The sequence below is a fragment of the Drosophila subobscura genome, chromosome O (genome assembly GCF_008121235.1).
Source record: "Drosophila subobscura isolate 14011-0131.10 chromosome O, UCBerk_Dsub_1.0, whole genome shotgun sequence".
NCBI classification, from domain to species: domain Eukaryota; kingdom Metazoa; phylum Arthropoda; class Insecta; order Diptera; family Drosophilidae; genus Drosophila; species Drosophila subobscura.
The window spans coordinates 9,389,300-9,531,281 of NC_048533.1; the positions used below are offsets into that span (position 1 = coordinate 9,389,300).

Here is a 141,982-nt window from a genome sequence, read left to right on the forward strand (position 1 = left end):
TAACAATCTGTAAAATAAATTTAGCTCTTTCATTTCAAGACATTTTTCATCCACTTAGAACTGATTTTGGATCACATTTTTATCTGGCATTTCCATCTCACTTATGGCTGATCCCCCGGCACTGCCTGCTGCCTGTTTCTTTGAATCATCACAGAATGGATCGCATAATTTAAATGACTTTTGCATACTTGAAATCTTGACAAGCCATAAATATTTATTGTATATTTTCCTATTTCATTTTTACGACTTTGCACTCGTTTCCACTTGGCACACACATTGTGTGCTGTGCCCCATTTATAAATAATCTAGAGAGATGATAGGTTTTAAATGAATGCACAATGGTGGCGGCTCATCTGGCGATTCCGTTGCGGGACCCCCTCAAGTATCTCATAGATGTGCTGCTGCTGCTGCCGCCAGTATCTTATGCTGATTTTATTCCATTTGCCCGACAGGCCATCCCCATCCCCATACCCATCGATGTCTTTCACGACCCTCATCATAACTCTGAGTCGTAGTTTATTGTGTTCGATTCGTTTCGTGTTCGCAGTTCGTTTTGTTTGTTTCCACAAAATTAAATGCAAACAGACTTCGTACAACTTTGTGTGGCAGGCAGGCGCGAGGGTAGGGGCGGGGCGGGGCGCCACATATGCGTGATGCGATCGAATGTCAAGAAGTTCGGACCGAATCGGTTCTCTTCCGTTCTGCTGGGAACTAAAAGCCAAATAAACAAAACGGGCCAAGAGCTGCGCTGTGCTGCGCGGCATTGAAATATTTACAATGCACAAGAAGAAATTTCAAACGATTTTTGTGCTAAAATATTTGAACCCGATTCGGGCAGGGGAACTAAAAACCAAACCAAGACGAGTAATTCAATTAAATTGGAAACATTTTAAGAGCTTTTCGGGACAGAGGAGTGGAGTGGCCCAACGGAATGATTTCCGTTGGTCGCCTGCCAGCCTCGTCCACATCCACCCCCCAAAGGCCCACCGACTTTTATCTATTAAAATATACAAATTGCTTTAGTGTGGTGCTCTCTGCTCTGTGGCGGGGCTGTGCCCCACTGTTAGTGTTTTGTGGGCAAAAGGATGGTGGAGGGCGTTGCCTCTTGTCACCCTTGTCACTTCACACGGTCGGCTGAACATTATAAAGGGGGAGTGTTGCAAGGTGGAGCAGTGCCGTGCCGTGCCCCGTGCACGAGCATCTACGTACCATGCGTCGTCGTAGTCTTTGACATTTTTAAATTGATTTTTTCACCGTCCAACGACGAAAGCCACATCAGCTCAGGTGTATCCGTTCACACGCCATCTAATTAGTTTTTGTGTGCCGTCCCAGGCGGGGGATATTCCATCCGTACGGAGCCAGTCCGTTGGGAGGGGGGACTGAGGCTGAGGGAATGAACCCCACAAATTGGCTTAATCAGCGCGCATTTTTCATTTACAAAATAATTGCTTCTAATTCGAGGCGCGTGTAATTAAAAGTTGCTTCAACCTTAAATGACTTTTCATTGATCGATTCGCATTCGCAGTCTCTGGTGACTGGGTGTGACCGGAGCCTGTCTACAAATTGCAAATTGATTTTTATCGATTTCTCATAATCAGAATCAGAATTATTATTGCCCCATGGCTCCGGGGGTACGTACTCGTACTCGTACTCGCACTCGCACTCGCACCATGTACAGAACACAAAATATCACTCGCCTCGTTATTGCTCACGTCTCGGAGTGGAGTGGAGTGGAGTGCGGCAGTCAGGCCGCCAGTTTCTTGTCTCGAATTGAAAGTTGATTTTACAATTTGATAAGCGTGCGCAAATTACATGAGAGACCTGCCCCGGGGACCGAAGCACCCCAGGCCCCACACCGCATGCCCACAGACATTGATGTGTTGGCATACGCCTATAAATTTCTTGATTATCAGTCGCTTTTTTAATGAATTTGGAGAGGCCACTGCCGCAGCGGCAGCGGCAACTGCCACAACGGCCGCGCCCCATTCAAGTTGTTGAATACGAGTATCTCTCCGTTTTTTTTGTGTCTCTACGTACAGTGCAACATTGTTTGTTAATGCCATATCTCTCCTGATGGGCTCCGACACGCACAGGCAGCAGATAGACAACTTGGGATGGGCCACTGCCGTTGCCGTTGCTGTTGCCGTTGAAGTTGCCTCTTCCGCCCATCTTTATGTGCAGTTTGCATGTGAAGTCAGGGCCTCGCTCCGCCTTGGCTCCAAGGAAGATATAGTCATAGCCAAGAATTAAGAGTTATTAAAAGGTCTTGGCATTTAGCTCAAAGCAATTAAACGTTGGAAGATAATTGGAAAGTTGCCTGTAAAGTTGCTCCATGGCCGAAAATGTTGAGTATAATTTGTAGCAGCGGGAATATCGATTAGCTATTCCTTTTGGGAGTCTCAAAAGAGATTCGTTCCATTCCTTATCATAAGATGGCATACATTAAAATCTTCCCAAGTGTTCCCCAGCTTTCCTTCTAATTCTTTGTATTCCTTTGTGTTCCTTGTATTTATCATTAACCCACTCATTTTTTTGTGCAGCTCTGAGCTTGAAATCTGCTTTGAAAGCGGGTTATGTGTCCCTTATAGGGTCGTTAGCCCCCATTTGAAGCTCTTACCGTTTGCTTTGTTGCTGCTGCTGTCGCTGTCGCCATAGGCCTGCCTTGTCCTTTGTTCCATCGATGGATGGCATTGATATTGATAGCATCCACTCCACTCCGGCTGCGAGCCGATCCCAAGTAGTCCAGGCTTACTTCCTCTCCAGTGCACAGCGCTGCGAGCCTGGTTGCCCTTTTCATGAGTGACAACCCTCTCTCCTTGGGCATAAGTCCCTTCTAATTGCTTGCGTAACCTGAGGCGACCATGGCTCCCTGGTTCCGTTCCATTCCTGTTCATATTTCCAAGTCGTGCTCAATAAAAAAATACAAAAATATTTTCTGTGTTGGTCTCGAGCAAATATTCGCATTAATACAAAGAAATATAAAAAATGAAAAATATAAAAAACGTGCCCTGGGTCCCCAGACATTTGGCAAAGAGATTTCTACAGCAACAACTCACAATGCATGTGCGAATCGTTTCGGGGTTTGGGGTATAACTATAGGGACTGGCACTGGGACTTGAACTGCGATTGGGATTGGGAATGGGCTTCGGATAGTAGTAGTAGGTAGACCCTCGCTCGTGGCTTCGTGTTCAGCAATGAATGCATGCCACTTATGGTACGAGTTTGTCGCCATTCATTTCGTTTGAGAGTTTGAGCTTTGAGTGGAGTTCAAGCGAGGGCGAGGGCGAGGGCGAGACAGGAAACGCGACTTCAACTTCAAACTTGGCCCGAAAGAGGCGCCATGATGCATGATTGAGCATGATTGAGGACTCTGTCTTGCTGCGACATGGAAATTGCACAGCACACACTCAGAAATGTGTACAAGCGTGTGTGTGTATCTGTGTGTCGGGTTGTGCCAGTCTCATGAATGGCTTCGTTTATTTTCAACACGTTACTCAAACAATGTTTTTGGTTTATTTAAATTTCTTTCTTATGGCAACAAGGAAAGCCATGCAAATGCCGTCTGCTTGTATAAGTCGGAATCCCAATGCCCCCGCACCCCCGCACAGCACCACTATATATACGGCCCAGACCATTGCCACTGGAGGAAGCCCTCGCGCGTTGAGTAAACATTTGAATTTTACATTAAAGTCCGGGGCATAACATTCGCATTCTTTTTCTGCTCTTTCTGCCAGCCTGTTTTTTACATTTTTTCCCTCTCATTATTTAAACAAAACGGCGGCACTGTGCAGGGCAAACAATTCGCTGCGGCCCCCCGCCATATCAACAGGGTTCCCTGCCCCCGCCGCCACGCCATGTGGCCAATCCCTCCCCCTGTTTACTCTTTAAAGCGCCAATGCCACTGGGACTGCGACTGGGACTGCGACTGGGACGGCGGCTGGAAAAGCGGATGCACAATGCAGCAGGCGGGAGGGAGGCCAGCCCAAAAGATAAAGATACAAAAACGCAATGAAGTTGGCGGTTTTTCGGATGCGGATTCGGGTTCGGGTTCGGCTTTGGGGTCTGGTGTTGGGGTTGGGGTTGGGGTCTGGGGATATCTGGCCCTGGCCTGCATCGAGTTCAAATTGTATGCCAAATGCAAACAGAAATTCGAAATTTAAAACATTTTTTCCCCTCCATCCAGCAACAACAACAACACCGCAGTCGTTGTAGGAGGGAAGTGTGTGTGTGTGTGTGGGTGTGCGTGAGGTTTTGGCAAACACAGGAACTTTGGCTTTACTGTTATAGCAGAATGGAATTTTATTTGCGCACGGTATCGGCAAACAAAAGTTGCAAAAACGGATGGAGGGAGAGCGCAAAGAGTGAGTGAGAGAGGGAGGAAGGGGAGTCACAAACCGAACAAGATTTCACGGAGCCAGCGCTCGGCCCTTTTCTTGTCTTTTGTCAGAGGAACATTTGACAAACGATAAGCGCTTGGGTTTGGGATTGAGTTCGAGTTTGAATTTTGTCTGGGGAGTGGAACTCCCCCCCGTAACGGGGCCTGGCCTGGGCCCTGGGCGTCGCCAGTGCGCGTAGCAGCTGATTCCGATTTGTATCTAATTGTATGCAAACATTGGACTGACTGACAGACAGAGAGACAGACGCAGAGTGGATGAAGGGAAGGGGAGACAGAGCGAGAGAGAGAGTCACATATGCGGGCGATTTGTATGAGATTCAATTTTATGCATGAAGTTGATGGATTACTTATGAGTAAGTATGAATGCCTACCGGGGTTGATTGCTAGCCGATGCGGAAGAATAACAGATTGAATGGGATAATCATAATGACCCTTGCGACCACAGGGAGTTTCTTTTCTTTTTTTTTTGTGTAACGTGAAGTCATCAACTCTTGCAGGGATATTGTGTACAATCATAGATGACTGAACATTTTGTTGCCACTATATGAAAAACCATTAGATCGTCGACGGTGGAACTATCCCTTGCGTGGATATCCAAGGATCTTTTGCAGTGGAACGAACCGCTAATCGATGGAAGATCAGTCAAGTGTGACAGTTTTTGATTATTTCCCAGCGATGCATATATTCAGATATTCTAGAAAGATTTATGTTCACACAAACAGTTATTAAAGTGTAATATGATCATTCGAATACTGTCGTTGCCTTGCTACCCTCAATACTCTTGCTTCCTCCGCGTTCTAAATAGTTTTGGTTGAGGGAAATATTGGCAATGCTTGGAAATTTTTGTATCAAAAATTAGTATCCTTAACTTGGCTGCGAAACCATCTACAAAGTGAATTTCCCATTCATTCCTTCTATTTATAATTAATGCTCCAATTATATTTTCTCAAACCTCAACGTAAACTTTCCGTAAGTACACGTCAGATCTTTTCTAATCGCATTTTAATGGTGCTGGATGACCTTAAGCGGGCCTCCTGTCTCTCTAATTGGCCATTTGAAAATAGATAATATTATGTCATCCCATCCAACCCCATACCCCCACCTCCCACACTCACACACGACATACATACAATATAATAACTACATGCGAGTCTACATGGTTGAATATTCTGTGGCTTAGTCACAGGTAATCAGGCCATTCATTATCCAAGCCCCGACGTCAGGCTATATAATTACAAAACCCAACAAAAGCCACAATGCCTTTCAATTATAGAACCTCCCACAGCCCACACCAGTCGGCTCTTCCACGTTAGACACCCTAAGCCATCCGGCCAACCCAACCCAACCACCCATCAAAGTTTCCTGCCATTTTTGCATTATTTATCAGATCGACCTGCCTGACTCTTATTTTTGCTATAATTTGCACAATCATCTACTGCTCCTCCTCCTCCTTGCCTTTCCAGATGGAACTTTCGGAACATGGAGGAGTGTGTACACAAGTTAAATGAGTTTCTATTTTAGCGGGGCATGAAAATTACAGAGGGCCCAGCCGTGGGCTTGTAATTAAGCGCCTGTCCAGGACACGTCAATCAGTCCTAGAGTCCCACAGTCCTAGAGGGCAGTTCATGGGTGAATCGGTGACCGGCAGCCGGTCCTTTTCCCAGGCCGGTGACCCATCGGCCCTCTGCTGGGGGTTGGATGAGCGCTTACGTGTCCATTTGGCCAGGGGCATAAATAAATACTCAAACGAGGTCATTAAGCAATTTAATATTTTAAGAAACTCAACTGATAATAATCGAACCACATCGATGTCGCTGCCAGAGGGGAGAAACGAAAAAACAGAAACGCAAAACCCAAACTCAAAGCGAAAACCAAAACTCTGTCCCATGTCTCGGGTAGGCTCGTTGTCAGCTTTTGGCCTTACCTTGCCATATCTGTTGAGCGTTTCAGCATTTGCTTTTGCTTTTGCTTTTGGTTTTGGGGACTTTTGCGGTTGCCACTCTCTGTGGGATTGGGTTACGCTTTCAGTGGCACGGAGCGCTCAAGTTAAAGTGAATTTTTTATGACATTTGCACGAAATATTAAGGTGTAATGGGTATTAAGCTGCAAACACGGAGTGGAAAGCTGACAACGCTCCCCAACCGCAGCCAGACGGACAAACGTACTACAAGTGCGGCTTAGTGACACGTACTCGGATCTGCCTCTGCAGGGGAAGAGTCAGAGCAAAGCACTGTCAGCTCATCACAGACAGAGGCAGAGGGGCAGCACCAGCAGCACCAGCAGCAGCAGCAGCAGAGTCGGGCGTAATCTTACACGCACCAAATAGCAAAGTCATATACATGCTCCAGTCCAGACCCACCTCCGGCACCAGCTTCATCTCCAGCTCCACAGCTCTAGAGCACGGACGCCCAGAGCTCTGCCATGCAGTGGATGTGGCGTGGTGTGGGTTTCTTGCGCACACTGGTTGGAGATATATTTGTATCTTCATCGATAAATTCCTCATCCCTGCTGGTTCGCTTATTCTCTTCAGGCAACCCAATCTCTCAATAGACATCATTGTCGTATCTTTTCATCAATCAACCACTAGCACAATCTTACACAACAATAACCATCGTCTCACAGTTCGAGGAAAAATATCAGGCAGTTCCATCAGCAAATTTAAATTTTCGCTACGCTGATTCTCTGTTGCGGAGTCCTCTTTCAAGGTGATTATCAAATATCTGTGCATGTTCTTCCATTGTCTGGAGGGGTCCTCTCTGCACAGGGACAATCAGATGAAACCCTAATCAGCTCATTAGGCACAGATCTGCGACTTGCACTTTCTGCCAATCTACGTGGATCGATCTCTGCTCAAAGCCCTGGGAGAATTTCAAAGAGCCGCGCTGCTACCTAGATTTCCACGAGTTTTTCTCGGTTTATTTGACTGGACATTTGCCTGTTTTCCATTTCCATGACAATGCCACACTGTGACCTCAAAATGTTTGTCAGTCGCAAGGCCCAGACCCCGGACACGGCGCACAGACGGACGGATGGACGGAAAGAACAAACAACAAATAGTAATGGCAATAGCGCAAACAGCATGTGCTGTGTGTGTGCTGTGTGTGTGTGTGTGTGTGTTTTTGTGTGGCATATGCAAGTGTCAGTATCTTCTGCCCTGCCCCCTGGAGTGGCATGTGTGTGGTGGTAATTAAAAACAACAACTGTCGAGGCAGCGAGGCACAGTCAACCTGTATTTTTATTTTTATATGCCACAGCGGGTACAAGGCGGGGCGGACACACACACACAAACACAATTGTTATGTTCTCTCTTGGATGTACGTGTTTTTTCTCTCCTTGGACTTAATTACACGGATTAAATATTATACGGCTTTAATGCCCCTTGGCAGTAGGTAACCATAGCCAAGCCCAAGGCAGTAAAAACCAGCGTCTGTCTGGAAGTCTATCTTTGTCTCTCTTTCCCCAACAGATGGGTGTTTGTTTCTCTCTCTGAATCAGCCTTATCTACTGAGCCATAGGCGCAAATTGCAGTTTTATAATGGTTCCGCCCCCGTCCAAAAAGTCAGCCAAAGCAAACCTCTTATTTGGCTTTCGAGCTGCTTTTTGTTAGATCTCTTAATTGCTGAGACTGGCTGCAATTTGGTTTTATTATGCGATATGTTCATATACGTGTACATCCAGCCATCCATCTTTAGTTTGGGTTATTGTGGGTACATTTTGGCCATTACAAGCGGATTGTAAGGAAACCGGCGACGAAAGCGTCGCGGGGCATAAAGACATACAGCACGACGGTTAAAAATGTTTGCCATGCCAAAAATGTCTTTGGATAATTGTCTCTCGATATGGTCGTGCAGTTGAAGTGAAAATTGTCTGGTCTGTGTCCGTCTGTTTGCGTCTATAAGGCATGTTGCTCATGGCACTACCACGGCGTCCCATTGCCGCCCATTTGTCGTGTTTGCTTTCAGATAAGCGCCAAATTCGTATAATTAGAGGCGTCATATGTTGCCGCAAATTGCATTAGCAATGCCTGAAGAAACTGCCATGTGGGGGCTGTCAAGTAGACGACTAGGAAAGTACTCTACCATCACTCAAAATAATTAGAAGAAACATTCAGCAAATGCAATCCAATTGGCATTTTCTTGGGCATCATGTCGCAGAAATTGAAACATTTTTAATAGATAACTTTCGTTTGCAAAGGAAAAGACTTTTTGTGCCTTTTGTTTTTCCAAAGAAATAAAGTTAATTATTATATTTTGATTAAATATGCAAAAGGGAATCAATCCCCGAGTGCAGTGTATCGAAATTAATTACCCAACTGACATTCATGGCAAAACTACAAATTGGAATAGTTTAATTCATCCACTTCCCAGCTGGCAGTATTTTTGTCCAGCTCCCAAACTTAGACACCTCTCAAAGAGTCGAACAACGCCCATTTCCGGACCATAACCCATAACGAATACTCGCACATAAATATTCATTCGTTCGGCGATTCCCAACAAATTTTAATGACTTGCACTCTACACGAAAAAATCGGATTATTATGAGTGTAGCCGTATGGGAGGAGGCACAGAGACACAGGGACACAGTCAGTTCCAATTAATGCCCGTGCACATGCTCGGGCGTGATTATTTATGGGCATAATTAAACAAACATTTACGAAGCGGCTGGCACCACTCCGCTCATATCGGAGACCCACTCGACCAGTCGCCCACTCCTATCGGCGGGAATAATGTGTAGATATAGAGACCGAAGGGCCTCCATGGGCAGGCATCATCAGCGTATTTTTGGCATTTAATTGAAGTTCATTAATCAAAACTGCGGCAGCAGTAAGAGGTTGGAGCTGAAGCCCTGGCAAATGATTGGACTACAGAATTGTTTGCCATTTCCAATGATTATGAGGGGGGAGGGTGGTGGCGGCACGGATCGGTGGAGTCATGACATTTCGTTCCACCCACTGGCAATCAAAGTTTTTCCATACCATTGTATGCTTGGTTTTATTTTCAGCATTTTTCTTTTGCTGCTTATTTGCCGGGGTTTTGCTCCTTGGCTTTTCCACGTTTCTGGCCTTATCGCTTTACAACAATCATCAGCTTTGAGCCTTATTTATATCATTATGAAGCCAACTTCTTTGTTTTCTTTGCTTTGGTTTTATTTTTACTGCCGTAAATATCAAGTCATTTGCTGCTCCGTCGAGCCTCATTTACTTCTCGTATCGCTCTACGTGAACAAAACATAATTTGGTTTACCCTTCCCCTTCTTCTGGTTGAAGGTTTTTACGTCTCTGTGTTTGAGGGACCAGAATAGAACATGTATTCGTTTTATGTCCCTGTGTCTGTTAATTGCTCAGCTTGTAATTTCAGCATTTTCCGCATCTCAAATGCCACAAAAATACCCAGAAACGAATACAATAAAATTGTGTATCAGATTGGTTATCATTATTTTTATTTGGCTGGTTCTCTCTCTCTCTGTCTGAGTTCCCTATTGGCTTTGGATATGCAGATTCGGTCGCCAAGATACCTTTTTGAAAGCAGTTTTGTCGAGAATTTGATGTCAAGCTGTTTGGGTTGGGTTCAGTTGGTTATTTATGAAATGGTTGGAGGCTTGTAAGATGAGACAGTTGTTTGACATTTCTTGAGCCATAAAAATCTACTTGAATTGGTTGACATTTTGCCTGTGCTTTTGTGTTCCATGAACCAACTAATGGAAGTTCTTGGCACAGGTTTTCCTCTTCCATTTATAAATATTCTATAATTTTCCTTTGTTCCACACACACGCACACACACACACACACACACACTCGCTGCTGTAGTTGTACCCGTCCATCTTCATCCCCCCCAAAACTTTATCAATTTAAAACTTCCCCACTGCAGAGTCAGCCCCCAGCTCCGGCTCTAGGACCGCCGCCCATTAAGTGCAGTGCCCAGTCCCCAGTCCCCGTTGGGCGTTTACCCGTCTGACGTCCATTAATGTTTGGGAAGTGGAAAGGCTGTGGATGTGGCTGTCGCTGTGGCTGTGGCTGTTCTGCTGCTGTGGGGGCACCACTTTTGGGGTAGAGCAAGCAGCGAGCGTTGGCCGACGACCTCCAACTGTGACGGCAAAGTCCATTCAATGCATTCGCTTGATTATCGGCCTGGTACGACGGGTATAATCAGAGCCACGAAACGACATCATCGCCGTTCCTGCTGCCGGCTGTCGGCTACCCCGAATGCCCCGCCCCGCCTTCCCGTGGACTGTAACTGAACGTTTGAAGTTCTTGGAAACATGTTTTTGCACTTATGCGAGTGTACGAGTGCCCAGAGATGCCATCTCCTCTCATCTCCCATCTGTAACTACGAAAGTGAGCGATTGTCAAATGAAATTAGCTGCATCCATGATGCATATATACAAGGCCATCACATCAGCTCATTGCCTCCCCATCTTGCTCGTTGCGTTTCGTTTCGTTTCGTTTCGTTTCATTCTTCCTGCGTGTCCGTAGCCATGGCTCTGGCTGTGCATGGATGCTACATGTGTCTGTGGCTTATGTTATGGGATGATGTCTTGTCTCTGGCTTGCTTTTATGGCTCTGCTGATGCTGCGAGTGTGTGTTGTATGTGCCGCAAATGTCAATTGGCCACCGGTCTGCTCTGGCCTGCCCCCTTCAAACTATCTATGGATGCTCTCTGCTGGCTGGTCTGCTGGTATTTGCCATTTTCCCATCATCATCATCAGCCACAGCACGTGTCAATGTGGAGGCGTTCCTGTCTGGGGATGGATACTTTTTGTCGACGTTCAGATAAAATTAATTGCAAATAAATGCGAGAATCCTCCTGCCGTGCCGTGTCAGCCCCATTTCGCAACGATGCGCGCAGATACTCTTTCTTGGGCATCCACGTATCCGTCGCAAGATGCCAGCGACTAGATAAAGTTGCCGCACAACCTGGCTGGCATCGGGCAGCGTCGTACCATAAATAGAGATGGATCCATGAGCATGAGCATGAGCACTCTGTGCCACACAAAGGCCATAGAGGTGGATGTGGATGGGGATGTGGATGTGGCAGGTTCTGGGTGGCAGAGAGTGCGGGTGCGGGTGCGGTGGCGCAGAGCAGTGCTGGCAAACATTTATTTGAAGCGTCAAACTCGTTTGTCTTATCAGATTATTTATACATATGCGGATCTTTTACTTCCAAGATATACTCTTACTAGTTGGGTAGGGAACAAATAACTGAATATTTGCACAGAGAAGCTTAAGAATAGTTTCAATTAGCTATGGATATAAAGTGGCACAACTTCTAAACTACCCACTAAAAATCAAATGTACGCTAGTGGAAAAATCTTTAAACTTCAGCAAAACCAACTTCATTTATTTTTAAAGATTTTCTAAAACACTTTTAGCTGCCTTTTCATTAAATATTTGCTTAAAGATTGAAATTTTCGTATCCTAAACGATGTATGGAAAGGAATCTAAAGAGTTAACCAAGATCCTTCCGATCTTTCATCTTAAGATACATCCCTTTTGCGTCTCCGAAAGTGTATCTCAATGTCGGCTTAATTATTTTTTTTTTGCTTGGTTTTCGCTTTGTTGTTTTTGTTGTTGCTTACAGTTGCACGACAACGACGTCGACGATGACACGACAAGCTGCTGCGCTGACGTTGTCGTAGTTGCTGTGGTTGTTGTTGTTGTTGTTGGAGTATCTTTAGCTATATTTGTTGTATCTTTTATTGTTGTAGCGCGCCAACGCTGTTAGTCATGCGCCGGGGCCAGCCGCAGTCGCCTAACTTGGTTTTTTTCAACGGGTGATGGGGAGAAGGGGCAGTCGGCCAGCCAGCCAGCCAGCCAGCCATTCATTGCATGCTCTCGCAGTGGCAATCGCAGTCCCCTGGCCGCGATATGCCCGCATGTACCCCAGGGCGCGCTCGACTCATTCATACAGGTAGCCCCATCCGCAGCAGCACCATTTGTGCCCCCGTCTCCAAGCCACAGCCCCTTCCCCCAGTCCCCGCTGCTGCTGTTGTAGTCATTATCATTTTGTCGTCATCAGCGACGTCGGCGCAAATGAAACATAAAATGAAACGCCCCTTAATAGCCGACGTCTCCGTCCGTCTCCGGGACAGAGTCAGATACAGGGGATGGGGACGGGGACGGGGACGTGGACGGGCACTAGCCGGCCGGCCTTATGCGTATCTCAGAGATACACAGGCACGATGGTGCTGGTGCTGCTGCTGCTGCTGGTGTATGGGAGGGGAGGGAATAGTTACCGTAACCGTATCTGTATCTGAGAGTGGCCGCTGTTTGCTTTTTAGCACAAGTCTGTTTCTTGTTTCTTGTTGCTTTTTGCTTTTTCCTTTTCGTGTCGGATTTTATTTCTGTTTGCACTGCGCCAAAACCGCAACTGTGGCAACTGTGCTAGCGTAATCTTCTCTAGAGACAGATACGGGCACAGATACAGATACGCAGAGACAGAGGCCCATAAGTGCGCTGCGTATCTGTATCTGTATCTGCTGCGCTGCGTATCCGTATCTGGCTGCGGCGTGACATTTGTGCCACATTTTGTGTGCTTCTTTGTGCTGCTTGCACAACTTTGTATCTGCATCCGTCAAATGCAGCTGACGGCCACTAATCCGCAGATGCGAGTCTACGAGTCTGCCTCCTCGCTCTTTGAGTCTTTTAATTAAAACAAATTTCATATTATTTACGCCTGGCGTTATAATTTAATTAATCAGCCTTAATTAAAACCCAATTAGCTTTTAATTGCATTGTGTGTGTGCGTGTGTGTGTGTGTGTGTGTGTGGCATGCGCAGGTAAAATTCCTCTTAGTCCTCGCCTTATTCCTTATCATCCTCTCACTCCGCGGCCTCGCTTTAATATGAAAATATGTTGCGTCAGAGGCGGCCGATCCTTGCCAGCCTTCAACGTCGCTTCCACCACTTTGTGGCGTTATTTATGATTCCTCATCCTTGCAGGACCCATTCCCACTCTCGCCCTTACTCCACATTTGGCCCTTCCTTTGACGCTTTCAGGGTGGTTCCGAGCTCTCTGCCATTGATAATAAATTGTATTATTGGATTTGCTTGTTGCCTTTTGTGCCACGACAACAAAAACCAGGACGAGTGACAGGCATGGGGATGGGACAGCGACGGCGACGGCGACAGCGACAGCGAAGGGGGCGACGATGAAGGACAACATTTGGTCAGGACTCATTGGCCCCGGGACCCTTTGGTGGGCGTTGAAGCCCATCATTCGATGAGGGTTGTCCAGGGGCTTCGTTTCCCCATCCCATGCCCCAGTCCTAGGCGCACAAATCCTGCCAATCAGACCGACCATAAGTGCTGTTTGCTGTCCACACACTAATTGATTAATATTGGCGGCACAAATTAAATATTGATGCTGCGTGGAATGGGCACACAGACACTGCTATTGTTGCATATTAATTTGTAATAATGTTTTGGGCTCTTTTCCCCCATCGCGACAGACAGACAGACGTTCGGCTGTGAGGAGGAAACTTTGTTGGCAAATCAAAATGTTGTCAAACATTATTAAATATTAATTATAATTGATTAAAGTGAAATTAAAGCGACGCATTTGCAACAGAGGAAAGCACGAATTAATCTTTCCCGCATCATCAATCATCAATCATCAATCACCAATCATCTGCAGCTAAAAATAAAATCTCGACTACAAATCACTCTTCATGAAATATTCTTCCAGGTAAATGAACATTTTCTCGAGTGGCTTTAAGTTTACTTAGAATTTCGAGTTTAATACTTCATTAAACAGTGTTCGATGGATTTTATAAATATATAATATAAAGCCTACATATGTATAATCTCCCCAGTTCTTTTCTTACACCTAAATCAACGTGAAGCTTCGGGCCATTATTTACCGCTCGCTGGATCCGATCTACAGCTCTGCCCTTGGGAGGGGAAGGCCTATCAATGGGATGACTCTCCGCTAACGGGAGCCTCCTCTTCGACTCTGATTTGCTCTAGTTTCCATTTATCTTCTCTTTTGTGCCACAAAATGGAGCAAGTAACTGGAGAGCACCACATGATGGAGCAGTTGTGACTAAGCGCCTCAACTGGGTTACAATAATTAGCTGCAGCCCCCCCTCCGGCCACCCCCAGGGCACCAATTTTAGGTGAAAATTCAAGTTGCATCTGTATTTGTGTCTGCTCTGATGTTTTGGTTCTATCCTTTCGGGTGTGACGACCTCAAACAATGTAATTCCATCATTTATACCAATTTCGCCCATTTATCCGCAAACAGTTTCCAGCAAAAAAAGGAAGGCAGGCAGGCAGGCACCCAACACAATGGGTTGGACGCCGGGCAGGACTGGGCTTGGTTCGAAAATCGTCTCTGGACTGCCTCTGGTTGTGGATGTGGAAGGGGCAGGGGGGAATGGGGTGAACGGTGGATGTGGATGCATTGTGTGCAGCTTGTTTCCGTTGCCTGGCCCCGCAATTGCCGTTGTCTGAGTTGTTGCATTTTATGCGAACGTGCGTTACGTTCTGCTTACAAAACGGATTAAAAGGTTACACAAGAGCGTGCAGCAGCCGTCAATTCAGTCGTCAGAGAAGGGAGGAGGAGGAGGAGGAGACAACACGAATGCCATACCCATATAGCCATAGCCGTACCCACGGATATAGCAAGCCATATAGACTCGTATGCACTCGGATAGACACAAATGCAGTCACTTTATTTGCAACCAGTCTCGAGTTTCTGCCTCTGCCTCTGCCTATGGCTATGGCTGTGTCTCTGCGACTGTGGCAGCACGCACATGTTGGTCACGTTATGCACATGGATGGCAGTGGATGTGCCCCACTCGTAGAGACGACACTTCAGTTTGCGGCTCTTGCGGTTTCTTATCTCTCACGACATTGCTCCAGTTGCCGGCAACGTTAGCAATTTCTTTATGACATTTTCCTGTCATTTCTCTGCACAACTTTTGCCGCCGCATCGGACGGCGACGCAGCCGCAGACGTTGAAATAATAATCATAAAAAAAAGGAAGGCAGCATTAAAAACACGCAATGACCAAGTGAAATCCATTAAGCCAGGGCCCCCCACTGGGGCCTCTCCGTCTGCATAATTAATTTATTATGCAGCCTCAGAAGCGCAGCTCCAGCTCCATCTCCGTCTTAGGGCTGGGGCCAAAGGTCAATCAAGTGTTTTGTCCGGCAATTAGTCGACACCCGAGTCTGTGACAGCATTTTCCTTTAGCTTCACTCCATCTCCCGCTCTCCCGCTCCCTCGTTATATTTATTTTCATTTTCATTTCCCAGAGATTACTCGTGTTGACATTGCACTCGGCTGTGGGCACCGCAAATGCCGCCTGCCGCATTTAATTGATAATTCTTGTTCTGTCGATAAAGAAAACTGTAGGCGAGCCCCCACCCGTCCAACTATGTTTTATTTATAGTTTATGGACAGGGCATGGCAGGGCTGGGCCTTGGGGCTGCTCTCCCGCTCTGATAGTCGTAGATTTAGCGAACAAACCACTCGAACAGCCGACCCCGAAACTGAAATTGTTTCCCCTTCTTATCGCTCACGTCATATATTTTCACGTGAAGAGGATTATGGGTTCGGAACATGCAATCTACGGACTCTGTTATTAACCAGCGACTGCGTTGCCATAGATCTTTCATCCAAGATTCTTTTGATTGTGTTCCCCCGCAAAGTTACTTTCGTGTCTGGGCATTCTTTTTACGAGTCCATCTATGCCAAGTTTGTGTCTTTTATGTGCCTCCTAAAGATTCACATTGTATTTTACAGCTTAGATGCTGCTTTGAAATACATTTCCATTTTAAAGACTCTTTTCTTTAATCTTTTAATATCCCCAAGAATTTCAAAGTGAATTCACATGCTCAGAGATTGTATTTTACACTTGAAACTCCCTTCAAGGCAGATACATTCTGGCGTGCATATCTTTTATCTCTTCGAGTCTTGAAATACTCAGATACATTTCCAAACAGGCAGATACATACATAGATAGTTACAGGCATGTCAAGTCATATCTTGCTTGTCTCTCGTGGGGGAACTTTCGAGGTGTAAATGTCTTTCACGTTTGGGGCTCCGGCTCTGGGCCATCTTGAGGCTATCAATTACCGTGGTCTGGGCCCAGCACGAACACGTGACTCGTTTTCCTCTGGCTTAGCTGTTTAATTTGTGCCACCCCCTGCCACACTTTGACCTTGACAGAAACACACACACACACACACACTCGTGTACTCGTCTTCGATAGAAGGAGCAACAGCGCTTAAGCAGCGCCATGCACAAGTAATTTATGTGCTACTTAATTCTGATGAAATAATTCCTATAGATATAACAACACTTAATTTCGCACATTAAATACGCCATAATATCGGGCCATGGGGGGGCCTAGGGGTAGCCATGGGTGCCTCGAGGGAGACGGAAACGTAGACCCCTCGGATGGCTTGTCATTCATCAGCGCCGCCGCGCAGACCGAAATGAAAATGAAAATGAGGCGAAAAAAGAAAAACAGAGCAAGAAGGCAGCCAGCCAGCCAGTCAGCCCCCATAACACACACACACACACACACACACACACACACACACACACACACACACACACACACACACACACACACACACACAGAACTTAATGGTTCATGCGAAAAGCTTAACGCACATTTGGGGCGTTGGCAGAATATCCACATAAAAAGAGTAGAAACACTCGGGGATACAAAAATAGGTACGAGTGGAAAAGAGTTTTAAGGAGAAACTTGGGGTATGATAAATCAGGCATAAAAAGGTGGTTCATGCCACTTAAAAGTTTAAATTTTTCCTCACATTTTCCAGAGTTTTCACAAGTTTGCCTCTTGGCGTAGCTATTCAACTGGACGCTAGTGTTTTGCCCACAAATAAGACGACGCGTCGGATATGCGGCCATTATAATAAATGTGAATTTAACAAAATTATGCGTGTAACTAAAATGTGCCATGCTGGCAGCAACAGACTGAGCGACCCAAGCCCATGCCCCTGCCCAAGGCAGAGATACAGATACGGCAAACAGCAACAGCAACAGCAACAGCTACAGATGGAGGTTGGGTATAGTATATCAGCTGCTTTATGTTTTAAATATCTTCATTGTGTGTGCATAACGAATGTGCTGCTGGCTGGGCCTGATTTTGAGCTGGGAGCTTATGGACATCCGACGAAGGGCAGACGCAGACTCTGCCAGACTCATGCCTGGGAATGAGTCTGTGGAGTGGATGCGGACTGCGGACTGTGGACTGGAGCGGAGTGGAATGAGGCGGGAAAGAGTGTGTGCCAAGTGGAAATAAAGTAATTTAAATATGATGGCAGCATAAAAAAGGCCGCCAGCTTTGAATTACTGCAATGGGCAGGGCACACAGCGGAGAGCAATGCGGACAAGGACTCTTGCACAATGGCAGCAATTGTTGAGGAAGTACTAGAGACCCGCTCCGATCCAGATAGGTCACAGTTGATTGAATGCCGTTGCTGCTGCTGCCAAATCAGGTAGTTTTCACACGAAATATTTATGTGTTTCTTAGTAGCGGAGATCCGAGGGAAATTGTGGCTTAGGTAGAGCAAAGCGAATGTGTCGCGCGCACTCGTACTCCGGCAGATACGCAGATGCGATAAGGTCATCATTGTTGCATTGTCTCGAGCTTGGGCGGAGGCTCTCCTAAGCATTATCAATCACCTGTGTGTGGCACTGCCACTGGCCATGCCCATGCCCCTGGCTGTGGCTGTGGCAATGCATCCATCCGATCCGCCAGGTAGCCGCAGCTGAAACTGAAACTGAAACAGAGCCACAGCCACAGCAGCAGCAGCAGCAGTCAGGCGGCAGGAATGATGCATGGCATTTTATTTCTCTTTCCTTTGTATTAAATCTGCCGCTACTGTGTTGTTTTTTTTTTCTCTTCTGTGTTTTTCGGTTTGGTCTCGTTCCGCTTCCCTGTCGTATCTTGAAAATGACTTTGTCTGCGGCATTTTTATGGCTTTTGAAAATTACTCATGAAAAACTTTTGACCAAAATACACACAAAAACAGAGAGACAGACAGCCAGACAGACAGACAGATAGACTGTCGAAAATGTTTGAAATTGTTTTTCATGGCAACATCGGGGCGATTAAAGTATCTTGAAGATACTGCGCTGTGCGCTGTGCGCTGTGAGAACGCAGACGTGTGATAAATACATCCGCATTACAAGTAAGTATCTGCCAGATACAGCCCCAGAGCCACAGAGCCACGAACTGAGAAGATGGAAAGTTGCAATAGACAAGGACTAAGACTCCATTTGGGGGCCGCGACGGGCAGTACAGGACCTGCACAGGAAGCCACGGAATCCACGGTCCAACTGGACTAAGAACTTTTTCCCAACGAAATCATTTACTTGGCGTGACTAATTGCCCCAGCGAAATCGAACAAAGCCAAAGGGAATAGATGGCAAAAAACAAAACAAAGCGAAAGAAAACCAAACTGAACGCAGCTGGATAAAATACGAGTCTCTGCCAGATACAGACACAGCAGCAGCGGAAACATAAATGACAAAAGATGAATGACTTTCAGTTCGGCTTATCCCTTGCTGCGTCTTAGAGCTGCTCTCAAGTCCAAAGCCCCAGCCAAAGGCTAATGACAAATTAAGCGCACTGCAATTAAGAAAAAACGAAGCCAAAGCCCCAAGAAAGAACCGTCTGGCGCTGAGTGCTTTCCATCTGTATCTGTGTCTGTATCTGTATCTTTCCTATCTACATCTGCACTGTGCAGTTTCTATCTCCATCTGCGGCTCTGTGCAGCTTCCATTTGTGTCTCCCTCTCCCAGGCGCTGCGTAGCTCCATCCCATCTGTATTTGTACGAATATCTGCATCTTCAGCTGTGACTGTGACTCTCTGGCTGGGTGGTGTGGGGTGTGTCCCATTGCTTATACCAAGCAATTCTTTAGCAGAATTTATTTTCGCACGCATTTGTCACAAATACCCCGGGCCAGGCCAGGCCAAGACATAGCACAGACGGCGACGACGACGACGACGACGACAGCCCACGTTCCTGTCTCGTCGAATGCTTGGCGGCTGCTTAGTTATCAGCGGCAGCAAAGATGAAATGAAATTGTGCTAAACTACAAACAAGATTCGCCTCGAAAGCTTGTGTGTGGGCTGCTGCCAGAGACACTCGCACTCGCAGTGGCAGTGGCATCCTCAGCAGTAGGAGGACAAGGAGGAGAAGGTGGTGGAGGAGGTGGTGGCCTGGCTGGTCACAGCGGATGCCCGTCGCAGCCGTCGCTGCCGTCGCACGCCCACACATGGCTTTCTTTCTTTCTGTCTTTGTCCCGGGCTCTGGCTACATTTCGGACAGGCAACAACATTTGCCGCCGCCACAAATCATTTTCAAGTGCCAAACACACAAAAACAAAGAACAAAAACACTGCAAAATAATGAAAAACAGCAAACAGCAAACGGAAAACAGAAAACAGAAAGCCAAACCGATCCGATCCGATCCACACCCCCCAGCGAGAGGAGAGCTTGGCCTCCCGCACCAGGCAGGCACACGCAACATTCTGCCAGATAAAGATACAAACTCATGTAACCCGTATACAATTTTGTGCAATTGTAAAATGTGCCAGCAAGGCTTAGACGTAACTAAAATTCTTGACTACTTGCTGGTAGAGCTTGGACAGAAGCAGATCCCACAAAATGATAAACTGGAGTACAAAGAAAAATGCTGTTAAAAACGATGAACAACCTGGAAACCGTTTTGCTGTTTAGGCATGCTGAAGCTTCCCTTTAATGTCTAAACATGTGAGCAACGAGTCAGCTATAATCCTAATAAAATAAATGTGTATCAGACCATACCAGAATCAATTACGTTAGCAGCACATGTGAGTCATTGACAGAGCTGTCGGATATTCTGGCAAACAGCAATTGAAACTTGCCCAGAAAGTGGGTCAAGGAAATAAGTTCAAAAGGCTCTCCACCATTGCAGGCAGTACGAAACTAATTGACAATCGACTTATTTGCTGTCCCAAAAACATTTCTTTAATTGAACTTTTAGCAAAGGAAAAAAAACAATTTCTGAAGGCAGAAATTAAATCATTTTGCAGAGCAAACTTCTCACAAAAGTGAAACCAATCAAAGTTGAATTCATTATCTATTTTTTCTTTACCTACAAATAATTTTTGATTGATGGTTTTCACGAATATTGTATGCGAAATTTCCAATAAATGTTTTTAGCTACAAAGGAAACTTTAATTTGCGATGATGTATGATTTAATAAATTACTCATCATTGATAAATTGCATTAGTAAAAATCGTTTATCCTCGAACACAAATTATTATTCCGCCGAAACAAAATGTTAATTTTTCAATCAAAAGACTTCAAATGCCTCCAATCAATTAAGTCCTCAATGTCGTGTGCAAAAGCAAACCAATTATTTGCAATCAATAAAAATTGCTCATATTGCGCCTGTCCAGTCCATGAGAATTAAATAAAACGCATTTAATAAGTGTTGAAAGGCTGCAAACAACACCCCAGCAGCAGCTCCCTCCCCCCACAGCTTTGGGCATGTGGATTTACAAAATACTTTCAAAATATTTGCATATATGCAAGCATATCATGAAACGAAAATTGTATAATTTTACATTTAAATGCGCTTAAGCCAGCTTTTAATGAAATGTAAGCCACACACAGACGGAGGCAGACAGAAAATCCGGGGAGTTCGCTTTCGATTTGGGGCTTTGGGCTTTGGGCTTGGGTTCGGTGTTGGACTTGGAATTGGGTTTCACCTTCGGCATGCGTGTCGCAGACGGACGTAGACCTTCCCAAAGCGTTGGCAAGGCAAAAAAATCGAACGCAAATGATTTATAATTAAATATTTTATGATTATCAAGAAAGAAACCGCGAATGGGGTCTACAAAAATCCAAGCAATTAACACAAAATAGACAGAAACGAAAATCATTTTAGGCGACGTTGCACAAAATTTATGCTCAGCATAAAATTAAATAATTTTGTGCTTTTTCAGCCATATTTTGCTTTCCGTTTTCTGCTTAATTATAAAACATTTTCAGCGTATAATTAAAGAAGGTCTTTGCGCCGCCGTCAGCTAATATAAATTATCAACAAAGTGCAGCCAAGTTGTTAATTTCATTTAGCACCCATTAAAAATACAAAAACATTTTAAATAAAATATAATTGAAAATGGAAATAAAAACAATAAATGCATGCGCGACAAATTATGGCCGCAGAGAGATATGTACCCCCCGTCCCCCCTCCTGAAAATGTCGCGAAAGCCTGAAAATTAATAAAACACCGAAGGGGGAGGGGAACAGAAAAACACACACAAAAATGTATATATAAATTCCAGTTCAGGCGAGTTCGTTTCATTAGTTTTCCTCAGCAATTACCTTCGTCATGCCCGAACAATTTACAAAGATACGAAACGGAAAAAAAACTCACAAAAAAAAATAATTATAAACGGTACAGGGGAGGATTGCGACTAGAGGATACCTTGGATTCATAGCAATAGGGGGATATGTTGGGTAGAATTTTATTTATTTAATTTTGAATATTCTTATAATATGCTCGGGTATCCGATTCTAATGATTTTTAGGGAATTGTTTTAAGTTTCTGGAAGATTACAGTCTGGAACACCATTACGGGTATGTCCCTCTCCCATTGCCAGGTATTATCATAATGATTTTTAACGTAAAGCGGCACAAATATTTGCGCTCGGATACGAATAAAGAAAACTCGGACTTCAACTTGGTCTGGGGCAATTGGCAGAGGGAATGGAATTGGAATTGGAATTGGAAGTTGACTCTCCCTGCACGAGTGTGTCTCTGGGTCTCTGTATCTGGCCTACCTGGCAAAAGCATTCATTCGGGTGTACTCGTATTTGTGTGTTGATTTTGAAATTTGTATTCAAGCGTTAATTGGCTTTGCTCATTAGCGCGTTTTCTTTAATGCTATTAACTTTATTTGCTGTTTATTTTATTAGTAATGCGGCGTTGTATTTCCTGCCTAAGGTTGCTCTCCCCTCGACACACACTAATGCGATTGTTATGCCCTCCATGTCTATCGCATGATTGATAAGCGCAGCTGTCCAGCTGTCCACCGACCACGGCCCCAAAAGCTGACTCTGTCGCTGACTCCCCAAGCGGCCCATGTCCAAAGTGTCCAGAATTTCAAGTGGCGCGGACACAGCCTTAGTCACTGGCCAAAAATGGAAAAATTGTGTCAAAACAACTGAAATCAATGTGGGGCACTCTCCATTTCTCGGTGCCTCGCAGTGGCCCATGCAAAAAGGCCTTTTTCGGATTCAGGGCAACCTTCATTGGCTCTCAATTGCCGCCTTCAATTAGAATCAATCAACTGTCGAACGAATACATTGTACACACATTGAACAACATTTTAAGTGCTTTCTATGTGAATCTTTAAATGGATGTCAGAGAACTGCAATTGATTTTCGCCTTGGCCATTGAACTGAGGCTGGGCAAGGAGCAAACGCAGTCATAAATATGGCAATTATGGCTCTGAAATCAACCATTTTCTATGGCAATGGTTAAAGTGATAAATTTATGTATTTATTGAATGTCTTCTAGCCACTCACAGGATGATGAAACCCACAGATTTCTCACTCAAAGCGTTACTGAGATAGATGCTGCAACTCCCAGATCTCGCACAGAGAACACAGAGGGGGGAAAAAAGAGACAAATGTTGCTGCTGTTGTAGTTGCATGTCGAAAGTAATAATTTTATATATGGCACGACAAACACACTTATCGGCGACATGCGTGTCTCTCGCGTCCCCCTTCCCAGCACAACGGATGTGATGTGAAGTGTGTGTGTGTGTGTGTGGTGTGTGTGTGTGTTCCTTTTGAAGTGCACAGCATGTTAAATTCGTAAAATTCATTAAGATTCCGTTGCCGATGCCAACCAGCAACGACAACCACGATGTCGAAAAGTGCCAAGAGCAGAGCCAACAAGCAGCCAAACGACGACGACGACGGCGACGGCGACCCACAAGACCAGAGATGCCAGCGGAGCTCTCGCGCTCTCGGAGTGTTTGCCTTGGCTGTTGGTCGTGCTACGTAAAAAGCATTTGAAACAAACTCAATTATGCCCGGTGCATTGCACACAGGCAACATTCAGCATTCAGCATCGCCATCACCATCAGCACCATCCAACTATGGCAGAGCAGAGTCTACCCTTCCCATCCCATCCCATCGCATCCCTCGGACTCAGCTTCAGCTTCAACTTCAACTTCAACTTCAGTTTCAACTTCCACTTCACGTGCACGCGGCTCTGAAATCTCTGAATTAAATGTAACGACAACAGCGACGTCTGCCTGTGCCTCGTCGCCCTGTGACTGAGAGACTGTGACTAAAATGCGGTCACATTGTTTGGCCTCAACCCCGGGACCATTGCCCGCAACCGAAACCGAAACTTTGGCCGAGCGCCCGCATATGTCACACTATTTTGCATTTAACGAAACCTTAAACCAACTCGAGACCCCGCTCTCAGGCTCAGTCGCCAGTCTCCCGTCTCCCGTCTCCAGTCTCCAGTCTCATTCTCAGGCTCGAAGCAACCCTCAGCGTAAAGTTTGCTCTAATGAGCAGCGGCCCACACACTCCAGCAGAGATTTCATTTCAACTTCAACTTCAACTGCCTGCCTTGCCTTCACTTCCCTTCCCTGTAACACCATTTGACAGTCAATTTTACCTGCTAACAAGATGGGAAAGACTGCCAGCAAGGGGTCGAACTTGTGATACCTTTTGGTATACAAACAACTCTGATGAAAGCCAGCAGGATTGTTAGCTACTTCTGCAGCCTAAGGATGATGGATGAGTGAAGAGATGAGTGGGACTTCCATGGCTCCCAAGCGATCCCAAAACACCCTCTGCCATGGGTACAACAAGCATTTCCTGAACTGGATGCCAAGACTCCTCTTTTGATACCCATTCCCCAAGTGATTTCTAGCGTATCTCATAAATTCCAATTCGTTTGATTTATAAAAATGAACAACGCCCCGAAAAATAACGCGAGGAAACCTAATAAATATTCATGTTCAGCCCAGTCCCAGTCCCGGTCCCAGTACCGTCGACTGCCAACTATTGATTAAAAATTGAATTAAAAAGGCAACTGCCGGCAGCTACAAAAGTTGCATGTACTTCCCAGAGATTCGATTCCAATTTGCAGACGCAGACGCAGAGCCAGAGCCAGAGCCTTAATGGCTTTTTATGCCCCCGAAAGGAAGGGAAACAAAGGAAAAGTAGTATAGAAAATGTCCAGGCAAAGAGCCAGACGTGCACTTGACTGCTGACTCAGGCAAAGGGGGCCACACTTGGCCATAAATTAAGAGTAATTAAAATATTTAAAGGTTTTGCATTGTCAGTGTGAGGAGCGGGAGGGCTTTCCGTTTATGACCTTAAATAAACATTGCCAAATATCCCTCACAGCCCAAAAGGGGTGTACTGAAACTATAAGCCCCTTATCAGCCCCTTGGGAAAATGTGTCATAAAAATGAAAAATAAAAGTTGCGACTTAACTTGCCCCAGCACCAGCACCAGACCCCCCCGTTCCCCAGGCAGACACTCACCCACACAGAGAAACACTTTTTCCGCTGCTCGTGATAAGCCGCGCCGACGAGGCTGTTCAAATGAAATTTTAATGCAAATAGCTCAAGTGGTCAGACCCTCTGGGAGCTGTGTTCCTGCATAAATCATTGCGACTCCACGGATAGGATAGGCCTTCCTACAGGCCTCCTGCTTCGTGACCCAAAAGCTGAGGCACGAAAACTTTTATTTATGGAAAGCAACCTTCAAACTGTAAGCGACGCAAAGGGAGTGGCGCAGAGGGAGGATGGAGAGGACACAGTCCAGAGAAACTAAGCCGCATTAATTTTCATTAAAAGGGCTTAAATGTCGCGCCATGTTACTCTGCTTGTTTTATTTAATATTTTTTATAATTAGCCACCAGACGGTGACGGGAATCATGATTAATGAAAGGCCCGAAAAGGCATTAACAACAAACTGCAAGCAGCCTCAGTTACAGTCACAAAACTAAAGCTAGAGTAAAGTTAAGCACTTTAATTAATAAAACACTCAACACAAAAAAAATTGACTACTTGACTGCCAGCAAAACACGAACAAAAATACAATAATAAAAACAAAAAAAACCCAAAAAAAAAAGTGAAAAAAAAGCCTCATGATGAGGAGGGCGCACAATGGCTCTCCACAGTCTGAAGTGGGCTTTTGCAATCTTTACGATGCCCACTAAATGATATTGACAAAAGTGTTCGAGTGGTAACGAAACGAAAGAAAGACAAAAAAACCACACACAAAACATCGAAGCAACAATTATAAGGCCTCAAGTGTCTGGCACAATCATCATCACCGCTCATGACAGACAGAAAAATGAAAACATTTATAGATTTCCCTCAATGCGATGCGTAATCAACGGGAAAGGAGCGGAGTACGGGGTTCGCTCGTTCCCTCGTTCCCTCGAATTCGATTCAGTGTTTATGTGTTCCCAGAATTTATTGCACTTGGCAAATAATCAGGTCCTGTCCGTCGGGCATCTGGCGGGCACTAAACATTACGATTATGGCCATGAGGCGGCGAGAGTGACAAAACATCGCCCGAATTATTTTTGTATTTTATAGAGGGTCCATATTTAACCCCCGCGACATATATGGTCTTGTTTTGTGGCGGGATTTTACACTTGTCGGGCAGCTCTAAAGATTGCCAGACTTCCAAAAAGAAAGACACTTTCAAGTGGCACTCGTGATAATTAATCTCAAAGTGGTCCCTAGCCTCAAGGATCTGTAGCAGGTGCTAATCATATAAATGTATTTATAGATCCCAGTAGGTCTGAGGTCATGCAGGTCACTTATAGGCAGAGAGTTACCCGTAGATGTGGATTATTGTCTTCATATTTCTGCAAGTTTATCTTTTTTTGTTGCATTCAAAAACTCAAATAAGTCACCTAAAAATTAGCATTTATGAGCTGAGGCTGGGGCTGGGGCTGAGCTATTTCGTTGGTTTTTGTTCTCGGAAATGTGTGTGGGAACTTTGGCTCTGTCGTGATCAGCGCAGAAGAAACAATCGACTCAGCGTTACCTTGTGGATTCCCCACTCCAGAGGCCAGTCGCTGGCCGGGTGATTACTGCCCACGCCTTTGCGGCTATCAATCGAAATGGTGACGTGCCCCAGTCCCAGTTCCACTTCGGGCCCCCACTCAGCCAAAGAGTGGAAGCGGCACAGAGAGAGAGAGGTAACACTTGACCAGTTATCAGCGTCATAAATCCCTAAACAATCCACTTGAAACTGAAATGCCCCAACCCGAACCCCACGAAATCGAAATGTTGCCACCGCCATCGCCGCTGACTTTCCTAAGTAAAATAAATGAGTTAAAAAGCCCAAAAAAAACACACACAACAGCGATAAGCGACTGGAAATACTCGCTCGTACTAGGCACTATAATAAACGAGCCCCAGCCAGCCTGCCAGCCGAGTGGCTGAAGCGGAGGTGGCGGCGGCAAGGGAAGTCCCTCTGCTTAATCACACTTAAGCGCAATTGCGGCTTTTGACCGATATTACGAGCCACTCAACTAAGTTGCCGCCACTCACCTAGACGACAGCCCCGGCGACGATTACGAGCTGCGAGCTGCGACAACAGCAGCACTAGCTTCAGATAGTACCCTATGTAGGGGCATTATAATTGTGAAATAAGTCCACATTTTAAACTATTTTTAACATCATTTTACAGTAGAAGAAACAGTTAACAAAGTGAAGTATCTCCCCTTCTAAATGTTCCCTAAAATAAGAGTATTTAAAGCCTCGACTCTGACTCCCTTTCTGCTGCGCTTTGTTTCTAATTTTGTATACTTTTTGTTGCTGATTTGTTGTACTGTGTAATCAGTAATTAATTAAGATACTTTTCCACTGATACGTTTGGACAGGCGGGTGAGCCAATTTTGAAAATTTTGTTGTCGGCGGGGGCCCGATCGCAACGAGTCCGAGGGCGTCGTATCAGATTTGGGAGCCGACTTAATTGTATTTGCTTGTCCGACGTCAGATGGATTTGGGTTTTTGAGCAATTTACTTTGCTTTTACCTTGATCGCTCGTAAGTAATGCCTAGATTTATGGGCCAGCCTCTGGGGCTGCTGCCAGCTCATGATCTGATTATAAATTCCCATTCCCCCGGCACTGGCAATTGTCTCGAGTATCGATATCTAATCGGACGGGTTGACATCGTTGCTGGGGCACCCCGTATCGGTTAAGTCAGCGCTGCGTCGCCTAATTTATAGACTCTATATTTCTTCATTGCCTTTAATTAGTCAGAAATAGTATAAATAATCGCTTATAAAACGAGATCCTAATCGGCCTAGCCCAACGCTCGTTCCATCGTTCGTTTGTTCAGCTGCAACAAAGTCGCTTCGAGTCCACTCCAGACGCTGCTGGGGATCGGATCATAATCATGATGATGGCTACGTTGATGGTGATGCGATCGTGACTGCAATCGCCCCTTACGGCTATCGATATCAACCGCGCATTGCCCTGGGCCCATTGCACACTGTCCGCACTGCGGAACCCAAATCAGATGACCGACCAGGCTTTTGTGCTTAATCACCCGACTCGCGGATCCGCGGACTCGCGGACTCCCGAACCCACCGACTGCCGTCGTAAGGGGGGAGGCGCCTTTGATGTGGCCGTTGGGGCCGCCTTGGGTTAATTGCGGCCAGCTCATTGGGTGGCAAATCAATTAAAGAACTACAACAGCAAAATATTATAACCAGCGTCGGTCGGCCCTGCACAGAGGGCTACCAAGTGGAACCTCTTCCCGCTTGGTGGCATTTACGTATATTGCAGCTAAGCATTTATCACTTTTGCATTAGAGTTCCTTCCACTTACAGCTGACATTATTTGTTGTGCCATTTCCTATAAATAACAAATGGAATTCCCAATAAAACACCCTTCAAGGTTTGCCGTGCAATGCGTCTGGAAGTGCTTTCATAATGGAGCATGCAATCAGCATTTATACTTCACTTGAAGTCGTATATACTTCAGCTTATCATCAATTGGTGGGCAATTTGCAGTGGCACTGTACTCTACTTTTGACTACATCATGTCCGTACTTTGGACCTACTTCTAGTTTGTATCCTGCTTAGATAAGCCTCTGTGGCACCCTCCCCTGATGACCTTTTAGTTCCCCCTTTTCCATGCCAAAAGCAACTCCATCACAAAGTCATTATCGTCAAACGAAAAGTGAGCAAGCCCAAAAAAGTCGCGGCTTTACAGCGGACCACATTAAATGATTTTTATTAATGATTATGAATATGCATACATTAAACCGACTGACTTTTGGGTTGCCATGCCTCAGACTATGCCCCAGACACCGCCGACCCAGACCCAAAGCCTCGAGCCCAAAATCGGTTGCGGCTTCCATTGGCCCACAATGTGAGACTGGCGCGCGCATAATGATTAGGCCAAAGGTAGTAGTAGCAGACTTTGGACAGAAAACAGGGGAAACAATACCAAAATAAATGACCGAAAAATTCATTTTTGAAACTCAAATCGAAACGCAGCTTCGAGGTGCGAGTGCTTTAGCCCCCGACAGAGAGTCTGAGTGGAGCTCTTTGTATGCCTGGGCACGCAGCCGCCTGACGAGGCGACAACTCGAAAACTTAATTAAAACAAACGTTTGCCAGCCAAATTAGCATAACAAAAGACCCAAGTCAGTCACTCAGTCAAGTCAGACAGACATTCTGGCAGTCTGTCAGTCCAGTCCATCCCATCAAGTCTGGCAGTTTGTCAGTCACCCATCCAAGGCGGTGGGGGGAGGCTTTTGGCTGCCAGGAAAAGGTTTCTGCTTGGACTTTTGATATTTTACGCTGCTTTGGTTTAGAGAATTTGCATTCCACCATATAGATTTACTTACGCTTGGCATGCGTAATTTGATTGCCTTAGAGCCGGTCCACAGTCCCCCAGAGGCCTCCCGAGGCTGCGACGGAAATTGCAATTAGTCGTTAGAAAAATGCCATAAATTAGATTACCAAACGAAATGCGTTGCAAACTTTTGTGCCGATTATCGCCCAGCCAACGTACCTACTATATGTATGGACAATCAAATATAACATTTGGGTAACTGTAGCATTGGTGAGGCCCGAACAATGAGGCCATAATTTAAGGCATTATGGTCCGAAATCCGCCAGCGCCCCGAGTGGAGTCGAGCAATTCCGAAAACGTTTTTGTAATTTAATAAATTATTTATGTACTCGTTTCATTCGCTTCAGCTACAGCTACAGCTACAGCCGCTGCCTCTGGCCTCAGTTCAACGTATCATTTTTATTATTATACGTATTATATTGTGTATTTTTGTTGCTCTCTGATTTGATTTGATTTGATTTTGTTGTTGTGATAATGCAATTCCTAAAAATATGTTCGCATTCATTAGAGCTTGATTGTTGTGTGCGGTGCGGTGCGTATGGGATTGAAATTCATTCATTTCGAAATTAAGTCTAAAATTTGTGTGTGTTTTCGCTTTGCCCAGAAACAAGTTCGCCGGAGGAGAGGCAGAGGCAGAGGCAGAGGGATGGCAGTGGAAGGCCTTTCAAAGAACGCTAAACAAAAGCCTCTTTTTTATGTGCGAGTCGTCGGCGCGGCGATAAAGGCGCACAATAAACTTGCCACATAAAGCATTCATAATTTAATTATATAGACCCCACACATACAGCCGCACAGACGGATGCGGACACGGACAGCGAGAGGCTAGTTCTTTAGAAAATCTCAGCTTTAATTTGGTGTAATAAGTGAGCAATGGAATGGGATATACTCGCTCGCTCCTACATTGTGTTTACATATCTCCGAGCTATGGTAAAGTAATTGTAGAGTACGAAAGGTGAAACAATGGTTGGGGTCTATTTCCATGGCAGCCAGCCTCCACTGGTCTGTAGATCTATTCAAGATACCATTTCAAGTATATTTTGTGGGAACAATGGATTAGCTGGAGAAAAAAACACGCAGACTGAAAAGAAAGATCTTTAGTGAGAGATTTAAGATTGACAGGGAAATAAGATTGAACATCCTCCATAGCTAAGGGAATTCTTTGAAGAGCATTGCTTCTATATCTTGAAAATAATGCTGCTGATTACCCTTTCAGCTGGGGGAACCTCCAAACACGGTATCATATATGGGAGGGCGATATCCGAACTGCTTTACGTGACTTGCTACGGACGCGACCCTCTCCAGATAGATACTGTATCTGGTATCTGCAGAGAAACCACAGATCGGCAACCAAATCACAAGGTTTCCCCCTCCTATCTCGGCATTCCGCTGCGCCCTATCTTTCGTTTGCGGTCACTTCGGATCAGCGCAAAATTCAAACCCACCCAACGTCACGTCAGAGCCACTCGACGCTTCCCACTCACGTGCTCTTCAAGTCCCGCTCTTGAAGAGGGTTTCTTCTTTTTTTCTGGTGCTTTTTGCATATGAGGCAAATATTTATTTATAAATTGGATCGGTCTGCGAGTGACGTGTGTGCTAATGCCAGTGGATGGAATTTATTACCTTTTTTGTGGGGTGCCAATCGATTAGATGGAGTTCCACCCATCTCGAGGGAGTGCTGGCTGGAAGCGCGAACGTCATGCGATTTTATTAACGCACTTAAGCGATCCGATCCGATTCGATTCGATTCGGGGCAAAGCGATGCGGAGCGGAGCGGAGCGAAGCGAACCCAATTGCAGGCAGACGTGCGATTTTTGGTGGATTTCTGTGAAAGTCACAAGGCGGCAATAAAATGTTTTTACAAATGAAACGGGAAATATTTACATATGTATAGAGAAATTCCTGGCAGAGGGCCACACACAATCGAATCAATTGTGGAGCGGAGTGGGGAGGGGAAACGGCGAATGCCGTAATATTTGTTCATTGCAAAATCAATTAACGATTTCAAGCAAATTGATATTAACGAGTTCTCGAAGCAACAACTGAAATAAAAAAATCCAAATGTATTGCAATCGAACGATTCGGATAATATAAAACTGGAAAAACATGAGAGAGCCAGCCGCGGGGACGATACGATGCCATAAACACGATACGATGCCTGGGGTTTGGGGGGGGAGCAGCCAAGTCACGCAAGTGCCCGTGTCCGTGCCCCTCCGCTCCCATGTGGCCATAACCATAACCAAATTCATCCAACACCAATGGAAACCGCACCGAACCCCGTTAATAATAGCTAAAATGTTTTTAATTAAGTGCAAATGCCAGATTAACGATTACAAGAAAAACACGTTCCATTAAAATCAAATCAAATGCACAACAAACTAATGACACATTGCCAGACTCTGACTCTGTCGCTGACACAAAATTGGTTTCAGTTTGTGTTTGCATTTGGATTTGGAATTGGAATTGGAATTTTCCTTGGAAGTGTAAATTTTGCATTCAAGCGAAACGAACCGCAGCAAGGCATAGGAGAAGAGTCAGTCGAACGACTCTCTGGGAATCGTGACAAGATGATGCTAATCCGATAGCTATCGGAATCACTCCTCGGATCGTGTTGTAATTGTTGACGCTGAACGAACTTGATTTGATTAACGTTGTTTTCTTCGTTTTAGCCACATTTTCTTCGACTGATTCGAGAGCAAGTCAAGCTCAAATCGAAAGAGATCTTTCGACTGGAATATCAAGTAATGGAATTACAGACATGAGGATGGGATAGGAAATTCAATCAGCCATGAAATGCTGTGGAATTTGTTGGCGGTTTTGCCTTCCTTTTGTCAAAGAGATGTCAAACGCCAGATATTGTAAATATTTTATATTACTTTTATGATATTTATAGGAGTTTCTAGAGTTCAAAAGAAACTCTTAAGAAATCTTCTTTGACTATTTCCAATTCAATAACAATTCTTTTCGACAGAACGCTTGAGTACAACTCCGTAATTTAATTCCCTTCCATAAGAACTGTGGCAGCGAGCGATCGTTCCTATGAATACTGATGAAGACATAAATCGCCATACGATCGGTTCGCCCTAATGAAGAATACTTACTGGGAATTCTCGTTTGACACATCGTTCCACTGGCAGCCATAAAAATAACAGGCAATGACTGTGGCATTGCCATAAAAATTGTTGACATGAATTTCTACGATTTGTATTTACGTCCGAACATCCACCGTATAAATCATCTTATAATAGCCTGTCCTCAATAAATTAAATACATTTTAAAGCGGATTATCAGATTAAGTTGTGGGGAGGGAAAGGCCCGAGACAACATGTAGGCACGAACTGTGGAACAGAAATAGGGGAAAGCCAGTCCCAGTTGAGTCAGTGAACGAACCAAGATAATAAGGGAGATCTAGATCTAGATCTGTTGCGGGTTACAGGATCATTGTTACCAAGAGAGATGGAAAAGGAAAAGTACCAACGAGACCTTGGAGAATCAGTGAGAAAACTGAGTGATCCAATAAGATTGTCTGGGTTGTAGAAACGCTCCATGGCTTGACCATCTGGTGGGCATTGTACGGTCAATCAGCAATCGATTCAGCACCCGTCCACGATGTGTTCCCTAATTACCGAAATCCGGCGCCGTGAAGCTCTGAAGCGTTACGCAGTCCGTCAGCTGCTTCTGAAAGAAATCTTAATTAACGCATAAACAATTTACGCTTATCTCATTGTGTTCCTTCATTTCTTTTTTGTGTTGCCCATGACGACGCGAACAGTCCATCCATCCATCTAGCTGTCTCTCTGGACAGGTCGCTCTGGGCTCGGGGTCGTACTCGTACCTTAGGCAGTCATTAAGGTGGCTTAATTTCTTGGGACTCGCTGTTTTTTTTTTTGTTTGAGCTGAGGGAAACCCATTCATAAGTGATTAACGTTGCCAAAGTGCAATTAACATGGCAAACAAGGGCAGCAAAAGGCTTCCCTCCGAGACCTCACAGGGCCTCGTATAATTTTCCATTTCCCGCTGCACTCTATCGGGCATGATAATCAAAAAACAAAAAACTGAAACTTCATGTAGCCATAAAAAACGGAATATAATAATACTCGTAATACTTGTGCCCACATCTAGCTGTGTGCTTAATTTTTCTTTCTTTTTTCCATTTTCCACGTCCCCCCTCTCTCCTCTCCTATTTTTCCACTATTCGAATTTGGCCATATAAACATTTTTGTGACGCTCGGTAATTACACTGAAAAACTCATTTGACGGGTCGCCCATTCACTGTGCGAGAGTGTATCTGTGTGCAATAAATCTCTCGATGTGTATACAACGATGTGTGTGTGTGTGTGTTTGTGTGTGGCTGGGCCAACGCACAGCTAAATTGTATCTCATAGATACGACTGGGATGCCTCCGCTGTGCGGCGCTCTTTATCTCAATTTTTATGCCTCTTGTGGCACAACAGGCGGCAGGCGGCAGGCAGCAGGCATCAGCGGCAGACAGCTTAGCTGGGGATTGTACTGGATCGGTTCGGTTCGGTTCGGTTCGCTGAGGCTCGGATCTGTTTAAGCTGCCCCGCAGGCAGGAGAGGAACCACCATTAAGTGGAATGCCTAGCCTGCAATCATTACTCATCCGTGCGCGTTCGTTCCTCTAGGGTTTCCTTACCGATTCGGATTCGGATTCGGATTCCGATTCGGCTATTGTCAATGGCAAGACAATGAGCAAACATCCAGATACAGATGCAAACACACACAAATGTGAGAAAGTATCTCTAAGTATATGCTACAATTTATGGCTTCCTACACACACACACACTCGGATAGGTGGCCCCAAAAAAATGTATATGGCAAGTCATAAATGCCTCAACCTCATGGACACTGTTTCAGCCACAGACACACAAAGATACAGATACTTTTGTTGTCATGGCAGCCATAAAAAAGAAGACAGAAAAGATACAAAAATCGAATGACACATCGCCCAATAAACATAAATTATAATTTATTTAACTTTTGCACTTTGTTTCATTGAATCTCGAATCCGAAAAACTCATTTGTTTGTTATTTTTCGGGTTTTCGCTTTTGAAAAATATTCAAGTGAAGGAAAAACATTTTCATTGCTTTGTTGCCTCGCCTCATTAAAAGACGTGCCCCGGCAACTATTTCAAATATTTTAATTATTTCCCCGTCATATAAAATATACGTTTCTGTGCTGATTCCCCAATCCAAATCGTTTTCGTGGGCGTTTCACGTTCTTTTCGGTTCTTTTTTAAAGCGTTTTTAATTGCCTCGCCTGAGACCAATTGACGTCCGTCTGTTTTTATGTCGGTGAATGGAAATGTAGAATGTAGAATGGGGAATGGGGAATGGAATGGGGGAAGGGTTAACAACTTGCCCCATCATCATCTGGCCCCCTTTTTGGCTGATTGTGAAAAGCACTTGGGTTTTAGTGTTGAGTTCTGTTCGGTTTCGCTTGAATTATGAACGCTGGCAATTCACAACTGAAACATGAGACCCGTGGAGGGCACACAATATGTTTCCCAAGAGGGGTTAGAAGGCGGAAGAGTCTGGGATGGTAGGAGGTCCAGTGGTAGGATGGCTGCTCATTGCACAATGACAAATTCGTCGGATAATATTTCCCATAGAGAATCTGTTGCTAATTGTGCTGCCATCGAGCAAAAAATAACTAAATGGAAAGGGTTGTTATTATTATACAAAAATATATATGCTTTTATGCACGCAGGAAAACATATTACGCAAGGGATCGGAACCCTTTTCAACCCTTTTTTAAAACGTTGAAATTTGTTTACTTAGGAACTAAAAAATGTTTCAATAAGAATGGAACTAACTCTTCGAATATTATATTAACCAGACAAGTTTGTTCGAAGCAATCTAAAGGTAATTAAGGAATTGTGAACACATTGGAATATATTCCATAAAAACCTTATCGCAGAGTTGTCTCTGGGACAATGATCCCACATATCCCATACAAAATACCATTTTACAAACAATTGTTTTTCCAACTCATAAATAAAACTTTATGGAAGGGCATTTCCTGGCTGAAACCCCTTTTACGAAAAAAGCGCCATATTATTCCCCTCCCCCTTGTAGAAGTAAAACTCATTTGATGTTATTCAAGTTTTTTTCAAATTAATATTCAATTAATTTGCATTTTTATTGTGTTCGGTTCAGTTGTTCTTTGGGGTTTTGTTTTATTATTTTCTTACTCATGCAGCCCAGTATTACTCGTATTTATATTTCCATTATATCAATAATATGCTACAAATTTATTCCATTTCTACCACTTTACATACTCATATATGAATACGCATTAAATGTATTTTGAAATATATTTTTTGTAAGTGTATTTCCATTCTACATAAGGAATTTACAAGAAACTTGTTTGGCTTCAATCGGAACAGAATTGTATGTGTTGGGGATTGAACTCGTACATACAAATGTAGAAAAAATATTACATTTAATGCAAATGTTCAGCTAACAGAATATGTAACAAAAAAAATGTGGGTAATTATCAAAGTGGATTCTATTTTTACAAAATACAAATTACGGTGCAGAACAATTATGAATAAAACTACTATCACATTGAAATATATATGAGAATATATATATGTATGTATGGTTTTGTCTGTGAAATAATTATAATTTATTATTAAATACATATCTACACACGCAAAGCGAAAACCGAAACAGTTTTTTTACCCAAAATTGCTCACTAATGTAACAAAATTCTTTCCACAACATTTTAGTTTTATTTCTCATCTGAGTATTTGCGAACAATTAAATGAAAAATCTGTTTTGTGGCCTTGGCAGTTTCGTTTCTTAGCCTAAATCCTACCCATTATTAGCAGCTGTCTGAAGAGCACAAGCAAAAAAAATAAAAAACATTCACAAGAGGATTTCCAGTAAATTAAGAAATATCTTTGTGTTAAATATTTAATTTCTTTCACAGCAGATTTGATAATAATTCATAGTTTTTTTTTGTTTTTTTTTTTCATTTTCGTTTTAATAGATTTCTATCTTGTTGGCATTTTTCATGCTCGATAAGTTTTTTGTTAATTCAGCGCTCGAACTGCTGGAAATAATTTTCTCGTTTGGTTTTCGGTATGCAATCCACCGCTCCATGCCATCGCGTATACCGGATGGATTGCACATGTGTCTATACATACTCGTACTACCCGTAAATATATATTTTTATTTCATTATTTATATAATTTGCTGATGGCCTAGTTAGTGGTTATGCTGCGGCATAGGCGTAGTCGGTATAGTGTTTATTATACCCGTATGTATGGTATATTTTACGTACTATTTGGATCGTCTATATCAATTTGTTTAGCTGGCTAATTTTCGCTTTTGCTTGTTGTTTGTTGTAAGTCACAATATGGTTGGCTAATGCAAGTTTACGTGTATCTTATGTGTGCCTATCTATATCGTAGGTATGCATGTATGTATGATAGGTATGAATGTATGTATTTATCATCGACTATTTAGGTCTGTTCGTGTCGGCCCAGTTTTGAGTGGAGTTTAATTGCCCAAGCCAGAGCCAAAAGCCCATCCACAGACACAGACACTATGAATTTGCTTCCTCTATAACTACATTTCTGTTTCTCTCTTTAGCTCTTTGTACACTTGTCTCTATCTCTATCTCTAGCTGTATCTGTGTCTGTGCATCTGCAACTTTGGCTTGTACATTTGGCTTGCCATCTGACATCTAATTTTAACTTGTTTCCATTGTTTTTTTATTAGTGTTTTGTTGGTTTTTGTTGTGCCTAATAGTTTACTTTGTAGTACAATTTTTATACTTTTTATACAGTACGACTCAGGGCTGTAAGGCAGTGGGAATTCGGATACTCTTGACGCTGTGAAAATTAAGAAAACGGTAGAGAGCGATAAATCAGGGAAATTAAGGGAATAAATTTACTTTTATAGCTTTTATCGAATGCTTGACTAATTGCTTCCATATACATACATTTATTAGAGAATTTTTGCATTTTTCAAATGATTAATTTATGTAAATGTTTCATCATACGGAATAGTTTCTGTTTGTGTTTTATTTTTTAATTCAAATACCTAAATGTCTGCCGATATATGTACGTATCTGTATCTGTACAGCCCCTGATGAACCCTAATGATGTATGGTTTTTCCTGACACTTAGCCCTGAACCGCACTGTACCCTCTACTCCATGTAACTCCACCTCCTCCTCCTCCACCTCCTCTTAGTAGTTGTATACCCCACTGCACTTAGGCAGCTGTAAGCGTTAATGCTTTTTAATTGTTTGTTGTGTGAGTGTTTTTATTTTTTTCGTATTTTTATTTCTTTTGTGGATATTTTGTACGCTAGCTAACTAGTTTTACACGTTGTCATGTATGTTTGTTGGCCAAGTTTGTTGCTTGTCCAAGTCTAAAGTTTGTAGTTCAAGTTGCTGTTGCTTTTTGTTTCATTATAATGTGTGTTTCATAGGCCTTTTCGAAAGCTTTTTGACCTTCCTGGCTGATCTCTCTCGCTGTCTCTCCTTCTCTCTGTACAATCTTGGCCAATTGGCAGGCAGTTTAAGTGATTTGACTTTGGTTTAGCAATGAACAAGATTTTTTTGTTTAACTACTCGCACTTTTGGGCCAGCCAAAAGTGTTGGTTTCTCATTTAATTTTACTGCAATTGTCTGAAATGTTGGGAAAACATGGTCGAGGGCATCTCGATCATTTGGTAGTACGCGTACAAACAGTTTGAATTTGAGAGTTTGAGCCTAATGTTTGAAAGGGAAAATTTTGATTTTAATTATTTTAAAATTAAAAAAAGTACCGAGTAGTCTGTTGTCTAGTTGTAGCAGTTGTAAAATAGCCTAAGAAGCAATCCAACTTTGACTCTATTTTGTTCTTGACTTTCCTGTAAAGCTTTGTCCGAAATACCCGCCATTTTTATCTGTTGACTAAAAGAATTCTCAGATAATGAAAAATGATGGATCTAGTCGTTGCATGAACCAGCTCAAATCTCAATACAGTACCGCATATAGTTTTTAGGCTTGCAACCTCTAAAAATATTTATTCCCACCATAATTGGAAATTAGAAATCTATGACAAATCGCTCTTGACATCATCTCCCAGCCTCTGACTCAGCTCAAAATTAAACTTAACTAAGCCTGACCAAAAAAAAAAGATTTCTATTTTGTCTGGCTAATTATTTATAGTTTTTGTTAAGCTGTTTTTGGGGCTTGGCTTTTGAATACTCGTATAGCCATACACAATAATTTGAATAATTTTATAATCTGCCATAGTGAGGGAGACAGCAAGAGAGAAAGGGTGTCAGGCAGAGAAGGAAAGACACACAGAGACACAGAGAGAGAGAGAGGTCAATTAAGTGCCATTAATTTGCCTTTTTAATTAATAATTTATATTTGTAATTTATTTAAAGCCGCTTTTTAAATCGCTAGACATGCTAGGAATTTACATACACATAAATATGTACACATATATTTCTCCCCCCACTGACTAAGCTGTCCATCTCATTCTGTGGACATGCAATCTATCGCTCTGTCTCTTTCACTGAGTGTGTCTGTTTATTCATGCATATAAATTATGCTAATTAGTTACAGCTACCGCCTGACAATATATAACATACGTACACACATACATACATACATATATCTGTATATATCTGTATCTGTTTTCGCCTTTATCTGATCTGCTATATTTTTTAATTAAAGCTTATTAAAAACTGTCGCTCTCTTCCATCTCTGTCTCTATTTCTGGCATAAATATTTATTAACCTTTATGCGCACTTAATTTATGACTTTTAGAGCGGGGTTTCGGTTGAGGGGCAATTACCAAAGGCCTAGAAAATATTTAAATGAATTTTTTTCGCCATCAAAATGTTTTAATTATGTCAGAAATGATGTAGTCGCAGATTGAAGTTGACCCAAAAAAAGGAAAAAGAGTAAAACGTGTGGAAAGAGGAGAGCAAAATGTTACCCAAGAAAGCCATTTGGAAGACGAAGCTCTTGATGCTCTTGCAAGCCCATCGTTTATATTTTAGATACTGCTAAGAATACGATGTGGTCATCCAAGTTACAGGTCAAACTTTGCTTAGGTTTGTATTAACATTTAATGCTAAAGTTTCTTCAGTTGGGTTTGAATATCTTACGGAAATATAACAATTTTGCATTTATTCTCCCATAAAACCTAATAACTTTCTGGTAGTGTATTGAAAAGTAACAAAGATAACAAGTTAACCGGTTGCCTAGGTCGGTGTGTGCCTCTCTCTTTCTCTTCCCACCTCTTTTGAGTCAGAGCTGAAGTTTCCCCCTCGCCCCGTCCACTTTCATAAGGCCATTGAGTCTGTCTCCCCCTCCCTCTTAGGCATGAGCTGGTGCCTTCCTCACGCTCCCACCCGCTCCGCACTTTTCTGAATCTCTGCTGGGGGTTCTCCCCACCTCTCTCCCTCGCACTCCTGACTCCACGTCTGTATCCGAGTCTGGCTCTCCGTCTGGTCGTCGTGGGGTCTCGTCTCTCCCCTCTTCGCTCTCCGCTGACTCGTAAATATCAACTTTATGACCAGCCTCAATGCGAGTGTCCTCAACTGTTGCCCCTATCCCACTTCTCCTCTCCTCGCCCATCAGCGCACGACCAGAGCTTTGCTGGCTGCCACTTAACTCCCCCGGCACGCCCCCACACACAGACAATGTTTGGGTTAGACAGCTTCCGATGTCGCGGCTTCTCTTTAGTTTCTTTCGTTTCTTTTTTCTTGTATTTTGTGTCTTGGGGCCGTTTCCACTTTGTTTTGTGTTACGTTTTTTGCTCTCTTTACTTCTCTTCTTCTTCGACTTCTTTTTTGCTGGACTTTGCTTAATGCGCTTTGCGTCATTTCATTTTGAGCAATTTTCGTTATTTTCGAGAGTGTGGTTGTGTGAGTGTTCGTGTGCATTCTCGTGCTTAAAAATAAACTAACTGTAAGCGCTCTCCCTCTCACATCAAACCCTCCTCTCTCTGACTCTTACGGTGCAAGCTTTTGGGGCATTTTTGCTGTTTCTGCCGCTGTAGGTATTTCTGTATTTTTATGCCTTTTATTTGCATGTTTTTTCTGTGTTTCACTTTGCTTTTTGTTTGCTTTCTGCTGGTTCCATTATTGGGTTTATTTATCCGTTGATGACTTTTAAATGGCAGCTGCTCTCCCGAATAAAAAAACAAAGAAATAATACGACTAAATAAACTCAATTAGAGAAGAAAACCTTTTAGTTGACCTATGCACGACGTAACTGTCCCCCGGTCCGGTAACATCTGCGAATGTCATTCATTTCAGGAGGGACAAAGGGGTGAGGAAACTTTGTACAGAGGTTTTTCATGGAGTAGAACTACCACAAAATGGAACTCTATTTTCTATCGCTCTATGAAATTCTCAAAGAATAACAATTGTTCTTAGAGTGGAGGCTCTGTTAGTTAATGAATGTATTAGGAATTCACTCGAAAAGTTCCTATCGTACTTATCTTAATCCCACAAAGCTCTCCTTCTTTCTCTGTTTCCTTTCTCTTACGTACATATGTAGATTCCTGAGCTTATTCCAATTTGGGCAAATAAAAAGCAAAAGCACTCGAGTTCAAGCACAACACTTGAGGGTTCCGACCCGGGTGTCTGGTCATTATCTTTTGATGCCCACACATGGCACACACTGGGAACCGAAGCCGTAGCCGTAGCCATAGCCACAGCCACAGCCATAATCATAATCAAATCCCATCCAAGTGCAGCCTCAATTTAGCTCACTAATGCCACACAATCCAGACGAGCACCACCTGACTGTCCGTCCAGCCACGGGAAGAGGAAAGACGGGAGAGCGACGCGAGAATGACGACAATGGGCGATGACCTCGCCAGTTGTGTGTGGGGACGGGGGCACTCACTCAATCAATCGCTCAATGGCATGCAAACGATTGCAAAGGGAGGGAGAGACGCAGCAGCAGCAACAGATGATGATGGAAATAAATGAAAGCAAAAGAAGAAGGCGGTCTTTTGGGCATCGAAGATGAGAATACCCTGGGAGAGATTTGATTCCCCTGGGATATATGTACATACATATTAACCCAAACTGGGATCAAGTATTTCCCCAAGGAGATTCCCATAAGAAAGAGTTTTTACCATTGTTACTATGGGAACTTATAATACTCTCTGATTTGATGTAGATTAAATTTCCCTGAACTATGTATACAGTTTCAGCTGTTGATTCCGTAGAATTCGGAAATGCTTCGCGATACCCTCTGTATGGCATGAGCATGCGACAGCACGGCAGACGATCTGTAGTATATTTTAATTACGTTCGGTGGAATTTCTTCTAATCTATGGGGCAATTTAATATGAATTGAATAAATGAATAGAGATGGCAATCGGCATGCGAGTGGGATGGCACCACCATTCAGGAAATCTGGCGCTGCTTTCTACGCTTAAGAGAGTTCGACTGTGGCTGCGAGTGCGAATGCGACAGCGGCGGACGAGGCCAGTCAGTTCCTGCTTTAGTCTCTCTCGCTATCTCTCTGCTTGGAATGGAATGGACTTGGACTCGTTTCGGAGATCTAGGGCAGGCCACAGTGGGATGAGTCAGTCTGCGGTCGGCCGGGTCGTTTTGTTTTGTTTCGTTCGTTCAATGGGAAACGGATGTCGTTTATTTTTTTTGTTCCCCAAAAAAATAAAACACTCTTTAAATTAATTTGCTGATTGCTGGCTGGAAATCCTCACGAGGGTTTCGTTTCGCTTTCCTATGAATAAATTAAGCGATTATGTACTTCCCGGAACTGCTTTTCTCTGAGAGAAACAAAACACAAAAGGTTTTTCAGCCTGTAATCAATAATCCCCGCGGGGACCTTCCAGGCCCAAAGCCCGATAACATCTTGAACATTTCCTGTCGCCCCACCAGCAAAACTTTTGCTTCAGGGCATTAGTTTTTCCTTTAGAACGGGAGAATGGGGCCCACCGTGCGATGGCATAATCAGGAAAAGAGAGCAAAGGAGACAAATGAAGAATGCCGTTGGAATAAGACCCCTGTCTCCCTGTCCCTCTTTTTGTCTGTTGTTCAAAGGTCTTCCATCAATGACAATAATCAATCACAGAGCCACACCGAAATAATAAAAGAGAAAGAGCGAACCAAAGCAAAGCTGAAAATCAAATTAAGTGACTGACAAGGGGAGAATAACCACCCAAAAAAGGGGGAAGGGGAGTGCAAGTGTGAAAATTGAGCCACAAAAGCCGACGGCAATTAAGTGTGCGAAAGACGTGGATGGCAGCAGTCAAAGCATCTTCCTCTCCCTCATGGGAATTGAATTGAAAGTTCGGATCGAAAACTGATGCGGAAAAGGGGATATTTCTACTTTCAATACACAAATGAACGACGAAACAGAGGAACATCGAAGTTGATTATTGAAATCTCGGAAAAATCTGTCTTGCTAACCGTGAAAAATTGCAATTTGTAAAATTGAAATAATAAATTTGAAATCACTGAAATGCACTGGAAATTCTCTCACTGTTTGTCGCCTTTTCACTGCTATTTGCCTTGGCCAAATCACTCTGACCATCTCTTACTAAATCACTCTAATCATCGGATTTGCTCTTTGTACACATTCTACCAATTGAAAACACATTTTTACTTAATTTTTTTGCATATTTGCGCTTCAAATTACGTTGCATAATTTTGAATAATTTTTATTCATATTCTTTTGTGTTGTTTCCTTCTCATTCACCATCCGTACTCATTCCTTTTCTCTCCTTCTTTCTCTCTCTCATTCTTCTCATTCTTTTGGTAATAATTGTGGCATTTTCCATAAATTGTTTTGCTGCTATAACATTTGTCGTGTTTTTGTTTAATTAAATATGCATATAATTATGTAATTTTTAGCATTTGTTTGTTGGTTTTCCATTTTTATTGTTGGTTGATTTGAAAGTTTGTTGGTTTTTAGGTTTTTTCGCCTTGGCTTTTTGTTGGTTTTTCTTGTTTTCTTTTAATTTAAATTAAATTAGATACTAAAATTATTTTATAACAAATATCACTACAATAGTTTGCATTTTTTTGTTGTTTGTTTTTCCTTTTGTTTATCATGTACTACAATTACTAGAAAAAGAAACAAAACACACTTTTCATCGGCATCTTTTCCTTCTTCTCCTTCTTTCTTATCATCTCCATCCTGTTCTCCTTCTGAGGACAATCTTCATTCATTCTTTCTTTTGGGAACAGCTCTAAACAGAATTTAGCTTTAATTTTTTTTGTTTTTTCATATTTTTTGATTCTAAAAGCTTTTGGGGGGAGTCGACCGGGTTTACAGGGTTGTATTATACGGGAGAGAAGAGATGGCCTATATAATGGGGGTTTTGGGGGGAGGGTTTTCCTATTGGCTATTCCTTGAGGCGGCTATTTTCATCGACGTTTACTTGGTAAGCGCCTGTCTCAGTTGGTTGCTGCTTCTTCTGCCTCCGCGCTGCTCCTGGGAGGGGGATCACACATTGTAGCAGGATATCTGCTGCTGCAGATGCTGGAATGTGGGCGTCGCCGCCGCGGCCGCTCCGAATGGCACAAACGAGGTCTGCCCCAAGCTTCCGGCGGCCGCGGCGGCTGCGGCCAGGTTGAGGGAGGCCGCCGCCGCATAGGGGTGCATCCGCTGCGAGCGCAGGTACTGCCGGTACTTGCCGCTCAGCTTATCCGTGGCAGAGGTGGCGCCTCCAGTCGATCCCGGACACGCGCCCGCCCCCGGACCCGCACCCGATGCAGACGTGGGCGTCACGGTGGCGCCGTACAGCCGCTGCATGGGCGTGGTGTCAGGGCCGGCCTGATAATTGCTAGGAACTGTGGCCATCGGCGAGCGGTCCATCAGCATGGCCATGCTCTGCGCGGGCGCCGCCCCACCCACTGCTGTGGCATCCCAGGGCGGAGGGGGCAGGCAGTGTTGCTGCTGCTGCTGATGGTGCTTCGTGCTGCCACCGACCGAGGGCGCCGTCTGGCCGTAGTTCGAGCCGGAAATCATGGCATCCCTCTTCCCAGAGGCGGCGCCCGATCCTCCCGAAGAGCCGTTGCTCCCCTTGGCCGCGTAGAGGGTCTGATGGGGCGGGGGTGCCAGCATGTGGTGCGGCGTCATGGCAGTGCGTGCGGCCAGCGCCGCTGCCAGCTGATCCCACTGCCCCGCCGCTGCGGCGGCTATTGACGCGGAGCTGGCTGCGGCGGCTGCTGCTGCTGCTGCGGCCACCTGTGCGGCAGCCGCCGTTGAGGTGGAGTGGCTTTGACTTTGGCTTTGACGACTTTGGTTGCTGCTGCTTCGCTGCTGCTGCGCCTGATGCTGCTGCTGCGCTTGATGCTGTTGCTGCTGTTGGCGACGCACATGCTCCTGCTGATGCTGCTGCTGTTGCTGCTGCTGCTGTTGCACGGGATAATGTGCCTGCTGCGACATCTGCGACATTTGTTGGTGCTGCTGACGCAACTGCTGCTGCTGCTGCTGGTACACCTGCCTCTGCTGCTGTTGAGCTTGATGCTGCTGCTGCTGTTGTTGTTGCTGCTGCTGTTGCTGCTGTTGTTGTTGTTGCTGCTGTTGTTGCTGTTGTTGCTGCTGTTGTTGCTGCTGCTGCTGTTGTTGCGCACTCTGTCTGGCTCCACGACGCGCTGCACTGCTGCTGGGTGCCGCGGCGGCCGCTCCTCCGCCACCGCCAAGCGCCGCCCCACTGCTGACTGCACTGTTGTTGGCCGTGCGCGCCGTTGCCTGCATGTTGTTCACGAAGGGACTGCGCCGCTGCGACTCCATTTTGCGAAAGTAGCAGGGATGGATCATCAGCAGAGGCTCCACGCGCTGTCCAGCGGGTGGCTTGGGCTGATTGGGGAGCTCGTACTCGACGCTGCAGTCGACGTGCAGTGGAATGCTGTAGTCCTTCTGGGGCGACGCTGCCGCAGCCGCTGCACCGGTGCTGTTTGCATTGCTGCTGCTATTGGCGCTGCTGCTGGCAGAGACACTCTGCTGCTGCTGTTGGCGTGAGGTGGCGACGGCGGCGACCTGGGTCTGGGCCGCCGCCGCATGGCTGTGGCGGGTGTTGGAGGCGGGCTGATGTGAATGTTGCTGCTGCTGCTGCTGGCGGTGATGTTGCTGCTGCTGCTGTTGGAGCAACTGTTGCTGATGTGCTGACACGGCGGCATGGTACATGTGTTGCTGTTGCTGCTGCTGCTGCTGCGCCTGGTGATGCTGCTGCTGGGAATGGCTGTGCTGCTGCTGTTGTTGCTGCTGCTGCTGCTGTTGCAAGGCATTCAAGGCGGCAGCGGACATGCCGTGGGAAAGGGACGACATGTCATAGCTAGCATAACAGGCGGCCATCGTCATTGTTGTGTGTGGGGTGGAGAGAGTGTGTGTAAGAGAGTGTGTGCTTGCTGCTACTCTCTTCTACTTCTACTCCTTCTGCTGCTGCTTCTCCTCCTTCGTTAACACAGTTATAATTTAAGTTTTATTCTTTTCTTTTATTGCATTTTTGTGATTATTCTTTCTGCTTGCTTTTCACTTGTGAAAAAATTTCAAGACACTTTTTTCTTTCTTTTATTAGATTTCTTTTTCTTTTGCTTTTCTTATTCTTTGTATTGGCACTGGTAATCCAAAAAAGAGAGCGCGCGGCTAACGGCTGTTGTGGCTGCAGGTAATCCGTGAGTGTGTGTTGAGTGTGTGATTTTCTCGCGTGTGTGTGTGTGTAAGAGGAGGAACCTTAATCCATTTGCAGATTATTCCGTTCGGAATTGTTGCTGCTTTTTATCAGAACCCGTATTCGTATTCGTATTTTATTTTACTTTTACTTTGTTTAACTTTGTTTCGTTTATTGTATTTTGTTGTATATTTAGCGTTTTAATCAGTCTTGGTTTAGGTTTTTGTTTAAATGCAGCGCTTAAAGTGTTACTATTTTTAGCTGCGGCTTTTATTTGTTTTTTTCTTTTGTCAGTCTTTTGTCGCGCTCAGTGTTCTGCTTTGCTGTTGGCTGGCTTACAGTTCTTTCTCTGGTTCGGTTCCCGTTTCCGTAGCGGCTTTCAGTGTTTAGTTTCTAGAGAAATTACGTCCGAACGCGTTGACCAGCCCGAGCATAGTGACTCTGATTAAGCATGGCACTCTGTCGAAGCACGGCGGCGTGCTGAATGGCGGAGAGCGCGTTTGCTGAATTGCTCGACAAAGAGAGAGAACGAGACACGTTTTCTGCTGAATTGAGGGAGAGAGTACAACAGCTGTTCACCACCACGGTTCCGTTTTACTTTGTTGTTACTTTTGGCAGCGTTTGAATTGATTGAGATTTTCTTTGCTTGGTTTTTTATCACTCAATTTTCCATCACTTTTTCTATCACAATATGTGCCAAAAACAACATTTATTTGGTTTTCTAGTTCGACGTTTCTCCCATGTTCTTGGTTAGTTCTTCGCGAAAGTTTCTCATGGAGGCGCGCCTTGGTCGAGGTATGTTCTTGTCGGGGCGAGTTCTGGGCAGCGAATGTGGCTATGTGGCCCTCTGATCTTAAGGTTGGCCTGGCGTCGCAGTCGCGTCGCTGACGCAGCTCTCGCGCTCTCTCAGTCCCTCCCTCTCCTCTTGAAAACTCTCCCTTCATCCAATGTGTTTTACCTGCCGCACAGCTGACTCGTGACGTCGCGTATTCAGCACTCACTCACACACGCTCACAACCGTTGGCACACACACTCTCTTTGGCATTTTATTGTTGCTGCATGCTTCTTAAGCCAATTGCATTCAATGGCAGCATATGGCCGCTCTCCGGCCTAAACACTCTACATCGCTCTCTCGCTTCGACTTACACATTCAGCCGTATATTACTACCACGGCGGCCATCTTTACAACTGTTTTGGTGTTTGAACAAGAGCGAGAGAGAGAGAGAGTCGGTCTGCCGCTGTCTTTTTTTATGCGGGCCACGGGTCGCATTATTTTGTAATATGAGTTTTTTTTTGCCCGTATTATGCTCTCCATTCTGGGTGAGAGCAATTGTGGCCTGCTTTAATTTTTACGATTACTTTTTGCGCTCCTGTTTCCGTTTAGGGCTGCTGCTGCTGCTGTGTGTTTGGAAGAAGTGGTCGGAGGGGGGGAGACAGTCTTCTTCATGTTGGAATGCCAGAATTTGAGAGCGCTTTTGAGAGCTAATTGAGTGGTTATGGGACTGACGCCACTACCGTTAGAATTCCCTTTTGGGTGCGGCACTCAAATATAAAATCCCCAACAGAAAGTCCTTAAAATAAAATTCTCATGGAAACGAGGGAAATAAACTCAGTGGTGACAGGAAGGCGACTTGGGGGGTCGATGTAGGATTGCGATTTGCTATTTCATACAGGCTTGGTTACGGGCCGGCCCATGGCTAAGCAGAAGCAGCGGCAATTGTACGCTCCTGTTAATCCCGCCCAGGATCTCCGCATGGTCCTAGTCTGGCTGACAAATCATTGGTTAGACCAACCCATTTTGAGTAATTAATTATCAAATTCGCATTCTAATAGAGAAATTCTCCCTCCCAGAGGGTGAGGGAACATTCAACGCTCAAAGTGCTGCAGACATTTTCTGCACTGCACTAAAACCCCAGTACAATTTAACTCTTTGGGAATGGTTCTACCCCTGCCCCTTCCCAATCTCTTAAACATAAAGCTTGCGCATACAGCGCACACATGGACAGAGAGAGGTAGCAGCAGACAGAGACGCACACACACACATCCATACACATTGTAATAAATAAGGAAGGTCGTTGCCATAGCAGCAGCCGCCGTTGGCGTCGTCGCTTTTTTCCGACTTTTTTGTTGTTTCGTGAGAGCGCTTTTGGGGTCTGGTAGCTCTGCTCTCTGGCGCTGACTTGCTCTTCCTCTCTCACGATTTGGGGCTGCTCCATTCAGCGGTCTTATGATGATGACAACAAATCAGCTGTTTGGAGGTGTGTCTGTATATGTGTGTATGTGAGTGCATGTGTGTGTGTGACGACTGTCTGGCTGCGAAGCTTATGCCCTCACACCCTCCCCAAATGATTGTTTTTGCTGCTTCTGAGCATGTGTTTCGCTTGTTGTTGTTGCTTTTGCTGCCTGCTTCTTTGCGTGCTTAACGAAGAGTCGGCCGTATTACCGTTTGTTTGTTGATTACTGTGCTGCATCGTGTCCCCCTTCTCCTTCTCGTTTCATCATCAGCAATTGGGAAATTACCAAAAAAATGTGGAATTAAAGAAATAATAGAGGGAGAGTCTCAGTACCTTTTGTTGTGAGTTCAGGAAATGTTCTGTGAATCATTTTCTTCAATTAAGTTTCGCCAAATCCTCTCAAATTTGAATATAAGGTATTGTATAATTTTGCATAATTTCTACAGTAATATTTACCTCCTCCTCCTACTCTGCCTCTTTAGTATTCACTCGCAATATGGATTCAGCCCACATTTCCTGTTCCCTTGGTCTCCTATTCGTCCTAATCTCTGTCATCTGTGTTTTTGTTGCACTCCTTCCCAGCTCCTTTCCGCCGTTCTTTCTTTCACGTCCATCACCTTCTTCCTTTCCGCTGCAGCATATCAAATTCATAACTCAACGTCGTCTGCCCTGCCCTGCCTACCTTTCTCTTTGGCAAAGTCAAAGTCTCTCTTTGTGCAATCTCCTTCCCCATCTTCAACTTCTCCTCCTCCTTTCATGTTGCTTCCTTTCCTTGAAACCTGTTTTGCATTATTAAGTAACCGCTGTGCTGTGCTGTGCCTCTGTCCTGGCCTATGTGTGTTAGTCTCCCGTGTAATTATGTACATATGTACATACATACATACATAAATACATACATACATATATGTATGTCATGTGTGCGCCTGTTTCTGTGAGACATCGAAGTGAACCGGTTGTTCTTCTTAGGAAGATTTCTGCTGCTTGCTCCTATTCCTCTTTCTCTCTCTCTGGCATTGCACATGCAACTTTCGTTTTTTTTTTGTGTGTCTCTCTCTCTCTGTCTCAGTCTTTCATCTTTCCCCTTCTCTGTTTTGTGTGTGTGTCTTTCTTGTCTGGGGGCCGCCTTGTTAATTCGAAATAAAAACAGGAAAATTTACTTTACAATCTGTGCTAAAATCGTAAATTTTTTCCCGGTCCCCTGCCCTTGTTCCCTGTCCCTTCCCACAGGTACGCTAATCCGCTTGGCCATGACTCCGGGCCCTCCTCTCGCCTATTTGTTCTTGGTCTCGCCTCTCCTCCTCTGGCCTCTCTTCGGCCCTTGCTCTAACCGTTCTTCTGTTTGTTGTTCCACGTATTCTCTCGTGCCGCGGTCCCAGTTCTTGCCTTTCCTAGCCTATACCCTGCACCCGTCAAGGGTACCAGAGTTTATTGTATTGATGCTAATGTATGCAACAGACAGATCCCATTATACCAGGCACTCCACCGACTCTCGCTCTCTGCGTATCAGAACCACTCTGTAGATAAGAGAGAGTTTTTGTGGAGAACAGTCTGGATCCTCAGTGGTCCTTACGTCCCAGCTTGTATCAAAACATTCAATAGTGAGTAATTCCCGGTCGAAGCCCTCGGAGCTCAGCATTCTGCCTAGTTGTTATCTCTTCTTATTTAATTTGTGCTGCAGAGAGAGACGAGAGTCGCCGTCTAATCTTTCCAGCAATATCATCACGAACAGCTTGTCCTCTCTCCCTTGCACTCACTCCACTCGTAGCACTCGCAGCACTCCACTCTCTTAACACATAAGAGAGGAGAGCCTTTGCACCGTTGATTGATGCGTTTCCCATTCGGAATTTATGCCATGGACCATTTTGGGCAAGGCACAACAGTCCTTTGCTTCCACTCAACTCTCCCATTCCACTTCATTCCACTCTCCACTCCCAGTCCCAGTCCCCTACAGCTGCAATCAGCGGCTTGATCGAAGCGTGCGATACCCAAGAAACAACAAGAGTGAAGTAGGAACAGGAGGTGCGGAGAGGCGGGGATGTCTTGAGTTCCAGGCACGGCGTGCACGTCGAATGAATCTAAATTGCTAAATACCTTTTTATGGTTACTGGCCTGTTCTGGCCCCACCGTACCCGAGCTGCCCCCTGCTACCACACTTTAAACTTCAATTTAACATTTTTTAAAAATGTATCTCTGTATCTGTAGTGGCTTTCGCAGAAGCGATCCATAGTTGCTTCATAATGTATTGCATACATTTTGATTTTCCCCTGAAAACTGGCCAATCTTCCCTCCCTGCCCCTCCGCAACGATCGGCAGAGGATGCCGCATTTGGTGGTGCCTGGCCTGCCTCCTTTGGCTGGGTTTTAATAGCCCTTTGGGAATTATTCATTTCCATTGTTTCGCTGGCTATTCCTCACTCTCTGTCTACCATTTCATTCCATTCCAATTTCGATTGCCCATCGAGTTATCAACAATTTAAGTTATTTTTTCCGTCTCTCTTCTTTTTTTTATAAAATTATGCAACTAATTGTCAGGAATGTCAGACATTTGAGTCCCAAAAGAGGAAGCAAAAGCTAGACATGCTGGTAGGAGTTTTAGATACCCTTCAATAATGATCTTTCGAATGCACGATCAAAAGCAAAGACTTGTCTTACGAGCAACAGGAAGATCAATCTTACCTAAGAAACAACGGACTCAGTCGTCCTTCAGAGCTGATCTTTTGTTTCCATGGAACCCAATCTTCTTCCACATTAATGCTACCCCAAAGAAGAGTATTATGATGAGCTGTCGTCTCTTCTGTCAGCTGGCAAATGCATAATTAACTTGACCTTCATTCGCTGCCATCGCTCGGTCAGCCGGAGACTGCTGTCCAGAGGGGGGGACGGGACTGACACCAGAAATTGCAGTTATGTTCTGCTTCGTGGAGGAGTTCGGGGAAGTTTCTCCGTTTCCCTGTTTATTTTTACTCATACATATTATTTTTTTTGTTTTTTTTTATTTTTTATTGGAAATGCTATTAAATGGATTCCGTTGAAAATACTTTCGGGAGAAGAAACACCGGAATGTCGCCTCGGGTTTTGGGTTTCACAAAAAATACTATCCAGAGGAAAGAACAACAAAAACTTTGGCCGAAGCAATTATAGTTATGTCTTGTGATATTTGAGGAATTTCATACAGAAATATCATATATTTGATACGAGTTCTTCGTGTGTTTATTCGTTATTTTTTTTTTTTTTTTGGGAGACGCGAAATAAACATCAAATTTGTCGGCGGACGCATAATTGTAGGTCGATCTGAGGGATAACGATCCTTTTATAGCGGTTCAGGGAGGGGCCGTCTCGCTTTGATGATTGGTGGAGGTTTAATCATACTTTCAGTAAAGTGGAAAGCACATAATGACTCGAGAATTCCCCAAATAAAGAATCACCGACATAAATAGTCATTCTCAACGAAATTTCCATTCCTCCATTCGTGATAATAATGCCACTGTAGCCCCAGTCACACCCTAAAAAGTTCTGCAACCATTATGTGGGGACGATGCTGCCGCTCCCCCCATAAGTTAGACGGGGAACATCGCATACATTTAAAATAATCTCCAAATAATAACAGATCCTCTCTGCGCCAGCGTTTTACAACAATTACGAAATTCTACACAACACAAAAGAGGTAAAAAATAGAGAGGGGGAAAAAACAACTTGAAAATGCCGGCGGCGCGGCGGCAAATTGCGCGAAAAGCAACAAAATATATATCAAGTCTTGCCTTATAGAGGCACTCCATGGATCCAATTAGCAAGCAATTTATATGCACTTTGTTTGAGGTGAGGGTATGCCGGTCGTAGCTGCTTCGCTGCTTCCCAGGCAAGGCCCGAGAATGGGTGTCTGGGTCTTGGGAAATGGGAGAGCTGATCTGGATAAGCCACAGGCACGAGTATGGCCTGGCATTGTATGTCGTACTTTATGGATGGGTTCTTTTAAGTCTTCTGCGTAGTAAGTGTTCAAATAAACCGATGTGCGATTAGTGGGCGATTTCTTGGGATGACAAATGCTGTAGTCACAGCTGATATTCGTCTAAAAGAATAATTCTAGAGACTAAGAAAGTTGTTCTTAAAAAAGGTGTGGCGGAAGCTGAGAAATGTATTCTTTTTGATCAATTTCCACCCTTTTTAATAACATGTTCCATTCATTTTAAGCCCTTGAATGTTGCACCGGTTTTGTATCTAGCAAAAAGATTTCTCTACCGGTTATCCGACTTATCAGTTGGCAACTGGTAAACATGCGTCCTTAAGCCAATATACCCACAGCCCATCCGAATCCCTTGGTAATCCTCTTTCAAATCAATCATGAATCCAACGAGAAACCGGGTGGGTGATTATTTTATGTCAGACTTGCTTTTGTAGTTTTAAATCCTTTTTTTTTTAATCTCAAAAATTTTTGCAGTTTTAAAAGAAATATTTATAAGCCAAATATTTATCCGGCCATCACTCGATCGAAGGTAATTTTTGTAGAGCATTCAAAATTCTTGTTGGTATCTTTGGGCTTTGTCTTTTCCCTCTTTCACTCTGGCGACACATTTCAAAGACACTTAATACTCGGCTCAAAGTTGGGCCGCATTTAACCATTTTGATTGCAGTTTCAAATTGCAGTTATTTCGGTGCTTCGGAGGGAGTAAACGGTGGGTGGGGCAGTGGTTTCTGACAGGTAACACTGTCACTTGCCCTGACATATGGGGGTTGTTGAGAACTTGGTCCGGACAGTGCCCTCCCTCCACGCATTATTTAGTTGCTGCTGATGCGGGCGCAATATATTTTAACCAAATTGTTTTCGCCGGGAGCCTCATGCTCGTTATAAGGGTCGCTCGCAGTCGCAGTAGCAGCACCTGCCCGTGGGGGGAAAGTTCTCAAAGTTCGTTATTTTTTTTCGCAGATGGTGCTCTGCTCTGTAAGTATCCAAGGGATTAGGTGGTCGTGTGTGAATGTATCTGTACGAGTGGGTATTTCGCTTTGCATGGCATGCTATAATTTAGCATAAATTGTCCGTGCTGTCGAGATTAATGTATCTAATGACCTGATTTGCTGATTTACAGTAATTTCCAGCTTACAGCTACCCCTCGGATACACGGATACACGGATACATTGAAGCACACATGGCCGACTGGCTGACTGTCTGACTGTCTGGCGGTCTGCCTACCTGAGATACATTTTGTTTGCCCGGCGTTTTCCAGGAAGTGTGCGCAAGATACACAAAAGATACGAATACGACGAGACCACGAACATCTCGCACCGCATCCGCCGTTCCGTCCAGGCATCCGCCTCTGAAATCCCGAATCCATGGACACACAAATCTCTTTTTCTCCCTCCTGCGGAAATGAATTTGCAGCCATTAATCATGCACCCAATAGGATTCTTTTCTAGTTCGTGGGTTTTCTGCCTTCCACTTGAAGTTCCTTTGGGTCCAACGACGGGTTGTGCGGCAGGAACACCTCAGCATTAGCTCTCTAAAAGAGCAACTACAAATGGGAATTTGAGATTTACTTAGGCTTTGCCAGGGTTTGTACGACTTAAGATAGAAGGATTAACAGTTGGAAAGAAGATATCCAAGACGTGATGATATCCTGGGCCTTGTTATGATTTCATACCTCACAGAGGAACAGTTGTTTAATCAAAACTTCACAAGCTCCAAGCTCGCGCTTCCCAACACAAAAGAGTTATTCCAATCTGCACATCAAAGGGAATTTATTCGATTATTATTTTTAAAGAACATCCAACAGCCAGAGCTCCTTCGCCATTTCCCAGTGAAGCAAATCGAATTGAATCGCATGGAAACGAAACGAATGGAAATCGAATCAAAATGGGAATAAGACTCATTTGCCCGGGCACTTGAGACGCTTCGACAGGCTTGCGGGATGGAGGCCTGGATGGAGGAAATGCCTTCCTTTGACGGGTAGGTTGCGCCGCGGTGGCAGCAGTCACTGCGCTGCTCAAGCTAAGTGAGCTCTTCTTATCTTTCCTTTTCTCCTCGCTCTCCTCTGTCAAGCTCTGCTCTCTTCGTAAGGTTTGCTTTGCTCCAATAACAAATCGATGGCGGCGATAATTTCTAAACGCAGCTGCTTGTCCTGCATCTATTTATCTTGCCTACCCTTTTGCTTCTTATCTCATTCTATTTCAGAGGGTGTCAATACTTGCAGAGGGTATGATGTTCTCAGCAAACACTTGCAAAATCAGAATAATCTTAGACATTTTAATTGGATATTTAATAGTTTAGTTCGTTTTTACATCATTTACATAATTAAATGGTAACACCTGCCAGTGCCAGGGTATGTATTACTTCGGCCCTTTGCTCCAACTCAACCCTTCCCCTAGCTCATTTTTTTGTAAGCCCTTGAGTGCGATATTGCGGCTCAAGTGCCAAACGCATAACAGAGAGAGTGAGAGGGAGAGAGAGAGGGGGATGGGATGGAAGCGGCCAGCCTTAAGCTTTTCATTTTGCGAGCGGAAATAAAACATAAAAGTAACTCTTGGATGTTTAATGATAAAGTTTGCTCCACTCCCCTCTCTGTTGGAACACATTCGCACTCTCCCTTTCGCTCGTGTGTGTGTGTGAGGAGTGTTTGCCTTTGTTCATTATTGCCTGGGCCCCGCCCAGCCGGCCCCTCAGGGCACTACATTTGGCGTTTTTTGCACGCTCAGCGCAAAACAGAATAAAACAAAGAGGAACAAGGAACAAGGTGGAGGAAGAAGAAGGGGAAGAGGAAGGGGAATTGTTGAAAAGGAAAAACGCATTAATTACGCTTTTTCAGCATAAAAAGCAGGAATCGAATCGGAAACGGTTGGGTCGTATCCCCGGGGTGGTTCGGGTGGGATATTATTATTTTTTATTACGGGTTCACAGGATACGAAACTGCGGGCCGCGGCACTCTACGCTACCATTTGTGCTGGTTTACCGGTTGATTATGCGCATTTCGTGAGGTTCATGTTTTCGGGATCATATTTTTTGGGCGGTTCCCGAAACTAGAACTACCAGCCAGCTGACACGCTCCACTGGAGTCGCAAACAGGAAGCTGAAATAAATGAAAATCGACAGTTTTCAAATTAACCGTTGCATTGACAAAACGAAAGCAACAAACGCAAATTGTCATTAAAAAAGTGAGCAGGGGAGAGAGCCGGCGAGGGACAATGCAATAGATGGACGAAGCAAATGCAGCGAAGCGAGTGAAACAAAATAACACAAAGGGAACGAAGGCGTTGCTTTCGGATGTCGACATGTCTGATACCCTTGCAGTACTTCTTCTGCTGCTTTCTACAAACTTCTAGCAGAAACCATTATACCCTTTTCTAAAGGCACACAAAGTACCGCAAAAAAGAGTACCGCTCTCTTTCAGTGCGAGCTGGTGTGAGAAAGGGACAAAGTCATGCCGAAATGCTGCTGCTGCTGCGGCTGCTGTTGATGTTGATGTTGCTGCTGCTGCTTCTGCAACTGTCGCTAATTGCAGTGAGTGGAGAGGGAGTCTGAAAGGAGAGTGAGAAGCCACTGCCTTAGTAGAGCAGGGGAAGAAGCAGTTTCCGAGTGGAGTGAGGTTAAGAGAGATGGCAGAGGGCGGACCATGTGGTAAAGGGAAAGAGTTGGGGTTAAATATTGCTGCCAGGAAGTTGTTGAAAATCAAGCGAAACGAAATGACTTGGCCAGTGCCTCGTTCTTCATGTTGCCCCTTCCACACTGGCACTCACACTCTTTCTCTCTCTCACTCTGCCAGTGACTGCAGACCACAGACCATCCGCCCAGGGCGGAAGACCAAAAGGAGGGAGGGGATACCGCTGCAAGACTCATTAGCATTTTTTTGCCTGCCTTTTATTATATGCATGTTGTTTTCTCTCCCTCCCTCTCCCTCTCCCTCTCCCTCTCCCAGTCTTCTGTTTTCCTTTCCTTTTTTTATGTTTTTTATTGATAATTTATGCAGTCGCACTTGTGGGTTGTAAATCGTTTGATAACACGCAAAACTTGCTAACGGAAAGTGCCAAAAAATGTGCCCAGAGGGGAAAACTATGTAAATTAATTTTGAGATCAAACATGGGAGGGAATGGAATGGATGGATGGGTTACACGCGGAGCTGTCAGAAAAACTTGCGGAAACTTCGAATATGTAAATCAGGAGCGAACGTCTGAATGTGTTCTTCCTTTCAATTTGTTACGGTTCATAACCACCGATTTGTTTTCCAATTTCTTCCGCCGGCAGAAGTCTTCTCTTCAATTTGTTTAAATGGATGTTGATAGATTTTAGACATTTATCTATTGTGCAAAGGATTTCCTTGCCATTTAGGAGATGGAAAATACTGAAATCCCAGATTATTCCACCAAATTTAATCATCAGTTATTTACATATGTACACATTTTAACCTTCTCTTAATTCCCCCCTCTCTGATTCCCTCCACTCTTTATTAAAGCCGGGTTTCTCCTTTGAACTTGTTCGTTTATCCCATCCCCCTGTCGCTACCCCCGCGTCGGAGTTTGGCTTCCGTTTTATGTAAGCCCCGAAATCCCGAGACCGAATCCACAAACTGCAGCACAGCACTGGAAGTGCATATTGCCAATGGCAACTGGCAACTGGCAACTGGAAGGCAGAGCCAAAAATTTAATTACTTTTTATTACCAAGAGGCAAAAACAGGGGATGAAGGCGGCAACAGACTGTCAGGCCATTCAGGTTAGCATTTCCCCGTCCCTGCACTCCTCCTCGAAAAGTCCTCTCTAAAAACTTTTGATTCGGGCTTCCTGCATATTTAATAAGACGTCAGTGAGTCCATGTCAAAGTTTCGGTTCGGTTTGGCTTTGGCTTTGGCTTCGCCGTGTAATATAATAATACACACTTCAAATTAATATTAATTTCGGTTCAGGGTGGAAAAAGCTCACTGACGAGGTTTAGGGGTAGTAGAACAGAGGGTGGGGAGGGTGGATTGAGCTGGCCACAAAACTAAGACAGCAATTTATTGTAAGATAACGCCAAAGCTCGTTAGGCCAGGAGGGTCGGGTGAGACGGTAGATGGTAGCCAGGGGGATACAGTTTTAGGCATGCTCCATTTACACCAGAATTTATGGCACGTGGCAGACACCGAAATGGGGCGTTGGCTGGTCCTTTAATGAACAGTTAGTTAGCCCAAGCACGGATGGCAAGGTTTCCCCTCGCTCTCTGGAGCAGCTGTTCAGCGATCATTTGTGCATTTCATTACACGTCTCTCGGAAACTTTTATTCTGATCTTGAATTTTCGCTGCTTTCCTTCTTTGTTCTGCACTTGTCGGAGGTCTCATTCCATCTGCTTGCCTTATCTTTCCCTTCACATTGTCCTGCGCTTCCTGTCCCTTCCTTTGTGGCCTTTTTCGCGCTTGTTTGTGACATGTTTTCGCAATTTCTTAGGTTTCCGTTACTTCTGATGTCTCCCGCTCCCATTAGCAGAGCTTCTCTCCCGCTGCTGCATCCTCTGCCTCTGCCCCTCTACCACTGCTCATTCTACTGCTCCTCGGTCTCTGCCGCTGACTGCGTCTGACGCTGACACACAAAGCCCTCTATCTCACTCTACCCTAACCCTAGGCGAGTGGGCAAGGAGGAAGCGGAACAGGGACACTGAGCTGAGCGGCAGAACGAGGAGGAGGGACAGAACAACGAGACCCACATGTGACCCAAGCGCACAATAGAACTTAAGTAGTGACAGAGAGGCCCCGCGGCAGGCAGACCCGAGACTCGGATCGAATAGATATGGTAATACAATACAAAACAATACGTGGAGAGAGAGAGAGAGAGAGAGAGAGAGAGAGTGCCATAACAATAACAACAAAACGCATTTTGCGGAATGGTGGGAAAAGACAACAATGGGACGACGGGGATGGGAAGTAGAAGGTGATAAATGGGAGATAATGGAACGGTTGGACAGTTATGCACGATTATGTAGAATGTACGCACATTCCATATAAGGACAGTTTCAACCAAATTATATTTAAAATCTCCTTATGCCCGGAAGCCCATCCTTTGCGACTTCTTTATTCATATGAGAATGTATTGCCCATTATGCCAGGTCCTAAAGATATCTTTATAAATCGTAAACACAACAAAGATACATCGCAGAATGCACAGGATTATTTTAGTTAGAATTTAGAGAAAAACTCAGACCCAATGGGACTCTTTCCATTTCGAATTCGCAATCATCAGGACCATGAAATCGACCAGTACAGAGGTCACATTCCGCCCTGCCGTGGCTTCCGTAAGCCCCGCTCTGAAATAAGCCGCCATTCGTGCATTGAACAATTTACGTAGAGTATTTTTTTGGCAACTGCCGCAACTGGCTGACACTCGAAAACGTGGCCAAATAGGAGCCAACGAAAGCAGCTTTTACCTAAAAGGCTGCCACACGTAAATATTCTATAAATTTTTATGTGCGCCGGCCTCTGTCTGGCGCAGGGACTGCCTGCATTTATTTGCTGTTGCTTTTGCTGTTGCTGTTGTTTGTGCAGCACCTGCCTCTGCCCCTCACTAAATGTATATTGTAAATATCTGTCCGGGATGTGTCCGTATCTGTCCTTCCGTCCGTCCATGTGTTGCCTGTGTGTGCCATGTTCAATTGTGTGCCGTCTGTTCAAATATTTTAAACGCCTGCCAATGGCTGAATGGTTGAGTGTGTGCCTAGGGAGCGGCAGGAGGACGAGGACCTAAAAGAGTTCTCCTCCACTAAATGCCTGGTTCTTGGCCAGCTCTCACGTAATTGCCCTGCTCATTCCGAATTTCATTGCGTTTCTGCTAGAGGAGTAGTTTCTGCCGAGTCCTGGGACGATGGGGCCCAGAGGATATGCGGGCCTGTGGTGTAAACACCTTGTCGAAGCTCCGCCTGCCTTTAGGCGAAATATTTCGTAATTTCGGCTCCCGTTCCCATTGCCATTTCCCAAGTATAGATCGCACCGCACCGCTCCCGATGCTTGGTTCTCGGGGTGCGCCCCAGAATGCCATGGCAATTAGGGAGAGCCCGAGGAGAAGAGCGTAGAGGAGAGGGCAGGCATGACTGTGTTGTTCTTGCCCCGAAACTGCCAAGAGATGAAAGGCAACACGATTCGGGCCAAAAAGTTCTAAGGTGTGCTGTTCTGTGCGTCTAATGAAAGATTCGAGCAGAAATCGCGAGAGGGAGCGGCCAGCCACAGCCCCAGCCCCAGCCCCAGATCAAAGACTTATCGATTGGCGGCGGGAATAGGGAATTCTTCATGTAGGAAATTTTCGAAAATCAAATATTTTCAATTTCCTGTCGCTGTTTTTTATTCGTTTTTTTCTTGTTATTCTGCAACAGAAAAGGAGACTTAATATAAAATGGACTTGAGGCTATAAACTCGTACCTTTTTGTGTGTGCAGTTTTTAATTAAAATCTGTTTGCTCTTTGTCTAATTCTCAAGACCCAAGGGAAGACTTGGGAGACATAAAATATGAGATGCTCATATTCCAGTAGCACATTTTATTGCAGATAACATTGAAGCAAGTTTTAAGCTTATTTTCTTTATGGGCAGTTTATAGTTTCGATTATAAATCTTACCTATTTTTGGTTCTACGAGAGTTTATTCAAATATCCATATAATGGTATTTCTGTACATATCAGTTTTAATGTGAAATTCTTTAAGCCACTTCTACCCCAAAAGACTTGGCCCCCCAACTGTGTCACAAATTAAGTGCATTTAAATATTTTTGCAATTTCCAATTTAAGGCAAAATTTCTAAAGAACATTCCCAAAACCTCCGCCCCCTCAGATAGTTACCATACATTCTGTAGAAACCAAAATAAAACCAACCCCAAGCAGGAAAACGGCCAAAGGAGGAAAAAGTCAAATCAACTTGAGTTAACAGCAGGTGGCTCCCTCTCTCTCTGTCTCTCTCTCTGTCTCTGTCTCTTGCCCTTTCTCTCTCTACTACCCTTGGGCAAAAGTTATTCGAAAATTGAAGTTAAAAGTTATCTCTGCCAGAGACTGTGCTCCCCCATTGCTGGGAACACCCTCAAGTACGCCTGAGTGGCTAAATTCATTTGGCAGCCAAAATGCAAATTATTACAACTTACTTTTATTTTTTTTCCGTTTTTTATGTTGCCATCATTTTGTGTGCGAGAAGTCTGAAAATTATTTACTCGAATGGAGGCGGCGGAAATTCCTCCATCCAAGCAGAAGTTCCGCTCGAGTCTAAGGGTTGATCCCGAAGTTTTTCGGCTGGAACTTTACGTGGATGGTGGATGGGGGCTTGTGCCAAGAGGATGGCGAAGGTAGTGTTACAACTTTGACTTCCGTATGTAGTCGTTTATGATTTGCTTTTTCAGCGTTAAAGATAAAGATATCATGCCTGGTCGGGCCTCGTTTCCTGTGCTCCCAGGGGGAGCTCTTGCAGCTTTATAAATCACGAAAAGGGGTTGGTGGCCATGTCGATAAGGAATCTCCATTCCCCTCCCATCGCTGTTCTTGTGCATTTTCTCAGGCCTCTCACTCACTCTCTCACCCTCGCAATTGTCATGTAAATCAATGCAACTGGCGCGCATCGCATCCAAAAATCATTTCCATAACCATACAGCAGGCACACACACACACACATCCAACCATCCATCTCTTTCGCCTACTCCGACATCTTCCTCCTCCCTCTCGCATTTATTCAGTCGGCCTGCATTTTGCGCTTAAACGAAACCAATTGAAGCGTGAATCTTTCACATTGCTGTTGCAGTCGATAACGAAACGAATAATGAGTAAGAAGGAACACGGAGAAAAGGGATAGAGTGAGAGTTGGAAGAGCGGGAAGGGGGTGGGAGGGTAAAGTGAGAAAGGAAAGAGGCGGCGGCTGATGAAGAACAGACAAGGGCAAAGGCTGAGGTAGCAGGCGCGAAAAGGGAAGAAGTGGAATGAGGGTAATGAGCAGCAGGATGGGCCAAAGGAGAGGCCACAATCGTGCCTTCGAATGGAACACTGGGCAGCACATTTTTCGGTTTTCGAAAAGATTATTATTAGATTATGCTGTAGATTATGTGGATCTTACCCCTTGGAAGACTTATACATGAAATTCCCTAAGCAGATTCGTGAATGCAAGGAATGTTCGTACATACAACTTGGGTGGAAGTGGCATAAGGTTCTGCCCTTGAACTTCCATGGGACTCTCCCAGAGACTCTACAGAATTTGTATATTTGGTGTATACAATTTTCCAGAACTTTATTATATATTAAAAGAATTACTTGTATTCCAGGTCACGGATATTATTACCTTTCCTCAGCTTAATTATAATTCGATTGCAGAATTCTTTCAAACCAATTTATTTTTTGTTTACAAATGAATCTATATAAAAGATGTTCCTGTTGTGTGGTGTAATTATCTGTTGAGCGCAAATCAAGACCCGCACAAAAGTGACTGCCCATAGAGCTTCACTTACTCAATTACCAGGCCAGGCATTACCACCACTTCCAAGGTACATACAGCTCCGATTCCACTGTCACTCCCAAAGTACAGCTCCGATTCCACTCCCGTTCCGCTCACACAGTGGTCGGTCACCAAGTGGAGAAGCGCTCAGGCTTAAATCTCTCGCGAAAGAGCATGGAGACCCTCGATATTAATTTCCATGCGGTCGTTGTCTATGTCTACGGCTTAAATTTAATGCCTGGGTTTGTGTTCCCTGCTTAGCCAGAGCCCTGGACCTCGACCTGGAGCTATGTATGCCTGGCTTGTGTTTCAATTAAATCGCTTCGAAAAAAACAGACACGAACAAAAAAGAACGTAACTTGAAACGCGGCACATTTTATTGATAGGCCTGCCAGGGCAACGTGCCAGACGCGTAATTGATGTCCGCGATTTAAGCGCAATTGATAAGCAGGGAACGAGAGTCGAGTCCCGAACCCATGTCCGTCCGTAATATAAACCGAAACTAAGAGCTGGATGGATGTACTCCCCTGTAGCCCTCGCCCTGCGGCGTGGCCCATCCCTCGGCCACTCTGCCCCGGCAGCACTGCTGTCCATTAAAAAGTCAGCAACTGTAGCTAATTAAAGCGACGTCTGAGCGAGTAAAGAGCAAAACTCGAATCAAATTTGGCGCATATCAAATTATGAGCACAGCTGGCAGCAATTGCCAGCAAACGAGCGGACTCTGCGACCAGGGACAGGGACGGCCTGAACGACAACCTGACGCATGCGGATGGGACATCAGACCATCAACCATATAAATATGCAGCATGGGACATGGGACCATCATCCATATAAATTTACAGTACATGGGACATAAACATAAATATTTTTCATGCACAGTCTTTCAGAGAAGTTGTGTGACATGGGAAATATCCATTAGTAGTATGGTTTATGGTATAGTTTATGCAGGTTCCATATAGTACTTTACAGTTGATAAGAGCTGCTGCTGCAGAGGAGCATAAAGAATGGTGAAATTCAACAACAGAAGTAGATAAAGAGAATATCCCTCTACGTCATAGCTCTTTTTCTTATATGATTTAAATTCCTGAGATTGTGTACGAGATTCCTGAGTTGATCCTGTATCTAGAGGTTCGAATATTTTATGCACACACTGTGCATAATGAAGAGAAGTGCAGCCATGTGGGATTCTCTTGTAATAATGAATAACCTCAGGGGATTCATTGGGGACCTCGATGCCTCGCACAACCCTCAATCAGATGATTCCTGGGTGACTTTGTCTCCCACTCCAATCACATTCATTACATGATTTTCTCACTCCTTGCGTCCGCCGTTTTCTCATTTTGCCTAATTCTCAAGCGTTTCCGTTTAATTGCGAAATTCGCTTAGGAATCAAAATGAAATATCTGTCAGCGGGTGAGAGTAAGAGGGCTCGGGGGTCTAGGTCTATTCTATCCTACCTACCCACATCTATGTATCTTCTATTACCATACCATATGCACGTATTTGCGTAGCACATTTCTGTTTTTCTAGGCACGTCGCCATCTCTCTTGAACCGAACCTTGTCCATCCGTCCGTCCGTCCATCCGTCCGTCCATCCGTCCGTCCGTCCGTTTGCTCTTATCGATGTTTGTCTAGTTTATGTTTTGTTATTTTTGTCATCTTCTGTGTATTTCTGTCTCTGCTTTGAGTTCTGTTTGCCCACGTAGAGCCCAAATGCTACGAGTACTTACTATAGGAAAAATAAGTGGAAGAAGGTAAAGACTCAAGCTGAGTTTTCTTTGAGCCGAAACGGTCCGGTCCGGCCCGAACCACAGACTCAAATTTCCCTGCCCAGTCACCGTGGTGCTAGACCCCTGGAAGCGAGCTTGAAATGGAACAAATGCAACAGTAATCCCCAGAGGACAGATGATATACGGCCCGGGTGTACGATTGCAGCCACTCGCAATAGCCATGTCATGTGGAAAGCCGAAAGGAAGTCGTCATCTGCTGTTGTTCCAAACATGGATAAAAAGGTTGAGAAATGTTGTCCATAAACTGCTAGAGATCTAAGAAAACGGATTTCTAATGCAATACGAGGAAAATGGAGTGAATATGAAAGGTGTGGAGGGATTGTTAATAAATGTCTAAGAAATTGAAGTCCCAAGCGGAATTAATCGATTTAATTTTGACCAATCTTTCGGCATATTTATTTGTATTTATTCATATATGATTCGATTAAGGATTATCCGATTAATGAAATGGGATAATCTATTCAGAAAATACATAAAGAGCGAAAACAGAATATTTACGATCCTCCCCTTAGAATAATCGCTCGTAATTGAATGAATCAATTATGCAAATCAATCAGTATTATCCTTACTTAGTGGTTTGACCTTTGGTAATGCCAACAGAGACCAAACTACAGGTCTTACTCTAATATCCACTTTAATCGTAACTCTTATTATTTTGATCTGTTTCATTTAATCTGCTTGATGATTTTAATTCTGTTTAATTAGCTTCTATGACTACATTTAATTTGTTTGTGTTTTTATGTGTTTTTCCAGAAAGTTTCCTAGAAGTATTCTCCCTAAATAGGGTTAACATCTTTTGGTAGTTTTATTCGATTTTAACACAGACATGAGATGGGAATAAATTCTTCTTTAGAAACGAATCAGTTAACAACGTTCTGTGGCAGTCGTAAAAGTGGCTTCCCTTTTGGGGCCTCCAATACTTAAGTTAATGAACAAATTCTTGGCAGAAATATTCCTTAAACATTCGTTAAATGGTCACTCGACTAAGCCAAAATTGCTTACAGGCCGAGGCCAGGCGAACTAAATGTGGAGACCACCATTAAGGATCTTATCTGCAGGCCCTTAGCAAAAACATGAAACATTCCCAAGTGCTCTTATCGCGCTTCTCTGCGCCGGCTCCCCCAACTTTTGGCCATTCCACTGTGCCCCAACTGAAAAGTTGATGTTGAGTTTGTGGGGCAGAGGCACGACAAGCAGCAGCAGGGGCAGAGCCAACTTCCAGCGAAGGCAAATGCCTAATAGACATTAGTCCAAAAACCTGCTGACTCCTGACTAAGGCTTGCTTTGGGCTCCAGCTCTGGCTCTGCGATGGCTTCAACCAAAACGGAGCTGCTGCCATCCCTGGCTTGGCTGTAGAACAAACTTAAACAATGTTGCTACACTTCGAAAGAGAGTCTTGTGATTTGTACGAGAAGTTTGCTTAGTAGGAGGAGGAGAATTTATTTAAAACCAATTCTTTCCCCTGCTGATATCTGAGAGCTTCTGTGCGTAATATATGATTATCCTCCATTGTAACGATCGCATGTTTAAGGGTATTTGCAGCTTCGTTGCAGTTGCTGCCGTTGCTGTTGCTGTTTGCTTCTGGTGTTGCATTACAAGTAGAAATTTTCAGTTTTGCAGCAACTTTGTTTAATTTCTTTTGGGTGCCGCACGCCTCGAACATAACGAGCGTGGTTAATTGTAACCATATATACATAGGGACCATGTCGATATCCAGGGAGACGACTCACCCAGAGGGATGGGAGAGACAGTGTGTGTGTGTGTGTGTGTGTGTGTCTGCCCGTTGGGTGTGCATGTCGCGACCCTCTTGCCAGCACCGTTCCCCCGTTTGCTGCTGCATTTTGTTCAGAGTCTGTGGCAAATGTGTCATTAGGCATGTTTCATGACCCTTTGTCATGCACAAATAATTATAATTTAATACACTTGCCAGCAGGTTGTCGAACGGATGGAGGGGAACAGTGCCCATGCACGTAGAGGGCGTGACCGGGGCCGTTGCTGCGGCGAAATTGGAGGGTTTAGACGACTGCCACCCCAGAGTTGAGATTTTGGTTTCGTATTCTCGGATTCTCATTACCCATAATACCCATTACTTAGCGCAATATTTAAGGGGGAAAGCGGTTGGGCAGTCGGGGCGAGAAAGATGGATATTTCCGCTTAACGATATTATTAATGGACCCACCAATATACCTAAGCGGATCCAATCTGTCTCCATAATGGGGTTCCTATCTTCCACTTCTCAGTTGCCATTTCTTACCACCTACTGAGTAGCCCATTTGTCGTTTCCTCATTGATCTTTAAGCATAATCTGCGACCATCAAAGAGATTTTCCCTTGGCTGTTTGGCGAATTTTACCCTGGACTTTTCCACATTCTGTTGCTGCCACTGTCGCTGTGTGTTTTACTTTACTTTGTGCCACATAATCATAATTGCCAACAATTTGCTGAAGTTGCCAGCACGAGTGCGCCGCCCGGCAATTACCAAAGGCGCAGGACAGCCCCCGTCATCATCCTGGCCATGCCATTCCCTTCCAATCCATTCGACTTCCACCCATCCAAACCTACCTACCCATACCCATCATCATCATCATCGTCTAGGTAGTCCTTGGTTCGAGCACTATCCCTTGTCTTGGCCCCCAACTAATTTGCACAGCTCGCGGCAAAATATGAAAAGTTTGTCTTGGCTAATTTGCTTTATGGCATTTTAATTGTATTTGCCCAGTGTCTGTCCCTGTCCCGTCCCTGTCTCTGTCCCGTTCCAGGGAGCAGCACGGGAAACTGCTGACTGCCGACTGCTGACTCCTCACTGTGCTGTCTGCTGAAAATTTAATGAGCTTATGAATTTCAAATCATTCTCCGACCCACTCAGTGCGCGCACCTGACAGAAGGGGAGACTGGCTGTCCGCCATGTCCGTCGTGTCCGCCGTGTCCGCTTGTCCCACTCCTTGGCAGATGGTTCCACGCTTTCGCTGCTGATAACCGCACATTAGCCAATTATTGATAATTTATGAAAGTAATTGAAGCACACGGAACATTTTCTTCCGAATGGTTATTCTCGGTATGTACTTACGCGTGTGTGCACACACTCTACACTCTACACTCTACAATGTATACACATGTGTGGCTTTGTTGAAAATACAAATGAGCACAGCAGGGCCCCAAAGAGTGCAAATATAATTCTTATAAATAGACAACAACAGAGGCCCTTGTCGACAGTTGGCAATCGTCATCATCGTCATCATCATCATCGTCAAGCAACTAAGCAAACAATAAATAAATAAGAATACGCACAGCAATGCGAAGGCTGCCGTATAAGAAGTATAACGACAGGAATATTCCCACTAATCAACAAATTTGTGGGGTAAAGCTTTGCACCTAAATGCGAACTGAAAGAGTCATCTAACAAGGAAAGAAATTAAGCAAGCATTTGGCTGCAAAACTGATTAAATCGTTGGCTAAATCCCAAAAGGCTCTTTCCCAGTTGTAGGAAAAAATGAGAATTTGAAATCACTTTATGACAGAGAAGAACAACTGAGTGGGTCAAGGATAATGCCAAATGGTTTTTACTTTGGTATTTGTTACTCTTGAGTTACCGGAAAGTGTTACAATCATTTAATGCATCAATTTGAGTGTTTGAAACTTGATTTAATTAAATTGAAAGGTTTCCAGAGAGGATTCCACGTCACATTTGTCTGAACACAGAAGTTATTTCCTCTACCTCCATAATATCTAGAGATCCATACGCTTAAGCTCTTAGTTCTTGTATATTCTGTAACACAACAAAGTAAGGGAAGGTTACCCATTAGCATTGGATAATAGAATAAAACCCTGGGACCCCCTCCGAGTAGCTTCATGGCACTGACGACTGATAGAACTATGGACTTTGACGGCATTGACTGGCATAGTTTTGCCCTGCCACGACCTCCCCCTGCCATAAATGGAGAGTATAGAAAACACAGAGGGCCCTACTATACAGAAACAGAGGGAGCGTTGGAACATGTCAATATTGGCAACAGCAGCATTGTCATTAATGAAACCAAATAAAAACCTTAAATGCTAGCTGGCAAAGCAGAAAAATACACACTCGAAACACACACACACACACACAAATTGAACAGAAACAGCATTTTGTATTTGTTAACACACAGATACTATTTGTCATGTGTGTGTGCGCCTGCATTTGGCTGGAAAAGTTGTTTCACAAATAAATAAGCGCTTCGAAATGGAAACATTCGCTCCATTGCCCATAAATATTTGTTACCGCTTATGTTGATTCAAATGGTTTGCATTGCTGACTGATAGATGGTTGGAAAAACGGTCTGGGGCTGTGGGTAAATTAGGGGAATTCAGTTCGTTATTGGAGTGGAAATATGTAAATAAGTATACGGACTGTGTCTGCGGGCAATCTATATACGGAAAGGTAGAAAAAAGTAGCCTAGAATTGGGGTAGAGTAATCATAGGAATGAATACTGGAGGTTCTAATTAATTATTGTTGAATATTTGTACTACTGAGTATACACAGTACAAAGCTTAGATCTTTCGTCAGTATAATAATTACTTGACGTGGCTTGGATTAAACTTGTTTTGCATTGGGTTTTGTTGAGTCCGAAAATAAACCAGATAATGATGCACATTCTCTAAGCTCTCAATTTTATTTAAAGGTTAAGTTCTATTTCTGGATACTTTACACTCTTTGTTCATACTTAACCCACTGATGATTTCAGAGCATTCGCACCGATTCTCTTTATGGAGAGCGTACCATTGGTGAGCTTCGGGGGTGGGCCTGTCTCGTACGTGTAACGACTGCGATATCCATCGGGACCGGCTTTGTAGTAGAGGATCAGAGTGCCTCCTTCTTTGTATGATTACCGAATTTCGCCCTCGATCTGCTGATGGCCCTCCGCATCCTCGAGCACCGACTCACTGCGAAATCCTGTTCCGTCTGGATGAGTGATCCTCAGTTGGTATTCCCTGCCGCAGGCTGGTTCCAGCTCGCAGCAACTAATCCACAGGACAAGAATCCACTAGGGGCACTTTATTTATGTACAAATTCTCCAGCAGATCCCCAGAGACTCACCACACTGATCGTTCCAGGAGACATGATGTCGATCTAACTGGCAGCAGATTGCAACTACCCCGAATAATAGCCGCAAATTCTGGCTCTGCCAGCAGCACTCTGCCGAAGGGGAAACGAGTTTTGGTGCAAAATGAAGATTAACTAAGATCAAAAGTGGATAAACCACATTGAAGGCAGCAATCAAGGCCGGATGCAGTGGGTCGCAGCTTTGAATACCCTTGGAAATTATAGGGTATCTTACCTACAATCGCCACAGTCATTAATGTACCGACTATTGATGATGTGATCCGCACATAATTGCATGGCACTTTTGCCTTGATTGCATTAAGAGAAGATTCTCTGTGGCAGTACCCCTTGCAAGTGTGCTTAAAAATAAGAAATGATTCAATTCAATTGTATTCCTCAATGAATGAGCGGACAGAGAGAGCAAGAACCTGTTCCAAAAAAGCACTCTTAATATATAATAACACTCGACACTTGGGGAACACATCAATAAAATGTTCTTCCAGAGAATGTAAACTTTCTTGTTTCATCGTTTCGAAATGTGTTTGATTGAAGTGAATTCTTTGAAACGGCTTGTTTGATTTCTAAACATTGGTCGGGGCTAGTCGCCTTTGCCCTCTGAAGTGTCTTTATATCTTATCGAACTCCACAAAGAGGCAGGGGGCAGCGGCACTCCCTGCGCCCAGAGTCACCTGTCGGCCGTCTGCTGTCTGCTTTTTTCCTATCACTTACCACCTCGATGCCCAATTTTTCCCGAACGAACAGCAAATGCATCTAATAAATAGGCGCACAATTAACAAGTTTCTAGTGATTTATGCCGACCGTCGCCGGTTTGGTTCGGTCTGGTTGGGTTGGGTCTGGGTCTGGGTCTGTGTTCGTGCCTAGGGCTGGGCCTGGTCTGGCTGGATTTTATGAGCACCCCAACCGTGCCACAAAACAATGCAAGAGATAATTTTTTACGAGGCACTCGCACTATGCGCCATATGTTCGGGACGGGACGGGACGGGACGGGCCGGGACCCAGGGACCCGGGAACATGCACCAGGGCAGGTAGTGCCACGGACCACGGACCTCGGACCTCGACTTTAGACTCTTTTAAGGGCCGCGTGTGCAATTAAATGATTTCGGGAAGGGCGTTAGGCATGCGCTCGCTCAGCCTTGACAGCGGCGCAGTGCAGAGCCCCGGGAATCGAACCGAATCTCATTAAAGCAGCAAAGTCAATAGAGGCACCCTCTAAGCCCGAAGGAAGAAAGGGGTAGATGGTGTGCGAGTGTGTGGGTCTTCTTGGGAAATTCAATTTGTGATTTTGTGGCCATAAAGTTGCTTTCTTTGTCTCCGGCTTGCTTGGCTCGACGGCTGCTCGGTGTTCTCCTGGCTATTGATTTTTGATTTTGCTCGGTGGAAAAGTTTTCCTCCTCTTGCCATCTGAGACAGTTGGCCCGGAAACTTTTCTAATTGCTCCAACGGCAGGGCAGTAGCAGGAGCTGCACCAGCAAGTTTTCCTTCATAATTTCCCAAGCAGCCGGCGATTGAACAAAGCAATATTTGCTCAAGTAATTTTCGGTTCAAAAAACTTTCACGTCCCATCTCTCCGACAGATCCACAGGCAGAGCCAGATCCTGGGCAGGGCTGAGATGGCAAAAAAAAAGTGTATTTTCCACGCAGCCAGAACAAAATGATTTCCCAGCCACGTACTTCAGCACGTTTCCAACTTTAATCTCTCGGGCGGCTCCAAGTTCCGTTCAGCTCGCTCCTCTCTGGCCACCCCCCACACTAATTTCTGTTTAAAAGCGGAATTTATGTGAACTCAGCAGTTTTGCTCCTTCCTAATACCAAATCAAATAGAACTTTTCCGCCAACCCACAGAAAAGGGTGGGGCCCAGCCGAAAATACGAATAAACGAGAATATTCGCGGGAAGGAGACGGGACGGGACGCGACGCTGGAATAGAATGAAAATCGTTTTGTTTGGGCCCGGGCTCATCTTGATTTATGGTCAGAGGAAGTTCGCACATTGGAGATGCCATTATTTTGCGTATTTATACAAATGTTTTCCCCCGGCCACCCTATGGCGAATGCATATATCCTCATATCGTATCCTCGTGTGTGGAATACCTCCCCATAAATCAATAAATGAAATTTACACGCATATTTCGTGTTACGTGCTGGTGGAAATTTATTAGATTCTCGCTGGGTTAGGAGGGAAGTTGGGCGAATGGAAACTTCAATCTGTCAAGTCATCAATTTCATTCATTTCTCTTCATTAAACGTAATCTAAGGGGTTCCTCAGCCTCGTTCTCCTTTGAGAACATTTGATCAACTCTGTGGAATCCCTAGAAGTTCCATATCAAAGGAATAATTTATGCGGTTACTTCTCGGAATGAATACAAGTTGCTTGAAGTGATGACGGGGACCTTGAAGGGTGAGACGAACAGCAAGAAGACCTCGTCTTGGTCAAAGGGAAACCCTAGAGCTATCAGAGCGACAACATCTACACCATTGGACCATTTGACACCCAAAGAATTTTTAATTAAGACCGCCGCGAAACGAGTAAAACTGCCCGCATTCGGATGCTGTTTCAGCTCCTTCAGCGTCCACGTCCGCTTCGGTGTCAGCAAATGGCAATGAAACGATAACAATAAAAATGCCGCTATGGCCATATAGAGAGATATGCGAGAAACGCGAGCGAGAGAGAGATACATATATGGGCCTATACTGCAGCAGCAGCAACAGCAACTGCAATAGGAACAGCAACAGCGGTGATGCGCAGCCCCAGAATGCACATACAAATTGTCCGCATTATTGTTGCAACAGATGAAGAAAGCAACAAAATTATGAAGAGGGCGAAAGCACCACAGCTTGGGATACCCTTTCAGATGCATGTAGACACAATATTAGCAGCCAATTTGGGGCCGAGTAATGCTTTAAGAGCACATTATAGTGCAGAATTTGGGTGAGTTATTTTTAGAAATTAATCTTTCTATGCGTTGCAAACATCTGATCAAAATCTAAATACCTTCTAAAAGGTATACGAACAGAGAAAGCAGAGCAGTAGCAGCACTAGAGGAGACAAAGAAGCTTTTGCGCAAGGTACCCATACAAGGTGAGGCGAGGGTCCATCAAGTCGCATGTTTACAGTTTTACATATTTCGCTCTCTGCGTTTGCACGTGGCGCTTGCATGTCGTGGGAGCACACAGTTTGGGTAGCGTCACCTCGTATAGATATAACTTGCATAAGCGCATCATCAGCAGTAGCGGTGAGAGGAGATTCAAAAGCAGAAGAATTGAGGGTGAAGCAAAAGCGGCAGACGAGAGCAGCGCTAGCGGCAGAGGAGCAGCAGCAGCAATGGAGAGGGAGAGAAGCAGCGCATCAACGAAGGAAGGCATATAAACAACAATGTCATCAGCATAATTGTATGTCAAGTGAGCGGCAGAGAGAGAAACGTTAAAGAAGGGGCGGGGAGAGGCCTGCACAATGGAGTGAGTGAGAACTATAAAAAGCGAAAAGCAACGGAGCAGGGGAAGTAGGGAAAAAAGCGGTGCCAGGAACCACTCGAGACCATGACGAGACAATGCAATCAAAGGAATCACAGGGACAGGGAAAGAGGTAGCAAAGACTGTTTTGGGGGAAGGGGACAGAGAAATGCAGCAGACACTGCCAAAGAGAGGGGGTAAAGTCAGCAGGGAGCGACCGATAGACAGTCGGTCGGTGGGGCAATGAATGAATGACGAGCTGCCGCCATGCATACGCAATATTAAGCCATTGGCAAGGATGAGCAGTCGATCACTGGTCGGGGGCGGGAGACAGAGAGGGAGAGAAGGTGCATTTCTCCACTTGCTTTTGCAGACTAATTCGCACACCACAGAACAGCCGTTAGGTTTTCTAGGGCTGCTTGTTACAGCAACTATACCGTGTTTCGCTTATATTTTTGTTACAACTGGGGAAAGGGCTTAAAATTTGAGTGTTCAATTTAATTTGTTGACTCGTGAGTTTATGCATGTGGAGAGGGTATACAATATTCGTTTCTGGGGGAACTTTGAATACAAATGCATCTCAGATGGGATCCTACATAAATATGTACATATGTGTATATGTACATACATATGTACATAAGTGCACTTTACTTGTGTGTGTGCGCCATTAGACGATGCGGGTCGCCTCGATGACAAAAACACGGATTCTGCTGCACCCGACGTTTAGCATTTTGCCATTCACGTCAGCGGCATCATAATAATCATTTCCAATCTCCATCTCCAGCCTCAACCAGCGCCACACAGAGTACTTTGATTATCACCAGACGTTTGCAACCCATGGGAACTGCGTTGCATGGAAAAGGGTATTAAAAGCTTCGTCAGATCGTTTACTTTTTGTTGTTCTTGCTGTCGACGGTTAGGTTTGTGTGTCATTGAAATGAAACGCCGGGCGACGCCTCTTGAGCGGAATTATTATTACCACTTATGCAGCAGTCGCCAGCAGAAGCACCGGCCCAGGGAGCAGTAGAAGGGGAAACGGCAACCATGGGCATTGTTTTCCCACTGTGCGAGGCTTGGTTTTGGTTTTGGTTTTATTTTCCTTTTCTCTCTTCTCGTTTTTGTGTTGTATGCAATTTTCTATGTGTGTGTGCTGGCGGCTGCACTCATTTCCACATGAATGCACCGGCAGCAGCACCAGCAGCAGCATCAGCAGCAGGGAGGACCGGGTCCATATGTGGCATACCACACGAAACAGTAGACACATCCCCGACCCATACTCGAGACGCCGCCATAAACCGCAAGACGTTAAAAAAATAAAAGCTGGCCACTACGTCAGCAGCTTTAGAGCAGTCACACCCAGAACCACTCATTTATTTTATACGATTTTTGATGAGCTTTCTTGGACCCTAAAATTCTTGCCTACCCCGGAGAATTTCAGGTTTCTTTTGTTCGAGTAATGTGGTGTGTGCATGTCCTTAAGCTTTCTCTTGAATACCCATACATCTCATTATCATACTATCCCTACTTGATATGTACATACATATGTATGTACTCAAAATGTGATGCAGAATCGGAAAGGGTAGAAAATTATTCGGACGTCTACAAGCTTTATTGGCCTACTATGTCCGTTTCGACAGTCGATCTTCGTCTTTTTCCGCTTGAAAAAGATTCGAAAACGAAGCTTCTACTATAGCAATATCAAGGCCTGATTAATCACGGGACAGGAAAGTATAAAGAGGGATTAGTAATCATTTTCGCATGGGTTCAATCAACAATCTTCAGGCTCAGGTGAAATTCTAAAGAAGTTTCTTCTAGCTAAATACCTTATAAAGAATATTAAGAAAGAAACCTTAAAGTTAAAGTTTTCTGGGCATTCAAATCAGAACGCTTGCTCAATGTGCGATTCTCTGCCCAGTTTTATTGTTATACGTTTAGGTATGTTTGCTAAGAAATAATACATTATTAGAATAGATTTACTTACATACAATATGTACATACCAACCGGTAAGCTAACCCAATAACATTTTATATATGCTACCATTTATACATAGGCTGCCACTTAATTTCGTTTTGCAGATATTCATTTGCATATCTTCAATGCACCATGCAGTAAAAGTTCCGAAGAAGTACTCACTCAAGAGCTACATATACGTATGTGTGCAAGTACATATAGAGTGATCTCCAAGAGACATCCGTCAATAACTATTTTGAGCATAGAATTCTTGGTGATTTCTCTTCGATGGCCACTCGAGGCGAATGGCAAGTGGCCCGTCAAGACAAGACGCTGTGCTCTATATAAGGTCACCCACCGCATATGTGTGCCCACATAGCATCCACAGAATGCCCCTAATGTCCACTTAACAGCAGCCTACTTAAATACATGCCATGCATACGAAAATGGCCAACGAAGCGGAGACGGTAGACGCCAATGCCGATGCCGATGCCGATGCCGATGCCGTCGCCGATGCCCATGTGGAAGCCACACATCAATGGCCCGGCCTGAGTATCGAACTCTTGGAGAGAAGGCAGGGCCGATGTGGAGAGATACTCATTAAATGCCAAGAACATGCGACAACGACAGCGACAACGGTACTGGAACGGGAACGGGAGCGGGAACTCGAACAAGAGAGAACAATAAGCCTGCAGATTACGGAGCGGAGACGTCGAGTGGTGGCGACGGACGGGACGGGACGGGACAGAGACAGAGCCACGAGTGGAGACGGATCGGGTGAGTGGGGGTCAGTGAGTGATGTCTTTGAGTGGGCCGCACGAGGCACGGACAATTGAGTGCGTGGCCCCGTCGATGTCGTTGTCGTTGTCGTCCATCGGCCCGTTTCAAATTCAAAATGCAATTGCCGGTGATGCCAACTTTAATTACACAACTGCGGAGTGGACATCCCACTTTCCGTGCCTCTCTCTCTATCTCCCTTGGTACTCCAATCCAATCATGGTACACCCAGCGCGACCCTCCCTCTTCCAAGCTGGACTTGTGGGTTGACTAAATGCTGCTCATTAAAGTAAATTACAATTTCTGTTTTGCCATTTGAATACCCTAGCAGCGGGGTATAATGATTTGGAGTACGTTGTTGCTGTAAAGAATCCAACTAATGGATACATTCCTCTTTCAATTGAGTAACTAAACCCCACAACTTCTGTGAGAGTATCCCCATCTTCGTTGCCCAAAAACCCACCCTTAAGTTCTTCTTTATCTGCGTTTGCATGTCGCATGTGGGCGTGGCAAGTCTTGGACCTGGTGCGAGGTTATGTGTAATTAATGTTGATTAACGGTTTCTGCTCCGGCGAAAACTTTTAAGCTAACTTGAAAGCAAATTACATGAAAATTTCTGTGCGTTACAGCTGAAAGTTTCATAGTGACTGGTGCCATGGGTGCTGGAGTTGTGGTGTACAGAGGTTGTGTGGTGCTGCGGGTGGAGGGGTCTCGGCCGGGAAATTAATAGTTGGCTGCTGGGATTTTGGTGGGTAATGTTAAATGAAAGGTTACCAGCCAGGGTTGTCAGCCGTGACGTTGGGGGGTTGGACCTGATATGTTGCAAGAGGTGCGGAGCCGTTACTCAAAGTTGGTTGGAAAGGGGGTTCTGCCAGGGGTGTGGTGTGGGGTTCGGAATCCCAGCGAAAAGTAATGGAAAGTTTTCAGTCTAAATTATCCTTGAAGAAGGTGAAAGATATGGGAAGAGAAGCAGCTGCTCTGCAGGGCTAAGAACACAGAAGAGTACAAAAAAATAGAAGGTGGAAAATAAATAGTATTAATGGAGAGTAAAGTGGGATTTATTTATAGAAAAACCTCCATCCCAGACAAATTTCTACCATGGATTGGAATCATAGATGTACGAGTGGAAGAGCATTAAACTTTGTGACAAACAATTATTACAATTTTCCAAATTTCCAACTGCCAACAGCCGTGGATTGAGTTTCCCAGTTTCCTATCCTGCACAGAGAAAGCGAACCCTGCTTCCCGGCGACCTTTGTGGCTTCGCTTTTCAGCCAGCCTGTGCAGCAACACGTTGCTCTTCACATGAAACGCACTGTCTAGCCAACCATCCCATAAATCCATAATTGATTAGCATTCGAATGGGCCTAGGCAACAATGTCTTGATTAATTAATCCACCCACAATGCAAATTACATGGCGGACTATCTCGTGAAATCTGGCACAGCTGGTGCCCCGTTCCCGGTGCCCCAACATCTCCAAGAGCTATCGTGCCTCTCAGCATGTGCAGTGCCTCCTCCATGCCGCGGCACTCCCAGAGAGCGAGGAACAGGGAGAAAAAATGATTGCCTACATCGGTGTCATAAATTAAAATCTAACAAAATAAATCAATAAAGATTAAATCTTACGTGCAGCACACACACACACAGGCACTCAGAGGGGGCATGCTTGGAAGTACATGCCGTAGATCGAATGGTGGAGAGGCATGCTCGTAATCCAGCTTGCTTTGTCTGCCCGGCCTCTGCCCCTGCCTCTATACGTATCTGTATCTGCGACGTCCTCCTCTATTTTGTATCTGTAACTAACAAAACGTGTGTCTGCATATGAAAGCGCCGCCATGTCGCTGCGTGGATCTCTCTCTCTCTCTCTCTCTCTCTCTCTCTCTGTGTGCACTCGTATCTGTGTGTGCCGTGTCGTCTCTGTCTCCGTCTCTGTCAGCCCCTCGGAAACTACTTAAGTATTTAGGTCTTTGCGCTGTCGCTTCGCATTTTGAATGCTGAATAGGTATTTAAATTTCATACAAATTCTATGAGCGCAATGTCTGGGGCGGGAAGGAAGACTTCTGGGCAGGAGGCCCTCACAAAATGAAAAGCAGTTCAGCAATGCAAGAGGCCCGCTCAATTCATTCAGACAGAAAGAAGCTTAAAGTCGGGTCGAGTCTCAGTCACAGTCCCAATGCCAGTCACAGTCTCAGTCCCCTCCTCGACTCAACATCCGCCGGCTGCTTTTTTAGGCAGACAATCAGATACAGTCACCTATACATATGAACACTATATACTCCTATATACATATGTACATACATTTATTGATAAAGAATGCATGCGCTTTAATAATACGCAAAATAATACTAACAATAAAAAAGCTGCCACTACAACAAAAACAATGGGAAACAATCAACTCGAGGCCACACAATGGAGAGGCTTTTTCTTGTGTGTGTGTGTGTGTGTGTGTGTAGAACAAAAAAGAGGAAAGAATCATTCTTGTTTTTCTTTTCAGGGATAGAGAGGCATAGAGGGCCGACCATTGTTGGCTCTCGTCGGGCATGACATAACTCAGCTTTCGACACGGATAATCCTCGGCGGCGTGTAAGCCTAAACTTGTTCAAGATTTCATATCAATACCAATGGGTGGTCGTGTTCGTGGACCCCACTGTTGGCTGAATAGATGAATGGAATGGCCACCAGAGGATAAAGCCCTGGAAAAGGGGTCAGTGGAGGTTCCTAGATCGATCTCTGTATGGAACATGCAAAACCGAATAATATTTTGTTTGATTTTGGGTGCTGATGATGGAGGGGATGTGATGGTCATTCAAAGTGAGTTTAAGTGCTTTAAATAATGCTGAAGAATTACGCATAAAATGTTTCAATTCGATTGAGCACTACCATTAATGAACCCCTGATTGATTATGCATACGTGGTTGATTCTTATCTTAATGAGAAAATAGATTAAATCATTCCTGAAAAGCGGCATTAATTTCATTTTACATAGTTGACATCCCTTCATAAGTTATCAACGCTCGAAAGAGCTGGATGGAAATGCAAAGATATTCATTTCCAAGTTTATTTTCAAAAGATTAAATTCTGTAAACTCATTACGAAGGGTTTCGGGTGCTCTGATTGATTGCAGTCCCCGGAATATTGTTATTCTCCGGCACAAAAGAACCATAGATAACATTCAAAGGCATTTCTATGGGCTCACACACACACCCACGAGCTCTGTGCTGGTTCTGTATCTGCCCACCGCTTTTGTTGCCCCATTCCCATTGCTCCACAATCGAAATCAATCCTGTGAGGCTCTTCGCTCAGTCATCATCGTGACCAGCACACAGCCTGGGCTTCAGTCAGCCACGACTGAGCAGATAAACGAAAATTGTGCCCCAGCGAACACTTATTATTAATAAGTGCACATTAATGTTTGCTTGATTAAGCGCTCAATCAAATGAAATTCTATACGCATGACGGCCCGAACAAAAAACCAAAAAAAAAGAACAGAAAAACGAGAGAAACGGAGAACCGAATGCCAATGAACAAAGAGCCGGAATATGCCAGTTCCGATCACAATCCTTTAATGATTCTTCACTACTTTTTGAGACTCCCTTTCGAGGGGAATGCTCTCATTAAATATATCCAAAATTCCTTACCAACTTCTCTCATTACCTGATGCAATCGCTATCTTTCCGCCTTTCCACACCAGTTTAGGGGCCTCATTTTAGGAGGCGAACAAGTAAACATAATTTATAATATTAGTTTGGGTTATGTTCAACATATGATACCATTCCCATCCCATTCCATTCCATTCCATCGGAACTGATCTGCAGGGGTGCCGCCTGCTCTGTTTTGTATTCGGTGGGGTGCGGATTCGTGTTCGGGTTCTGTTTCTTCTTTCTCTCGCCCATCAATCATAATAATATTGCACTGCAGACACTCACTCACACATCAAAGGGAGGAATCTCGGTGTCTGCGTTTTATTTTCGGCACTTGAGCAACCGTATGCGTATCTGTATCTTTACGCTGTTCCCATTGCCATTGCCACTGCTGTGGCCTGTAGCTGTAGCTCTACTCTCATGCTGTTGCTGTTGCTGCTGCTGCTGCTGTTGCTGTATCTCTATCTGCATCTGTCGTTTGCTGTGTGCAATCTCTTGGGTGTGCGGAAGTGCCCTGACGGCGACGAGGTGCACCTTGCACACGCCTCTGCCTTTTACCTCTCTCTCTCTCTGTCTCTCGCCTCACTTTAATTGTTTGCACAGCAGCCGCTTCAGAGTGGTTCGGAGGTTTTTATCTGGCCCGACATTTACCGTTCTGCCGCTGCCGTTGCCCCCTTCCATTGTTGTTTGTTGGCCGAAAAAGGACTCGGGGAATCGTGTGAATTTCTTAGGATTCTCCACAGCTCTCTCTCTCTCTCTCTACGGTGTTCCCGTTTATTTGCAATTTTTTGCATTCAAGTGAGATTCATGTCCCTCAAGCGCAGGCAGCACAGGATGTTTGCACCTTTCACAGTTAGGATAAACGAATGGATGGATGGATGGATGGAAGGCTGGCTGGGATGTATCTTTGTCTGAGGCATATCTGGGTATCTGGTTCTGCTTAATGACAGGTTGACAGTCCCCCGGCATCATTAATGCGCCATACGAAAGCAATTTAATATATTTATGTACAAATGTATGTATGTAAAATGTACAATGTACGAACCACCCTGGCTTAATGGATGCGCGGGGAAACCCTTTAGAAAATTGCTTGCGGAAAGTCAAAGACGGGGCGTCGTCATCGTCATCGTACCCCGAAAATGTTAATGCAAATAATAAAACACAAAAGTATCTCAAGTATTAAGCATTTCACGACTTGAACGAGTTGAATTTTAATGCGGCCTTCCCGCTGCCAGCTTTTCAAGAGTCTTCGCCTTCGCCTTCTCCTCCTTCGTCTGCGCCTTGAGGAATATCGGATTTGGTAGCTGAATGGAAGAATGGAAATGGAAATTGCCGAACAACAAGTAATATAAAAAGCAATTGCTATAAATCAAATAAATCATGGGAAGGCAACGGCGAAGCCTCTCCAAAAACGAAAGAGTATTTGCACATGCTGAGAATGATTTCGAGACTACTTAAGATCAGAGAACGAATCTCCCTACCGCTCGGACTGGAGTGCCAGTCCCATTCTGATATCAGCTCCGAGATTACTTCACATGGCCGTAAACCCGTTCAAGAGCCTACATGAAATGGAATACATTTCACTTGCAAAATCACATAAATCCAGAGATCACATTAATATAATTAAATGCAATTTTGCGCCATTCAAATGAAGGGATTTACAAACATGTTTCGTTCATATTTATCTGCCCCGACTTGGCCACTCAGATTTATGGCCCACAAGCTGCGACACCTGCATACTAATTTGTTCGATGTTACAAACAGATTTACGAGTATGTATGAATGTACTCCCCCGATTTGCATTTACAAACTGTCGTAAAACGCAGCAAAGTAATTTTTGATATGCAAATGTTTGCCTCACTGAACTAAGTGCGGCAATTAATGAAGATTTCAATTAAAGGAAATTAAAATATAAATATGCAGTGGAGAGATCTTGAGTTTGAGATGATCGAAGTCGAAGCTGGATATCATTTCACAAATCTTTTTTGTTATTTTTACCCATACATATGTTTGATTGAAGTGTGTCCAAATATTGTTGCAGTAACATCTGTCAGACTTTTCGCAGTGAAACAGATTCTCCTAATCCGCTTCGAAGCGAACTAATCTGACATCTCTTTGTAATAGGAAAACTACATAAAAATGTACAATTGTGTACCAAATTCAAAGCGTTTTCTGTTGGTTTATTGCAGTACCAATCTCAATCAAAAATGTCTGTTAGCTCATAAAAACTTGGACACTGAAACCTCTACCAATTTCCATAGAAATACTTTTAGCCAACTTGAAATTATAATAATTTTTGTATGTTTAGTTTCGTTTATAATTTTCTCAGGCGCTTCAGACGATGAAAATCGATTCAATTTGAATATTCAAATGCAAAGTAGGTGATTGCGAGTGGCAGCGGCAGCGGCAGAGCCCGGAGCCCTTCACATAACTATGAATGAAAGTAATTGTTGAAATTTCACAGAAATATCTACAATACTCGGAAGCGTCGCTTCCATTTATCGTAGCACAAAGAAATGCAAATTCCGTTTTATGTTGTACAATTTAATAGGTAAAAGAGGAGAAGGCACAAGTTCTGCATTTAATGAATTATCCAGAAAATGCAAATGCCAAAATGGACCTGGGGAGATGACTGCGAGGATTTAGCAGAGCCTCGGCCCGGGCTATCTGAGCGTGGAAGCTGCTGCCTTCAATTGTTGTTTGTGTTTGCTTAAGCGCTTGTCTCCTGCCTCTCTTTTGTGTGCCCTTTTCAATGTGGCACGTTCAGATTTCACTGGCCCTGGACCTGGGACTGAGACTGCGACTGGTACTGGGCCTGGCTTCGGTCCGGCCCGGTCCCTGCCTAGACCTGGGACCTGGGACTTGAGACCGTCGAGAGGCAGCGCAGCGCACTTAATCATATTCGATACAGATAAGCTTCAGTGCCGGTACGTGCATAGAATTTAAGCATACATAATAATCATCGACAGACAGAGTGGTGGGGCAACAGAAACTGACTCTAAACAGAACTGAACAGAGCACAACTGACGTACAATAACTAAAAATACGAAGCGTGTAGCTGGAAAAGGCATTATCATAAAGCAAATACAGAACAGAAATATATATCTGCAAAGAGAGAGAGAGAGAGAGATGAAACAGGGACAGTTTGTGAGTCTTGGGGATCAGAAACCCCGACCCAGACCGAACCATTTATAATTTCATACTATTATTATTCTTTACGTCTCTTGCGCCAAAGAAATTGCAGATACAAAAGGCCAGTCGACAGTCCACAGTCCGCAGTCCACAGTTTCTCCCCTCTTTCCAGCCGAGTTGCCGAACAGCTTTTAAGTTCAAATTATGTTCCCGTATACCGTTGCCATAGAGTGCGGTTAAAAATTTGAACTTGGATGCCTCTGACGCTCAAGACCCGACCCCGATCCCGCCCCATCCCCTTGCTGCGGTTTTGAGGTTCGCTTCGCATCAGTCCGGTCCCGTCCGGTCCGGTCCGGGCCCAGGCCCAGCCCAATCCGCAAAACCGCAGTCGAAAAGTATCTTTGTATCTGCGAGATTTGCGCCATTTGATCTTTGGCTGGCGGCATGGCATTTTTTGTTGTTTTTTTTTGCTGTGCGCAATTTTTTAGATTCGATATTTTTTATTTTTTATGCTGCTGCTGCTGCTGCTCTTTTGTCTCGGGTTTCGAGCATATGCTGCTGCCACTGTGGAACGTGAACCGAGCTGCAGATGGCCAAGAAGTCCAATCATCAGTCAGTGGCTGCAGCTGAGAACCAGATACCTGACAGTACATAAGCATGTGCGAGGTATGAGAACTAAGTAGCTGGAACTCAAAGACTACAATTAATTCTGCGAGAAATCAATTAACAGAACGCTGAGATGGTCGCTCATGTGAATTGCCACCATTACGCCCTCCTCCGCCGAAAGGTGTGGCATTGAAGTAGAGAGTTCGCCAGAAACCTGCTGATTGTGCGCTGTGATTGATCGGGAAATTGTGGGTTGCACACAACAGCTGGCACATTATTCTTGATTTTAAATGAATACAGAATTTGCGGATCAAATAACTTCATCAAACTGCAAGAAATATTTGTATATATATGGATATATTTTATAGGGAATTTACTTTCCTCGAGGGATGATTTGATATCAAGAAACATTTGCCATTGCGGGGGTTTCGCTTAGCAACGTCTGTGTCCGTATATAGAAGATTGTAATTTAGATTGTAGCCCCGATAATTATCCCAAAGAGAAAAGTTATCCGATGCTTGCGTAAATCATCGAATTTCAATTGCTTTTTTGCTGTGTCTATCCAAAATAAATAAGATTCATTCGCGAGGCTGTTTTCCGGCTCAGCCAACTGAAAACTGAGAGCTCTGCCCTCACTTCAAAAGGGAATGGAATGGAATTAATTATAAATCGCCAGGCAACAAAATTGCCATATTCCGAAACAAAATGTCGCTGACCTGAACAACCAACTGAAATCTAATTAACAAGAACTATTTGTGCTGGCAGTTGGAAATGCGAGACGTCCTTTCGGGAGAGCGACTGACACTGATTCCAGAGAAGTGGAATTCCCTGTTTCGCAGCATAAATCAACAGTAATCCGAGGCATCAAAATTATTAAAAACGAAATCAATGAAATGCGAAATATCAAAAGCGGAATGTAAATATCGCAAGGGACCAAAGGGAGCACTTCGAAAGCCTCACTGAAGAGGGTGACACTCTGACAGTGCAGGGCAGCGCAGGGCAGGGCAGCGCAGGGCAGGGCTGGGTGTTTGGCAAACGCTTAATTGGCATTAAGCACGTTGAGATGGGCAGGAGGGGATTGGGACTGGGATTCCTCTCACTTTTGGGGTGGTAAATGCTGTCAGGGCCAGCGAAGCGTTGCCAGCTGTAATTAGGACAACGGGAAACGGGCAGCGGCCGAAGGACACAGGACGCAGGACACTGGGAGATGACGATTTAAAGCCTTGGTGCCTGAGTCAGCCGGTTATATTCTTTGGTCCTGCCACCACGTCCTGGCTATTTATTTAGGCACGTTATGCGCCCCTTCCCCTCCCCCGTCACCATCTCCGCCGTGTCCTTGCCCTGAGCGTTGCTCTGTGCGGCAGCAAAGCCTTTAATGCTCTGGGTAAACAACGAAGCGATTTACGCACACGGATGCTGGGGCAGGAAACTACGAAGCTGCCTCACCCTCACCCTCACCCTTCTGCGGCTCCCGTCACGTTGCATGCCACCAGAGTGGCTTAGATCCTCCTCCTCCTCATGCTGCTGCTGCTGCTGCTGGCGCTGTTGTTATTATTGCAATTATTATAATTGCGCACACAGAAATCGACAGTTAGACAGGGGAAAAGTTTCATGTCCTCGCCGGGGTCCTGTTCCTGGTGCTGCTGTTGGTGCTGTTCCTGCTCCTGGTCCTCGTCCTGCCCACACACATAAATTGCACACAAAAAATATATAAAAACTAATTCACTTCTTGTGCTTCACATTGCTCGCTCGTTTCCTGTCCTGTCGTCAGCAGATTTGCATAACTTTTTCCAATTTCAAAGCTCAAGCTGTGGCCAAGGCATATGCACACACACACACACACAGACACAACTATATATATATAAGGCACACTCTCCCTGTACTCCTGGTACTCCCAGACCATCTCCGGTTACAGGCGTCGTCATCGTGGCGCTGACGTTGCCAGGCTGCTTCTTATTTACGTCAATTGCTTGCGCATTCGCTGAAGCCAACCAAGCCAGGGGATGGGCTAGATGGACGACCAGATGGACTAGAGGAGTGCCATAGAAGAGCCAGAGGAAAAGCCCGTGGAAGACCAGTGGAAAGCCAGTGAACAACCTGAGGGAATGGCCCCCACTTGGCTGCGAGAGTTTCCCCTTGCGTGGGCATTAGGTGTCAATTTTCAGCGTGGAAGTGAAATGCCTGAAAATTGTTGAAATTTGCCTGGCTGCCAATCTGGGTGGGTGGGCTGCTGTGGCAGAGAAACCACTGAATTTTCGCTTGAGGTCCGCTTGGATTACACATTTGATGGTAACACTTGGAGCGAGGTTACGGCCACGGCCACGGCCACGCTGGGTGTACAGCATGGGAAATGGCCAAGTTAAATGGCATTTGAAGGTAGGGAAATTGAAGTGCAGCAAGTGCTCGATGTGCCCCCTGCTTGCTGTGCCATAAATGATAACTTACATTCTAATTTATGAATGTGTTTGCTTCAGAGCTTCCCCCATGCCCAGGGTAAACATTTCATGCGGAAGTACAAATTATGCACAATTTAAAAAGATAAAGGGTCTGCAGAGAATCGTTATTTCCCATCGAATTTACACACATTGCAGTACCCACTCGTACATTTAATGGCTTCTGGGTATTGGCTCAATGAATTATTGTTTCAAATTCAGGCATCATTATGCTCCATTCGGCAGTAACTTCAGCAACTCCGCTGAGGGATCATCCCTCGAAGAAGGAACCTCCTTTGCCGCTCCATTCGCTTCGTGACCAATCAATAGTTCAATTCCAGTCGTGAAGGAACGAGCAGTAGAAGAAAAACTTCATCAGGCAAGTCATAAAATTTAATTAGAAAAGCATTTCTCCAGCGAGCGAATACAGAAATCTCTTTTATTGTTTTATGGCTGGAGCAAAAAGGAAATAAAATAAAATAAAGCAAAAGGACCGCTGGCAGGACTCTCGCGTTCAAGGGATAGACAAGAGCAAAGCCGAGTGCCAAGAGCTGAGTCCTTCGTCTGGGGAACAATTTCAGACGAGTCAGGAGTGGCGGCAGCAGCAGGTGCGAATGAACAGGACTCTCTCCTCTCCGCTCCACTGATGCGGTTGGTTGGGGGTGCGAGAAAATCAATCGTGCAGCAAAATCAAAGGAAATATATCTACATGCAGACAAACCCATATAAAAAGATGTACTTATGTACCCCAGAATACATACTTACATTTTTTATACATATTTATTTTCCTTTCTTCTTAAGGTTTCTTCATGCTTTTTTTCTTTCTCTTTTTTCACAGCAAATTTGCGCGACGCGTTGAAATGTGGGCGTGACATTGCTCCCCCCGCCGAAAACGCGTTTATCAAAGTCAGTCGCCCGAGGGTTGCTCACCCACGGGGAAGGCAGGGAGCGGGGGAGTTCCTGCTGCCGTCATTCCCATCCCATGCCCATGGCAGTCGCGTCGCGTCTAATGTGATACGCATCAATTTATGAAATTTGAAATATTATGACTGATTTTCGAGCATCTGAAATGCTCATGTGGGTTCCCGTTGCTCCCCGTGTCAGGCCTAATCCGGCTAACAGGTCAGAGACCAGCAGCGGAGGAGGGTTCAGGCTCAGGCTCAGGTCGAGACTCAGACACAGACAAACGGCCGCAGCTTAGGTGAAAAATAAACGCTGTGCATCCTCGTACGAGGATATCATATAACTCCGCCCGGAGCACGGAGCTCTCTGCTCGTTGGACGACGGATTATGGACTATGCGACGGCTGTCGGCCGGGCACATAAATTGGAGGAGCAACAACAACGAGGCGCTACAACAAAGGCAATGAAATGAAGCGAGATTTCTATTTTTATGACAACACCAAACACAAAGGCAGGCGATTTAAACTGAAGGTCTGTCTCGGCTCGGCTCGGCTCGGGTGGGGGGTTTTCATCAGGGTTGATTGGTTTCAGCCTCAGTGTCTCAAAGGCAGGGGTCAGGTCAAACGGGCCAGCATGGGAAGGAACACATCAAGGCAGCCAGCACAGGCGACGAATAAAATTCAACATTCAAATGCAAATATAACCCTGAGATCAGCAGGAACTTACGAATACATGAATATTGGGAGCTCATTTGAGTCGTTCCCCGTACAACTTATTGCCTTTAAGTACTCCACAATCATCCTAGAGGATTTAATTAAATGTTCTGCCTCTTGTGACCTTCAGAAAGTGCTCTTTTGTGGCCATTCGATGGGTTTTTCCATTCGGACTTCGTGCCAGTTCTTCCACAATGATGGCTCCTGCATTCAGCTGCTTATATGTGGCATCGACATGCTCTCCCACAAAGCTCACAACATCTTGGGCCGAGAGTTGGGTGCCAGGTCTCTTTACCACAGAGGCAGCAGCCTCATCGCCATTGACCGCATCCCACACTCCGAAGACACAGGCCTCGGCCACGTTGGGCATCTGGCAGATGACTCTCTCTACTTCGTTTGGATAGTACATGATGCTCTGGTACTTGAGCATGTCCTTCTTGCGGTCAACGAGATACAGAAATCCATCTGGATCCATGTAGCCCAGATCCCCGGTGTGCAGCCAACGCTGAGAGTCGATCATTGAGCGCGTCTCCTCGGGATTCCCGTAGTAGCCCGACCAATGCTGGCCATTGTGGAAACAAACTTCACCCATTTCACTCGGGCCCAGTGCATCGCCACTCTCATTGATAATCTTCACTTTGATTCCTCTCACCGGGCGGCCCACGGAGTTGGGCTTCTCGTCAAAGTGATGGTTCAAGCACCCCAGGCTGTTCATCTCCGTCAAGTTGTAGCTGAAGACCAGACAATCCGCCTGCTGCAGGCGACTCCGCATTCGATGCTGTACCTCCACGGAGCAGGCAGTGCCTCCATAGACACAACGCCAAATGCTCGACAGATCCACAGAGTCGAACTCTGGACAGCCCACCAGCATCGCCATTTGGGCAGGACTCTGCACAAGGAATGTCACTTTGTACTCCTCGATAATATGACACAGAAAGCCAGGATCGAACTTGTTGTCCGCAATAATGCTCGTTGTGCTGGACACTCCGCAGTTGATGCACATGGAGAGTCCCGAGTACCAGTCCAAGGTGCTGTGGCAGTACTGGACAACATCGATTGGCATGGCACTAGTCAGGGTAGAACATTAAGGGAAATCAGTTGGATTGACTTGGTGAACTTACGAGCAACTCCACAGGATCTGTTGACTGTTTGTGAGAGTCACTGCCTTGGGTACGCCCGTGGTACCAGAGGAGCAAAGAATGGCCAAAGTCTGGTCGGGACCCTGCTCCAGATGGGATGGCTGAAAGTTATCCTCAATGGGTGTGGTCAGAATATCCTGAATACGAAGAGAACTCAGTGGGTGATTACGCATGGTTATGATTGTGGCATCCAGCTTGAGGGTTTCGGTGGCTGCCACCACTCTCTCGTACTCATCTCCATCGCAGAAGATCAGTCGGGGTCTGGTGATGCTGAACAGCTTCTCAATGGTTTCCTGCTCGTAGGAGATGTTCAGCGAGTGGAACGGCATCCCATTGAAGAAGCAGGCATAGGCCACGGCCACCAGATGCGTGGTGTTCCTGGCTATGAGTCCCACAATATCCGTTTGCTTTAAGCCAAGTCGCCGCATGTAGCTAGCCACTCGCATCGCATTGAGACGAACCTCTTCCCTGGTCAAAATGGTCTTCTCTGTGGCTGAGATCTGAGCAATGAGCTTAGGGTGCCTTTCCATCTCCCTGAAGATAATCTCTCCAATGGAAAGGTGCGGTGCGAAATAGTTAGATCGTTCGCCTCCACTCCACACTTTGAGTTTGTCATCGAAGGTGATTTGCGGCTTGTACGGCATTCTCCGATCCATCTGAAATCGTTATACAATTAAAACTGTTTGCACATCGTGCTTGAGTTCCCTTTTATAGAGCATATAATAAAATATAAGGGAAACCGTCAGAGCGGGGTTTCGCCGGTAAACATTTGCATAACTTTCAACATGCGCTTAATGGAAATTAAACTTTTCGGCATTCTCCCACGTTGGCACTATTACGATGATCACAGAAATCCCGCGTACCGGCCACACGTGTACGGTTATTATGTTTTCTTTCCCAGAATATCGGAGCGTGTGCTCCTGCAATCACTTCTATAAGAGGGGGCCAGCAGCCACTAAACGCCAACAGTTCAAACACAATACCGATAACTGATAGATCGTAGAATGCCGCACAAGCCGCAAATCACCTTCGATGACAAACTCAAAGTGTGGAGTGGAGGCGAACGATCTAACTATTTCGCATCTCATCTCTCCATTGGAGAGATTATCTTCAGGGAAATGGAAAGGCACCCTAAGCTCATTGCTCAGATCTCAGCCACAGAGAAGACCATTTTGACCAGGGAAGAGGTTCGTCTCAATGCGATGCGAGTGGCTAGCTACATGCGGCGACTTGGCTTAAAGCAAACGGATATTGTGGGACTCATAGCCAGGAACACCACGCATCTGGTGGCCGTGGCCTATGCCTGCTTCTTCAATGGGATGCCGTTCCACTCGCTGAACATCTCCTACGAGCAGGAAACCATTGAGAAGCTGTTCAGCATCACCAGACCCCGACTGATCTTCTGCGATGGAGATGAGTACGAGAGAGTGGTGGCAGCCACCGAAACCCTCAAGCTGGATGCCACAATCATAACCATGCGTAATCACCCACTGAGTTCTCTTCGTATTCAGGATATTCTGACCACACCCATTGAGGAGAACTTTCAGCCATCCCATCTGGAGCAAGGCCCCGACCAGACTTTGGCGATTCTTTGCTCTTCTGGTACCACGGGCGTACCCAAGGCGGTTACTGTAACCAACAGTCAACAGATTCTCTTGACCTTTTTGTAAGTAGACAAGAACTAACAGAGATAGACTCAGTTATAAAGTTTATATTTCATTTCGTCACAGTCGTCTGACCTCCAATGATGTGCAGTATACACACAGCACACTGGACTGGATATCGGGTCTTATTACCATCATAAGCGCTGGGGTATTCAGCGTAACAAGCATTATTGCCGACAATGTCTTCGATCCTGCCTTCGTGTGTCGCATGATCGAGGAGTACAAGATCACATTCATCTTTCAATGCCCCTCCCACATGGCCATGCTGGCCAACAGTCCGGAGTTCGATGAAGCTGATCTGTCCAGCATTCGGTTCTACATTTATGGCGGATCCAACTGCTCCTTGAAGGTGCAGAACCGTATTCGTAGTCGCCTTAGCCACGACTGCCTGCACTTTGCATACGCGGTGACGGAGCTGAACAGCGTGGGCTGCACAAATCTTCACTTTGATGAGAAACCCAACTCCGTGGGGCGGCCGATTCGAGGCATCAGTCTAAAGATAATCAATGAACAGGACGAGGCCCTTGGACCAAATGAAACGGGTCAAGTCTGCTTCCATAATGGCCAGAATTGGTCGGGGTATTACGGAAATCCCGAGGAGACTCGCATAATTCAGGACGCCCAGATGTGGCTGCACACTGGGGATCTGGGGTACATGGACGATGATGGCTTCCTGTACATAATTGATCGGCAAAAGGACATGCTCAAGTACCACAACATCATGTACTATCCCAATGAAATAGAGACAGTCATCTCCCAGATGCCCAACGTGGCCGAGGTCTGTGTTTTCGGAGTGTGGGATGAGGTCAATGGAGATGAGGCCGCAGCTTCGGTGGTAAAGAGACATGGAACCAATCTGCACGCCCAGGATGTTGTGGACTACGTCAAAGACTCAACCGATGCCAAGTACAAGCAACTGAATGCAGGAGCCATCATTGTGGATGATCTGAAGCGCAGTGCCAATGGGAAAACCAATCGACATGCAACCAAGGCACACTTCCTGGAGGTCACCAATAGGAGAGCTTAGGGAGAACATTCGATACAGGGGTAATTGGATAGTGATATTAGATTCGATATAAAGAAATCGTTTGAGGTGTAAATACAAGACCTAAGAATTTAAATTTATTTGAGCAAAAATACCTAAAATACTCCTGTTATTGTAATCGATTTTTGATCCACTTAATATATAAACCCTAATTTCTATTTTATGAATCTTAAACTCGGTACTCATATGAGCAATTTATAAAGAGATAAAAAACTCAGTTTTCTTGCATTTCTGTGCATTTCATACCAAATTTAAATTTTTAACGGGTTTAATTTTGTAAACAAACACAAAGCAGTGTACCCAGAGAGCATCACTTTGTCTACTTTGGTCATACTGGTCACAGAGCGAAAAATCTGTCGCAAGAAAACTTTGCGCATCCGAGAACTGGGCCTTAACAACCTTTTCCTGTATGATGCTCAAAAAAGGATAAGAAACCACTTTCAACACTATTTCTGGTAAATATTTGATAGTTAAACAACACTAGAGCGTTTTGCAATAATTTACAGCACTTTTTTCACAGGGACTTTGCACTTTGCAGCAGAAGTAAAATAGCCTAACGTTAGAGGTGAAGAAAGGAGCATAAAATCGAATTGGAGTTAGGAAGGAGAAGCAGAAAAACACGCCAAATAGCAACTCCCATTAGATATTGTCTGAAGTAAAGGTAAATATGAGCTCTGGACAAGTGCAGCACACGGACTTCATGTCTGAATTTTCCTTATAGTTATTTCTGTCCCAAATGTCGCTGTCAAAATTTAAGCAGCAGGAAATGGATACGTCGAGTGGCAACGTGATGGAACTGCGTCCAATACAGAATGTTTCACGAGCGAAGATCGATGCCGCCGCCCTCTATGAGCGCCGCAAAAGCCGCAAAAGTGATGAGCCAAAGGTGCACATGATTAGCCGCTGGAAGCCCATTGATGACCTGTCCCTGCTAACGGCCATGGACAGGGTGAATGACCTCAAGGTCGCCCATCGTGTGTGCAAGTTCTCGTGCCTGTTCTCGCTCAAGGAGGTGCACCAGCGCTGGCAGGCGCTGCTCTTCTCGCCCATGGACTCGCAGACGGCCATGTCGGCCATCGAGAATCTGCACCCCGAGACGGCGGCCGCCGTTAGGGCGCGCACGATACTCAGTCCCGAGGAGGAGCAACTCATCATGACCATCAAGAGCACGGAAGACCCCACCCTGCAGCAGTTTCAGGAGCTCATCGATCAGAATGCGGCCATCTTTTTGCGGGAACGCACGGCCCACCATCTGCACCTTTACTGGCAGGATCTGTGCAAGTATATGCTGCTGCCCGACCAGGTGATTCCGGCAGCCGAACTGGCGCCCTACCTGCAGAGCTTCTCCGAGGCCGAGGCGCAGGCCTTTCACGTGAATGTCAACGAGCCCATCGACGAGGCCCTCGAGGCAGAGCTGGAGCTTCAGAATCGGCGCAACAAGCGCTCCATTCGATTGCTGGAGAACGAAATATCCCGCATGTCCGTCCTGGTGGACTCTGGCCGTGGCCCTCGCGAGCTGGACAACAATACGATTGCCTGTCTGTGCGGCCATCGGGTGCGCTTTCTGATGCAGCATCCCGAGATCAACTTCGGGCGCGACGGCAAGGAGGGTTCCGACTGGCAGGTGGATGTCAACCTGGCACTGGAGGGTCCGGCCGAGAAGGTGTCACGCCTCCAGGGCACCATTAAGCTGCGCAACGATGGCCTCATCTTCATTGCCAATGCGGGCAAGCGGGAAATCTTTGTGCAGGGCAAGCCCCTGCTGACGGGCCACAAGACGCGGCTCGAGGACAACATGCTGGTGGAGATATGCGGCCTGACCTTTACGTTCATCATCAACCCCGATGCCATCGCTGCCGTTCGGAAGCAGTACGTCAAGACATCGGAACCATTGAAGGAATTTGCAAGAGCCAAGTAAATGAGAGCAGTTTGGAGGCTAGAAAATAATAGATTTAATTACAAACAAAAATACACAATACGCGGAATAATAATCAAAGATTTATGCTAGGAAAAAGAACTCAAAGCTATTTGCTCCTTTGAACATTCAGAAAGTGCTCCTTGTTGGCGCGTCGATTCGTCTTGCCATTCCCACTTCGCTTCAGATCATCTACAATGATGACGCCAGCGTTTAGCTGTTTGTACTTGGCCCCGATGTGTTTCCTTACAAAGTCTGAAACATCCTGGGCGTGCAGATGGGTGCCGTGCCTCTTCACCACAGAGGCTGCCGCCTCATCGCCATTGTCCGCATTCCAAATGCCAAATACGCAGACCTCGGCCACGCTGGGCATCTGCGAGATGACTGTCTCTATCTCGTTGGGGTAGTACATGATGTTTTGGTACTTGAGCATGTCCTTTTTGCGATCATCTATGAAGAGGAATCCATCCTCATCAACGCAGCCCACATCTCCGGTGTGAAACCATTTCTCAGAGTCTCGAATCGTACGCGTCTCCGCTGGGTCGCCATAATAGCCAGACCAATGCTGGCCATTGAAGAGGCACACTTCACCCACTTCACTTGGGCCCACAGCCACACCCTGCTCATTGACTATTTTGATCTTATTGCCAGGGACTGGGCGACCCACTGAGTTGGGCTTTTCATCAAAGTGTAGGTTCAAGGTGCCAGTGCTGTTCAGCTCTGTTATGGAATAGCTGAAGATGAGCTGCCCCTTGAGGCGGCTACGCAGTCGATTCTGAATATGGAGGGAGCAGCGGGAGCCACCGAAAATGTAATGCTCGATGCTCGACAGATCAGCTTCATCGAGCTCCGGGCAGTTGGCCAGCATTGCCATGTGGGAGGAACACTGAAAGACTAACCCGATTTTGTACTCTTGGACCATGCGACACATGAAGGCGGGATCAAAGTCATTGTCGGCAATGATATTTGTAGTGCTGAACACTCCAGCGTTGATGATGGCGGAGAGGCCCGAAAACCAATCCAAGGTGCTGTGCGTGTACTGAACAGTATCCGTGGGGACGAGGCTACGAGAAGAGAACACTGCCAGTAGTAGAAACCGTGTGGATCGACCATTCCGATAGACTTACAAACCAGGGAATATGCAATTCTGACTGTTGGTTACAGTAACCGCCTTGGGTACGCCCGTGGTACCAGATGAGCAAAGAATCGCCAAGCTCTGGTCGGGGCCTTGCTCCAGATGGGATGGCTGAAAGTTCTCCTCAATGGGTGTGGTCAGAATATCCTGAATACGAAGAGAACTCAATGGGTGATTACGCATGGTTATGATTGTGGCATCCAGCTTGAGGGTTTCGGTGGCAGCCACCACTCTCTCGTACTCATCTCCATCGCAGAAGATCAGTCGGGGTCTGGTGATGCTGAACAGCTTCTCAATGGTTTCCTGCTCGTAGGAGATGTTCAGCGAGTGGAACGGCATCCCATTGAAGAAGCAGGCATAGGCCACGGCCACCAGATGCGTGGTGTTCCTGGCTATGAGTCCCACGATATCCGTTTGCTTTAAGCCAAGTCGCCGCATGTAGCTAGCCACTCGCATCGCATTGAGACGAACCTCTTCCCTGGTCAAAATGGTATTCTCTGTGGCTGAGATCTGAGCAATGAGCTTTGGGTGTCTTTCCATCTCCCTAAAGATGATCTCCCCAATGGAAAGGTGCGGAGCGAAATAGTTAGATCGTTCGCCTCCACTCCACACTTTGAGTTTGTCATCGAAGGTGATTTGCGGCTCGTACGGCATTCTCCGAGCTGTTACTTTCGACTGCTGGCAATTCGTTTTGGCGATCCCTTTTATAGAAGGGATTAAGTAACGCTCCGACAGAGTAGCGACGAATCTACAACCTTTTATGCGAACCTTAGTATATGTGCTTGTAAGAATCGAAGCAGTTGATGGGGGTTGTCGAGGACGATCCTCTTCTTTTGATCTGTATATACCCTTGCACTTTACAAATACTGGGTGTATAAATATTTTATAAACATATGGAACTTTTAAGGCTAAAGAACGTGTCGGAATGTTATTATACAATTTGCAATTGATTAGCCGAAAAAGAGCACTGCTCAAGAAATTATTCCAATGAGCACATATAGCGCCATCTATGCCTTGTTTTGCAGGCCGCCAGCTTGTGTCAGGCTGCGGTTTTTTGGTTTTACTTTACACACTTTGCAGCACTGTTGGCTAGTAAAATCCTGCGGCACCCTTGAGTGATTCCGCTAAAAAAAAACCGGAATTAATTATATTATAACAGAAAAATAACTTTTTCGGAATGGTGCTAAGATAGTATATGCATTAGTCCGGATATCCGGATATATTGTATTTATATTTCACAAATATTTGAGACATATTCGACTGCAGCGATGCTGTAGCCATCTGAATGGACTACTATTAAGTGCATTGTGCATTGAAGAAAGAGGCGATGTAAATAAATAATAAATTCAGTAGTTTGATAACTGAAACTTGTAAATCGGTTCCATTGATGACTCTCTAGAGTTCACATTGTGCTGTATGCGTTGACGAGAAAAGCGATCATAACAGATTTGTTTGCTTTAAGAGCAAATCGATATGGGAACAATGCCTGATTTTGCGGATGGTAACCCAAGAGGGTCTTTTATGCTTTACAGGTAGCTAAAGTTGCTTCGAATCAGTGGAGGAAAAAAATGCATCAATCAATGGCGTTTTCTGCATCGAAAATCTCATCCTAACCATTTTTCAGGCAGGTTAACTTACCGAACAAAGAATTAAAAGCGTAATACGAAATCCCTTAGCGAAAGTTTGGCCGCATTTGAATGTTCTGTAGTAATGTTTACACATGAGCCGCGATCGAAAGGCTAAAAAATTTCAGCTGAAGAGTGAATTATTTATTTTACATCAGTATCGTTAATAAAGACAAAAGATCAAGAAAGAATCAGCATCAGGACGGGACGGTTACCGGTACCTATCAGCGTCTGCACTGACGGCGACAGCTGGCTAGGGAACAGTAGCGGTTGTTGTTGCCACCACAGCCCAAATACCTCATCTTCTGGCAGTCCCTGGCGCGTGCGTTGTACCACCACATTTCGGCCATGAATCTCGCTCGACACGCACTATGACGGCTGTGTCCTTCATCCCGGCCGCCAGTGCATACCTGGATCACTGCAGAAACATGGAAATATTTTCCCATAAGTTAGGCTCTAAAATAAAGTGATCTTAACTTACCGGGACGGCCACGGCAGTTGTCCTGGGCAGAGACGTGGGCCACATAAAGGGCCAGACAAGCCAAAACCAAAATGAACTTCATTCTTAATAGACTCGGGCTGAATGTTCGATTTGAACTGTTGGATCGATCGGGTTTCGGGTCATATAGTATACGTTTTCAGGCAGTAAAGTCATTTCACCAGTTAATCAAAAACAACGACACAATAGTCTGACCCGTATTGTGAAAGGGGACCCCTTTCAATGGGTAACCTGCTCTGGATATCAATAAGGTAAAAGGGTACAATCAATATCGACAAGTGCAGCTATTTATAGATGCTTCTTTCATGCAGTCTCGTACCGGAGCATCCGCGGAAATTTTCCATGCCAGAGACAATTAAAAAGCAAAACTGTTTACTGCAATTTTAGGAACTCTGATGACAATTTTAGGAACTTCGGTGGCAATTTTAGGAACTTCGACGGCAATTTTAGGAATTTCGGTGGCAATTTTAGGAACTTTGGCGCCAGCCGTCGCCGACGTTTAAGAATTCTAGATTCATCGATCTGGATCGTTTCTGTAGCTGGAACCAAGGCGTGGATAAAGGTTTAATAGTGCATCTGAAAAGTATACAATCATTTCAGCTTGCGCAACATTTGTATGTGGATAAAGGAAGCCGATTGGATTTCAATGTCATGATAAATGTATGGTATCATGTAGTAGAGTGATGGGCGAGGGGATCGACGGAGCACCGAAATCTTAGTTTCGCCGAAGACTATTAATTAAATTAATTATTTCGCTTATATTTTTAATTGGCTTATTGGCTGTCTCGGATAGATTTTCAACCAATCCACATGAGCTGTGTGCAGCGCCATCATTGCCAGCAATGAATTCAAATGTGCGATGTGCAGCGCCATCTATGGTTCGCTTTGCCAGCGTACAGCTTGTGTCAGTGAGCACCGTGCAGCACAGTTAAAAATACTTTAGCACACGCTAAAATACCATATTGTGTTTGTCGATTGTTTCCTTTTCCTGTGTTAGGTCAGTTACATATATTCAATATCTCAAAATCAATATTCCTATTTCGTATTGCTAGTAATATCAAAAAGAACATCAAAATCGAGGAACTTGGTTAAGATTTACGTTATACCAACGCTTAATAAACGCTAGGACTCCCTTAGCTTTGTAAACCTTTGAACTTTATCTTCCTTTATTTCAAATTTTTTAATGTTATCAGTTAACATACATGTGACTCTTTTAATAATTTACATACATTTACATACTGAAGACAAGGCTCCCTTGCTTCCAGAAGGGTTGACTTGAATGAAAAACTTCAATACAAATTTGTAAAATATAAGGTCATAAATTTAATAAAAAAAGTATTTATAATAAGACAAATTGATTCTTCAAACAGATTAAGTTATTGTTTCAGTGTTTAAAGCCTTTGCAAGCTAGTAATATTAAATAGAACATCAAAATCGAGGAATATGATTTAACATCACGGTATATTTACGGTATATGTTTTAAAAGAAATAATATATTTAGGTATATTTTTGAGGGTTTTGCGGTATATTTTATCGATAGTTCCGCGGTCACACTAGTCACTTTATTATTAATTTTTAATTTTTTCAAAAATTGCAAATTTGCTAACAAAATACGATGCATGGCCGTGTGAAAGTACGCACCACCGAGGAGGAGCGGGAGCGCAAGAAAAAGGAGCACGCGCTCAAGGTGCGGGCCTACCGGGCGGCCATGGGACGGATACTCAAGAAGCGCGACGCAGGCGAACTCGATGACGAAATGCTCGGCCTGACTGTGCAAATCCTGCATCGCAATCCGGACGTGAGCACCCTGTGGAACATTCGTCGGGAGTGTGTGCTGGAGAAGATCAAGCAGCTGGCAGCGGCAGCGACAGAATCCAGCAAGTCCGACGAGGTGCAGGCGGAGGCGGAAGCGGAAGCAGAGTCGGCGGCGAAGCCTGTGGAACAGGAGGATAAACTGCAGTCAGTGTACGGCCAAGAGCTAACCCTCACAGAACAGTGTCTAATGGTCAATCCCAAGTCGTACAATGCCTGGCATCATCGCTGCTGGACACTAGAGCACAATCCTCAGGCAGACTGGGAGCGGGAGGTGCAGCTCTGCAACAAGTATCTGAAATACGATGAGCGAAATTTCCACACCTGGGACTATCGGCGCTATGTGACCGCCAAGGCGGCCGTGCCTGCCGAGCAGGAGCTGGACTTTTGCACCGAGAAGATCAAGGTTAACTTCTCCAACTATTCCAGCTGGCATCACCGCAGCCTCCTGCTGCCGAAGCTCTACCCCAACGAGCAGCGCGACCGACCCATGAGCGAGGAGAAGCTGCAGGAGGAGCTGGAGATGGTGCTCACCGCCGCCTTCACAGATCCCAACGACAGCAGCGCCTGGTTCTACCAGCGCTGGCTGCTGGGCGGTGGGGCCCAAGCGGACCAGCCCCCCAAGGTGGTTGCCTTTCGCATGGGAGCAACTGGAGCAGTAGTAGCATTCAACAAACCCTGTCCGGACTTCGAACAGTTCAAGGTTGAGCTTGCAAGCAACGAGCACACATTGAAGTTGGAGTCCTGGCAGCCTGCTGACAGCAGAAGAACCACCTGGAGAACACAGACATCGATTGACTACCAAAAGGATGAGTCCTACTGCTTGAAGCTGGCTGAGCAGGAGATCAAACTCTTGCCGCTGCCCACTGGCGACGGGGCCTTCTACTTTGTGCCGCCCCATGCCGCCTCCAGCTGCAGCAAGGAGCTGTTCGAGGAACTCCAGACGCAGCTGCAGTCCTGCTACGATCTCCTGGAGTACGAGCCGGAAAGCAAGTGGACCCTCCTCACCAGTGCCCTGCTAATGCGAGCCATCGATGTCACCGCCAACCACGAGAGAAGTCTAGACCACTTGGTGCAGTTGCAGAAGGTTGATGCCTTGCGGGAGGGCTACTACAAGGATTTGGCTGCAAGCTGGACCCTGGAACTAGAGCTGGCCAAGTGGGTCACGTCTACCGAGTTTCCCAAACGCTTTGAGCTATCAGCGGAGTCGGCATTGACTTCGCTGCCGTATGGCCAGTATTTGGCAATTGCTGATGAACTGGAGCTGCCCGCCAAACTCAAGGAGGAACTGGGCGACCGATTGCCGCAAACGTTCGCAGGCTTGAAGTTGTAGGAGTAATCAACAAAGATATATTTATAATAACTGACCAATGTCATTTTCCATTAGGTGTTCAGTTAGGCTTTCAGGGTTTTTCGTATGGTGAAATTGTTCCGACTTATACTAAAGATGTAAACACATTCGATTTATTAATTAAAACTATTTATAAATAATGATACATACAATATTTATGTAAATAAAACGAGCATTTGTGAAACTATTCATATTTGAAAGCAATAATAGATAGACAAGAAGGAGTGGCCCAGTTGGCATATTGAGAGGAACAGCAGCAGGAACAGGAGAGCAGAAGAGGCCCAGCAGGCAGTCAGGATTTTAGAGGCAAGTCAGTAGAAGTTAATCATTTCACAAGAAGTCACCCAAGAGCGAGCCGTTTCCATTAAATTAATTATTCCCTTCCATTGCCAGACTACAGCGAGTCATGTAATAAATAAACATGAAGATAAATAATGTCTTACATACATTTGGATGCATATTTGTGATGTTAACATTCATTTAACTGAAAACTAGAACCTATTATAAATTGAGGTAAAATGTCCTTTAAAACGCCTGTCAGCTCGCACCCATCTATTAGAGGAACGTGTTACTTTCGCTATAAGTCGGATAGCCATCAATATGTCGTTGTCGTGCCAGTGACAATGGCTACTTTAAGCGGTCCCTCAAGCTTCAACGTGGCTGAGCTGAGGCATGCATGCGCTGCTGTTGCCCGGGCTGTTGGTGTTGCCACCGATGCTGCAATGTGTGCAACGAAGCGCTGCGAGATTTGCGGTTTTTTGGCGGCTTGGGTGGGTTGTATAAATTATGCAAGGCACTGGAGACGCCGGCGATGCTCGCTGCTGAATGCGCGTCCACAACATTGGCAGCCGCATGTCATTACGTGCCACAGCCGCACGAAGGCAGCTAGGCAGGGGCAAGTGACACGGGGGCTACCAGAGCCGAGTAACGTTTGACTGGCGTGTGAAAGGCCGCCAGACGTGCCCGAAGAGTGGTGAGTTGGGAATGGGGAGCGTAGAGCGAATGGAGCAGCAGATCCCAGATGTCTTGCTTGGCTCTGGTTGCTCAGGTGTTAACGCACATGGCAAGAGTGAGGCTGAGGGTGAGGGTGAGTGTGGGCGTTGGAAAGAGGTGTGGTGTGGCCATGCTGCATCTGTCACCTGGCTTGCTGCACAAGCACAGGCATGCACGTCGTATGCGCAATGTTTGTGCATTGGAATTTAATGGAGCTGGGGCGAGCATATGGAAATGCTCGGATGATGCTTGTATTTCCTGCTGCATATCATATTAACATTAGCACACTCTTGGCATTCAAATTTCCGCCTCACTCAGATGACATTATGTGCGGATCCCGTCTCGAGAAGTGGGCCACTCCCCCGAGCCCACCCTGAGCAAACGCTGAGCATTCCCATCCTCTTAATTATGCCAATGCCATTTCTTGCAAATATTGTGCAATATCTTCCTTCATCTCCGTCTTCTCCGACATCGTGCCGTTCCGGAAAACGTGACGCTGACAGGCAGCTGCTCATTAAAATGTTTGGGGCCAATTATTAAGTCAATTGCACGAGCAGGAAAGGGGCTCAGTGCGGAGCCTGGGAGTTTGAGGCGGCACTGCATCTTATCTGCACGCACAGCAGCACAAACTTAATTAATGGGGCACGTCAATGGGAGCAGACGGGAAACGGCTACTCCGGGGATGTGTGCCAACGATAGACGCCACTCGTGATGCCATATCTTAGCCGCAAATGCAGAAGGGGTCGGCTTGGGCCGGATTGTATCACTTTCGGCAAGGGTTATTTATCGACTTGGGCTCGGTTCGTTCTGCTCTCCTTAAGCGGTTGCGATTAAATGAATGGGAAATCAGTTGAGTTAAAGGCCCGAACTCAAGCGCTTGAAACCACAGAGGGAACAGCTAATTCGAAATGTTTTCGGTTCATTTGCCTCGCTATGAATTTGCGTCTCGATTGTAATTACACCACAACTAATTGTGCTCTTCGTAGCTTGAGGTTGTTTGGGAGTGGTTGAGCATCCCATCGATGTGATTAAGAAATAACTTTTCACAATAGTAACTTATCGAATTGTAAATTAAGAATTGGTCGTCAGGGGACATGTGTGTACACAGCCACTGCAGCCCACCCACCTTTCACCTTTCAGCTGCAGTTGAAAGGAATATTTGTTTCCAAATACATTTGGCTCATCTTTTCATCTCTCATCTCTCATGGGGCGAAGGCGACGGCGACGGCGAAGCCACTGAACTTTTGTTCAAATTTGTTGCACATTCTCGAGTCTGCTCCCCAGTGGTTCAGTTCAGTTCAGCTTGGAAATTCCCCCAGCACACACACAGACACACACACACAGCTCGTAATTTATACAATTTTCCATGGCAACCGGTTCGGTACGGTTTCCTATGCTCGGATTCGCTCCTAAATTATGTTTATATATTGCCTGAATATCCTGCGCCCCGCCACGAGACTAGACGAAGCCGAAAATGCCCGTTGGACTGAGCAGACAATGCACACAATACACATGTTTTAATGGTAGACAGTTTTTAGACGTGATAATGCAAGTGGAAAATCAGAAAAATATATTGTTGCTGCCCTGCCAGTCACCAGCAGACAACAGGCAAAAGAAACGGGAAGGAGTGGGGAGGGGAAAGCCACAACAAGTCTGAAAAAATAAAAGAATCCATGAGATACGCACGAGTATACATACGAACATGTTTACGAGTCTTTGCACTTGGTCCCGTGGTGCCCCCCCCATTCCACATATCTATGCAACATAATTTTCATGCTGTCTGCTCTGTGGCCCCTCTGTGGCGTTCTTGGACTGGTAAAGGAGTGGGTTAGACCCTCGTAGGAGCTCGTGGGAAACGGAATGATTTCTGTCTGCAGCTGTCACACAATGTTAGCTGCGAGAAATCTGTCTCAACTGTCGCTCGTATGCATGCAAAACTCATTACGAGCAGCTGCGGTCGGACCAGCTACCCGACAATATCCTGATCCTTAAGTAGGTTGCGGCAAATTGGTTTGTTGTCGAGCAATTGAATCGCTATCGATTGGGTGTGGGAGGAGTTGGAAGTTGTACTTTTAATTGCATAACACATAACACATAACACATACCACTTTCACGCTTGTTGTTGCTTACACTTCACTTCACTTCACTAGCAACTGGCAACTGGCAACTTGCAGCGTGCAGCGTGCCACATGCAACTTGGCAGGGGCAAAAGTTCACTTTAACAAGTGAACAACTTTCAATGGGCAATTAAAAGGGCATACAAAGCGAAGGGGACAACAACAACCACAGCAACCAGCCAACAGCCAACAGCCAGCCAATGGAGTTTGAAAGGATAAAGAGTGCATTGGGGCAAGGGACTGCAAGGCGCAGTCTTGCATGTAGAGTGGCAGCAGGCAGACTTGTCTATGCTGTGCTGTGGAATGTGCCACAGCCCCACCAGCGAGAAGTCACCGGAAATGTTAGCAAAATGCATAGCACAGATTTTGTAAAGTTTCTGGCCCGAAAGGCAATTAAAGTTTTGGCAACAACAGGATCAGAGCAGGAGTCGCCGAGCCGCCACAAGATGGTGACTCTTCGTGTCCTTCAAGGGCTGGCAACTTCTGCCTTCACGTCCGGCTGTAAATGTTTACTGGCTACCCACCCACGGGCGAAGCAATCAGAAATCCGAATCTACAATTTTATTTTATTAATTTACATTTGGGGTGCCTCCAGCCTCACTCAGGCCGTAAGCTTAATTAAATATTATACGCTGTTTGCGTTCATAACTCAAATAACTTGTTAACGTTTACGCTCAATTCAACCGAAACAGCGCCATCAAAATCAGCAAGGCACATGACGTCATGAAGAGAGGAGAGGGGGAAGTTGATGTGTGTGTGTGTGTGGTGGGAAAGTGCATATAAATTGCATATTTATGCACTATAAACATTAATTTACTTGCCATTTAGTTAGACGCACAGTTAATTGAAAACAACAATATCCGAGCCTGTGCCAGAGTGGCAGCAACAGAACAGAAGCGGTTGTGGTAGCAACAGAGTCGACGTCAAATAGGGGCATTGCCACGCAACCCTCCACAACCCCACCACAGTTGCACCATGCCCGGGCCGCATCCACTGAAACAGCAACAGCAACAGCAACAGAGGAAGCGGCAACGGCAACGGCAGCCAAAGCAAACATTTTTAAATTATGCAAAAAAGAGGAAAGTGCAACGAACAAAAATTGCAGCCATCATTAAATTTTGCGTGGAAAGAGAGCAACGATCAACGGAGAGTGGAAACAAGAAAGAGAGGGGAAGGGAGAGGTTACAAGACGCAGAGAGAGGAGAGGGTGGAAAGGGTGGAAAGGGTGGAGTGGGTGATGGTAGTAATTCCAAATTTAATTGCAATTAATGTGCAGTAAAGCGGAAGTGCCATAGAAACGGAGCTCAGTGTTGGCCATTGCTGAACGGGCTGGCACTTCCGGTTGGCGCCATGTTGGAGCTTGTCGGATGCGGGGAGTCGCACTGGCAGCCCGCTACTCTGGCTCAGTGTGTAGTGCCAGCTAGAGGGCTGCTTCTGCTTTAGTTGGGATCAATCCAATTTAAAAGACCTCCAAATATTGTCACGGCTTCCTCTACAGAGCACAAAAGAACTGAGTGTTGGAAGAATAGAATCTCATGGTTCAGCCTGCTCTTAATTGGGTCACAACCGGATATACCTTCAAAAGTGGTAACCATAAACCCGTGGTACACATGCTGCAGCCAACTCGCCAACGGATGCAAAAAGTAAGAAATCAAGTTTAAAACGAGGCAAACCAACATGGATCTGACCGCGCGACACACGACGGGAGTCCGGAATTGGAGTCGGAGAATGGAGGCTGGGAGGCTGGGAGGCTGTAGGATGGAGGCTAGCAGATACCTGGAACATGTTACCTGGTAGCATTTACCTGGCGCCGTCGCGAAATTCAATTACTCGTGCACCATAAACCGATTAACTTATATAAATATTTATATCGCTGAAATGCAGTCGGCTGCCAATGGCTTTATGGGGTCGTAGCTCTCACTCTCTCTCCGACCGGCCGGCCGGTCGATGGTTGCGGCGTGGGCGTGGTCGAACCACGGTTTATGGCCGCAATGTGCTCCTGCATATGCAAACACTTTTACCGGCGGCGGCTCACTCGTTGTCCGTTGAGCGAAATGGAGCCCTGTCCTGCGTTGACTGACAATAATTTCATTTGCATTTGCATTTGTTACCGTTTATAGTCCACTTAAGTGTTGTCGGGCCTCCTCCTGATCCTCCTTCTCCTGTTCTTCTTCTCCTTCTATTCAATGATAGCACCCTAGGTGTCATCCACAGACAAGGGCACTTGAGGGCAGGGCAGAGCCCACATATCATTACAATGACAACGTGTAGGGGCCAGGGTTCCAGGGTTCCATGGTTCCATGGTTGCAAGTGGCAACTACGAGCACTTGCCGCCATAAATAGTTGCTAAACAGCAATGGGGGGCAAGTGCGTGACTATGGCCTCCATGTAGGCCACGGGGAAGGGTTAATCTCGAGTTAAGTGACGCTCGACCTCGGCTGGTGTCTGATTAATTGAGTTACGTGATGTGTGGGAGTAAGGTCATGTTAGTTGGCTCCATGTCATGTGGCGTGCCATAAACATATGACTTTGCCGAGGTGTTTCATGGCTATTTGCTTGCCACACAAAATAGTTAAATAGTTTGCTTAACAACTGCGACAGCAGCAGGAGGAGTTTTAATTGAATTAATATTTAATTTTCATATCAACTAATTCAGTCATTGCGTTGACACTTCTTTGATGAGTTTGAAGTTTGGCATTCGGTTTCGGGACTTACCCCCTCAATGAGCTTTTGATGCACCTGCATTTGTCTCTGGAATGGCATCAGCTGGTGGCACAGCCACAAATGATGCCCCTGCAGCTGCTGCAGAGGAACGCAACGCACATCCTCGACAGGGGTTCGAGACTCGCTCTGACCCACATCCTTCTCCATGGAAACGGCTGTTGAATGAGCATTCATTGTGCAACAGCAGGGACAGCAGTGGCTTCAGCTCCGGATCCGGACCAAATCTGCTGGGGACAGGGGCAAAAAACTTGGTATAATTTATGCAAAGAGAAGTTGGGGCAAAAGTTCCGTCTAATCGCTTAATTCCGTGTTGTAAAAACTTTCGTCGGAGCCTCACGTATACGCAACGGGAGTCGTTCTTTTCTTTTTCTAGCTGATTGACTTAAAAATTGAACATTTTCGCAGTGTTTGGCCAAGGCGTTTCTCCTCTCCGATTTCTTAACCATTCTACGTAATGCCTTCGCCGGCTTGTGAGCAATATTCAGTGATGCGTTGGCAAAATTTGCAAATCGTTTGGCCGCTCCTACGAAAAAGGGGAAGGGAGAGGGGAAGCATTACGGTTCGTGCAGCTACTTGAGGTGGCATACACCGAAATTGCTTTTCCGCTCTTGGGGTCAGCCATGCAGAAAAATGTCTGCCCTGCTGCTGCTGCTACGGCTGTGGCTGCTGCTGCTGCTGCTTCTGCTGCCACGGATGTTCGATTTTCAACTATCGATTGATTTTGTATTCATTCGCTTTCGAATTGGCTTTACGAGTACACCCATATACTGGTATACTGGAAGACAAGTTCAAATGGCAGGCTCCACCAACATGTCGATGCAACTTTGTGTTTTCTTTGTTCAAATTGCTTCGCAACGTCAGGCCCGAATGCATTTTATCAGCTTCTTTTCTCTTACCCCCCCGCCGCAATGACTGCACTCTGCAACGGGGGGGAGGGGAAGTGCAGGTCGGGAATTGTGGGATGTGTTGGTTGTAGGAAAAACCAATTTCCATTTTGTTGTGATGCTAATTTGCTAGACGCGCTTCGAATCAATCCCACCTCATTTGGGAACAATGCCAAAAGGCTTTGACAAAAGATGTCATTGGGGGAATGGTAAGGGGTATGGGGGAAACTTTTCACTTTTCACTTTTCTGCTGCTGCAGGAAACGAACCACAGCGACGGCAAAGTGCAGCCGCATCGAAAAGTTGTGGCTTGGGTGGCCATCCGTGCGTATGCGTAATATTTGTGGAATTTGTCTCATGTGTCCTTCAACGGAATGCAGTCTGTGTGCATGGATGTGCTTGGCTGCTTGTGTTGTTTGCTTTCTATTTGTGACCCCCACACTGGAGGCTATTCTGCATGCGACAGCAGGATGCCAGGCCACAAAATGGAGCCGAATTTCAGAACCGCCCAAACTCAACGAGAATTGCAATGCGAAAAAGATAAAGACGAGTTTCTTCTGACTTATGCTTATTTTTCAGTAAACTTAATACACATAAAAAACACTGAAGAAAAACACGGAAAGGAAAGCCAGCTGCGCCGACTGACAGCCTAATTGAAAATCTATGCCACCAAATGTGAGAGCCCGCTCCTCTGACTCGCTCCAGTCGGTCGCTCTGCCTGTCTCTGTTTATATTCTCCTTGCCGGAATTGGCAACTTAATTATTTCAGCGGCACGTCGCCAGCGACTGGCGCTTAAGCCAAGCCTCCCGACAGCTGCGAATGTGTAAATAAAAACAGTGAGGCACGGGGCAAGAAATAGCAAGTGAAATAAACAACGGCTGCAGCGGCGTGCAGCGTCAGTGGCAGCAACAGTAGCAAAGAGAAAAGCAGCAAGCAACAAGAGCAGCAGCAGCTGCCATTGAGAATCTGTGCTGAAAGATAAAGTTGCCTGGCAAACGGATTTAACTGCAAAACGAGCGAAAGGAACAGTTGGAGCCGTAAGTAAGCGATGAGCAGGAGTTGCCACTATGTCTGTCTGTTTGTGTGTCTGTCTGTTTGTGTGTGTGTGTGTGTCTGTGACCCCATTACCACCAGACGCAGCCACGCCCACCTACTACCCCCCCCCAAGTCACTCACTGCCAGCATTATAGCCCCGGGGCAGGACACACAAAAAAGCAGCACCCTCCGCTTGAGGCTTTATTCATGGACATGATTCATTAGTAGAGGTCTCACACATGAGCGTTCTGGCAAACTAAATTCCCGAAAAACTTTAACATCTGCGTTTGAAAATAAATAAGAAAACAGCTCTGGCGAATAGCAAATATGGCAAATGGTAATTACTTTGCATAAATGGTTAACAAGACACATTTCATCCATCCAAAGCGTGGTTTAAGTTACACAAATATGCCAGCATTCCTGCAGTTTGCTGTGCAGTTCCATCATCCGTTTCCAATCCAATCCATTTACCTCATTGGTGGATTCTCGCGTTTCCGTGGAAGTTGATTTCCAGAACACATGAGTTCACAGCGTACATCCGAGTATATTTTTGGCATTTCTTTTTCTGTGTGCCATGTCTTCTACTCACTCTTTTTTCCAATGATTCTGGCAACTTTGACAGGGGCAAAATAATTAATTTTTGGCAACTAACTCAAAAGGCAAACGAAGAGTCTGAAAAAGTGGAAAAAAGGGAAAGAAAAAGAAACAGGAACAGAAATGGAAACAGAAACAGAAACAGGCTAACGAAGGCGCCACAATTAACGCCTGCAACTTTAATTGCGTTTTAATGTGCATCAGGCCGCAGAGCGGTTGGCTGTTTGGATGCTTGGTGGCAGTATGGGTGGTGGGATGACTGAGTGCATACATAGGTGACCGAGCTGGGGCAGGGGCTGGGACTGTGGCTGTGGCTGGGGTTGAACGGTTGGGCGGTTCAACGTGCTCTGTCAACCGCAGGCGGTGGCTCAAAAGCGTAACAAGCATTTTGCCGCGCCTCAGCAACAAGACAGGCGGCACGGCACGGCACACACATTGGCACTCGCAGCTCGCAACTCGCACTCGTACTTGTAGTCACTCCCAAAAGTACAGGAGATACAGGGAGCGGCACACACGTGAGCGGAGCCTGAGTGGCTGCCTCAAAAGCAGCTTAACAAACACACACACACACAATCACACCCATACAAAGACACTGAATGCAGAGGCTCGACCCGGACATGGGCAGGGACACGGCGACACGCAGACATGCCTGCGCGGGGACACGGAACACGGCGACGTGGACCCAAGCCTCGGATGGGATGCTTAGCCCTACCAACTCTCCTCTCTCCTCTGTCTGGGGCCAACTATTTACATGGCACCCCATTATGTCCGGGACTGTAGTTGCGTCGTTTGTGTTGCCTTTCACTCATTGCGGGGACTCTTTCTCTATCCTACACTCCATCTTTCCCCTATCTTTCTCCCTAAGTGACGTGATTTAAATTTTTATGCTCTTTGAAATTTTTGCCGTTAGTCGCCAGTCGCTTATCGCCACGGCAGACGCTGCCATCTCTCTCTCTCTCTCTCTCTCTCCGTCTGTGTCTCCATTTGTGCCTTTGCCTCACCATATGTGTCTCCATCTCCATCTCTCTTTCTTTCGTTCTCGTTCTGCTTCTGTTGTCGACGTCTCCGCTTCCGGCGACAGACAAATCACGTAATCTGGCTTTAGTGGGTCAAGGAGCGATGGAAACCGTAATCCCGTAGCCCGTAGCCCGTACCCAGTCCGTAATGCAACATCTCGCACAGCGGGAACAAGTACCCGTACTCTCACAACTAAATAGAAATAAAGATACACGACATCATGGAAACCATCATGGCAGCCACCAACATGACGCATTCGGTTTCTGGTAATGTCACGGAGAATGGGAAATGCGACACGGGTGGGACCTGCAGACCAGAACAATGCACGGCAAGTAAGTCAAGCAGCAAGTTGTCTGTAGGATCTCGACCCATAAATACTCTTTGGTTTGGTATTCCAAAGTACATCCTCGAAATCCTTTCCCTTCTCGATCCAGTGGTTCCGGTGAATCGATTTGGGACAGGAGTTGCGAGCGAAGTTTTTCTTTCATTTCAGAATTATAATTAAAATGTTGTGGCAGAGAGACGCACCTTAAAGTCTAAGTGCCTTTCGGGCTCACAGCAATTATTATCGAGTGCTTGAGCATAGTTATTGTTGCCACTAATATGTTGCACATTGTTTCATTACGACTTATTGGATTTGTTCCTTCAGAGACTAACATTCAAACGTAAAAGGCATTGTTAAAGCTTATCAATGAGAGAAATTAAAGCATGATTTAATAATCGAATTAAATGTTGTAGAAAATTATTAAATCGTAATTCTAATAAATAGTAGATGAGTGATTAGTAAACCATCTTAAATATTCACTCATTGAATTCACACCAAATGAACACTATTAAATCTCTGCTTGCCTGAAATCTGAACATCAATTTCAATCTGTCTACCCAGTGACACAATTTCATTGGAGACGCCACATAACAAGCTGTAGAAGAGAAACTTCTCAGGAGGATGGCATGATGGAATATCCGAGCACCGAAAGCAGACAGGTGCTTGGTGCAAAAATCTACTGATTGAACTCCTTCCATTCGGCGAAGAAAACTGCCATTGATATGCGTACCTGCCCGTACATCCGTGCCAGGATGTATTTCAAGGACACGTCTTCGCCTGGGTCGTCAGTTTGAAGTGTTTAAAATTGTTCGCCATTATCAGCGTCTGTCAATAAGCGCATTAAAAACATTTCTGCAATTCGAGAGCTTGTTGACGGTGGCGCTGACATGCGGCTGTCAGGCAGAACGCAGAACACAGAGAGCAGATAGGAGACAGGAGACAGGAGAAGACGAACTGCAAGCACGGCGGAGCTTCTGCATTACCGAGTCCCATTGATTTTCCCCCGGAAGCGTGGTCGAGAGAAGCGCAAAAGCATTGCGAAGAAAGGAGCCTCGCACATGATGCGTATGAGTAATGGGAAAATTCTTAATGGGCGAAGAAAATTGGTTGGGCATAAACAATGAGCTGACTGGGACTGATGAGAATGATAATGAGTTCCACCAGGAGCGGAAAGGAAAGCAGGAAAAAGGTAAAACCAAAGCACGGAAAATAGGAAACAACCTCATTGAATTGATGCCAGGTACGGTTATGCATTCTTAAGGGAAGTATCAAGTTTTCAGTGGCATGGGGTGGGTCACACATACATATGTGGCATCATGTTAAAGCAATTTTAAACATATTTCAAACAGATTTTCCAACAAACATTAAGACTCGTATTTGCCATTTGTTTGTCCGCTGCCTTTTCTCTGCTCTCGTTTGACTGCTTTGCTTTTCGGTGCTCTTTAATGCGATCCTTACATTACGGAATCAATAAATTGTGATGCATATTAATGCAATATCTCCGCTTATTGCAGCTCCTTGCACTCCCCAGTTTCAATCCTTTTGCCATGAAATATTTAATCAGCAATTTCCAGCGCGCTCCTCCGCTCGACAGTGCGGCCTTCAATTATACAGATTTCTCTGCATTCTTTATTTAATTGTATAATTTTTCTTTTAATTTCTGTCTGCTCCCCTTGTTGACCCAAAATTACAGAAATGAGAGCGATACGCGCTCAGAAATTGCGTGTCATTCGCCTGAAATCGCATCGGCCACGGGCTCATATTTACCCAGCGAGGGATCTCTTTCGGGTGGCCATAAAAAAATAAGAGAAAATAGGGGTCGGCACGGAGAGCGACTTATCGGGACCGTTATTAACCCAACGGCATTTGCAGTAATTGCGGGAACTGCTAATTGAACCCGGAGTCGAACGGTCGCCGTCTGGCCAGGCCACAGACAATGGAGTTCGAGTTGAAATGGATACTTTCGCTCAGGTAAGTGCAGTCTATAACCGTTCCACATTTTTAATGCTTAATAAAATCTGAAAAAAATCAAAGAGTTTCTGCTGTAGTTTCGGGCCTTCCTTGCTGGTCCTCTGGCTGGTGAAAGTGGTTTTCCTGTCGGATTTTCACCCGACTGCTTGTCGGTCGCCTGTTGACCCGCTTGATTTTAATTGCAATTTGTTCAACATTTTTTCAGCACATTCAATCGAATCGATTTCTTTAGTTGGAATTAAAGATACTTTGAGGATGTATTGGGACCAACACGAAACAAATAATCCCATTGATGGAGACTTGGTCTGTCTTACCTTCTTCATTCAGTGGTAAAACATTCTGTAAAAAAAGATCCGCAACAGGAGCCATTGGAAAAATTATTGGGTGAACACTTCTGAAGATTTCTTTCTTGAATAATAAACCAAACATTGATTTTAAATTACACAGCAAGTACGAGCAAGGGCAAAATGCAGATCGGAGAGAGAGACGCCAGAGTTTTAGTCCACCCTCCGACGTAAAAGGTTGTGAAGAAAGTCCAGAATAAACTTTACTCACGGCATACAATTAAAGCCCCAAATGCAGTTTGTGTAGCAACTCACTATGGGCCATAAAGTATGGTCTAAATCAATTACAGAAATATAGTTCAAAGTTAAGTGCAGACTTGACCTGACTTCCCCTCGAGTTCCACTTGTGCCACGCACTCCTATCTGGCTGCACTCGTATGTTGAACAGTGTGATATTTTATTTGAAAAGCTCTGTTGCTGATGCTCCCTATTTGACCTCCACGCCCATAAATCATTTGGGGAGCCACCAAACAGGACAGAAAAAAGAACTGACATAACGACAAATTTGCTCGCTGTTTATGCGGCCAGTAAACAGCGGAGACCCTCGGACAGAGGCCGCAAACCCTTTTGGCCAGAAAGTAGGTAAACATATTTAACATACAGACAGACATAAATGTACATATGTATATGTATATGTTTAACATACAGTTAAATATACGACCAACAAACAATACATATATGGAAATTGTCATTGGGCCCGCCTTTTGGTTTGGCTTTGGTCGCACTCGTTTGGGACAATTCGCGTTATTTATAACGGACAATTCTCATGCTGTTGTCTATAATTTATTTATGCAAATTTGCTGTCCGACAAGCCACTGCAGTGCGACCCGACCCGGAGCGGAGCAGGAGAGTGTAAATTTGTTGGTATGGCTATGGCCAAAATCAAAACTAAAGCTATTTCCAAATATAATTAATTGCAATTGACCCGATTTGTAATTTATTTATTTAATCCATGGATGTTCATGGGGGAGCGAATAAAAATTTAATTTATATTAATTTACACATGCAAAAGTTTGCCATTTAAATGCCAGTTTTGGGGATTTCTCTCTAATTGCTGGGCTGTGTGCAACCGAAACGGCAATTAAGTGTTTGGATGGAGGCACAGAGAGGATTTGCCCTTGCCCCCCATGGCCTTCGTTAATGGGAATATACTCGTGAATAGTGGAAATTACAGGGCGAACTACCGTTTGGGAGACAGACAAAACATTGGCTCATTGAAAGGCTTCCGCAAAATTAATTTGAATGGACTATTTCCCATGAATACGAGTGAATGGAGAGATCCATCCATTCACTCATTCAGAGCACAGATTTCAATGCCACCAACAATTTGGGCTGTCAGTATTTTGTCGGCCCAGCATTCGGTTATCATTTAGCAAAACAAATAGATAATCAGCTCATTAAATTTAAAGCCTACGTAAAAGGAGTGCTCCTGCCAGGCAGGCAGCTGGCAGCCCAGAAGACAGGAGCTGTGCATAATGCATATTGTATGTGATATTATCACACACAATCCTAGCACATGTACGTACATGTGTTGGATGTATAGTGTGTGCTGTCGGTTCGTCTGTGGTGTGTATGATTTAGCAGCTGAACGCTCGGCACTTGGCCACAACTCACTTAGAGCAGGGCCCTGCCACAAATGGCCAAAATATTCAAGCCTTAGCAGGCGGGAGGAACAGGAAGGAGGGGTGGTGGGAGCCAACCGAATTTATGGCAATCACAAGCACGGACAGGCCTGGCTTTTGTGTTGAAACAAACCTGACACAAAGCCAGCCCAATCAGCACACAGGCCCACAGCTTTAAGAGTCTACCACAATTTCCGCAACATTTGATTGGCATCAGGGACACATAAAGAGACAGAGGCAGAGAAGGGGAAGCTATTTTAAATTCCAAATCAAGCATAGCACCTTTAATCAATTTTAGGGGCCATACTCTGGAGAAGAAACCCCACCTGAGCGCGAAGCACACTCGAAATCAGATACACTCACCGGCAGCAACGGGAGAGGGCCTCAAGAGGTTCAGGGCTGGATAAATAGCGGAATCTGGCCACCCGCAAAACTCTGGAGTGTGTCATAAAATGCCAAAACAAATATAAATTTTCACACAATTCAATTTATATGCCCGAAGCACCAGCAGCAGCAGCAGCAGCAAAACCTAAACCAGAACCAGGCACAACAGCAAGAGAGAGAGTCAAGAAAGGATGCTGGCTGCAGGATACGGTTTCAAGAGCCTTAGCTGTATCGACAGCTCCAAAGTAGTCGGTCCCTGGCCACCTCCCACTCACTCCTGTCGCCGACATCCCTTTTCCGAGCCATTGTCTACTCATTTTACCACTTGATTGTGTTTGCACAACATTTGAGCGCGCGTCGCGGCATTCCGAGCTGCAGCCCGTAAACCACGAAAAGCAACAACGAACAGCAACAGCAAATTCTATGCCCAAAATTTGAAATGCAAAGGCGTTGCTCCAAACAGACATTTTGTGGCGTCTCCACTGCATATATATGCTGAGTACAGACAGTGCGTTACAAAACTGAAAAAATGGTCCACATTTTAAATGATTTAAGCTGACAAAATTTACTTTAACCCGTATACTAACATTGAAGCCCGAAATCAGTGCTCTTAGAACTGTCTAACACACACTCGTTGTGTTTAGATGCTTAGAAACGTGCGACTTTGCGTCAACACTCTAGTCTCAACACGCACTGTATCTCCCAGACTCGCACATGCGACTGTGTACATATTTTACTGCACGTTTGTCTGGCCAAAAGATGGAAACAAAGTTCAATCAGAGCTCGTGCTCTGCCAGTAAATCAAATAAACAAAAATTCATATGAAAACAAAGACAGCAAGAAGCAAACAAACCAACAAAAACATACAACTATATCTACGTATCTTGGACGAATAACTTTTTATCAACTGCAACACCCTGACAAGAAAAAGTGAAGACCAAAAATAACACTTGCCAACACTTGAGAGGCGTTTGTTTGCAGAATGCAAAGAGAGTTTTCGAGAGTGTGAGTAGCGACCTGCTGTATGGGTATGTCCAGAGAATATGGAAAGAAATACGAGTATTTCTCAAAAAGTTGCCATTTCCGCAGACATTTATTTTGGATAATTGCTTGGCCTGGGCCTGGCCGGGCAAGGTCCTTTGGGATCGAGCACTGAAAATGGAATTGAATGCGCATCCTTTGTTGTGTCATGCAATCAATGGCACATATTGTACATATGTATGCTGGCAGGTAAATATAAAATGCAACCCAATTGCTGAGAGCTTTGGAGAGCGTCAAATATGATAAACTGAAGTCAGAGGATTTAATTAAATTTGCATACAAAATTTGTGCAGCAGAACATCAAAAGTTATGGCCAGTTGCACGACTCCGATTGTTGCAAATTAAATGAGAATGCACTGCGCTGCACTGCCAGAGCCATTTGGACAGCTTACCTGGCAACCAGAGAGACGGACAGACCGATCAACTCATCCACATGCAGCTGAACATAAAAGGCAATGGCCCAGAACATTGCGTGCACGCAACGCGAAACGCTTCCTATTTAAACAGTTTTTAATGACGTCGCTGGGTAGTACCCGTACCGGTACGGGTTCTGACTGACTGTCTGGAGGAGTAAGGAGCTGACAATCATAAGAGTATAGTAGCAGTTTCTGCTCGGAACAGTATGCAAAACAGATGGAAATTGAAGCTACCGTATTGCCCTTTTCAATTTGCAACCTCTTTGAGGACTTTATTTTTAATGGCTCGTTTTTTTTTGCTCGGCTCTTAAGCAGCCATCAAGCCACCATACCTTGTTGTATGGAATAAAACTTGATTGTTTCACACAGTTGATGCTCTTTCCATTTGAGAGACACTCGCAGCGCATCTGTTGGATGCCAACCACGAAATAATAATTGTCTATAAAATATAGATATTCAAACATTCGTTCCCATATTCTCCTACTTTAAGGTAAGCTTAAAAACTATATTTTATTTAAGACCATCTGCGACCTGCGACCTGCGACCTGCGACCTCCGACTGCTCCATAGACTGATGTAACCCCTGGGGGGGAGGGAGAGAGTATGTGAAATCTCTTTGTTGTTTCAAGTTTCTTACTCAATTTCGGTGCTTCTGTTTCTGTTTCTGTGTTTGCTGCCAATAAAACATGCATTTCACTTTCAACACAACACTGGGAAAACAATGGGGAAAAGAAATATTGGCGGAGGGTGGGGCTGGTAGCTGGATGGGATGGAGTAGAGTAGAGTATCACAAAACCCCATCGACAGCCCTATGGGAGGAGATGAAAGATCCTTTGTGCAGTGCCGTGTGCACTCAATTATTTGGTCGTTACTTGTTTCTTATTACCTTTTGCCCACCGACACTCGCAGCACGCACTCGAAGTGCGGTAGGCAGGCGGCAGGCAGGCAGCCATCCGTGTCCATGTGGCAAGGTACGAGTAAGGCAGCGTAAGTACATAATAACTGCTGCCGCGAAAGTGAGTGGGTTCTGTTTTCCCTGGCAATACAATTGGGTTTGCGGACTGGCGAGAACAAATGCGAATTTAATATGCAAAAGAATTGGACGGAACACTGGAGAACGGACGCGGGAGGGGGAACGACAGTCGTGGCCAAGATTGCTCAAAGGAAAGCTGAGCTTACATTTAAGAGACGGAAATGATATCAGGGGAGCAGATTACCACCACCCAACCAAGCAGCACCTCTGAAGTGAGGAATCTACAGACGATATTTGAGCCTAGGCTACCGCTAGTGTGGCTACATACATATGTACATTTGTTTGTATATGTATTCACACCTATCACTGAAGAACTTACATCATTAGTATCTAAGTCGGGATCAGAGGGCATAAGTCATATTTCAGTTGGCCCGGGATACGCAGATACAATGTGAAAACATATTATCGAGTAAATTTTATGATTCTCATTTCATTCTTCAAAGGATTTTAGTATTTATTAAAGTAAATATTAAAGGATTTCTTTTTAGCAAAATAATAGTACCTGAAAATATATATTTTAGTCTATCAAAATTCAATATAAAAAGTGCAAATTCCACGTCTATTGGATTTCGTAGGTTTCTCTTCTGTTATATGTGTGTATGTTGAGGTAGTAAACGGTAATATTTGCACTTTTCTGGGAAAGTAAAAAAATTGGCAAATAAATGTAGTAAAATCAAAGAAACAGCCAATGCAGTGGGTTTTCAAATGCGTTCGTTGCTCTGTTCGGTACTAGGACAGGACCTGAACATGCCCATACGCCTATCAAGCCATGTTAATAGATTTGCCAATTAAGTAGTAACTTAATCCCAGATTGAATAAACTTTGCTCACAGCTCACTAGCATAATACATTTCTAAATTAAGTTCCCAAAAATCCGGATGCTATGAATAAAAGCAATTGCATTTGGAAGCTCAAATGTGTGACCGAAAAGCTTTATGAAAGTCGACATGTATTCGAATGTATTCAATAAATATTATATTCAATTAAAAGTGTTACACACACAGTTGTTGGAAATTTTATTTGATTTTGTGATTTTGTTTTGATTTGAATTTTACTACATTTATTTAGGACTCTTTTCACTATCACAGAAATGCGTAAAACTTTCCCTTTTCTACCTCAACAAACACACACAAAACAGAAGAAAATCTTACGCAAACCAATGGACATGGTATTGTTCATTTCTCAATTGCCTTATAAATAAAATAAAATATATGTCTTGGGGGATTATAATTTTGCCAAAAATAAATCCATGCTGACTTCAATGAATTCTAAGATCCATCTAGAATTCAGATCTTTACGTTTAAATATGCAAATAAAAAAGATTAATAGAATAGAAACAAACTTAATAGTTATTATCTCGAAAGTGTCCTGCCTTTGCACTCTCAATCCTCTTCTACTAAAAGCCTTCCGGCTATCCATTCTCTGAATACTGGTTTTAACGGCCTGTTCAGCCGAAACGGTTAACAGCGTTCTTTAACAGCGCACTGGGAATAGTCATGCGCTGCCAGAATATTCTACCCCTGGCAAGGAAACACACGGAAACGAAATGCAATGAAATGAAATGGAACACGAAGTGGCGCAGGGGTAGAGCGATTCAAAGGAACTGCGCATGGAACACAGGGGTAAACCGATACTGAAACCGAAGGAGAAAGCCATGGAACATGGAATATAGAAGCCGAAAGGATGCTGCGACATGAAACACCACACGACACCACACGAGCTACAAATTGGCAGCATTGGCATCTGTGCAAGTGCCGAGTGGTGACTGTTTCCTTTGGGCGCGATTCATTTGGAATTTGCATGGCTGTGCGTCGGACGTCGAGCGGGAAAATCGAGTCGCTCGTAATCCACCAGAATCCAGAAACAGAGCCAGAGTCAGAGTCAGAGTCCGATCCAGGCGAGAGCGCGCTAAGGCAAAAGTTTCAAACGGTTTTGGGCAAAGGCAGAGTGTGCGGATGTTGAATGCACTTCGGAGATTCATCAGCGCGCGCGTTCGTGGGCCTTTTGTTTACGCGGGTTTTACGGAATGTGTGCCAAATAGGATGAGGGCGTGGACACGCCCATTCAAGTTGCAGCATTAAGTGAGGAGAAGTGATGTGAAGTGAAGTGAAGTGGAGTGAGGTACATACATACATACACACTCGTACGAGTACATGGTGCCATCTTCGCCTGCTCCATCATCCATCAGTGGTGGGGTGGGGACAACCGTCTGCCAGATGTGAGCCATGATTGTGAGTGCAATGTGTCTTTTATAAATCAAGGAAAATCACATTTTAAATTGCTGCGCATTAGAACGGATACAAAAGCCAAGCCAGGCAGCAGTCAAGGAGAGAAAGGGCAGAGAAGGCATTGAAAGCCAGGCCAGATCGAAAGTCAAACGCCGTCAAACGCTGATTGCGACGTCGCCTATCCACAAAAGAGAAAATAAACCAGGAAAATATACACGTACAAATATATATCCGTAGAATAAAATAAAAAGGAAACGCGGAGCATTTGACTGATGTGAATGAAGTGAAAGATGTGACTCCTGTGCGAGTGCTTGGATAGGGATAACCCCATTCCGAAGAGGGACACGTGCACCGCCCCACGTAGGCGGCCATTGTTTAGCCCACATGTATTTCAATTTGATTATATTGATGAGCATATGATGTAATATATGGAAATATAATCTGATTAGAGGCAGAGGCAGAGCCAGACGAGGTGGCTTAGAGGCACTCGAGACTGAGCTCTCCTCCGCCTAAAGGATGTGTTGTACTCGTGCCATCTGGCTCTTTCCTTGTTGTTTGCGGGTCGTGCTCTGCAATAGATTTTAAAACTCATTAATGTGCAAAGACGCCAATTTCCCAAGTCTTTGTCCTTCGCTGTAGGTGTCATTAGATAGGTGAGCGTAACTCTGGGACCCAGAGAGCGGAAGGGGAAGTGAAGAAGAGCTGACAATGATACTGGCAAATCAATAAAGGTGTGGAAACAGGTGCCGCAACTGGGCCAAGATATTTGATAGCAGTTCAAAAAGGAGAAAGAAAAGAAGTATAAAATAAATACAAAAGAGAGAGGATTTCTCGCTTGACAACGCAAAAGCAAATGGCAAAAAAAAATATTATATCTCCTGATGAAACCGAAATAAATCGTTGATTAATTGACGGAAACTCGAAAGGAACTTGCAGTGGGAGTTTGGATAGAGTTCTGAAAATAGCTCAGTGGAAACATTTTAGACGATTAAGAAAACAAAACGGATTAAATTTACCCAGCTGAAGAGTTTCACATAAGAGATGATTAAGGAATTAAAATGGCACAAAGAAATATATAGAAATAGCTTAAAAATAGTTGTACAAAATATGCAGGAACTTTCGAAATAACAGAAAGATAACTTGGTAGAGAAAACGGAAGCACATCCGAAAGATATTTCTCTGGAATACTCGTACATAGATATGTACATATGTACGTATGGACATGCTAGTCCGAGTATATAATCAGGAACCATCAATCTAAGGCTCTTTTGTTGGAAAATACTTGGACACTGAGATGGGCATTCGTCAATCATGAATCAAGTTAAAAGGAATTTCTAGGAAAAAAGAACTTATCGTCTTCGTATTTTCATTAATATTGATGGATAAATTAGCTCGAAATTAGATTAGGATATCATTTCGGCAGGACCCCGCCTAACTTCCGGGGAAAGCCCAGCCGCCTTTGCCGTAGTCTGTGCCCCACAGTAGGATATTTTCTTGGAAATAAATATCAATTTGTTTGTTAGCTCCCCCAATTAAACACTCATCCACAGAGCCGTACGAGTAGAGTAGAGCCACAACGTGACCCCATCTATTTCCCCTAGTCTAGGGAGTCCAATAATGCATTTGGATGTCGGTTTTGGGGACCCGACTTCGATTTGCCGGCTGTGAGCCGTATAAATGCTGCATCCGGGCATTAGTTTGGAGGATTCAACAGAGTTTTTCAGGCCAACCGACAGGAAGAACAACAAAATACAAAAAAACCCCCGATTCGGCAGCCATTAAAAATTTGCCAAACTCAGCAAGGATTCGCCTGCGAAAGCAGAAACAGAAGCATCACAGAAAGTAGAGCTAATGGAGGGTGAGACTGTGCCGAGAGAGAAATGGAGAACCAATGCAATTCATTAATTTATTGACTTATAATCAAGGCGTCTGAAAACTTATGCCCAGAGGCAGAGCAAGATATATATCCATTTATCACATAAACAGAACGCTAGCAGCTGCAGCCGCCCGGAGGCCAAAAAGCAAAGCTCGAGGCACTCCTCTGCGGTTGTGGCTGACTCCTGGGCTCCTGGTGGCTTGCCTCCTGGTGGCTGCTGCCATGTTTGCTCGGACCCACTGGGAAAGTTATCTGTAGGTATTTTTGCCTTTCTCTCGCCTGGCTGCTGCGGTTGGGTTTGCCAAATAAAGCACGAAATAAGCTAAAACATACGTTTTCGGCCTGCGGTTCTAAGTACTCCAAAGAAATATCAACAAAAAAAGTGAAGTCGGTAGAAATACAGTCACGTACCGACTGTGTCTCCCCCCCTATTGGGGTAAGGCATTTCGGTATGCAAATCCGACCAAGAAGACTTCATAAAAGCAATGCAAATAATTAAATAACAGAACGGAGAAGGGAAAACCCAGAGCACAGAGAACAAGAACCAGAACACGAAACAAACAGCGGCAGCACGGGGGAACCGTGCCAAATGACATGCTACTTGAGCTGGCGAAACTTGGATTAACTAGCTCCCAGAGAAATAAATATAGCACCGAAAAATAACACAATAAAACGCCAAACCCAAAACACCAAAACCTAAAACCCCGAACCAAACACTGAACCCAATCCCGGCAAGGAGGAGCAGGAGAAGGAGCGGGAGCAGGATCCCCGCCAAGGTGCGACATCCGACAGAAATCCTTCGTCGCCGCGCACCCAATAAAATGCCCTGTCGGAGTACGCGCCAAGCAAGGCCGGGACTAGGAGGAGTAGGAGCATTGGGCAGAGGAGTCTGCTCCCTAGTCGGCGTCCCCGTGTTAGCCGGGAAGGCGGGCACTGCCAGCATACTGCTGGCATTTCTGGCAGCTGTCAGCTTTCGTGGCATGCGTGCGCGTAAGTGTAAACTTCTTTTACTTTGTCTGAGTCTGGGCTTGGGTTTGGGTTTGATATGCTTCCCCCCTTCCCAACCGAGATTTCTCCTCGTAAATTTCTTCCAAAATTCACCAAAGTTTTGGCTGAAAATGCCAAATATTTGTTGTAAATTTTTGTTTTTGGGGATTATAAAAAGCGAACCCTGATTGTTTTAAGACGTATCAACATTGACGCTAAGCCTAAGCTACAGTACGCAGCGTGTTCAATTAGCGACACTTTTCTTTGATTTACATAAACATTAACACTGGATAAGTGGGTTTCATTTAAGTCAAACATTTCTGAAGTAATCACACATTAATGTGCATTTACTTTGGTTAAATAGTCGTAAGATATTTAGGATATACTCTTACAGTGTAGAGACGAACTGAATATTTAAGTGGGATAATCCCGAATCGCTTTGCATGTAACTTTTTACACAACTACGAGTATGTTGGCCCTTTGACAAGTCCCAATGCAGTTAGTCAAAGCGCTAACTGAACCACTTGCCGCAGTAACTCTCTCAACCGCATAACAATTTCCCGGGCAATCCCTTGATCCCCTCACAGGCGAATCCACAGCACAGAACACCCCCAGAGACCGACCTTGTGTTTTAGCATATTCCCAGCTTCTCGGTGTACCCCTGTCCAACTTTTTGGCTACGTGTTACGCTCCACTCCGCCATGCCCTGCACCCGTACCGTTCAGTAACGCTCTGCCCTGCCCTGCCCCTGTTCTGATCTGCTCGGGGCTGGGCTTTTGTTTTTGCATGCATAGTTAATTCAATTTCGCACATTTTTGTGCAAGTGTCGAGAAGCGTTTGCCAAATTTAATTTACATGATGAGATTTGCCTGGCTGCATTGTCGTTTTCGTTCTGGTTGTCGTTGGCAACTCGTTGGCACGATTTTTATAAGCTTGTCGAGTTAATTTAATCGTACAGTGCGAATTTTCATTTATCCAAATGCCACACACGCGCCATAAGACTGCGAGACACACACGCACGCACACACGACGATTGTTAGACACCTGTCACAGCACAGGGAAATGCTCCCTTTACGGTGGGGGAAGAGGCGACACAAACTCATTACGCATACGCATCGTGTCAAGTCCCCAACTTGACTTGGCTTGACGCTGACGCTCGGTGTGGTATTTGCTTTCGTTTTTGGAGCTTTCGAGTAGTTTATGAAAATGCCAGGCAAATTTTCTAGGCTCTTCTAATTGGAGCGTGGCCCTGGCAACAGCCTCAGCCTCAGCCTCGGTCTGAGAAAGAGTAAGAGTGCCCATGCCGCAGCCTCAGATACAGTACCAGCCTCAAGCCATGGCAAGTACCACCCTCAGACCCTTGAATCCCAATCTCGAGTTGATTAAATTTTTTGCGTCAGGTTGTGTACTGGCATGAGTGTGTGGTGAATGCCTGTTCAACAGGTCGCAAGCGTAATGAGATTGTTTCCCATCTGGGAAATTAGAATCAATCCAAGTGGCTCTTCCCCAGCAGCTCTACTCTACATTGCCCAAATGAAGTTCTCTAATTGATGGTTTGGGTCAATGCCAATTGCACTGCCGAAACTCAAACTCAAATGAATAAATTACCCTCAAAGAACGAGTATGTCTACTCGATGGACATGCACCTGCGTTATTTATATTTGTTGACACACACTCATATATATTATTATTATTTATTTGAGCTGTGACAACATGCACCCAAATATTTACAGAGAATTCCCTGCCGTAAGTGCTGTTCGAACAGCTTAAGGTTCGTTTTCGGACTGAATCACTGTCCAATAATTCGAGTACGTATTTATCATCTTGTTTGGCTGGAAATCTTTTTGCTCTACTCCAATCAATCTCAGTTGAACTGCTGCTGCTCTGGCCAAAGCAATATCATTAACAACACACATACATGGGGCTACACCCCCCAGTGCACACTCATATGTGATATAATTAAATCGGGGACTAGCAAAAACAGACTCGGAGATAATTTGGGAAAACAAAAAACCAGCAGACACTCAAATAACACTTAAGCCATCAATCAGAGCCATGGCCAAGGTCGCAGCACGAGGCTGCTGGCAGCCAAGGCCACGCCCATGTCCATCTGCACGGGACTCTGTTAATTATGTTAGGACAATGAGCCGCATACAAAAGCATTCAAGACGCGGATTCTGGGGACGCAGCGAGGACACTCCAACTATGTATAGTGTGTTACATAAGAGATACAAGTATTTACCATAGCAGGGGCTCCCAAGACAAATGGCGGTCAAATGTCACGTTTAATTTATTTATGGCCCAAAGACACACAACAAATGTAGCACGGGGCGGGGAGGGATGCGTACGGGTGGGAGTAGCCCCAAGGCACTGGGCAATGGGCGCCAAAGCTTTAATTAAATAACTGCGCTAAGTGGAGCCAACTCTTTGGCGTCGCTAATACAGCCATTAGCCGCATTCGTTGAGAGGCCATAAATTTGCACGTTGGCGCAGCCGCTCCCGGACACGAATCGCCAAATAATTCCCGCACTTTGTATTCCCTTTGAATACATTTCGAGAAGTGTCAGACGGTACTTACTTCAATTGATAGCTAGTAAATGCCATTAATTAAATTCATTTTGTTTTGAGATCCTGGAATTTCAGTTTTTATATACGAACATATATGTATGTATGTACATATATTTATTGTATATATTTACTCCCAACCAACAGCTTTCAGCGTAAGATCTTTGCAAATAATGCTCCCAATTAATAGTTTTTTATTTGTATTTTTTAATGGGATGGATTGGTATGTAACTGACCCTCAAAGTAAGTGGAGGGAGTAATTTGAGTACCAAAATGTAGCACTTGATTCCTGTAGCATCCTCGACATTTTCCATGAAACTTGTAAGCTTGAAAATGTCACATGAAACCATGTATTATTTAACCGCAAATATTGTGTGTGTTGTGTTACCTCTCCTGATTAAGAATTAATTCAGTATCAACGGTCTCTCAACATGCCCTGAAACGGATGCCACACACTCTCTAAATATGTTGATCAAGTACATAAATCATTTATTCAGTAAATAAATGGGGCGACCAGCCAGAGAGGTCTGTAATTTAGGCCTTATAATGGACACACACGCGGATGCTTGTCCGCTGGCAGGAGCCAGCGATATTAAGCCAAGCCTCTTCGACCTCTCGGTTGGATTGCTGGTGGATGTTGTGTTTTTGTTTAGTCATGTGTGTAAATTATGGCCGAACACAACGACAACATCACTGCCAAGGAAAAGACAACAATTGTCAATCAGCAGAAAAGAAAACCCAACCCAAAGGCTGCGAAAAGGGAATTCGAGACGTGGAGGCAGTGGTGGAGTCTGGGGCATAAATGCTTTAAAGCAATCGAAGGCAGTCGAGTGCTAAATGGGCGCGTCCGTCCCTCGTTCATCGTCCTCAATCTGCCACGCCCACACGCGCCCCGCACTTATGCCGTGTAATTGCTGTGCGGCGTGTTGTGTGTCGCACTCTGATGTTGTGAGAGGAGTACGTTCGAGTACGAGTACGAGTATATGCCACAAAAAGTCGACTCTGAGAAGTCGTCGTCATAGCCGTCGAAGTGAGCGACACGACGCGTCGCCTTTTGCCTCAAAACAACACGAAAAACAACAACAAGAAATAAAGAAAAGCAGAGAGCCTTTAAGGAATCGATAGACGACCAATGAATGCCCTGAAGAATCGATTTACATGATTTTAAAATAGTTTTCACTGACAAAAATTGAAACTTACACACGGGTGAATATCCTAATCTACCGCCTGGGGAGGGATAGCAACATCCATCATAGATCTATGCATGCAGAATCTATCAGAGCAGCTCTCATCGCCCATTGAGGCACCACAATGAGAGTTGAATCCTAGTTGCCCCGCAATTGAAAGGGTAACCGCAACAAAAACGTGCAACCATTGATAAAATGGGGCGACGGGTGCTGATGTGGGTCGTCGCTTACGGAATGGGATTGTGGCAGGGGAGCAGAGAAGGAATTTATGATTCCATTTTTGCTTTTTTCTTCTTCGGCTTTTCTCTGCCAAACAGCCTACGGGCGTGTGTGGCAGGGCAGGGCGGGAAGGGAAGAGAAGCGAAGTGTGTCTTTGGGGACTGGAGCCATGCAAATGGCTCTGCGGCTCCTGAGCTTCCGTCGCAACAATGAGAAATGTTTGAACCTAGCACCCCCCGCCACCCATGAGTATGACTGAGCATCATTGGCCCAACCCCGTCGGCTCTACGCCCCTGTGCGGCTTAGTTCGGTTCGCTTTGTGTGTGTTCGACAACCATTTGAACTGTTCGATTATGCATGTGTGCAGCCAAGAGGGGGTGACGCATGTGGCATGTGTGGAGTGGAGCATGGGGTGCGCTGTGCGTGCGCTTGCCGATATTTGCTGAATGTTATGAACCAATAAATGACAAGTTATGCCCTCTAATTAATGCGCTTAAACATGCGACAAGCATATGGGACGCTAGTTGAATGCTTTTGGCTTTGGCTTGGAAGGGAACCCATTCCCCCTTCTTAATTTGGGAACACACACATACATATGTACTTGCATACATACATGTTTTTACATAAATTCTCTGAAGCCCACATTCCCCAAAGGAGGCGACTGCAAAGCTCCACATGAAGTCACTTTTTGTGGCCACACATCATGGCCGGCCGGTCTGGCATTTCATTTTTCAACTGTCAGACGACTCCCACACTGCCAGTGACACTTTTGACCCGGGATGGGGTTATCTGGTGGCGCCTCGGGCGTGAATACTCCTACATGCAGAGAAATTAAAATGACATTAGGTCAGGGGAGCGTAAAAAGTCAAGCCATGGCTTCCTTTGGCCTCTCTTATTTCTTATTTCTCGTTTCTTTTTATTTATTATTTGGTCGAAAATGTTATAAAAGAAATTGGGTATGAAAATCACATTTTATCTCCAACGGACGGACACTGGCCTGGCCTTCGGGGCACAATTGAGTAGCATTTAGGCTTTATACTAAATGGCACACTCTTGAGATTCGAATCTGAACAAATGGAGCTAGGAAGTCGGTGACGTGGCACGAGACAAGCAGTCACAGGACAATCAGCTGTCAAAATTATACTTGTCCAACATTTATCCTGAGGTGTTCAACAGTTTTGATTAAACTTCTTGCCATTGTCAGTTGTCAGTGATGTCATAAGTTTAATTTGTTTACATATCGAATTTTCAAGGCCCCTATCGCATGTCTATCGATATTTGCCTCCAACAATTGCCTTTTGAATATTCCCGTCAAAACTCCTAAATATAAGCAACCAGAAAAGCAAAAGTAAATACAAAAGGGATTGTTCTATCAAATATAAATATTCGTGGCCAAGATTCAATTTAGCATCAATTTATTTGTTTTCCTTTTATTTTGACTTTTCCAACATTATGGCAACCCTGGAAAGCGCACGAAAAACTCAATGTGGCTTTGGTATTTTGGCAATTTCCTTTTCGACTACATTTTGGAACATTGTAAAGGGCGCGGGAAGTAAGTGATCTCTGATTTAAGCACTCCACAATCCTCCTGACGCACGATCTCTTCCCAAGAATACCTCAACAAGATGAAAACCAGAAGCCAAGTCGTCCATAAGCAGCTTCAAGCTCCCGAGGATTTCAATGAGCGTGTTCGCAACTATCTGATCAATGGGCCCAATCGGAGCGACATCTGTGACAAGGTCGTGGTCGCCATGGGGCAGGTTAACATTGCGGCACTGCTGATCGACAGCGGCATTGAGGATGAAAAACTCCGCAATATTCTCCACGTGTTGGCCCAGCGCCTGAAGTGCCTGCGGCTGCAACTGGCGGACATTCCCAAGCTCCTAGACCTGTGCCGTCGTATTGGGGCGTCTGAGCTGACCGCAGTCCGGGCTGTTATGGTGCTGGCAGGCGAGAATGGCAGTCAGCTGGAGCTGCTTGGGTCGCTGACGCCTGCCGTGGAGGTTTTGAAGGTGTTCTGCAGCATCGATGGGCACTTTCCGAAACTGAAGAAGGTGCGCCTCGTACACCTCATTGGACATGTGGCCCAGAAAACTCTGGAGGAACTCTTTCGCAACTGTCCGTCACTGCGCAACTTTGAGCTGAAGGATGACAGCAGTCCGCCGCACAACCTGGACATCCAGAGCATCTTCCAGTGCTCGCACCTCGAGGTGGCAAGGCTGCCTCTTCTGCTGAAGAACCCGATTGCCCTGTGCAAGCTCAGCAGCCTGAAGTACCTCTCGCTGCATAGCGAGGTTCACTGGCAGCGCAACGACTGGCTGGTGACTGTCCAGCAGATCATCTATGCCAAGCAGTACGAATTGGAGGGCATCTGCTTCGACGGCACCTACCTCCGCTTCCCGCTGAACCTCTCCGTGCTCATGCTGGCCCGCTGCACGGCCCTTACCGAGGTTCGTTTGAGCCACTGCGAGCTCGTGGAGGACAGCAATCAGCCGCTGCCGCTGCCCTTCGTCTGCCAGCGCCTGCGGCTCCGCCACTGCACACTCGGCACGTTCAACCTATTCCTAGAGAGCTGTCCCGTGCTGCAACAGATAGATGTCTTCAACTGCAAATTCTTGAAGAGGGCGAAAGCCCTCTCGCAGGCCCTCGCCAAGTGGAAGACGCAGCCCATTTTTCGACCCGTGTTTATTAAACTTTACGAGTCGCCGAAACTTGAGTTGGAGTACAAGAAGTGGAGTCCGGAAGAGCAGCTGGCAGCCAAGCCTTGGTTAGACATAGAAGTGCTCAAGAAAGGTTATGTTCCCTTCTCGGCTGATATGCCTCTGGGAACGATAGCCTTTCGGTTTGGCCAAGCCATAAACAGCCTGCCCGCCTTCATGTTTGAGCCCAGCTATCCAAGTAGCGAGGCTTTCAAGAAGGAATTTGAGGAATTGGAATCGGGAACATATCTGCCTAGGGCTCCACCTGCAGGAGCTTCCAACTAGATCTTTCCCCTCTTACATTTCTAGACTACCAAATGTATTTTGAGGCTGTATCTAAGGGAGAGCTTGAGAGAACGTGCCTTAATTTAGAAATAAAATAAAAATGATTAAATCATTGAATTCTCTAACCCGTTTGTGTGCCACATTAATTTCTGTACTGAGCGAGTAATCCCCTCCAAGTTGACAAATGTTCCCCCATTTGAGCCGCGTGGCATCCAGCATAACCTCAATCTATCAAAATCCAACCTCAAAAGGCTTCCGACACATGTGTCCTCTGTCGTATTTGTTTTAGAATCTCTGTTTATTCAGTTCGTTGATTCTTTGGGGAGCTGTCTTTTTTTTGTGTTATCAGAGGTCGCATAAATAACGAAAAGTTGCCAAAAAAAGCAAGGGCAGAATTGAAATTTATGTTTGTACCGCATGTAATTAATAATAAAAGAAATCGCGCAAAACAAATTAAATTAATCTGCCTGTGAGTGTGTGTAACTGGCCTGTTAGCCTGTCCAGAATGGCGCTTAATTAGGCCAACTCAGCTCCCACATCGCATACTCCTTCCGCCCTTCCATTGGCATTGCCGCTGTTTGGTCATTTTCCTGAAACTTTATGTTTGAGCAAACCTAATGGGGAGCCAGCCAGCCAGCTCGACTGCTCGAGTTAATCCGGTTAACCAATCCCAAAAGCAATGTTAAACAGTTGTAATTGGGCGTTACCTCCATATGGAAGGCAGAAGCAAAAGCCGGAGCAAAGATCGTAAATTCTTTTAGCCCTGCCTGCTTGGCATGAATGGTTGGCTCGAACAAGGATACATATGTTGTGCCAGAGAAGGGAATATTTATGGAAAATATATGAGACCATTAAAGATGGAACATGGAAAACGATAATCGTTTTATTATTATTACTTCTGGAACTTTTGTGAACTTATGTGAATCATTTGGCAAATATTTCAAATCTATTTGAAACATTCTAATTGTAGTGTTCGTTCGGCTAACAACTCTTTTTTGAGTTCAAAATTTTCAGTAACTTTTTTATAATATACAACATAAACTGAAGTACCTGGTCAATGCGGACTCATCATCTGCGACCAACCAAGTTCGCAGTAGCGATTAAATATCAAAAGAAAAAAAAATCTATTTGAAAATTTAATATATAACATTAAATTCGATGTTCAGCAAAATGTAAATTTAAATAAATTTAAGTTAAAAAAATGCAACATTTGCTTGCACATCTTTGAAATATTTATATTCAAGGCTAAATCTCTAGTCAAACTCGTGGATACTATATTCTGCAGCATAATCCCAGTGAAATGTTAAGCGCCGCAACATTTGGTTTTAATTCCTAGCAGTTTCCAAACGATATAATCCATGTATCATCTCTCATGCCACCAGTCCGATTAGACACGAAGCCTTCGCTTCTCCCAGCCGAAGCCCTGAACTGGGTTTGGCCTTTTTCAACTTTGCACTCGAATGAATACGAAATTCACGCGAAATTCCCTGACAGTACCCGCCACGACAGCGACACAACGATAAAGTTCCCCCCACCACTGCCATAACAGCCCAAAAATCCCCCAATTTGAATTATTATGTTATTGTTGCTGCCGCTGTTTTGTTTGCACGACGGGCGAGATGGAGGGTGGGGGGAAGGGCACTGGACTGGACTGGATTGGATTGGATTGGATGGGGGAGAGCTAACTCGACCCAAAAAGTTTCCACCAATCATTGCTCAACCATTAGAGTAGAAATTTTAAATTTATTGCTCCGACAATGGCATTAACAAAGTAATATTTCAGGGACCTTTAAATGATTTCAATTACTATTTGCCCAAAATGAATGACGAGGGGCAGCAGCAGGAGCAGGAGCAGGAGCAGGAAACCCTAAAAACCAAAATCAGTTTATGTGGTTAAGTGTACATTTACACTAATTACCGCACAACAACAATTGTTGTTGCTCTCATTTGTTTGCCCGTTTCAGTTGTATTTTTTCCTTGTTGTTGTAATTGTTTTAGTTGTCGGCTGTTGTTGTTGTTTTTTATAAACTTTGTGTGCAAATAGTTTTTAATTACATAGATATGCAGGCAGCAAGTGAAAAACAATGGCGCATCTAACGAGAAAGCAAAGTTGAAGCGAATTGAGGATGCTCGAACGGGGAATGCCCTGTAAGGGATGTGCTACATACCCTAGCTTCATCCAAACTGTGCCTCACAAATTGATCAGTTTATAGATAGATTGGACAGACATCCTAGAATCAGGCTCCCCTACGCACTTTAATGCGAAATTGCAATTTGGTTAGTCGGATGAGCATAAAGCGCTTTGCTTATGTGGTCAACCTCATTGTTAGGAATTGTTTTGAGCCAATGAAAAAGGAGTGCCAATAAGTGAAGCTAGTGAACAATTAGCCACAAACTAGAGCCAGTCGTTGATAGACCTACTGCTGGAAATGCATTGCGGTATGCGGAACCATACAATGCCCCTGCCCATGGCCCAACAATCCAACTTCAAACTTTGCTCGAATCTCATTTACGCAGTGGAGCATGGTTTTCCCATCTGGCCACAATGAGTGGTGGAACTTTGCATTAAAGTGGAAGTTATTTAAAGCCCACAACATCGGCTACTTAGTTAGGACATTCGCCCACGGGCATCGGGGCATCGGGGCATTGGGGCAGTGGGGCAGCTGGAGCAACAGCAGTGAGAGCAGAAAGAGCAGCTCAAGAGCGCCACTTTCTGTTCGTGCTGAAAGTGGAAAATGGAAAACTATTCCAGCGAATTGTTCTCAAGCGAAACATTTAATAAAAATGTAAGCCTGAGAGGGAACTCAGCTGAATCTTTTCCCTGCCTCTCCCGCTCCGTGCTCCCCTCTTCATTCTGTGTGTGTGTGTGTGTGTGTCAGCATTTGGCATAATATTATTTACATAATAAATACTTAGTTGTTATTTGTTATGCTGCGCGTAAATTTGCAGCCGGAGGCGAGACACCAAAACGAGAAACCAGAGAAACAAAGCCCCGACACCCCGACACCCCAAAAGGAGGGGAGGCAGAGCCTAGTTCTAGCTATAGCTTTGGGGGTAGGAGTTTTAGGGGTAAATCCATGGCATGGCCACAGCTTCAGCGTGGAGGCGGGAGGTTCCATGGAGAGCGTCGTAAGCCACCGCAGAATATATAATGTGGTAGGCGCTGGGAGGGACAGTAATTTGAGGCCCATCTGCGAGATTTTATGCTCTAATAAAATTGCAATGTGGCCGCGAGCCGGCGGCCTGATTGGATCAGGATAAGGACCAGGGGCAGCACTTACAGAGAGAGAGATAGAGAGAGAAGAGGACTCTTTAATCTCGTCCAACTCAAAAGCTCTAATTGAACAAATTGGATTTCAAATTTTGAGGAACGCTGTTCACAGATAGACGCATACAACACACAATTTGGAGTTCGTTAGGCAATTCCCACCTGGGTGCCCTGTCGATTACCAGTTCTTCTTGTACTGCTCGAGGGAGACCTCGCCGGGACCCAGGACCACGACCATCAGCAGACCCCCCACCACGGACAGGGTGTGGAAGCAGTTGTACTTCAGATAGTCCCGCTCCAGTCCCTCGGCGAACCACCAGGCATTGACGCTCATGTTCCAAATGCTCAGGATAATGGCCAGGAGCAGGGCCGCTGGCCTCGTGCGGTAGCCCAACAGGATGAGGGTCATCAGGAGCAGCCCGAAGCTATTGAGAACGACAGCTGCGAGGCCAAAGTACTGATGAAGCACTGTCAGATACATGAGGGCCAGCAGGATCCTGCCCGTGAGCTGCATCAGGTGCTGGGATCGTCTGCGTTCCTCCAGCAGCGGAAGACCTGCACGCGCTCCATAGATACGACAGCAGGAGGCCGCTTCATTGGCCTCCACAAGCAGCAGGAGCAGTCCTCCAAGCAGGGAGAAGTTCCGCAACAGCTGTTCCAGCTGCAGGGGCACAGAGTAGACGTGCAACTGAAAGAGGACCAGGCTAACCAGCAGTGTTACCGCCACATTGGTCCACACACGAAACAGGACCAGACCGCAGCCCACAAGCTGGCCCAACAGATTGACCTGACAGCTCAGGAAGGCCACGCCCCAGGAGAAGTTCAGGTGCAGCTGGAGGAAGTATACCTGGTCGCCCCACTGGCACCACATGCGCAGAGCGTCCTCGAAGAAGGTGGCCACCAGGCAGAGACGCGCCACAGTGGGCAGCACGAGGCGACTCCGACGAACGACCTCGTCGCCAAGATCCTCCGCTCGCGTCAGCCAGTCTGTCCACACTTCCATGTCGGAGCTGCTCAGAGAAGGTTGGCGGATGTGGCTGCGACTGGGTGTCCAACTCCACTTACATGCAAACTGATTTCTCTCTTCCGTTTCGCTTTTCGCTGCCAGGGCTACAAAAACTAGCAAATGTTATTTTCATCCAGTGTCACACTGCCTAAATTTAAAATCAAAAAAGAACTACTTGTTTCCTTTTGACCTAAAAAGCGTTTCGCGCACAATTCCCTCTCCTAATTTCGGGATGAAAAATTAATTCATGCTTCGCATAGTTTGAAATTTTCATATTTTTCCCATCGGTAATTACGCGTCGGCGGCAGGGGCCCACCGTTGCGAGTAGCAGCTGCTGTGACAAAATTTAAATTCACACGAAATTATGTCCCATCAATTGCGAGATTGTTCTGCCAGCGAAAAAAAAGGAAACACTTGACCCGAAACGCAATCGAATCGAATGCCCTGAGCAAACAAATTTGCATTTTTGCCATGATGAACTGCAATTTGCTGCTGGGAAATATATTTCAATTTTCCAAAAATATATTTCACAATTTGTCAATTAATAGACAAAAAGCTTTGGCTAATGCGCTCAATTGTAAGCTCTGTAAATAGACAAATGCGAAATGCAATTACTTAGAGTGTTGGTGGGTATATTCGACCATGGGGTACTACAGGGAAATTATTATTAAACTATATTTAAGATAGTTCCAAGAACACAAGACATGGGTTATGGTTAGGTTACATCTAAATAACTGCAAAAATAATTTCCTAAGTTATATTCTACCTCTCCCGATTGTGATCCCAACGGGAATACCCCCACTCTATCTGAAAAAACTGTCACCCAGCCCTAGTTTGACAGCTGTGCGCTTTTCCCGTCAGTTGGCAGGCCTAAAACCATTATTCGGAAAGTAGAAACTTCGATAAGATTGCCCAACTGATGCCTGTTTCATTCTTGACCTATTTTGCAGCGCTGGCAGCGAGTGCGTCGCCCATGGGGGAGAACGCATCGCTAATTGCACCAACAACTTTCTCCCCAACAATCACAATGGCCGCAGCGGTGGTGGGAGTGACAGGAGTGGAAGGAGCTGGAGCTGGAGCTGTCATGCGGCTGCGAGGCGACGGCAATCAGGCGGCTGCCATGGAGGCAACCACAGTGGAGCAGCTGCAACAGGATCAACAGCAGCAGCAGCAGCAGCAAACGGTGGACATCTGGAGCGAGAGGCCCGATACAGCAACGCTGACAAAGGGCTTTTCCATACCCACGTATCTGCCGCCCTTTCCGGACTTCATTCCTGCCGATTTGCCGCAGATACAAAGGAACGCCAGTGCGTGGGCGAGAAATCCGACGGATGGCAGACTGATGCCATCTAATGAGCATCCACCGCAGTTGCAGTCCCCGACTCAGGGACAGGGACAGTCCCAGTCCCAGTCCCAGCCACGACTCCATGCCTACGACAGCGAACAAAAGGAGCTGCAGCTGAGGCGTGAAAAGGAGCTGGCCAAGGAGCGAGAGCAGCTGCCACGTCGACAGCTCAGTCTGCCTCCGATTAATGCCACCGTGCAGGCCGGCCAGCATGCCTATCTGCCCTGTAAGGTAAGTACGGCAGTGGGAAATGGGAAGCTGCAAGTTGAGTGGCGTAATTGAAAGCATCCACTGAATAGAGCCCGGGTCGCTAAGCACCTTCTGTATCCCTCCTCTGTCTCTGTCTCTGTCTCTGTGCAGCTCAACCAGCACTCAAACAAGCCCCTCTCCTGGGTGCGCTTGCGAGACGAACATATCATTGCGGTGGATCACACAACCTTCATCAACGATGCCCGCTTCGCATCGCTGCTCCAGTCAACGACATCCACGGCCCCAGACCCGCCATCGACCCCCTCCACGGCAACCACTCCCACTGCCATTATGGTCATTCCGGGGAATGCCTCCAGCCCGGAGGATAGGGGCAATGGGAGCAGCTTGAGCTGGACGCTGCAAATCAAATACGTGCGGCTGGAGGATGCCGGCTGGTACGAGTGCCAGCTGGCCACCGAGCCCAAAATGAGCGCCAAGGTGCAGCTGTTTGTGATAAGTAAGTGCACAGGGTGGAAACCTTCGAACTAGCTTTGCCAGATCCAAACATGAATCTTAGCTTAGACTGCTCACAATTAAACCGCATTTATCTGTACCACAGCACCTCGGACCGAGCTAATTGGCGATCGGCAGCGCTTTGTGAAGGCTGGCAGCAAGGTGGAGCTCCACTGCATTGTTCGGGGCACACTGGAGGCCCCCAAATACATATTCTGGTATCGCGGGGAGCAGCAAGTGACGGCCGAGAACGAGGCCAGCGGAGCCCAGAGCGGCTGGTACACGCAAATCGATAGGAATATCTTTGGCAGCACCGAGCACAATCGGAATACGGTAAGGGCTTTGCCAGAGGGCTTTCGCAGCCATTTCAATGATGAAATGAGGAATAAACGGTTTTGCAGATTGGCTCGCTGGTCATTCCGCTGGTGCGCAAAATCCACTCCGGCAACTATACGTGTGAGCCGGAGAACAGTGCAGCCGTGTCCATGCAGTTGCACGTGCTTAGCGGTAAGTGGGATTACATCGAACCACTGTGCATTGTGCATAATACACGCCAATAATGTACCATTTCAGGGGAATACTCCGCTTCGGCCATCAAGTCAGCGGCTGCCGGTCTCCACAGGCTGGGCCATGGCTACAGCAGTCTGCACCAGTGGCTAATTTTCCTCCTGGTGGCTCTGAATAAGACATGAGTCTCTAGTCACCTCTAGTCAAGGTGCTTGTCTAAGACATTAGTTTATTTTTAGATAAATTTCACACCACAAACACAACCACACACACACATACACACGATTACATTGTTTGTTCCGCGGACACTTCTTCCCGTACAGTCTAAGCTCCAATTTCCCCCGATACGAAACAAGTTTTTTATACAAATTCTAGGCATAATACTGTTTTCCTTTGCTATAGCTGATAGGTCTAGGTCTGGCTAAGCATTATACTAAGCATCTACACACATAATTCTGAGTAACAAAATCGAATATTTGCGTAAATAAATAAAGCCTAAGGCGCCTTAAGTAAGGATATGTCTATCTAAATGGCTGTTTCACCTCCACAATAGAACAGAATGAACTTGAATGAACATTCCCAATAATAATTTACACCTTAATTCATGTTGATATTGTGCATTTATTCAACAACTTTGCACACATTGCCATACCAGAGTTGACTCTCAATGGTTTTCATCATCTGAAGTTTTGTCTGCTGCTGACTTTTCCATCTCACCTTAAGCTCTCTCCAATTAACAGCTGCAGCTTATGCAATCTTCAAGTTTGTTCCTAATTCCGTTACCCCCTTCATCTCCGTTACGGCGTACTCATTAAAATGCTGTCCATCAACCATCCACATCCCCATCCCCATCCACCCACAATCGCTGCCCAAGTGCTCTTCATTTCTCTTGAGCAAATTATCTGTATATTTTCAAATGCAAATAAAGAAACCTGTCAGAAATCTCTTGCCGGCGAGGTAGCGAGGAAGGGTAGGGTAAGGAAATCTCTAAGCTGCACCAGAGCCAAGGAAAATGCAGGGGAAATGAGGGAAAACTACTATTGCTAAAGTCTTTGTCCGGCTTTTGTTTTGTTTTTGTGGCTCTGCGGCTCTGTGGCTGGGGGCTTTTGTTTTATGGCCTGGCCAACTATAATTTTGCACGATTCTTCTGATTGCCCGCGCACTTTACGCTGCTCATTTATCAACCCGGCACTGACCAAAGCCGCAGCCGTTGTAGCCATAGCCACAGCCACAGCCTGTAACCGTAACCGCAGCCGTGAACCAAAGATGTGGCAGAAGTTTTATGGCCAAGTTTGAATTTCCTTTCAGCAGAAGTTGGCCCACATTTTCATCTCTCCCTTCGTGCTTATACCCACACACACACACACAAACACCTTGGCCTATTCTTTCTTCTTATTCTCCAGCAGCCACTCAACAGACAATTTACAGCTGGACAGATGGCAAGTGAAAGAGAGAGGAGACAGCTACCCGCTACCCGCTGCCCGAGAGGGACCCAGCCAGAGGAAGCTGCCGCTCGGGCACTGGCCTAATCACTTTTTGATTTATTTGGTATAGTCGCGTTCTGAAAGTTTTCCCCACAGTTCATATTTTTCTTTTCGCTTTGCTTGCGGTTTGTCCGCAGCTTTCTCGCAGTTTTCCCTGTTGCTTTGAGGCCAGCAGCAGCAGCAGCTGGAGCACCAGCTGGAGGATATTGACGGGATTATCTCTCTTGAATATTGAAAAATTCCGAGACTTGCAATCTGAATGCCTTCCTTCAGGCCACTGTCAACAATTTGATAAAGTTTTCGTCCCCTGCCACCTGATTATGGGTCGAAGCCGCTCCTGCAGTCTGTGGCGGATGGGGGATATCAAAGAGATTGGCGCATTTTAATAATTCACATGGCAAACTGCTGAAAAATACATTCGACTCGAAAGACATTCCACCAGGCAGCGCTTTAAGGCGACCCACGCTTGTCTCCAGGCCATAACGAGGTCCTCGTTGCTGTTTGCTGCTTGCTGCTTCCCGATTCCTGGCTACTGGTTACGCTCCTCCTGTTCCAGATTGTTGCCGGTGCCGGTTAAAGTTTGTCGGTTGACTTTTAAATTACATTGTGGATGTACTCCACTGGTTCTGGGGCGGCAATGAAACTTGGCCTGCAACTTTCGAGCCTCCTCCCCCGAAGGAAAGTGCGTGCTAAGGTGTCCCCCCGAACCGGAGGGAGAAGTGAGCGCTGAAGGGAAGAAATGTCTTGAAGCCAGGGCAACGTTTTAAGTGGCTGCCGGAGCATGTGGGTGAGGCTGGCAATTGTCGGTGGATACTCTTGTCAAAGCAGCAATTGAAGCAATGTAATAAGTTTTCCCGGGGTGCCGGAAAATTGGCATATAATTTGCCCAAATATTTGCGAATTCAAAGCGAAAACTTTTGCCGGCAGCCGCCGGGTCTCAGTTTCCACCATTTTGTTTCAGCGCAAACATAAATCACTGAAGGCATACTTGAAGTTTTTGTGCGAAATTATTTGCCCTGCCCAAACTTTGATTTAAATTTTTAAGGTGCGCGGGTAGGGTAGCGGCTGCGGCAGAGGCAGGGAAAGCGGCCGGGGCCAATAACTTGTCAGCCGGTTGAGTTGCCACTTGCCAGCCTCATGAAAAATGTATTTAGGTAGGTCAATTCCCTAACCTGTTGATGTCCGGGAACGGTTCGATCGCCTGCGCATGACTGTTCTCATTGATTTGAATTTGGTTGGGGCGCCAAGTCCCCGACTGTTCCCATCGAACAGCTGATTCAAAAGAAGAAGCATGTAAATAATATTATATGTACTTTCTCTATAAAACTTACAAGAACATTAAATTCGACTGAAAATATTCTGTCTAGATTTAATCTACGTATGCCTGCCAATAAATACTTTATATCATTTTGTTTTTCATATAATTAACTTTTTATTTTGCATAAATATGCACAATATGTTGCTTAACTGTTTGCATTTTGATATATAATATATATATATATAATTGTAATATGTAAAACTAAACGCGCTTAATGGTGAAACTAAACGACAATCTTCGTATATCTTTTTACAGAATTATACATTATACTCGTACATAAATTGTAGATTTTTTGTTATTTTTGTTGTTAATTTCTTTTAATATTTCTTTAAAAAATAGTTTCGCTTATTGAAAAATAAATCGCATCTTATATATTACAATTTAGGTTTTGCCTTTGCTTTTGATATATTTAAATATATTTAATGTGTATAATTGTAATTTTTGCTTGGTTCTATATATTTGAAATACTTGGAATGCACAAAAATAATTTGTTGCCTTTGTGGTCTCTTGTTTTCGAATTAATTTGTAAGCTATACGAGTAACAAAGAATCCGATTTCAATCCTATCTGTACGACATATAGGGGTGCAGGATTATTCATTCTGTAATTCGTTTTTCGTTTTTTAAAGCCATTAGGTTCTTGTGTAGTGAAATCCTATTTGATTAAAATTGGTACTTTTGATGCATTTAAAACGTGTACGAAATGCTTTTCAATTAAAAATATATTCGTATCTGTGGATTTTTAAACATTTCATTAGTTCTTTAGTTATTTTAACTTTAATCGTTCGCTCGTGGTGTTTTTTTTTAAGTTTTCTTTTTGTTTTTTGTAAATATATATATATAATATAGGTATGTATATTGTAGTTGTAATAATTGAATAATTGGACCATTTGTTTAAACGTTGATGTGGCTTAAAATTCTCTAATAGATTTAGTTTATATTTAAACGTTTCTTGTTCCGCACGATTCCCAGGTAAATACATATTTGCATCGTATATATCTAAACTATCGTAACTCCCATCATCTACACTGTCTAATCAATAATTGTGTTTTGTAATCCGATGTAACAATCTGTTAATTGTAGGTTTCTTTAAGGTTAATGTTAATGTTTAAAACGCTTTACAAATGTGGCTCTCCGCGCCTCGTCTCGCTTTCGTTGCCCTTTCCTTCGGCTCGTAACAGTTTCTACATAATAGTTTCATATATATAAACAGGTGTATATATAGTACTATATATGCAATGATATACACTGATAACTCCCACTAATTGAATCCAGTTAACATTTTGTGGTATGTAATCAACTCTGGAACGCGATAACTGTGGTTTGTTTATTGCCTTGCTAAGCAAATTCGTTAGGTTTGTTTCTGTTTTCTCGTTATCTGTTATATAACTCCATCTAAATATTTATATATTTATAGATATTTCTATGTTTGTTGGCCCCCCAATTAATTGAAGTTTAAGAAGCTTTGTGGGTTCGGGTTTCTGAGTGTGTGTATGTACATGATCTGTATTCGTTCTGTTCGTCCTCTGTCTCCTACTGCTGCTGCTGCTCAGTGCACTGCATCGATGTCTCGCTGTGCTCGGGATATCTTCAGCTTGTCCTTGGGCGTATTATCCTCCCCCGACTCCAGAGCAAACATCTTCATCTTCTCCTTGAAGGAGAGCTTCTCAGGAACGGCATCGCCAGCGCGTTGTTGCTGCTGCTGCTGTTGCTTCTCGGCCAAGCGACGTGTACGCGGATCTCTGCAAAGGAAAAAAGAATCTGTCAGAGATCTGAATATTCTTTAATGAATATTCGACGCACCTGTACACCTCTTGGGCGCCTATAACGCCGGGCGTTGATTGCACTGAGGTGTTCCACAGAGCCGCATCTGGAGTGGCCGGCATTGAGGGCAGCATGGAGGCATCCAGATTATGCTGCAGATACTATAAAAAGTAATTAGTAAGCTTCTGTCTGACATTCTTTCTGTCCTCCACTTACACTAGCATCTTCTCTGATTGTGTCCAAATCCTGATGCTCCATGCCATAATTGTCTATGATGTATTGCTGCTGCTGTTGCTGCAGCTGTTGCTGCTGGCTGTTCCCGCTCACGAAATTGTTCTCCTCGTCGTGGAAGCTCACACGCTTGTTGTCCCGCTGCATTAGTGGTGGTGGTGGGGGCGGTGAGCCCAAACCTCCCACCATTCCCGTCCCCGTGGCAGACACATACGCGGCATTCAGTTCCATGGCACTGAGGGGCGATGCCTGCATGCTGCTGCTGCTGTTGTTGTTCAGGTTTCCGCTCAAGCTATTGTTGTTATTGTTGTTGGATTGAGTGCTGAGGAGGGAAGCCTTCTTGATCTCGACGGCGGCCGCTGCCTGATTGTTGGTCGCTGTCTTCAGCAAGCCCATGGAGGAGCTGGTGCTGCCTCTGAGCTTCTGCTGGGACATGATCAGGTAAGAGCTGTTGCGCTCTGGCGGCGGCGGCGGAGGCACTGTAGCATCCAGGGTCTCGTTATTGTTGTCCTTGTCCAGCATCGTGAGCTGCGTCAGCTCCTTGGCAAGACTGGAGATGGGATGCTCCGTCTGCAGGTGCCGATCGTCCGCGAAGCTGGCAGATTTTTGCGACTTGGATGGCGACGAGGGGGCTCCACTGCTGCCTGCTCCACCCTCGGAGTAGCGGTTATGCTTGAGTATGCTCTTGGGCTGCTGCTGCTGCTGTTGTTGTTGCTGTTGTTGCTGGTGGCTGGTCATCGGAGCCATTGCAGGCGGTTGTTCCACGGGGCTGCTGCTGCTGTCGGTAATCTCCGCCATTTTGATCTCCGTCTGGCGGTAGCTGGTGATGGGTGTTTGTATGGCACTGACCTGCCCGCTGGCCGCCAGTCTGAACAGCTCCTGGATGTTCTCCTTGTCGTACTGCTGATCCTGGTCCTGATCCTCCTGCTCCTCCAGCGCTCGCCGCTCAAAGTCACGCTCGAGGATGAGCGTTTTCAGCTGCTCCTCCTGCTGCCCGGAACGGGAGATTGTCTGCGATAGATCGGAGATCTGCTGCTCTCGCCACTGACGAATGTGTTCGCGTCTCATCTCCAGATCCTTCTCCCGCTCCTCACGCTCCCATGGATTGGTGCCCGTGTGGAGTGGCGGTCTGTTGGCCGCCTGCTGATTCGTCGGCAAGTAGCTGCCCTTCGGCGGGTCCAAGGTGCTCGCCACGTAGTTCATGCCGGGCGCCAGCTGCGCCGTGGCCTTGAACAGCGGATGCGTGGCGGTTGGCGGTAGCGGTGGCTTATCCTCGCCCAACACGCCGGCAGGGCCATGGCCGGGCATGTACCCCGTCTGCGACATTCGCTGTTGTTGTTGCGGCTTTGGGGCGGTGCTGGGCGGAGCAGCCGGCTTGTTGGGAGACTGGAGGCTGCCCAGAGGCTTGGGTGGCAGCGCAATAAAATTGGGCGAAGGCTGTTGCTGCTGCTGCTGTTGCAATTGTTGCTGCTGGAGTTCGTAGAGTGTGGAAGGCTCATGGATCTGACTGCGTCGGGCATGCTGGTACTCGAGGCCGCCTCCATTCTGGAAGCCTCCCTGGAAATCGTTGACATTCTGCATGCTCTGGCTGCTGCTCATGGGTGGTGGCTGCTGCAAGTGCTGCTGCTGCTGTTGCAGTGGCATCTGTTGCTGCTGCTGCTGCTGTTGTTGCTGCTGCTGCTGGTGGTACATGTTGCTGATATTCGGCATCGATGGAGCCATCATCTGCTGCATGCGTAGGGTATGTTGGAAATTCTGCTGGCTCTTGGTGCGATTGTTGAGGGTGAGCTGATGCTGGTGTTGCTGCTGCTGCTGGCCGTTGAGATTGCTGCTGCTGTGTGCAAACTGTTGCTGTTGCAACGAGTGTTGCTGCTGCTGCTGTTGCTGTTGCTGCTGCTGTTGGAGTTGCTGCTGCGCCGTTTGCTGGCTGTGGTAGTAGGCGGAGACGGGTCGAGTGGGTGGCAGATTGGCATTACTCTGCAGGAGCTGCTGCTGCTGCTGCTGGTATGGTGATGGTTGTGGCTGCTGTGGCTGCTGCTGTTGCTGTGCAAGCGGGGAATTGCCATTGAAGGCGCTCATGGTGGCATGTGTGGACATCGGCGGTCTGAAAAGGCATAAATGAAATGGTATTACCATCATAATTATGGCCAAAAAGGTGTTCAAGTGTTGCTGGTGGTTGGGTGTGTGTGTGTGTGTGTCATCAGTTGCTCTAATTACAGAACGTGTGTGGGTCTGTGTGTCCTTCTCACATCCCAAAACAAGTGCCAGGGTGCGTGTGCCTATGTACAGCAGCAGCAAACACGAAACACGAAACACGAAACATTGGGGAAACACAGCTCGAGCGGACGAGCCACTAATTACTCACGTACTTGAATCGTTTCTACCATCTGGTATTCACTCCTAATGGGTATGAAGCCGTAAAGCAATTTCTTTAAACGTAATGTCACCCTAGAATTACACACACACACGAGAGAGGTAACACACAATTTAAGCTCCTCGCAAAGTGCAAAATTTCTGTGACCACATTCCACATGCCACCCACCACCTGGCACTCTCCATGCTGCTGCTGCTGCCACCTGCCTCATCAACAACACCAACAGAAACTCCAGGACACCCAGCAAAACCAACAATTTGTTGTAAATTATTAATTGCTCCGGCCCTCTGTGGTTTGCTTTTATTTTTCCTCTGCGCTGAAAGTGCCTTTGGGTTCGGTTCGGTTCGCTTCGGTTTGTTAGAGGTTTGGGTATTCGTGTGGATATGTGGTTGGAATTGTATTTCCAAGAAATCTTTCTATTTTTCTCAAACTAAAATTAAATATTAATTCATGGAAGATTTTGTGTGCTTTCCGTGCTAAGAACGTTCTTAAAACCCACTTTTTATATATTTACTGGTACTATACAATATATATTTAAGAATATTAATAGGCATTCCGAAACGTTATCTTAATTTTTTTCTACTTGTCCCCAAATGAAAATGTAATCTTTCAGCATAGTCAGCAAAGTTCTCCCACAAATGCAACCAATTATCCGCCTAGTTTTATTAGTTAAGTACAAAAGTGCAGCTGTCCACTGATTTGCCTACTCTACTACCATTTCCGATCCCAAAAACTTACCTGTCAAAAGCATAAACCGAACCGAACCGAAACATAACCGAGAGCAAAAACTATTTTAGTGGTCAGCGTAACACAACCGCAATTTAAATGACAAAATTCGAAAGGTTACTCGTATGAAGGTAGGAGTATCCATCAATATTTCGGTGGAGTTCGAAATATCTCTTGACCTTCACTGCACATAACCCCTATATACCCAATCGTGTTATATCTGTGTGTATCGTATATTTTACCTTTCATTCAGTATCGGCTGGCTTTGGTTTTGTGCCCGATATACGCTCAGATTCTGGTAGAAGCCTTGCTCGTTGCCATTTCCATTTCCATTGCCATTTCCATTTGCATTGTTGTGGCTGCCATTTGGTTGACCCAGCATTCCAGCTCCCACTCCTGGTCCCACCGGTCCTCCTACGATTCCACCCATGGCTGCGGATGTATTGTTATGCAAACTGTGCGTGCTGC

The 141,982-nt window shown here is 45.3% G+C and overlaps 12 protein-coding genes across 13 annotated transcripts in view; 5 read left to right on the forward strand and 7 right to left on the reverse strand.

Annotated features, from left to right (window-relative positions):
• Positions 1 to 43,495: 43,495 nt before the first annotated feature.
• LOC117896131 (centrosomal and chromosomal factor) lies at positions 43,496 to 46,773 on the reverse strand. The gene has a single exon (XM_034804192.1). It carries the CDS (start codon positions 45,624 to 45,626, stop codon positions 43,767 to 43,769), a length of 1,860 nt encoding a protein of 619 aa, XP_034660083.1. The 5' UTR covers positions 45,627 to 46,773; the 3' UTR covers positions 43,496 to 43,766.
• A 21,260-nt stretch (positions 46,774 to 68,033) lies between these two features.
• LOC117896710 lies at positions 68,034 to 68,541 on the reverse strand. Its single transcript, XM_034805166.1, has 2 exons — positions 68,433 to 68,541; positions 68,034 to 68,379 (listed from the first exon to the last, which is right to left on the reverse strand). The coding sequence occupies exons 1-2, from the start codon at positions 68,454 to 68,456 to the stop codon at positions 68,221 to 68,223; spliced, it is 183 nt and encodes a 60-aa protein (XP_034661057.1). The 5' UTR covers positions 68,457 to 68,541; the 3' UTR covers positions 68,034 to 68,220.
• A 16,685-nt stretch (positions 68,542 to 85,226) lies between these two features.
• LOC117898279 (luciferin 4-monooxygenase-like) lies at positions 85,227 to 87,858 on the reverse strand. Its single transcript, XM_034807534.1, has 2 exons — positions 87,184 to 87,858; positions 85,227 to 87,129 (listed from the first exon to the last, which is right to left on the reverse strand). Exons 1-2 carry the CDS (start codon positions 87,855 to 87,857, stop codon positions 86,160 to 86,162), a joined length of 1,644 nt encoding a protein of 547 aa, XP_034663425.1. The 5' UTR covers position 87,858; the 3' UTR covers positions 85,227 to 86,159.
• Positions 87,859 to 88,182: 324 nt separating this feature from the next.
• Positions 88,183 to 90,068, forward strand: LOC117898336 (luciferin 4-monooxygenase-like). Its single transcript, XM_034807660.1, has 2 exons — positions 88,183 to 88,867; positions 88,932 to 90,068. The coding sequence occupies exons 1-2, from the start codon at positions 88,206 to 88,208 to the stop codon at positions 89,890 to 89,892; spliced, it is 1,623 nt and encodes a 540-aa protein (XP_034663551.1). The 5' UTR covers positions 88,183 to 88,205; the 3' UTR covers positions 89,893 to 90,068.
• A 578-nt stretch (positions 90,069 to 90,646) lies between these two features.
• LOC117898792 (microspherule protein 1-like) lies at positions 90,647 to 91,828 on the forward strand. Its single transcript, XM_034808429.1, has one exon. The coding sequence runs from the start codon at positions 90,647 to 90,649 to the stop codon at positions 91,826 to 91,828; it is 1,182 nt and encodes a 393-aa protein (XP_034664320.1).
• Positions 91,829 to 91,851: 23 nt separating this feature from the next.
• LOC117898367 (luciferin 4-monooxygenase-like) lies at positions 91,852 to 93,626 on the reverse strand. The gene is made up of 2 exons (XM_034807704.1): positions 92,953 to 93,626; positions 91,852 to 92,889 (listed from the first exon to the last, which is right to left on the reverse strand). Exons 1-2 carry the CDS (start codon positions 93,612 to 93,614, stop codon positions 91,935 to 91,937), a joined length of 1,617 nt encoding a protein of 538 aa, XP_034663595.1. The 5' UTR covers positions 93,615 to 93,626; the 3' UTR covers positions 91,852 to 91,934.
• A 1,093-nt stretch (positions 93,627 to 94,719) lies between these two features.
• Positions 94,720 to 95,181, reverse strand: LOC117897597 (BPTI/Kunitz domain-containing protein-like). Its single transcript, XM_034806555.1, has 2 exons — positions 95,067 to 95,181; positions 94,720 to 95,003 (listed from the first exon to the last, which is right to left on the reverse strand). The coding sequence occupies exons 1-2, from the start codon at positions 95,146 to 95,148 to the stop codon at positions 94,810 to 94,812; spliced, it is 276 nt and encodes a 91-aa protein (XP_034662446.1). The 5' UTR covers positions 95,149 to 95,181; the 3' UTR covers positions 94,720 to 94,809.
• A 1,444-nt stretch (positions 95,182 to 96,625) lies between these two features.
• On the forward strand, positions 96,626 to 98,431 carry LOC117897844 (geranylgeranyl transferase type-2 subunit alpha). The gene has a single exon (XM_034806910.1). The coding sequence runs from the start codon at positions 96,700 to 96,702 to the stop codon at positions 98,227 to 98,229; it is 1,530 nt and encodes a 509-aa protein (XP_034662801.1). The 5' UTR covers positions 96,626 to 96,699; the 3' UTR covers positions 98,230 to 98,431.
• A 20,807-nt stretch (positions 98,432 to 119,238) lies between these two features.
• Positions 119,239 to 134,132, forward strand: LOC117897898. The gene is made up of 6 exons (XM_034806974.1): positions 119,239 to 119,839; positions 132,016 to 132,641; positions 132,771 to 133,116; positions 133,219 to 133,445; positions 133,514 to 133,619; positions 133,686 to 134,132. Exons 1-6 carry the CDS (start codon positions 119,671 to 119,673, stop codon positions 133,802 to 133,804), a joined length of 1,593 nt encoding a protein of 530 aa, XP_034662865.1. The 5' UTR covers positions 119,239 to 119,670; the 3' UTR covers positions 133,805 to 134,132.
• Positions 125,233 to 126,862, forward strand: LOC117897899. Its single transcript, XM_034806976.1, has 2 exons — positions 125,233 to 125,359; positions 125,419 to 126,862. Exons 1-2 carry the CDS (start codon positions 125,260 to 125,262, stop codon positions 126,789 to 126,791), a joined length of 1,473 nt encoding a protein of 490 aa, XP_034662867.1. The 5' UTR covers positions 125,233 to 125,259; the 3' UTR covers positions 126,792 to 126,862.
• Positions 128,421 to 131,265, reverse strand: LOC117897900 (surfeit locus protein 4 homolog). 2 transcript variants are annotated; one of them, XM_034806978.1, is made up of 3 exons: positions 131,125 to 131,265; positions 130,222 to 131,069; positions 128,421 to 128,432 (listed from the first exon to the last, which is right to left on the reverse strand). In XM_034806978.1, the coding sequence occupies exons 1-2, from the start codon at positions 131,196 to 131,198 to the stop codon at positions 130,238 to 130,240; spliced, it is 906 nt and encodes a 301-aa protein (XP_034662869.1). In that variant the 5' UTR covers positions 131,199 to 131,265; the 3' UTR covers positions 128,421 to 128,432; positions 130,222 to 130,237. The 2 variants fall into 2 exon arrangements, with proteins under 2 accessions (XP_034662869.1, XP_034662868.1); XM_034806977.1 differs by lacking the exon at positions 128,421 to 128,432 and having other exon boundaries at positions 130,086 to 131,069.
• A 2,892-nt stretch (positions 134,133 to 137,024) lies between the features above and the next one.
• Positions 137,025 to 141,982, reverse strand: part of LOC117899714 — a 54,745-nt gene continuing 49,787 nt past the window's right edge. Inside the window, 4 exon segments of the mRNA XM_034809929.1 lie at positions 137,025 to 138,161; positions 138,223 to 138,344; positions 138,400 to 140,518; positions 141,757 to 141,982. The exon segment at positions 141,757 to 141,982 is cut by the window's right edge and continues 21 nt beyond it. Of these exon segments, the coding sequence (XP_034665820.1) occupies positions 137,969 to 138,161; positions 138,223 to 138,344; positions 138,400 to 140,518; positions 141,757 to 141,982 (2,660 nt within the window). The 3' untranslated portion in view covers positions 137,025 to 137,968.

Bases quoted from the DNA above. Each gene is read 5' to 3' on its own strand.
- LOC117896131 (XM_034804192.1), bottom strand. From the start codon at position 45,626: ATGACGATGGCCGCCTGTTATGCTAGCTATGACATGTCGTCCCTTTCC.
- LOC117896710 (XM_034805166.1), bottom strand. From the start codon at position 68,456: ATGTCTCCTGGAACGATCAGTGTG. The intron at 68,380-68,432 runs GTGAGTCTCTGG...AAGTGCCCCTAG, and splicing joins CTCCTGGAACGATCAGTGTG to TGGATTCTTGTCCTGTGGAT.
- LOC117898279 (XM_034807534.1), bottom strand. From the start codon at position 87,857: ATGGATCGGAGAATGCCGTACAAGCCGCAAATCACCTTCGATGACAAA. The intron at 87,130-87,183 runs GTAAGTTCACCA...TACCCTGACTAG, and splicing joins CAGATCCTGTGGAGTTGCTC to TGCCATGCCAATCGATGTTG.
- LOC117898336 (XM_034807660.1), top strand. From the start codon at position 88,206: ATGCCGCACAAGCCGCAAATCACCTTCGATGACAAACTCAAAGTGTGG. The intron at 88,868-88,931 runs GTAAGTAGACAA...ATTTCGTCACAG, and splicing joins CAGATTCTCTTGACCTTTTT to TCGTCTGACCTCCAATGATG.
- LOC117898792 (XM_034808429.1), top strand. From the start codon at position 90,647: ATGTCGCTGTCAAAATTTAAGCAGCAGGAAATGGATACGTCGAGTGGC.
- LOC117898367 (XM_034807704.1), bottom strand. From the start codon at position 93,614: ATGCCGTACGAGCCGCAAATCACCTTCGATGACAAACTCAAAGTGTGG. The intron at 92,890-92,952 runs GTAAGTCTATCG...CTCTTCTCGTAG, and splicing joins AATTGCATATTCCCTGGTTT to CCTCGTCCCCACGGATACTG.
- LOC117897597 (XM_034806555.1), bottom strand. From the start codon at position 95,148: ATGAAGTTCATTTTGGTTTTGGCTTGTCTGGCCCTTTATGTGGCCCAC. The intron at 95,004-95,066 runs GTAAGTTAAGAT...ATGTTTCTGCAG, and splicing joins CAACTGCCGTGGCCGTCCCG to TGATCCAGGTATGCACTGGC.
- LOC117897844 (XM_034806910.1), top strand. From the start codon at position 96,700: ATGCATGGCCGTGTGAAAGTACGCACCACCGAGGAGGAGCGGGAGCGC.
- LOC117897898 (XM_034806974.1), top strand. From the start codon at position 119,671: ATGCCCTGTCGGAGTACGCGCCAAGCAAGGCCGGGACTAGGAGGAGTA. The intron at 132,642-132,770 runs GTAAGTACGGCA...GTCTCTGTGCAG, and splicing joins ATGCCTATCTGCCCTGTAAG to CTCAACCAGCACTCAAACAA. The intron at 133,117-133,218 runs GTAAGTGCACAG...TCTGTACCACAG, and splicing joins GGTGCAGCTGTTTGTGATAA to CACCTCGGACCGAGCTAATT.
- LOC117897899 (XM_034806976.1), top strand. From the start codon at position 125,260: ATGGCAACCCTGGAAAGCGCACGAAAAACTCAATGTGGCTTTGGTATT. The intron at 125,360-125,418 runs GTAAGTGATCTC...TCTCTTCCCAAG, and splicing joins CATTGTAAAGGGCGCGGGAA to AATACCTCAACAAGATGAAA.
- LOC117897900 (XM_034806978.1), bottom strand. From the start codon at position 131,198: ATGAAAATAACATTTGCTAGTTTTTGTAGCCCTGGCAGCGAAAAGCGA. The intron at 131,070-131,124 runs GTAAGTGGAGTT...TTCTCTGAGCAG, and splicing joins AGAGAGAAATCAGTTTGCAT to CTCCGACATGGAAGTGTGGA.